The sequence below is a fragment of the Notolepis coatsorum genome (genome assembly GCF_963971535.1).
Source record: "Notolepis coatsorum genome assembly, chromosome: 12".
Taxonomy (NCBI): domain Eukaryota; kingdom Metazoa; phylum Chordata; class Actinopteri; order Aulopiformes; family Paralepididae; genus Notolepis; species Notolepis coatsorum.
The window spans coordinates 45,580,970-45,725,148 of record NC_140176.1 but is presented as its reverse complement, the minus strand read 5'-3'; the positions used below and the strand labels follow the sequence as shown (position 1 = coordinate 45,725,148).

The window sequence follows — 144,179 nt, the reverse complement described above, 5'->3', positions numbered from 1 at the left end:
AGCACTCGCTTGTATTTAAATATGTTTAAGTTAAGTATTGTGTGATTTTGTGTGAAGGGCGGACTAGCAAAGTAAGATTTTCATTGTATGGCAAACTGTCTGTTTAACTGTGCATATGACAATAAACAATCTTGAATCTTGAATCCTGAATCTTGAATCATGTATGAAAGATGCTATATAAATAAAGTTATTATTATTATTATTATTATTATTATTATTATTATTATTATTATTATTATTATTATTATTATTATTATTATTATTATTATTATTATTATTATTATTATTATTATTATTATTATTATTATTATTATTATTATTATAGTAGAGGTTGAGTGCTTTCAGACGTATCCGAGTCATTAGGGTCGACTTTACAGCTGCAAAAATACATTAGCTGTCCAAACAGACTTGTATGGGTCTACATCTGAGGGTTTCTGCGTAAAGACCCATAATTAATATGCTAATAGTAAGAAAGAAAATAAAAGCGATTGGGAACAAGAGTGTAGGTTTAGTTTCAACACTTTAGTCTGGTGATCCTCCCCCTAGAAAATGTGAGCATCATTTCCTTCATTCTGGTGTACATTTTATGAGACACATCTGCAAGGTCGAGATGGTACGGTCCTGTAGGGGTGTCTGACACTATTGGTTAATATATAGTTACCTCTTTTGGGCAGGGGGTTGTCTTCCTATATTTTTTGAGGAGGATCAATTGACCTCTTCTCAATATCGAGGGGGACGTGTCCCCTACAACCCCTCCCAAATCTACGCCTATGATTGGGAATATAATGAATCGATCCTCTTTTGGGTCCATAGCACAGCGAGAGCGTCTGTGAGTCTGAGACCCACGTTGTATAACCCCAGTGACATCCAGGGCTGTTCCTTCAAGGCTCTGTCGATTTCGGCTGATTTCCAGAGTGATCTCCTTTGTCACATCTCACAGACCATCATCCCATCATGCCTTCCTGGAAGCAGCACCCCCCCCCCCCCCCCCCCCCCCGCCCACACACACATCCCCCACCCCCACCCCTTTCTCTCTTTAATGCATCTTGTCAGATGGAGTGTCTCAGAGTCACAACTCCCTCATCTTTGGATTACTGATCCCTCAAGGGTTTGTTTTCTGTTCCTCCCCCTCCTCTCCTTCTCCACTTCCCCCTCCTCTTCATCCTCTTTTTCCCTGCTGTTTTTTCTTTTCTTTCATTCTCTCTTTTTTTGGCCCAGGCGTTCCCAGTAAGCCTCTTATCCTGCCCGTCCCCTCTCTCTCTCTATGTCTCTGTCTATGTCTATTTGATCAGGGAGGTTTATCATATCTTGGAGTGGGAGTACATCTGTCACTCTGCCTGTCACACTGTGTCAGCACCGCACACAGCACCCAGCAAGACCTCTAGCCTGGTCGTCGTGGAATGGGTGCATAGGAAGGGGGGTGGTGGGGGGGTGGGGTGAGAGGTGTTGGTGAGAGAGGTTAGAGGGAGGGCTGCGGCCTCCATCCTGCTCCACGGGGAGTCCCCTGACTGGTGGTGCGTGGTGATGGTGCTGACCCTACACTCACACACACACACACACACACACCACACACCACACACCACACACCACACACACACACACACACACACACACACACACACACACACACACACACACACACACACACACACACACACACACACACACACACACACACACACACACACACACACACCAGTGGCGGCACAGTGGTGTAGTGGTTAACACTGCCGCCTCACAGCTAGAAGGTCCAGGGTTTGATTCCCGCTTTGGGACCAGGTTGCCGTATTGCCAGGTACAGAGGTAGGGTATCTCCCGGCCCTTTCTGTGTGGAGTTTGCATGTTCTCCCCGTGCTCGCAAGGGTTCCCCCCCCCCCGATAAGATAAACCCAATGGAAAAACATGCACAACAGATCGCTGATGCTGTCGCGTTCCCTGACGAAGACGGACAGGAGCACTTGGATTGGTCCCCGGGGCGCGGCCCCTCGCCGCAGCCCTTATCTGCTCCCGGCTGCCCTTGGGGGGAAGGACGACGGGATGGGTTAAGCGCAGAGACTCAATTTCATCGCAGACCCAAAAAAAATTGCATGTGTGTTCCTGTGTGTGCCGCCCATCGCATGTGTGTGTCACTGCATTATGAATAAAGACTTCTTCAAAGGTCCAGTTTATTTATTTATTATTTTTTACACACGCACACACACACTTCAGTATTCAGCATTGTCAACTGAAAACATCTATATCACCCCCCTCACACACATACAAACACACACACACACACACACACAAACACACAGACATACAGTACACACACACACACACACACACACACACACCACCGCCACTAAGGGTCATTTATTTTATGCTTCCTCCCCCCCGACAGCCTCGTCAGAAGCTGTGAATCCGGAGCAGAAGACAGTCCTACTTAAGCCAGCGGTTCAATGTGCTTCCGTCTGACTGGACTCCAGCTTTTAAACGGCGCCTCCAGACCTCACAGAGAGATCACCTCCATGGCCTCTCCACCCGCTCCCCTGCAACAACGCAGCTGCAATATTCATAAACAGGCCGGGGGCTGCGGAGGAGGAGGAGGAGGGCAGTCATTATGGAACATAAGTATGAAGTTCCTCCGTGTTCCGCAGCAAAGACCATCATTATCATTATTAACTATGTAAATCACGGATGTCACATAATTGCAACGTGTTACAAACACATTGCAACATATTATAGAACTGTGAAGCGAATCTGCAAAAAAGAAGAAATCCCCGGAATCCACAAATCACCTCCACTTTATTTCTCACCTAGGAGGTTGTTTTAGTTCACTTCTCAGGATGGGATGAGGCCGCCCGTCTCGCCGTCTGGGTCACGTCTTCGTCCTCCTCCTCCTCCTCCTCCTCCTCCTCCTCCTCCTCCTCCTCCTCCTCCTCCTCCTCCTCCTCTTCCTCTTCCTCTTCCTCTTCCTCCTCCTCCTCCTCCTCCTCCTCCTCCTCCTCCTCCTCCTCCTCCTTCTCCGGCACAGCTGTGCCGTGGCCACACCCCGCGGTGTTGCACTACATCCGGACTCCCCGCGGATCATTAGGTGGAGATCACCCGGGGAGAGGGGTGTGGGTAGCGGGTGGCTCGATGATTCAGCGTGTGCAGTGCACCAGCATTCATCCACAGCCGTCTCTATATATCACAACCTGCCACACACGAAGACACAGAGACAGCAGTGTCTTCGGTAATAGCTGCACATTCATCCGTGTCTTTTTGTTTCTCCGAAGGCGACGTATTTTCATTCTGTTGTGTTTTTCTCTGAAAAGACATAATTGCTTTGTGCACTTAAGCTTTAGGCAGGCTAGCACGGCCGTTGTTTCACGTCGACGACGCACTCGGGATAAAAGAAAAGATAAGATGATCCAATCTGACTTGGAAAAGTCACTCAAACTACACACACGCACAAAACAACCACTCTCAATTCTCTGAAAAACAACCAGCTCTTGTCACTCTCCCCAATTACATCCTGGCATATGAGTGTGAGGCTGCGGTTACACTAGGCCCGGTTTTCGTTTCAGTTTTCAGTTTCAGTTTCGCATTTCAGAACGCTACGTAATGGCAGGCAAGTTAGACATTGTTTTTGCCTCCTGAGCACAGTGAGTGGCAGTAGGTGGCGATGTAGTTCAAACATGAAGGCCATTTTCAACCAATCAGAAAAGTTGAATGTGCCAATACACTTCCTGCTAAAAATCAACAATCCACCATCTTTAAATGCCTCGCGTGAGCCATTTAGCCAATGTAGCATTTATTTTTCAGCAAAGAAAGTGCAATAAAAGTGCAATAAACAAAACGGATACATTCACTGTGTTCTGCCTCTCATTTGTTGATGAAACAAAACCAACATCAACACAATTTACCACCAGGAGCGGATAGTTTAGTCTCACAAAAATATCGCCGATTTCGTTAGCTTACGTGCTAACGTGATTTGGATATGCCAGTATAACAGTATAGCATTGTGGCTAGCAGCGTGGTAACGTTAATGCTAGTAGAATGAATGGATGTAAACGTTATTTAACAAAAGGGAATGCAGACTGTTGTAGCTTGGACTGGGCTCCTTATAACAATAACTTGACAACACGTTGGTAGCCGCAGCTAACAGGGTCTGAAAGTAACGTTAGCGCGGTAGCTAACGTTAGCTCACGAGTGACGCTAGCCAGCCAGCATCAAACTGATGATATCAGACGTTGATATCAGGAGCTATCAGTAGCTAGATAACATTAGACAACGCCTCATGTGAATAAGTGAATAGATGACTGGGCCATTTTGTTTAATGCTTGTTATGTTGAAAGAGGAGCTCTGAGCTGCTCAGGCAGTCGACTCTTGCGTGGTAAGGGTTTGTTGACATGACATGGGTGGGTCTGGGAGAGGGAGAATTTGGCGTTGGTCTCTACTGCGCATGGGCATTGGGCAGAACGGCTCCGTATCCGGCTCGCGCAGATTACATGGCACCATTGTCGGCGAGTTTCCAAAACGAAAACACCTTTTCAGCGTTGCCACTAGGACACCGCGTTTTCCTGCCAAAACGGCGTTTCTTTTTAACTTGGACATGCAAGCGTAATCATTCAGCAACAAAAACGTTGCCGTTTTCCCCAGTGTAACCATGGCCTGAGACTACACTCCCCTGCAAATTAAAACGACCCCCCCCCCCCCCCCCGCCCCCAACGATTCAATTCAGTGCAGTCCAAAATAACTCTCACGGCTGCCGACTCCAAGAGAGCGAGAGAGAGAGCGACTAATAAGATGAACCCTCACACTCGCCGTTCCCCCCGATAAGGAGTCACTTGAGCGCGTTCCGCTCGCCCTTCTATTTGCTATTTCCAGAACAAAATCTGAAGACACGGGTGGAAATCTACACCCGAGAGTAATCCATCCAAGCAAGGATTTTTATAAAGAGACGTCCTACATCAGTCACAATACCTCTTATTTTTTTTCCTTTTCTTTTTTAACATAGACATGTGGATAATGGATGATGTCGGGCTACCATGACCGTGGTGGTGTGAGTGTGCTTAGTTTAGTAATTTATAGGTAACACAAGGTGAATGACCTGAGGGCAGATAGACGATGGCAGAGAACTGATAAAGGAGAAGGATCAATGTGCAGGCCTCAAACCTTATTACGGACCTTATTATGAGCCTCAAGGCATTCCGTTCTACCCGCTTTATATATTCCTTGTATTATTGACCGCCACCGGACCACGATACCATGTCATTAGTGCTCTTTATAGAAACTAGGGTCGAGCAACGGAATAATATGTAACTGGCGTGTCTCGTGTAAATGCTGGGGAAAAATAGATAATCTTCCATCTTTGTGTGATGTCCTTCGAGCAGAGAGATCCGCCTACAGCAAACTATTTGACCCGCAGCGAATGAAAGACTTTAATACAAACACACACGCTTTCCTGCGCAATAACCAGGCTTTGGATTTAATTCCGAGTGGATGTGAAAAGTCTATTTAGAAAAACTGAGCATTTTGCTAACCTATTAATGCAATTAATTTCTCAAGTGAGCTTGGAGGGGTTTTGCGGAAAAGCGGCTTGCATGGTAATTCCACACACCATCCCACTCAGGTGAGATCAAGCCGCTACCGTGGTCTCCATGATTCCGCCTCTCCTCACTCTCCTCCGAGCTCGGAAAGCCTGACAGATCTAACTAGAACACTAGAGAGGAGAAATTAGTGGCAGTCGGCAACAGCGATAATACCCTTCAAAACTAGGTTTCCCCCTCCCTCTCTCCATTAGAGCTGCGCCGGGTCATTGTGAGAAGAAACATATTACCTCTACAATAAATAGCTACAGGTGCTTGAATGCCGTTTATAATCTCGACACGTATCCCCAGAAAAAAGAACCACTTTTTGAAACAAAGTGAATCAACATTGCGCTTAGAGGATGCTTCTGTGTGTGGTGAAGGTGGTGGGAGGGGAGGAGCACCACAGACAAACATTATTTCTAGTTTCAAACAGCGCTCCAGGGATCCAGTTTTTCTCTTGTAACACTTGTGTATTCAATACTAAAGATACATCATACTTTATTTTGATAAAGTATATCATATCACACACACACACTTTCCTACTTTTTTTTTTTTTATATTAACAAGCTTTATTCTACAGTAGTATTCTCAGTTCTGAAACAGAAAATGTACTCATGAACTCAGAACATTCCCCTGGCTGCTCTCGGTGTCATCTATAAAGATCTTTTCCAATTACATTTGCTACATTTACTGTTCTAAACGTTTGTGTCTAGTAGGAAAACACCCAGGAAATCATCTGGCACACAGGGGAGTGATGCGTTTTACCATCACCAGCAGCAACAGCGGTTTGTTTGGAGTGAATAGAAGACTAACTCGGCAGTTAGCATGACTTTTCAACATGGAAAGCAAGTAGGCCCACGTGGAATGGAAAAAGCGGAAGAGCAATGAGCGCTCATCATACAAGGATTTTGCGGTTTATCCTGAACTTTCATTCCAACTCTAACCCTAAATCTAACCCTTTAGACTAAAATGCCCTATTTTACAGTCGGGACTGGCCAAAATGTACCCACTGTCTTGTATTTCTATCTACACTTTTCAAATCGTTGGATTATTGTATATTGGAACTTGTCTTGTGCCTGTGTAGTAGTCCAAGTATCTAGTCCTTTGTCATGTTTACTTGTAATGTTATATGTTATGATGTTAGGGATTAAGCTTCTTGCTCAAGGACACTTCGACACGGTGCCCAGGAGGAGCCGGAATCGAACCTGGAAACTTCTGATTACCAGACAACCGCTCTACCTCCTGATCCACTGTCGCCATGATGTACAGTAAGTATTAGGTCTGTGTGTGTACTAGTCCTTTGTAGGCCCTGCCCTGGTTATATGAGAGAATAACAAGAAAAATTATCTTTTAGTTTTTTGTTTTATAGCCCTATAAATAATATAAACATGTTTAAAATGAATAATATTTACTCATTTTAAAGGGGAACTCCAACATTTTGGGAAATTAGCTTATTTAACATCTTCCCTGAAGTTAGACAAGAAGATACATACCTTTTTTGTCTCTGTGCGTGCATTTTAGCTTTGGGAATAGACGCTCCGTTAGCATAGCTTAGCTTCATCACTGGAAGTGAGGCAGGACAGTAGCCTTACAGTGCCTTACAGTGTATTGCAAGGTCTGACATTGACCAAACTTGATATGCATGACCTTGGTGGGCTCTAGGTCAACTCCTGAAAAGGGGGTCAATGTCAGACTTTGCAATCAAAAGTTAGGGGGCTAATAACCCTTGCCATAATTTCAGTGCGCCCCCTAACTTTTGATTGCAAGGTCTGACATTGACCCCCTTTTCAGGAGTTGACCTAGAGCCCACCAAGGTCATGCATATCAAATTTGGTCAATGTCAGACCTTGCAATACACTGTAAGGCACTGTAAGGCTACTGTCCTGCCTCACTTCCAGTGATGAAGCTAAGCTATGCTAACGGAGCATCTATTCCCAAAGCTAAAATGCACGCACAGAGACAAAAAAGTTATGTATCTTCTTGTCTAACTCCAGGGAAGATGTTAAATAAGCTAATTTCCCAAAATGTTGGAGTTCCCCTTTAAGTATGTTTGTGTTTCCAATGCACAATATAACGTTAATAAATAAAATAATAAATACTTGTTTTCTTGAACAGGAAGTGACTAACTTTTTTTTCTTTTTTTGTATTTCTCGACCCGGGCTAGACGCGATAGCGCTCTGAGTGCGCGTCACTGTGTGATCGCTGTATCCGTAGCAGCCAATCAGTGCGTAACGCGTTGTGCGTTGAAATATGACTATTATGTTGGAATCCGGGTGCGATTTGAAGCGGTCTAGGCTGCAGCGTCAAGAATTTCTGTAGCCGCATTTCGCGGAGACGCTCTCTGATTGGCCGACGCCAGTATTTTTTTCCGTAGCAGCATTTCGCGGAGACGATCTCTGATTGGCCGAATCCACTTTCTAATGTTCCAATTCTAGCTTATTCCTAGGTTGGTGGTAGAGAGATAGTTGTTGTTGTTGTGAGATGTAGCTGTTTGTCTTAGAGCGTGACTGCAAGTTCTTTAGACGGTTAAGCTTAGGCACTCTTTCAAAGTTGGTTAAGGTTAGAGTTTGTCTTAGAGCATGGCGATAGAACGCCAGGTAGTTTGCAGTCTGTTCGACGCGGAAATGGACAAAGAAATCAAACTACTTGTTGTGTGCTGCTAACTGCTACAGCTAACAAGCTATATGGCAGTCTGGACAGTGGACTGGATATACATCATCAACAGCGGATTATACACTTTTATCAAGCCCTCCGGCTTGATATACATCAACAGTCTGGGGGGAGTCGGGACAACAGTGAGTGGACCACGTAAACAGTGAGTTAATTCGGTCTCTCTCTCTCTCTCTCTCTCTCTCTCTAATTTCGCCGCGGGTAGAGCATAACCACTCAGACAATGAATGGTAACTTGTTTAAAATGACAATATATACAGATGTGTTTCTTATTGAATCGATCTGAGAGAGAGAGAGAGAGAGAGAGAGAGAGAGAGAGAGGGAGAGAGAGAGGGAGAGAGAGGGAGAGAGAGCGAGAGAGAGAGAGAGAGAGCTGTGCGTGTTTGTGTTGGGCTATTGGAAACGTGGTTGCATTTGACTGACTGTGATCATATATTGATCGATGGCAATGGTGATAATATTCGCCAATGCGTGCCTTGTACATGTTTGCAAAATGTTTGGTATAGCGCCCCTAGTGGCGAAGCATCCACGAGCCGCCACTGCCTTTGTCGTGTTTACTTGTAATGTTAAATGTTATGATGTAAGTATTATGTGTGTGTGTGTGTGTGTGTGTACTAGTCCTTTGTCCTGTTTACTTGTAATGTCATGTTATGAATAATAATAATAATAATAATAATAATAATAATAATAATAATAATAATAATAATAATAATAATAATAATAATAATAATAGATTCAATTTGTACCGCACTTTATATTCGCGATAATCTTGTAATTGTAATGGAAGAACATAAAAGTAAAATAAAATAATAATGTTATGATGTAAGTATTATGTTGCACGGTCACAATGTACGTTTTTTGTGGACCCCAAGAAGAATAGCTACTGCAATGCTGCAGCTAATTGGTGATCCTAATAAACGAAACAAATGTTGGTTCATCACAAGGATACGAATACAAGAACTCACACAGACACACATGTTTAATATGATCACCTCCAAGTCTTCTCAAAGTCAAGAACAACAAACAGTGGACGAGGGACTGAGTTTAAGAGTACAGTACAGAGTCACCCGCTGTTTAATCTGCTAGGCTTCTAGGTTCTAATCCTCTTGCATAAACCCTGACCTCCAGGGTTTAGAACACAAGATTGAGCACAACAATCTTCATTCAGATGATACAATAATGATAATCATCTCGTCTGTCCCGTGCCCCGGCCCGCGCAGTGCTCACGCCGCCGCTCTCCTTTGTAATTATCCCAGCGCTGCAGATGGCAATATCTGATTAGAATCCTCCGCTAAAACCCCTTCGCCTCTGCGCACCATCCTTCTCCGCGACAGACTGTGATTTGCCAGCTGAGCAGCACCGACGTGTAGCTGCAAGGGGGTCACGGAGAAAGTGGTGGAATCAAAACTAATTTGTCCGTTTTTTTTTTACTGAGCTTTGGCCCCAAGTGGAGGAGAGAGGGATCGACGGTGGGGTGGCGTGGCGGGGGGAACAGATGCTCGTCTGAAGCAGAGATGTAGGTCACTGAGTTTCCTCCCCGATCCTATCGGACAAAGTGGAAGATCGTTTTCTTTTTTTCTCGAGGCCGGCTTCCCGGTGCGTCTGCCCTAACAGATCTGTTGCCTTCTCTCACTTCCTGTGTTAGAGGAAAATCCATGTTTTCCGAGGCTGTCTAGAGAGGCCGCGTTGGGAGGAATTACCGCGCCGTGATAACGTCTCCGCCCTGTTTCCTTCCCTTCACCGCAGTTGACCACTGTCGGCCATTTTGCTCCTATGTCGTACTCAGGTTGAGATTCCTTTCCACAGAACGGAATCCCAACCCGAGTATGGCATGAGAGCACAATTCCTTTCCACAGAAATGAATTCCAACCTGAGCATGACATACTGTAAGAGCAAAATGGCTGCCGTGTGAATGGTCAATAGAGGCGGAAACTATTTAATAATTTATGCGTCCCATCATCATTTGGGGCAGGATCTGATTAGTGGACATAGTAGGCTATATATAGTATATCATATTAGATTAGTATATTAGATTAGATTAAAATGTATTGTCATTATAGAGCACAAGTACAAACAAAAAGAAGTTTGGTATCCAACCGGAGTGCAAATGTAGCAGTACAAAATATACAAATTAGTCCTATTGAGTGTAGTGCTAATCAGATCATGTATGTACAGAGTTGTATAATATGTACAGTGATACAGGTATAAGGACAGTATGGTAGTCATACTGGCCAGAAGCGTAACTAGTAAGAGTAGGATATGTACAGATATACAGTAGATACAGTAGTAAAGGTAAGTACAGACAGGTGTGGATAGGTATGTATGCAGTGGTATACAGTATGCCAGGGTATCAAAGGTTCAAACTGCCAGAAGAGCCATAACACGTTCTCCCTGCCTAGAATCAATCCCTAGAATGAAACAACCTAAGTCCAAAGTATCTCTGTGGATACTTAGGTCTGTTCCGTGCCATTGGGTTAACAGGGAGCTTAGTGATGTAATCCTCATCTGCTGGCAGTGTGGCAGACTGCCCTCTCGCTGACCCCTTTGCCGAACGGGGGGTCAAAGTGCCCGGCCGGCTAAATTCACCCCTCCCGGGGAAACTCCGCCAGGCCCCTGAGAAAGTCACAAGTCGCGGGCCGCTTCTCGCAAGGCACACTTTACAAGGGTGAGAGAAAACCACACGCTTGATGGGTTTCATGTTTCCACGGACAGATGGTCCCAGTAAACGGCAGGTGACCCTGACCGACCTCAAATTTGACCCCCAGTGCCCGCCCCCAGTGCCCGCCCCCCCTCCCCTTCACCGGCACACGGCCCCACACACCCTGGGACCGGTGTGGGGGGATTACAGGAAGGCCCCCAGGCCAGGCTGACTGGCTGGTGTCACTATCTGTCTGGTGTGACCCATATCCCTCTCTCTGGCTAATCCTTTTGTTCCTGTGAATCTCTGAGTACCTATAGCCACATCTAATCCTCTATTTTAGCATCCAATTTCATCCTGAACCCGATCCCACTCCCTGGCTGTGCTCTGAATCTGTGATCTCCGCTTTAGAATGAGAAAGACAGTGGGGGTGGGGGGTTAATGGTGATGATGACCCCCCCCCCCCATATGGAGTACTTGTACCATTCTATATTTAGTATGCAGTAGCCTACAGCTAAATGATCTGAAGAAAGGGGTTAAAGTACAAATACTGTGACATTTTTTATTTAATACATTTTTGGTCACACTGTGGGCAAAATTCTCTTGATTTCTGTTTCAGTTTCCCTCAAATTGTCCGCAGCTAGCTGGAGGTTTGGAGCTACCAGTGCCCCATGATTTCAATCAGGAATGATAGCAAATGTTAACAAGTCAGTGTCTGATGAAGAACATTAACCAAATATAATCCAACATTTCATTGTGTCCCTTTAACGACCTGACAACCAACTTTTAACATGTCATGAATAATGTTGACTCAGACCCGTTAAAGGTTACGTATGGAGTTCCACAAGGCTCTGTGCTAGGCCCAATACTGTTTATTATGTATATAAATGATATCTGTGATGTGTCTAAATTGTTCAAATATGTGATGTAATGGGAAATCATAAAGCCTCGAAATCCTCTTACTGATCTAGAGTCAGCCTCAGTATTTTAGTTTGCATAAGGTCATGAAGACAAGTTTTCCTGGCCACTGACTCCAGATCACGTCCCTTTTTCACTTTGTGAATGTGGGCCCAGGTCTCAGAATATTACATCTTGCATTCTACTATTAAATCTTAATGGATCACACGCTCCCTCCGACACATAAAAAATACCTCAAGTGCGTGTTATATCAGGACAGAGTCTCACCCATACAGACAGTAAGTCAATATACTCCAGGGCATCATGGCCTGTCACAATCGATTTTAAACAACGAAGCACTGTGTACTACAGCCCTCTAAAAATAATCTTTGTTATAATCAATACCACCTCCCATCCCCTTGGCTGTGGGTCTAGGCCACTGCAACACCATAACAGCAAAAACACTTGTGTAGTTGAGTTCTACAAATTCACATGAGGGCACATTAGTGAATGTCTCGTGCAACAACCATCTATATGTCAATTGATCATTATCCTTTACAAATAGGACACCTTATATTGGGCAGGATACGGAAATAACATACACTAGCATACAGTCGACGTGGAAATAACATACACTAGCATACATTCGACGTGGAAATAACATACACTAGCATACAGTCGACGTGGAAATAACATACACTAGCATACAGTCGACATGGAAATAACATACACTAGCATACAGTCGACATGGAAATAACATACACTAGCATACAGTCGATGTGGAAATAACATACACTAGCATACAGTCGACGTGGAAATAACATACACTAGCATACAGTCAACGTGGAAATAACATACACTAGCATACAGTCGACGTGGAAATAACATACACTAGCATACAGTCGACGTGGAAATAACATACACTAGCATACGGTCGACGTGGAATTGGCTGTAGAGGTTTAACCACCGCAGAGTCCTGGGTTAAATTCCCAACTACTCCTACTGGTCAGTCGGGGCGCTTGTTCAGCACCTGTTTAGGAGGGGATATAGCATGAACCTCCGCACACGTTATGCTCTCCCAGTGAAACTCCTCGCTGTCAGGTGAAACGAAGCAGTTGACGACTCCACATGTATCGGAGGAGGCATGTGATCTACATCCTGCCCAGACCGTCAGTAGGGGGCAGCGTAACGACCAGGAACTGGTATAAACTACTAACGAGTCAGTCATAGCCAACCTGCACCTACTAACGGTTCTGACCTTTAGCTCAGCTGGTTAATGCGGCCGCCTGTGGATCCTATGATCCCAGGTTCAAATCCACTCGGTTACATTGGCGACAGCGGTGGAATCTCACTGCCCTGTGGATCTGTATCAGGTTCTGGTTCTGGTATGGCAAGGTATGGCAAATTTCTTTTTTATTTATATTTTTTTAACAATTTTTTATGTTGATTTAGAATTCGAATGTCAACATTATGAACGAAGCTTCGAACTATTCGGTACAGCCCTATAGCATGTTTTGATATTGTCAATTATCTCACTTTGACTAGGTGACTTTTACTGTGACTAACTGAAATATGCAAAAAAAAAAGGAAAATGGACATATAGGATGTTTTTTAATCAAAGGGCAGCAGAGACAAGTGATACAGGGACACAGGTAAGGTCTTACAATGGCTTAGTGATTATAACAGTGCAGTTCAGCATTCAGTAACCCATACTTTTTGTGAATGTGTTTTTGATACTACATTCTGTTGAACACACACCTCAAAACCGTACCTAAGGAAAATTGGCTCAATTGCAAGAAAAGTAATAGACAGTTATGATATTACATTCTGCATAATTCGTATGCAAAATATTGTGGTTCCCTGCTTTAGTCTGTTGACACATTTCTATACTAAAAATGCTTGTGTAGTCCTGTGTCAGGTAGTATGTATGCGTATGTAATATATCATGTAGTATTTTTTACCATTCTATATTTTAATATGCAGTAGCATACAGCTAAATTATCTGAAGAGAGGGGTTAAAGTACAAATACTTATATATATTTATTTTTTTCACACTGCATCTTTTTTCTTCAGTTTCCCTAAGACGTGCTACTGTAGTAATGTTACCATTCCTCTTCTGAAACCATGGGGCGCACTCATTTGCTTGTGCTGACCTGACGAAGATCCGCCCGGATCAAATCTTTGTCCCAGTTAAAAGTATTCAAGTAACGCAGGCTTGTGGTGTTGATAATCAGGCAGCATCCCACACTCCAGGCTGTCTTTGATGAAATAATCATCAGCAAAGGCCCATAAGATCATACCAGACCAGAGTAGCCTACCAGCTTCTCCCCTCAGGCAGAATCGCTAGTTCCCCGGTGTAGGCTCAACCACTTTAAAGGGGAATTATAGACAATTTCAGAATTACATGTTATTTCTAAGATCCATAGGAGGACTGTATCACACACATTTCCTGCATTTCCTGTGTACTTTTCTGCACCAATGTGTGCCTTTTCCGCATACATTTATGGTGGAAAAGACAACATTCAGTCAGGTACCCGCTGACACAAATATAATGGAATATAATGCAGTAAGGCTCTGAAATTAATTGTTGATTAATATATAGTTACAGGTAAGAAGGATATATAAATGTTTTGAACCTATCTCGATGTGATTTATCTAGAAATATCTACAGCAAGAATTTTAGTCAGTGAAACCAACATTGCAATCTGGTTAGAAGTGGTGGAGAGAATAAAAGCTAGCATATGAATTGTAGTGCCTGGTTAGAAATTAATGAAAATGGATGGATTATCCAAGTGGGGGTCTGGGGGGGGGGGGGGGGGGGGGGGGTGAGCGAGCAAGAGCATATGTATGTATTGTATTAGATAGCAAGTATTAGGTATATATCTCATAAACTACATTTATATTGATTCAAATGGTGATTTACATTGGATGTTTACTGTTAATGCTTGTGTGTCTAATTTTATGTTATGTTTAAAAAATAATAAAAAATAAAAAAATACAAAAAAATAAAATAAAAATGAACCCCTTATTTTTTGTTTACCTCTTTTGGGGAGGGGGTTGTCTTTTATATTAGCTATATTTTTTGAGGGGGACAAATTTACCTCTTCTCAATATTGAGGGGGACATGTCCCCTGCACCCCCCCCCCCCCAAATCTACACCTATGCTCCCATAGATGGTAAAGGTGACACAGAGAGCACCCAGGTTAATGTTCTGTGTATTCTTTCTGTTTCAGAACGGACAACACTGCAGTTGAATGAAGTTCATTCGGTAACTCAAACAAACATTCATTCTGTCCACAAAGTCAGTCTCCCATTCATTGTCAGTGGAGGAGCTCCAGACTATAACCCTGAAGACATCACAAGTTTGAGTCTTAATTCTCTCTAATCTCTGGCTTTGGGAGTGAGAGAGAGTAGCTCGAGTTCAAAAATATCGATTGAACTTTCCCAGGCCATGGAAAAAACAATTGACCTACAGAACAGTTGTGATTGGAGGATCAAAGAAAGAGGGCAGGGGTTTTGAGATAGGTCAATATGTAACAGTGGCGGCTGGTGCCAAATTGTTTTGGAGGGGCAATTGTTGTGATGATGGCTGACCCATTCAATGGGTAAATTAACCAAAGTCAGCCAATAATTTTGACATTGTATTGTACAATTAGTTGTTTTTTTCTGGTCAACCTCACATAGCAATAACACCAGTAACCACTAAGACAAGGATTCCAACAGTGGGTTCCAACACTTGAGTAGGTCAATAATAAAAGCTGATACCTCTTTAAACATCCTCTGCTTCTCATTTTCTCCCAAGGCCCTCCTAGATCTTGTGGTCCCTGGTGCTGCATGCTGCTGCTCTTGAGATGAAATCTGGTCCCTGAAGGCACACAGGCCAATAGTGTTAATGTGAGTGAGACATGCGATTGACAATACCTACAAATCCTGTCTTAAAAACCAGAAGAAATACAAACTGTTGGTTTTAATCTGTTTTTATAGATAATATTACTGGGAATGGCTGGGGAAAATACCAAAATTACTGACTTACCTTTGTTACACAAAGGATTATTCTAATTTCCAAAGATGCAGATAACTAAATTTGTTTCTTACTTAACATAGCTACCGGCATAGGCTTACATTACAGCATGAATACATTTGGTTATGACAAGGTTCTATATATCTTACCTTATGGCCATAGTGCTTGTGAAGTTCTGGATGGCATTGTAGCATCCTGCTAGCCACTTTTTCCGCTCATATCAGGTAATCGAAAATCGCCGGTTGTACGTTTTCCCTCCCCTTGTAGATACTTGCTTTATATTTAAATGTGGTCTGGGTGGTCCTAATTCCTTAGTTGCCAATTTATCCTGATTACTACGACGACTGAACGGTACTTATTTTAATGATGCGATCGTGTTGCTCCTCTCACAGGTGTTGATGGTAACGTTAGTCATTTTGAACTAGACTGTGAGAGAGGACTGAGGGTCGATCGGCAGCCAGAGAGAAATCGCCCATGGAGTTTCAGACAGTGATTCTGAGATCATTCCAGAACAACATTAGATGCTGAGGCTGATTGGACTATGATATTCAGAGGCAGGATTTTTTAAAGTATTATTATATTTATCATACATCATCATTATTTTGTAAAAGATTTATGTAAAAATAATAATAATAATAATAATAATAATCGCCTGTGGCAGGGAGGGCAACGCACAAATCACCATAATCAGTCAGCCTCTCCTGATACGTAAGCCGGGCGGGTCAAACCCTTCTAACGGCGCTTCTATTGTACATGTACTGTACATGTGATGGGGCACTCGGTGACGGTTAGTAACTATGTAACTACACGCAGTATGTCATTTTTATTGTACGAGGCCAATTATTGCCCTGAGGATAATGAAGTCTGTCTTACCTTATCTTTATGTGGGGAGCCTATACTTTTTTGCCCCTTTTTGTCCCCTTTTGTCCCTTCCCTGCCACGATCCTGTTTGGAGAGATAATATCAGATTTATTTGGTGACTCTTGTCAAGGTCAACGTTTCTCTTTGCTGTCCGACACAGTTTCTTAAATTTGATGTCGCTAAACAAATCTTTTTCTTCTCCCATCGACAGACGAGCCATAAAAAACAATAACACTGTGATTCAAGTGCAGAAATGACTGAGCTGAATGGAGCCTTGTGAAGATTAAGATAATATTTACTATTTTCTTCTTTTCATAGCGAATGCAAGTGTTTTATATTGGGGAAGAAAATCGATCTGCAAATGGGGTGAGAGGATTTCATTAGTTCCAATACAAATTAATACAATCTATAACTATAAAGGAAGGGATCTCTGTCTGCATGTGTGCGTACATGTGTGCATGTTTGTCTGTCCTTTGTATGTCATTTGGGGTTAAAGTGTTAAATTTGGTGTCATTTCGCCAGATGGTGGCGCTATAGTTTGGCTGTCGTCTAAAGAAAGTCACTAGGGCTGTCCTATAAAGACAGTCACTAGGGCTGTCCTCTAAAGACAGTCACTAGGGCTGTCCTCTAAAGACAGTCACTAGGGCTGTCCTCTAAAGGAATTCTTAGTCAACTAATAGCTATGAACCTTGGCTACTTGATCAGTTGGTTTAATCAACACATCTGCTAAATTGTGTTTCCCACATGCAATCATGCATAAGGGCCTCTTTAAATCTAGTTCCTACATAAACAGCACAACATAAACAGTGTTATGCTTATCATTTCTTTCAGGAAATAACTCATTCGGCATGGGGGAAAAAACAAAAAGCCATGATGACTAATCGACCAAACACAATGATAAATCAACTAGAAGGGCCGGCCCTACTCAATAATATTAAATTAGGATGTCAGTGTTCCTTTTGCAGCACACCCAGCAGTTTGACTGAAAGAGAATAACTCTTCTAAATTAAATAAATAAATTTGCTATAAATATTTTTTAATTCCCTGCCGAAAGCCCCCTGGATTTGCCAGATATAGCCCCTACATTTGGGAGGGACAAATGGGGCCCCTTTTCAGACAGGGCCCCTGGGCTACAGCTTAGTTAAACCTTTGTATTAATCTGTGTGCGTGCGTGCGTGCGTGCGCGCACGCACACACACACACACACACACACACACACACGCACACGCACGCACGAGGCAGACTTTGGCAGCCATACACCATAACAACTCAACAAATTGCTGTCCTGCCTGCTGTAGGCCTGTGTGCATCATGTCAGAGTGTTCAAACGACAGCTTTGAATCGCTTATAAGGCAGTTTCTCCATAAGGCAGAGTGCTCCGCTTGCACATGCGAGCCACAATCTGTGCATGGCAGCAACAGTTGACTGAGGAAACTGTGGAAATAATTGTCTGTCGCTCCTTGTTGCCTGTCTTGACTGCCGGCGAGGCCCTTTGTGGCGCGCTAACAGAGCAGTTTGAAGTCTCCATCAGTGTGGTAGGAAGTGACACGACGCGAGCGTGTGCTACATGCTAGCTCACATCTGCGGAAAACACTCCACTCCGTGCGGTCCAGGGCTTAGCGGGGATGGGAGAGCAGAACAGCCATAGGTCCGTCTGTCTGTCCGTCTGCCTGCTCCGAGGGGATGAATGAGACGGGGCATAAAACCCATTCAGATTTCATCAGCCTCTGATCTGAGGCGCCCTCGCTGCAGGCCCAAAGCTGAGACGGCGCGGGTATATAGGCCTAGTTTAGATGTCCAGTCAAGCGTTCATTCACCTACTGTCTGGGGAGAGAGAGAGAGCGAGAGAGAGAGAGAGAGAGAGCGAGAGAGTACATATACGTACAAAGAAAATCACAACATTTGCATTGTGTATGTACTGTGTGCATTAGCCCCCGGGTGCCACTCATTCCTTTTCATAAAGCTTTCATGCAAAGTGCAGAACGAGGGACAAAAGCCACTGAACAGCATTTCCTTTAATTCTTTTTTTGCATTTTTTGCTTCGTATGAACTGCCACTCAAGGGGACCGGGCGGACAGACAGACGGACGACATCATAGAAAATGTTCCGTCTTGCGCAGCGAGGCGTCGCTAAGTGATGGATGCCTCTGGACCGAGAGCGACCGCAGCTTCACACAGTGACTGGGCCCTGAGAGGCAGATGTGAGAAGCACTGAGGATTTTAGCGCCGCTTTTCACAGGCATAGTGCAGATGCCATGTGAGGTCACCGAGGGGTAAATATAGCCCAGAGAGAGAGAGTGAGAGAGAGAGAGTGAGTGAGTGTTGAGGACTCCTCTCTCTCTCTCTCTGTGTCTGGGTCTAGATACATGTCAGGAGCTAACTGGCTGGACACCTTCTCCAAGTTCTGGAAGACTGGGGAGCCATAAGCGTGTCATTGGAGCAATAACGGCTCATCCCAGCGACACGCAGAGTAATGGGGCTTCGCTCAACAGAAGTGTTATAGGATTCTGCATCGACACAGCTGCAGAGATGTATGGTTTTTAACTTACTGAGAGCACCAGAGCTGCCCCCCCCCCCCTGGCCAATTAAGTACCCCCAGTCTCTTGAGCTGTGACCACAATCAGTGCAAATGTCACCTAGTGTCATCCTTCACTCGCTAAACGCTCCACTCATTTCATGCCGGCAGTGAGTGATGAGATGATGTATATATAAAAAGAAATGTATCCCTCCCCGACAAGAAGGAGAGTTAAATACAATGATACAAAAATAAAATTATGTGTACTGTATAATAACATCGCATTTGATTAGTCACGGGCGACATTGTGCAGTTGACGTCGTCCACCTCCTGGATTAGCCCACGCCGTCCGCGCTGGTCCTTGCAGGTGCACACACTGTGTGACAAATTGTCTTCAGGGGCGCGGCAGTGGGGGGCTAAGACCTGGTAACATGAACCTGCTGAATATGATGATCACGACCCTGGTTGTTTGCTAATGTGCCTGTGGGGGATTGAAGGATGGGAAGAGCCACTGGGGGCGGGGGCGTCTGCTGCAATCATCTGTCCATCCGAGGCACCCCCCACCCCCCCAGGGCGGGTGATAATGTGGGTTTAAACTGCAGCATGGGGTGGTTTAATGAGATTGTGAGCACACTGCTCCCCTGCTGGATAAGCTCTCCTGATTGTGACGTTGACCTACCCAATCCCCCCCCCAAGAGCAGTGGGCTCATGGGCAGTGGAAGAGGAAGGTTGGGGCATGTGTGACAGCCCTGGAGGTTGGGTGGGAAGCAGGGGGGGGGGGTGGGGGGGGGGAGGTTGTGATGTCTACACACCAAAGATTTAACACAAATACACACACCGGTTTAGCAAGGAAGGAAGGCTGATATGTAGGAGAGAGTAAACAGGGATGATGTCTGGGGACGGGTCATATTTACAGTGATGGGAATTTCCACTAGAGTACTAGACCCTCATCACAGGTTGCGCTGGGTCGACAGCAATCAACTTTATCATAAGAGGAGATCCATGTCACTGAACGACTTCATGTCTTTATCGCTTGCCATCAAATGATATCCAACAGTTTGAGTAATTGCTAACCACCGCTATAGTCTCCGCGGGGTTAGAGGAGAAGGGTGCTGCACCGCGCCGACTGCGATAACAAAAGGCGTGGAGCGTCAGTCCCGAGTTTGCCTTGGCAGGGGGGATGTTAAAGAGCCGCAGCTCTGGCTCGGGGAGACCTTGGCCTTTGTGACCAGATTGGGTTCACATGCTGCTGCTTTCCCACCTTCATCTCAGGTCAACACATGGAATCTCACCCCCATCAACCAGCGGAGCTCTCTGTCAAACCCAGTCCTCTGACCCCAGCGCCCCCTCGTCCTCCTCTGTTATCCTGCCGCGCTGCAAAGCACTGTGGAGAATTGATACCTTCTACCTTCCACACCCCGCCTGGAACGATCCGTCTCAGTGGTTCTGCTACAATAAATAACATTGTGCTATGATTTATATATTTCTTTTAAAACGACCAACCTTCAAGATCTTCCAAGATTCAAGATGCAATAGTTTATTACCATTTCAATGAAACATCGATTGGGATTTGTCTTGGCGAGTGCACAGGTAAACAACAATCAGACACATAACAGTACAATACATACTCATCAGCATAGATGTGGAAAGAATACACAAAGTAAGCTAATAAACTAAAATACTCATTAGTCATAAAGATACATGATCAAGTGTCTGGTGCATTTAAGAGTGTCTGGAGTATGTTTTATGTCTTGTGCACTTTGCTATTAGGGGCTGTCTACACGAGCGCTGGGTTTAATGTAACCGTGATTGTATGTGCGCAGTTGCACTGTTCGCCCACACACAACCGGGGTTTTGCTACACTGCAACCGCGGTCTTTGACAACCGGCGTCCAGGTTTTGCGCACTTCCCGGTTTCAGTGGGTGCGTGTGGGCATAGCAACCGAGGTTATTCCCAGTGTTTACAGCAGAGCTGTCCCAATTAGCGTTATATGAAAATGATTGTAACAAACTTTTGTTCGAAACGTATCGTCTGTGTTGAAGAGTGTTGTGATCGACTGATGATGTCTGTTGTCGCATTCCTGACTTGACCAGAGTAAAACCTGTAGCTGCGGCTAAACTAAACTCATGTGTTGTCAAGTTATTGTTATAAGGAACCCACTCCAGACTGCATCCCCTTAACAATTGTTTGTATTGAGCCGTATTGTATTGTACCCATTCTGCAATGTGTTAAATAACGTTTGCATCCATTCATTCTACTAGCGTTAACGTTACCACATTATTACGTTAGCATGTAAGCTAACAAAATCGCCTCAGCTAGCCTCGATGCTAACTATAAATGGAGAATGCCATTCACATTAGCATGTAGCTAACAACACCGGAGATCTTTTTGTAAACTATCCGCTCTTGGTGATAAATTGTGTAGATGTTGGTTTTGTTTAATCAACAAATGAGAGGCAGAACACACAGTGAATGTATCCGTTTAGTTTATTGCACTTTCTTTGCTGAAAAATAAATGCTACGTTGGCTAACGCGAGGTATTTAAAGATGGTGACTTTGTTGTTTTTAAGCAGGAAGTGTAGTGAGCGTTAAACCTTTTCTGATTGGTTGAAAAAGCCTTCATGTCTGAACAACATCGCCACCTACTGCTTTGGCATTGTACTACATGTATATGACTTCACTCGGTGCAGAGTTTAAACCAGTCGTGTGGACAGAGTAATTTTTTTTTGCATAATAAAAAAAATAAACAGTGTCATTAATACCCGTGATCGTGTGGACAGGGCCTAAGGATTCTACCTTGTCTATACTACTACCTACTGTGCTATTATGTCTATACTACTATGCACTCAAGACTGTAGCACTCAAGTTCAACACTGTTACTGACGAACAATGTTACTTACCCTTAGCTGCCAGAGTACCGGTAGTAACCTTCCTGCTAACTTGTACAGAACTTGTAAGTCACTTTGGATAAAAGCATCAGCTAAATGACTAAATGTAAATGTAATGATAGTAGATCAAATGGTAGATTTATTTTTGCTCCAATGACAACCGAAGGTCAAACAAAAATCAAATCAACGTCATTGAAATTCAAACAACAAATCTGCCGTAATTGGTTTAGGATGCCACGTTTTTCTCCCAGCTAATGTGTTTTGGGACCTGCTCCGGCATTTATGCAACATAACGCGTTAGGCTCTACACGTGGCATTTCTTCAGAGTAAATAACTTTCAAAGTTAGGCTCTGGCTGTGATCAGTCTCCTGAGGCCGGGCCGAACCCCGGAGTAGCTGCAAAACAACAGGCCATGTGCGCAGAATTCTCACAGGCAATGACTCAATGCGTCGTTATTCATAACCCATCCTCAACACTGGCCAAAATGTACGCCTGCCCCTGCATCTAAAAAAATAAAAAGATATAGGTCATTCAGATTTTAAAAAATGGCAGTCGTTCCCTGGGGCTTGCCAGAGCATGAAATAGACTTTACATCAACGGTGCAACAGCAACGACAACATTTAGAATTTTTCATCCCTTCCGTCGCTGTAATCTAACATAGGGCGGTTCTCTCACTGTCCCCCCCCCCCCGCCCCTGATAGCTGTGGTTTACCGGGGCCCGGAATACGACAGGCGAGGCAGAAGCCGTGTAGAGATTTAGATAATGTGGTTTGCTGAACACTTTACAATGCTTCCCCACCTCTGCCTGCTCAAATATCCCCTGCTGATGTGCAGAAACTCGGTGGGTGGATTTTCCAAAAACGCTGTGGATTTAGAAATGGGAGTTTGCTGATATGGCACAGGTAAGTCACATGACACGAAGGACAATTACTTCCCGTCTGTAATACAATGCCCCCACTCACTCATCCTCTGACAAGTGCATTGTACCGATAGCCCCCACCTCCTTCCTTCTGCTGCGCCACATAACACAATGTGCTAAAAGTAAAGCAGCTTTCTCCTCCATTGGAGCTCTGATGACTTAAAGGGCCGCACCAGTCTTTGACATGTGGGTTCCGAGTAGGGTTGGGTACCGAAATCTACCGTACTTTTAAGGGTACAGACCGAATTACATCAGTACTACCGAGTACCGATTCACACTAGATCAAATCAGTGAACAAATTTCAGTACCTTTATATGTTTAGTATACGACTAATATACAAGAGGGAGCCTTTTCCACAAATATATATATATATTACTGTTCCATCTCTTGGGTCTTTGGAAAGACCAGACGAGGCCAGAAGAGTTTGATATTTCAACATTTAAAAACATAATACATGATCATGCGATTTATTTTGCATGGTGTTTTACAACGATAAATAACTTAATGTTCTAAATAAATAATGTTGAAATTGAGATGTTTGGACTTATTTTGTTTTACAACTGAAATAAAAACTTGTTATTACAGAGAGTTAAGTACAGAAAAAAGGTACCGTTGGGTACCGACACCGAATTCCAGGAACTGGTACAGGTACCGATATGGGTTCAAATGTGAACGGTACCCAAATCTAGTTCAGAGTGAATCTCGTTCTAGCAATACAAAAAAATAAATCACTGTACAGTTATTTTCGTTCATAATCTTTTACCTTTATTGAAATATTTGTAGTAGTTATTATTCTCCCCATGCCATAGGCTTCCATTGTATCATATCGTATTTCATATATGAAAACGTGGTTGCACGGTGAAGAACCAAGCAAGAAGGTCATGGGTTTGAATCCTGCTTGGGGACCAGGTTGCCGGGTTGGCATCTCCCGGGCCTTTCTGTGTGGAGTTTGCATGTTCTCCCCGTGCTCGCAAGGGTTTCCCCTCCAAAAAAAAAAAAAGAAGAGATAAACCCAATGGAAAAACATGCAGAACACATCGCTAACGTGGTTGCGTCCCTGACGAAGACGGAGGAGCACTTGGATTGGTCCCTGGGTGCGGCCCCACGACACAACCCATGTCTGCTCTCGGCTGCCCTTGGGGGGGGGGGGGGGGCTGCAACATGTCTACGTTTCAATGTGTGCTACGGATAAAGACTTCAAGTCCAGTATAACCTAATCTCTCTAAGACACCACATGAACCCTTGAAGGTCACCTCATCTGACCAAAATGTCACACCAACATGACAGAGTGCATTTCCTCTCCTCAAAAGTTTTTGTTTTCCCCCCTGAAAAGCTGCTCCCAACGCATTTTTATTTATACTTGAAGCCGGTGGCAGTGGTGATTCAGCAGAAAATAACTACCAAATAAAAAAAAATTGACAAGTAATTTAAGCCTGTACTGATGGTGCATGCAGTGGGTCCTCGTCAACAGAGCGCGTTAGGGAACTGCGGGAAACGGATGGGATAATGTCCCCGGCTGCTTGAATACAAAGGTGCTCCTAAGCAGGCTGTCATTTAGAATTACGAGGGTTGTATTCTGTGCCTCAATTCCAAATGTTGATGATAATAGTTCCTTTGAATGTATTTATAACATTAGAAATCGCTGCACAAAATACGTTCTACGTGACATTTGTGCATTTCAGTGCTTCAACCAGTTCAACCCTCGATCCATTGTCCTCTAAAGGTTACGTTAAAGTGGTATGTGGTCCAGTTATGCTGCTCTGATTATGTGAGTGTTCAAATGTGAAAGTATTTCCTTTGAAATGTAGTGGAGTAAATGTATAAAGTTCCCTAAAAAATGTAAAGTACAAGTAGCTCGAAAGTGTACTTAAGTACAGTACTTGAGTAAAAATACTTTGTTACTTTCCACCACTGCTTCCTGGTGGTAAACTTTACGGCTTCGCGGGTTGACGAGGACCAGCTGAACGTACTCCGGAGTCTCAAAATCTGCTGTTCTTGAACCCAAATTAGCCTAACCATACAACAGGCAACAACGAACTAATAAACCACCTCGCTTCAAGATTACTGTCGCAAGAAAACGAGGTCAGTCAGTTTGAAAGCGGCTGAACTCGACAGCTCCCACAGGTCTGCTTTGATTAGAACGAGACTTTAAGACTCAACACAAGATTAAATTATTTAAGATAAAAGTGTTTTATTTTGCAGTGTTTTTAACCGTCCCAGTTCTCTCTCAATGTCTAAGATCCCTGAGGAGTTGGGGGAGGGAGGCCTTGAAACCCTCTCATGTTTATTTAAACTAATGGGTGCAGCAGCAGGGCCCCGTTCCCCCATCCGTTTTCCGCTGCGTTCCCAAAGCCACCCCCCCCCCCCCCCCCACCGGGCCATTCATCAGCCCGAGTGGAGTAGAGGGACGTGCGGCTCGCCACCACCATGGCCGTGACACCGACTGCACTGCACCGAAACCAGCGGGTGTGTCAAAGGGAAGCACAATTACAGAGGAGAGGGAGAGAGGCAGGACTATGGCACGGACAAACAGAGAGAGAGACAGAGAGAGAGACGTGCAGCTACTAATTTCTCCTTCTGGCTGGAGCGCCACTTTGTTCCACCCAGAGCTTTTTATGTCAGACGGACGAACCTTCTCAAGACAGAAGAGGAACCTGGTTAGGAAAGCACACCGAGATGCACACACATACATGAACACACACACACACACACATACATGAACACACACACATACATGAACATACACAGATGCATACATGAACACACACACGAATGCGATGCGCATACATACATGAACATACACACACACCCATACATGAACACACACACGAACGCATGCACTAGCACGGGCAAAATAATGAGGGAAACCGTAAAACATCTGATGAAGAAAAAGAAAAAAGCCTTCCAGTTTTCTGTGGTTAAGCCTGTCAGCATTTCTCCTGGTGTGTGTGCATCTTGGTTCTTGTAATCGTGTTTGTCCTGTATATATATATATATATACACTGTATATTAATTTAAACCACTTAAAATCTTCATTGGATGTTCGTCCGCTGTACCTCAATCTAGCCTCCTTGTAATTAACATCATAGAATTCAACAGATGTGACCATATGAAAAATAATAATAAGGAATAAAATAAAAACAAATGAACAACCAAAAGCAGATTAACGGGAGACTGATCCCAATCCCGACTGGAAGAGGGAACGTGGCATGGTGGGGAACGATGAGCAACAGGAAGCGAGAGGGATGCGGAATATTAAGTGGAGAGCAAGCAGCAAACGGAGACCACCAGCTGAGTGACCAGAGCGCACCGGTTCAGAGACGCCACGCGGGGGGTCTCCCAGCACCTGCGGCACGCGGGGAGAGGAATGAAAAATAACTCACAAATGTATGTATATATATATATCTTCATTTATTTTTTAATATTTAAACCCACTAAAAAGTTGTCAATACAACTTTTGAATGAAAGGCACAATAAAATCAGACGAGGCTGATGTAATACTCAAATGAAAAAAAAATTACAGTACAAAAGCGAACAGTTATTTACGCACAAACCACCTCCGACTAGGGAGTTCCTCCGAGCTATAGGGGGAAACAGAGACGTACCTCATACAACAAAAGGGGAGATTCAAAAAACAAAAATCATATAGCCGTTAGCCAAACAACTCTTTATTGCTTTTCCAAACTGACAGGCTGTGATGTTGACCCCCCCTCCCAGTTCTTGCAAAATGGACAAAAAGCAAACCTCTTTATTCATTTTCTCCCACTCTCCCCCAGAGCTTTCCTCACTAGGCGTCTAGTGACGGGAGTCGGACGACTCGATTATCTGGCTTCCTATTGGCCGTGGCTGAGTGACACTCCCCATTGGACGTTTTGTTTTCCTCATTTCATAACGTCGAGACAGATCATACGAAACAAACGGGACCAGGGAGGAGAGCCCCCTCCCCCCACCGCCCTACGTAAAAATCTATTACCGAATGAGTCAGTATTTATGATATGTGTTAATTTATTGGTCCACCAAGTGTAAAATCAAGCCAGACATGCTAATTCGCTGGAGATTCAAGGAAAAGTGTATAGAAGACACCCTTGGAGAGCTCGGTGACTCAAACGGACGTCGGCGACTGAAGACGTCTCATTTTAAACATTCGACAGGATTTCAAGGTTTGAGAAATGTAGACGGTGCAGGTCACAGTTTGGTTCCTGTGAGGGGGGGTGACTAGTGGCGTTCATTCAGGACCCCCACTGTCTCCTGCCCCCCCCCCCCCCCCCCCCAGACGACTCAAGTCGTTCACTAGAGCTGACCGGATTGAACCCCCGGCAGGAGAGAGCTCCACAAAGAGATCCGTTCATCAATTACAGCCGATTAACAGAACATGGAGCTACAGTGCCCCACTAGACCCACTTCACACCTCGGAAGAGAACGTCTAAATCAAATCGCTCCCCACTCCTCCTCGTCGATCTAGAGCGTCTGACCTTGACGGAAGGGGAAATAATCCAGGGCGGAGCCAATTATTTATTTCCTCCCCCTTATGTTTCATCAATCAACAATGACACTTACGTGAATGTGAGTATAGTATGATCCTGGAATACAGCGCTTCCTATGTTTGTTTAAACCTTGGATTTGCTTTGACCTCATTAACGAGGAGCCCATTTCCCATGCAGATTGTGTTGACACTCCTCTGGGCGGCTCTGGCGGGGGGATAATTGGAGGGAAAAGCACTGCTGCTCCGCACAGCAGGGGGGGGGGCGGGCGTAGAGAGGTGGGGGCTTCCTAATCGTAACATGTTACATATAGCCTCTTTGGTATATGCACGCCAGCATTGATGGACCGCCGTCCAATTATCCTCCTTCTTTCCCCGTTCCTATGTACAGCAGTCACTCTTTTCTTTTCCTATAAGTTCCTTAAGAGAGAAAGAATAGTGATAAATGCTGATTGCCACACTCCAGAGACCTGGACAATTAGTGATTGATAGAAGTAGCAGGAAAAAAACTTAAATTTTTTATAGCCATCAAGTTTTTTTTCCTCCCTCCCCCCTGCTTTAAACGCTCCCCCCCCCCCCCCCCCCCCCCCATCTCTCTCTGTACCGGCTGCGGTTCCTGCTACCTTTCCTTCGCAGACCCGCTACTGAAAGGAGGCCACAGCTCAGCGGAAAACAAAGTAAATGCGCCAACGTACTGAAATTCAATTCTTCGCGAGACAGAGAGAGGCTGGGGCTGGAGGAGGGGCAAAACAAGTGTCAAAGATTCAATGTTGGCAAAACACAATGTTATTTTGATGAGGGGAGAGGGAGAGAGCGCGGGAGAGAGAGAGAGAGAGGGGGTAGTGTCTACAGAATGAGCAGGGGTGGATGTAAAGTCTGGGTAGCTGCTGCTTCTGCTGCTTGGACGTTTTGGGTGAGTGTGGCGTTAGCCTAGCGTCAGTAGAGGACGCGGAGCGTGTACCGGAGCCCTTCCCCCCAGGACGGCAGGCCTGCTCCAGGGGGGGGGGTCCCTCCTTGTCCCTCAACCTGCTCTGGTCCTAAGCAGATCTCTCTAGGCTCCACCCTCCTCTTGCGGACAAAAAGCTAACCCGGGGGGGGGGGGGGGTTAAGCCTGAGCTTCTGCCCCTTCGCTCCACAGTTCAGTTCCAACACTTCCCGGCGAAGGCTTTTCCCGGGGGCCGAGGAAGGGTCGGTGACATCGCGTACAAGGGGGCCAGGATCTCCCAAAAAAAAAAAAAAAGTACAAAGGCCAGGGTCCAGAGCCCGCCACGGGCCGCCGCTGTGTCCGTTCATTACCTGGCCGTGGCCGAGGAGGACGAGGCGGCCGCCAGCTGGGTGAGGTACTCCCGCAGCTCCTTGGCCGCCTGGAAGCGTCCGTAGTGCTTCTTGGGGTTGGTGCACTCGTCCAGCAGCGCCTCCAGCTGGCCGTCTTTGGCTATGTGGGCGGGGGCGTCGTGGAGGAGGCCCCCCGTGGTGCCGCGCCACGTGGCGTAGCGGGACAGCAGGTTCTGGCACACGGCGTAGTAGTTGTGGTCCACCGTCACCCGGGAGCACAGGGACTCCTTGGAGAAGGACAGGCAGGCCTCCTTGTCGCACTCCTCGAAGCGGCTCTCGTACCACACGTCGTAGTTCTCCGGCTTATCTGCGGGGAGGAGGAAGGAGAAACGACATCAGGACAACGCATCACGACATAAAACACTTAGTCAATTATGTTTATAGAGTGCGGATGGGGCACGTCACTCCTTCCAAACGCCTTTATTGGGCTGCGGTAAAATCACCATGTTACAACTTACTGATCTCAATCCAGGTCACGTAAACAAAATTACTTTTAATAAAGCCAGAAAAAAGCTTTAGTTTGTCCCTAGTCCATGTTTTTATATTTAAAAGAGTAGCACCAGTTTAAAAAAGTTGTTGAAGGACTTCCCATTAAGTCAATTATTTCTAAACAAGTTGCAGGAGGACTTCCCACAAATCGAATTAGATTTTTTGAACTCCTGACATTAAATAATCAAAGCAACTGAAGCGCATCCAAAAGGGACTCCACACTCCCAACTAAATAATTGTTTTCACCAGCTTGAGCTTCTTGAGGGGGGTTACAGGGGATTATTTGAGAGGGAAGGTCAGGTTAAGCATAGCATCAAACATAACATTAATGCAGCGTGTACACTACAGTAACCAGTAGGAATTAAGCAGAGAAGCATTTTGCACACTCCTATATTCATGTCAAGTTATTAAAAAGGTCAGTAATTAGGGTTTTAAAACTGTGCAAAGTAATAAAAGCCTGGAATTTAAGAGGTTTTTGAAGTCCATTCCAGGTAAATGGAGCAGAGTACACAAAAGCCCTCTTCCCAAACTCAGTGTGAACTCGTGGGACTGAGGTAGAAAGAAAGTCCTGAGAAGAACGCAAGCTGTAGGAAGAGTTTGACGAAACGGTAATGTGTGTACAGAGATATAGAGGTAACGGTGCAAGTAATGCTTTATAGAGGAAGATGTACCAATGGTGAAGCCTACGAGCAGACAGGGACAGCCAACTTACCTTCTTGTACAAAATGCAGAGATGAGTGATTTATTTGATTATTTATCAATTCAAAATTGTGAGGTGGTGAGAAATGTATAAGAACCAGTGCAATGATGTAATTTCAGTCGAAATAAGCTCATTCTGGAATGTTCTTTTCAGCTTCAGGTGCATCTTTTAATGTGTTCTAGCCGTTTTAGGTCACCCTCTCTGAGCACAGCCAACTCTCAGTAGGTTGAGGAGGCGTGGCCCTCATTGACAGGAGAGTTAGTATCATAATTCCACTCAAATGAACTAAATTCCATTATCGCCGCGATGGAATTGTATAATTAATGAAAGAAATACATAAATTAAATACCAAAATTCACGGCTTATCCATCAGTATTTTATAACTGTAGACAATTATGGTAATGTCGTGATGTATTTTTGTAATTTCTCCCCCCAAATGGACCTGGGATGTCATTATCGAGAGCGAAAAGCCACCGCTCTCTCATGTGGGCCACGATGAGTTAATCAGAGTTCTTACTCGATCCAGAGTAAAGGCAGAGTAAGGAAAAAGAAAGTACGATTACCCCAAACTGTATTTTGCATGCATGCACACCGCCACTCAAACTCATCCACCACTTCATCCTGACGAAAATGAAACACTTTTCAGCATGTTTCTTTTTTATAGAGCGAATCAATTTCCCCACGTCAGCGTTTTTTCACGTTTTGGTTTCGGTGTTCGGAGACTCTGTGCCAAGAGAGGGAGCGGAAGAATAAGGGGACTGGGGAGTGATGAGAAAGCCATCGGTGTTGCATTAAAAAGCGGATCAATAGCATTCGGGGGAGGGAACCCCTGAGAATGCCAACGCATAATCAGCAAATCAGTGCCTCTAATGCACTCGTCCTGGCTAGTCAGAACAATTCAATCAGACACCAGGCCCCGGCCCGTCAGCTATACGGGATCGGACACTCGTCGGCTATAGGGGTCCCCTGTGACCCCCCCAACACTGCAGAGGAGGCCGCATCCACCTCAATCAGCATAGTGAGTAAATTACAATTCGTCCAATCGCTGGACGAAAAGGACATTCAAAAGGTGTCCTTTTGTGAAGTGAAGTGAAAAGTAAAACACAAAGAGAAACATTGCGTTTCAACAAAAATGTCCTTTCAAGGCCTCCCCCCTGTACCCTCCTTTCCTCTCCCCTCACCTGGTCGTCCCTCCACCCTGTACCCTTCTTTCCTCACCTGGTCGTCCCTCCCTGCACCCTTTCCTCCCAGATAAACCTAATTTTATTAACCTCTCCGGTTCCACCACACATACCACCACCAACAACAAGGTACAAAGACAGAATCAGACATAAAAGATTGAGAGATTAGTGGGCCAAAAAGGGCCAGTGAACAGAAATGTGTCTTTAGCCTAGATTTAAAAACAGAGATGGGAGAGTCTTAATGCAGTATCCAACGGCAACTGGTTCCACGATCGCGGATCTGCAACTGCAGAGGCTCCGTCACCTTATGGTTCTAGTTGAGGCCAGGGGGCAGGGCCAGGGGGCGGGGCCTGATGTTCTTACACTTTTTAGTATCAGTCAACAAGTACCAGCTGCATTTTGGACCATCTGTGAGTTAGTTAATTAAGGGTGGGGAAGGCCTAAGAATAGAGACTTGCAATATTTCAGTCGTGATGTCATGAATTCCTTTTTTATTAAAAGACAGAATTGTCTCGAGTTTGGAAATGGTTCTTAACTGATAGTAACGATTTCTAACAGCAGAACGGATTTGTTTGTCAGGACAAAGCTCAGAATCAAAGATAACACCCAAGGTTTAGTATTTTAGCACATTTAGCACGATGTCCTGAGACCATAGAAAACAGTTGTTTTAATTGACGGTATTTTCTTTCCTTGGAAATGTGTGTCTAAAATCATGAGCTCACTTGTCTGAATGTTTTTGTTTTTGTCTGAACCTAATGTGCTTTTGCTGTCCTTGGCCAGGTCACTCAGGAGATTGGACGTCTTTATCTGGTGAGGCCTAGCTTACTGTTGAGATGGCTTCTGGACTTGAAGGGACAAACGATAATTATTTCTTCAGTTTTGTTACCGTTTAGCTGAAGGAAATAATTCCGGGAGAAGCTGTAGGGAATCCCTAGATTTCAGTGGGAGGTACAGCTGTGAATCATCAGCATAAAAGGTGACATGAGATGTTATGCTTTCTAATAATGTTTCCTAGAGAACCAGTTCTGTGCTGTCCCCTTAATACCAACCCACTGTTTGAGACTTGTCAAAAGGATGTCATGATCCACAGTGTCGAAGGCAACACTAAGATCTAGTAAAAACAGGATGGCATTTTCTGCAGTCAACCGAGGCCGGCCATAGCTAGGGGCAGGGGTGGGCTCAGTCCAACCAAACGTGTCTTGCACACCCAATCAAGAGTTAAGAATTTTTTTTATTGTGTTCAGCCAATGGGAAAATAGCACAGTACCATACTGGAATGTGGTAGAGAAATACGACATACGAGTTTCCAACTTTCCAACTGTTTCCAACTTTTGTGCAATTGTGGTTCTGAAAAGACAGCGTAGACACTGTTGAAATGACAGTGATTAAGTGTGGAAAAAGCAAATGCATTATCCAATATGGAAAAATAACCTGTCTTACATTAAGATACATGTTGTGGTGAACTAAGCCATATAAACATATAGATTTTAAGCTGATGGGTCCATTACATTTACTACTACTATTAACAATAATAAAATGATTTTAAACGGATATGAAAACAAATCTATAATTCATTCAAATATACACCTCATACACAAACACACAGCCATAAACTGGAGAGGCCTGAGAGCACAATGGCAGAACCCCGGGCTCAACACAGAGAGCTGATTAACCCATTAAGACCAGGTGTAACGCTTGTGTGTATAATAATGGTAATAAATTAGGACAATAATTGTAGAAATTACGATGATAATAAGAAATTATAATATTGTAAATTGTCTGATGATGATGGATAATAATAACTACAAATTAAGATTAACATTTTCAGTTCAGTAAGAACAGTGACTGTATATAACCTGTATACAACCAGTAAGTATACAGTAAGTACACAGCCACTTAAACAAATCACTTTAAAATGTGTACAAATTTATTCTTTTGTTTATTGATAATAAAAAAAAATTGAACATTAGGGCAAAGTAAAGTAATTCTCAATAAAAGCCAAAGGTTGGGGCGGCTGGGTGGCGCAGCAGAGATTGTGCTCGTCACCAATGCAAGAGACTCCGGTCTCAAATCCGGGTGTCAGCATTGCCTCCGGCTTGGGCCGGCCGTCATACTGGCTCAATTGGCAGAGTCAGCGGGTGGAAGTCGATGGGTGGTAATTTGGACGTTGTGGACAGCGACTCCTACAGGTCGGTTGGGGGACGCCTGCACAGCAGAGACAGGAAGTGGCGGGGGGTAGTGTGAGCCTCCCATGCGTTACACCTCGCAAATGAGAGTCCGCGCTGGCAGGTGAAAAGATGCGACAGGCTGGAGGGGACACGTGATGCAAGGCTTCTATCCTCCCTACAACCGACCAGTGGGGGGCATAGTCGAGCAACGTTCAAGACAGGGGAGGGGAGAATTGGAAAAAACACGAAATTGAGATGAAAAAAAAAAAAACGAAGGTTTAAGCTCTCAGCTGGTTTTCATATCATGCTTCCATCGGCTATAGAGGCTGAGAAATAACAATCTTTGTGAACGTTAACACTCTGGTTTCAGGAGGTTGTTTACAACAATACCTTAGGTTTTAGAAGACGTTTTAGAGGTTGCCTGAGGTCTAAATGGGTTGAGAAGTGCAAGACAGCAGAGCAAAAACACACTGCTATATGCTGGAGCTGCCTGAGGGCACAATAGCAGGAGCATGCATCTGATCTCCACTCTGACAACCCAGGGTGCAAAAACAGAGAGAGGCTGATTAAGAGGTAAAGTGCCAGACAGCACAGCAAAACACACCCAATTCTTTTTTGGGGGGATGAAGAGTGAAGACACAATAGCAGTAGCTTGCATCAGATCTCAACTCCGACAACCCAGGACGACAGAGAGAGAGAGGTCGATTTAGAGGTAACGTGCCAGACAGCACAGAAAAACACACCCAAAGAAAAATTTTGGCACACTAAAACCGGCCCTGGAGTCGACGGAGAGTAACAGATCTTTTGTTACCTTTAACAGAGCCGTTTCAAATGAAACGGATGAAAGATGTTGGTATTCAGGTATGGTCATAGCTATGACAGGACCATTTTCTCCATAATTATTTAAAAACAAATGCCAACTTAGAGAAGGGCCATCAAGGTTATGTTTTTGGACATGCAGGGACGGTACCAGAGGCCAAGCAAGAATTAATAATAACTTGAATGATGGGTCCAATTACATCAAACGTATCCTTTATGATATGGGAGGGCACATCATCGTAGTAGAGGTAGTGGGTTTCAGGTGCGTGACTATGTTCCTCGACCCAGACAAAGAGACCGCTTATAATTGATTAAAGGTAGTCGGGGGCCCCTAAGCAGTGGGGCGGGGTGTCCCAGAGAGAACGATGATCTAATGGTTTCAATTTCTTCAGTGAAAAACTTCAGATGTTCGTGGATGCTTCTGCAGCGTAAGGAATACGGGGGATTGAGGACAACATTTAGAGTGCTGAACAGGATTTTAGACCAGTCAGAATTTTCTATATTCATTTTGAATATTTCAAATGAAACCGAGAGGTAATCTTCTTTCAATCTCCGCTCAGAGATTGAATTGTCCGACCGCTGATGGGATTTAAGTTTGGGATGTTCAGGACAGCCGAGCAGGAGGAATTATAGGGACAGTCATTTATTCTGGGCTTGAAAGAAGCTCAGAGGCAGAAAAAATAAAAATAGAGGTGGCGATGCAGGAAAAAGAATAGAGGTTGCAATGCTTTTATTTGATAGGCTTCAGCAAACTGATCTGCAGCGAGATCATTTATGTAACAGGGGGATAGAGCACACAGAGCAGCACGAAGGACTAGATGAAAACACAAATAGGCATGTGATGAGAAAAACATGCATCCTCCACATTAATATTATCCATAGAAAGCCTGATATAATGGAGGTCAAGAGTATTATGCCCTAGTACATGGGTATGTGTGAAGAATGCCAAAATACAGCAAAAATTGCTTGCCATGGGATTAACATACTGTGTGTGAATATTAAAACCACCCAAGGTCATGCAATGGAACAACACAAGACCGGAAATCTTAGAATTCCGTTTCTTCTCTTCACCCGACAGCGAGGAGTTTCACTGGGAGAACATAACACGCGTGGAGGTTCACGGCACGCCATCTTCCCCAGATCCCCTCTGTGCTAAACAGGCCATGGGAGTCGCTGTTGCGACGTCCAGGTCTCATACCCCATCGGATTCCCATCGTGAAACACTGTCAAAGTGTCAATTGTGTTTGTAGGGACAACCGGCCAAGCTGGAGGTACCGTTGCCAGGAATTTAACCGGGGTCTCTGCAGTGGTAGGTGAGTGGTTAGACGACCTCTACACTACCCAGATGTGTCTTTATCTGATTTGGGAAGCCTATAGACCTCTACACTACCCAGATGCACCCTCGTTATAATGTCTTTATATGATTTGGGAAGCCTATAGACCTCTACACTACCCAGGCACACCCTTATTATAAAGTCTTTATATGGCTTGGGAAGTCTATAGACTGAGACATGGACTAGTAGAAGGCTTTACTCTTTTTCTTTTACAATCAATCAAAAACTGCAAAAACTTGTCTATAAAAACTCCTGAAAGTAAAGTGTCTGTACTTTAAAAGGACTCTTTAAGTGCAGGCATGAATATGGGTGCCCACACATGCAAAGAAAACAAACAAGGTGAAGTGAAGGCAATTAATGTTTCAGAGGTAGCCACGCATCGTACCTCGGCTCTGATTGACAGATGGCATCGGCAAGTCTTTTTTTTTACGGCATATAAAAAAAATATAAACTTGTACAGGAGGCTCTGAAGGATAATGAAGAGTGCAGCAAAACACTCTTGAGTTTCAACAAAAGGTAAAGAGCTGTGTCTATCTACCTCCCATCTCAACACCCCCTCCATTCCCCTCTTCTTCCGGAGGCCAGGAAAAGAAAACAAAGAGAGAATATTTCCAAAGCAAACCACATAATTTCCAATTCAAATTTACTCTGGGAGCGCCAGATGAGGTAGCCTGGTTGGTGTCCCGTCTGTCAGATCCAGTACGCACTCCTCCGGCCTTGCTTATACACATTCATACGCATTCTCACTCCACTTATCCCCACACCCCATCCCCCACACACACACACCACAAGGTCAAACTGAGAAAGGACATGGAACTAGGATTTTCTTTCCGTTCAAATAAGAGTGGTTCCCTCGGCACAGGAAAATAAATGAGTTATTAAACTATATAACTAACCCATCATTGCCTTGAAATGAGGTCTTCTAATTATATAATTAGAGGTGCACCCATTGATGGAAGGGGGGGGGGGGGGGGGTATCACACTAGGCTGTCAATCAAAATCATTGGGGCGGGACTAATCTCTTGAACTGGCCAGGCTTGAGGCTACACAGATGGCATGAACCTGGTTACACAATAAGTATTGGCTGTTGTGTATATATTAACCTCTTAACACATTCCCCGCCAGAAAACAAGTTTACTCGTTATTGGCCGCCAATCGAATAACGCCAATAACGAGTTTACTAGTTTTTGGGATCATTATTTCGTTTATTCGCTATTCTATTCATAATTCATAGCTAGCAGCCACTTTAACACTTTAACATGAGCAGACACACACTCATGCCGCACACGCCCACACTTATGGCCAAAAAGGAAAGGTCACTTTAAATTAGTATAACAACAGTAACAGTGTATTGCACTACCTAAGCTACCTAGCATGTCCTATATGCCCTGTAAATAACTATGTACAGATACCGAGATGTCCCACCATGTTACCTGTTACCTGTTTATTGCACAATGTTGTTTTTTATTGGATTCTATTACATGTTGTACCACTGTATTGCACATCGTGGCAGGCAAGACCACCCGCATTTCATTGTATACTTGTATGCCGTGACAAATCAAACTCTTGACTTGACTTGATAGCTGCAGCCTCTGGTATAGTCTTCAGACCCTGTCTGAGCTGGCACGGTCAACACCGCCCTCTACTGCCAGGCGGAGCTATTGCATCTCATTGAAAATGGGCTTGTGTCTTTTAGGAGGCGATCTGAGCCGGGCGGGCAGGGTTTAAATATTCAGGCGAGCCACTTCTATACAACGATGGCATCAGTAACTCCGCCTGCCCGTCATTGTGAAACGGTCGGTAGTGTGGTGCGGACCTCCACAAGCATTATTTGGAATTGCGATAAGATATTTGGATTATCTCTTTTGCATTACATCAGATACAAGGTAGGAACATCATATATGAATTTGATCGTTGATCTGACATTTATTTCTACCCCGATAACAGCTATCTGTGTGGACCGTGTATGTCTATTAAAGACCTGGCAATGAATGGGGTATCAACGCCCCCTGCTGTGGCGGTCAATGTGTTAACAGGCAGGCAGAAAAGTGGCAATTTTATTTTACTTGAACTTGAGGACTGCATACTTTCTTTTGCAAAGCTTAGCTTTATACTTAGCACATGCATGAGCCTGGTCTCGTTTGAAAGATAACATTCTGAAGTTACTTTTAGTGCTAATGAAATAGAGTAATAGAGGTTTGAACTTGAGTTGAACTTGTGTACTCAACATTTTTCTTTAGTGGTTGCAAGAGTCCATATTCCATTATTCCAGCATAGAGGTATGAGCTGGAAAACACTGAAGCCTGAAGTCTTATTTAGTACAGGATTTATAAAGATTAAAATATTTATAAAAATCCATTCAGAAATTAGTCTTCGAGAGAGGTTTTAGTAAACAGACGCCAAAAGAAAATAGTATCAAAATCCATTTCTGCCATCCACCACCGTGCGTAGTGAAGTCTGAGTCATTTCTCATTTTCGCTCGTCAACTTTCACCTACTTCCTATATTTGCACCCCCCCCACGTGGGGTATCGTTGGAAGCGGACACTCGTTGGCTACAACACTGACCTATCATTTTCAACATCAGCGGTGATCAGTTCTCAAGCGTATACTGTCCGAAGTGGTCATTTGTAAAGACACTCGCCTGACATATAGTCATGTAACTCGAGAACAGAGGCACGTAATTGGTCGAGTGAGGTGGCGTTCGAACGGCGGCAAATTGATTTTTTTGAACAGTATATTATACGTTTGCCGAAAAATGCAGCCCGAGCCGCCGGTAGACGCTCGCAAGGTGCTGTGACGTGCGGGCAAGTGCAAAACGGGACGTATACGTGCTGCCACCTGTTAAGAGGTTAATGAAACATCCTAATGTTTTGATACAATAACCTGGAGGCTGGAGCACCTTTTTTATTTTGAGATTTGTTTTGAGTGAGAGATGGCCCTGTAATCTGGTTGCAGTTTGAGAAAATGTATGTTTTATTATGAACAGTTAATTTTTTCATTGAAGAAAGTTAAAGTAAAAATTCTTTGTGTATGCTGTCAATTATAGTTCCAATTGGAATCAGCCAATCAGCTGGGCCTGAAATAGTTTACCCGTTAGCTCAGCCATACTGGTGCCATTCAAGTAGAAGCTTTGCGAGTGTGTGAGTGAATGAGTGAGTAAGCGAGTGAGTGGAGCAAGTAAGTGAGTGAGTTGAGCGACCGAGTGAGCAAACCAGAGAGCCTGAGCAGGATATACTATGAGCAGGATATACTATGAGCAGGATATACTATGAGCAGGGTATACGATGAGCAGGGTATACGATGAGCAGGGTATACGATGAGCAGGGTATATGACGAGCAGGGTATATGACGAGCAGGGTATACGATGAGCAGGGTATATGATGAGCAGGGTATACGATGAGCAGGGTATATGATGAGCAGGGTATATGATGAGCAGGGTATATGATGAGCAGCGTATATGATGAGCAGGGTATATGATGAGCAGGGTATACGACGAGCAGGGTATACGATGAGCAGGGTATATGATGAGCAGGGTATACGACGAGCAGGGTATATGACGAGCAGGGTATATGATGAGCAGGGTATATGATGAGCAGGGTATATGACGAGCAGGGTATATGACGAGCAGGGTATATATACGACGAGGTGTATTATGCAGTGTAAAGGTGTGCAGAAGCCTCTGGAGTGGAACCTTCCTGCTACAAACTCATTGAAGAGAGGAATGCATTTCCTCCGTGCACCGTCGCATTAGGCAAACACGCCGCAACTCACCGACTCGCATCAATTTGGATGCCGGCGGCGGAGCGCAGGGGGGCGGAAGACGTGCCTCCCCGCGCGTTTGATTTGCAAATCAATGGGCTTTTGTTTAGACCCGCGAGGCTCCGCAGCCAGTGCTTTCTGCCGCGGGTTCAATCTTCCACTCTTAATTGCCGGGATTGAGTCCTCCGCAGCGCCGGGGCCTCGAAGGTCAGCGCCTCCCGCTTCCCCCATCGCTGTCCCTAACACATTACCCATGACCTCGTAATTCTCATTACCACCACCATCATCCCCTCTCCTCCCGCTGTGCCCTGGCACTTGGCACGCACGCACACACACAGAACCAAGAGGCACGCAAAACATTCTTGAGGCTTAAACCATGAATGGCCAGGGTAAGCAGCTTGAGTCGTCAAGCTCTAAATGTGCGACGGTACAAAAGGGAGCCTCAACCTCGCTGGATCACTCTGCTGGACTAGAAAGGACTTCCCGTGACAGAGTGGAAAATCGTGGCTATTGGCGGTGTCACACGCACACACGTACACACAGGCAACAACACACATAGGAGATACAATACCGTGGGCGTGGCTCTATAGGGGACATTTGTTTGATGTACTAGACACACAGGCAATGACAGCCATCGTCAAACTTGGAAGCAGACAGAGATGTGCTCACACACACACACACACACAGGAAATTGACACAGGCAATGACAGCCATCCCCAAATGCGTGCACGCGCACATATAAGTACACACACACATCTGATCTAGGCCTACATACTGTGCATCCATCTGCAGTTCCTGGTGACAGACTTTGTACTTTGGCCAGCCAGCGAGCACTTTATCTCAGTATGAGTTTGCCACCACAAGCACCCTCCGCACACACACCATACCTCATATCTGTCACAGGACACAGTGGTCGGCACCCCAACACTACCAACACCCCAGTTTATCAGTTTAATGGGATTTCTGCAGGGAGGAAGCCACATGGAAGGACCTGGCTGTGTGGCCTCCTCCTCTGTTGTAGTGGCCGTAGGAACAAGGCTGAGGTGAAGCAGGCAGACTGACTCTAACCAGATATGAAGCTCTTCCCTTGTTACCAGGTTTTAGTGTTGACAAAAATATCGAAAAATCGATACATATCGATTCTGAATATTTAAAACGGTTTCAATACTCATTTCCCGAAATATCGATATTTAATTATTCATAAAAAAATATATATCTTTTTTTGTATAAGGAAGTTGCATTGTTCATTTCAATACCTGTAATAGTACAGTAGTCCACACACACACACACACACACACGTGCATTCAGTTAAGTCGGAATATGACTGTAATACAAACAGTTCAGTTTGTCAGGTACATGCAACACAGTGTTTACATCTGTCTGCTTGAGAAAATACCAGGTTCTGCAATAAAAATGATTGAAGTGACAGATGAACAGTTATTTTTAAATGTGTGATCTAAAGATAAACAAAGGGTTTTAAAAATGTTATATTTATCTTCTCTTATAGTACCAGAGAGAAGCTGAGGAGAATCAACCAGCAACAAAAGCAACATTTATATATAATTAAAAAAAAAAAAAAAAAAAGAAAAAAAAAAATTACATTTTAAGATTTAACTTTTTTCCCGGTGGTATCGAAAATGGTATCGAATATCGATACTTTTCAAGGTATCGTATCGAAGTTCGAAATTCCAGTATCGTGACAACACTACCAGGTTTATTCAGAAGGGCTGAGGTGAAGCAGGCAGACTGACTCTAACCAGATATGAAGCTCTTCCCTTGTTACCAGGTTCATTCTGAAGGGCTGAGGTGAAGCAGGCAGACTGACTAACCAATGACATGAGGCTCTTCCCTTGTTACCAGGTTCATTCAGAAGGCAAGGGGGGGGGGGGGGGGGGGGACTTTGTTATCTGTGCTTTGATGTGCATGTTAGCCACACAGCGGAGGAGGAGGAGGAGGAGGAGGAGGAGGAGGAGGAAGGGGACAGACACACACACACAGGAGATACAATACATAGGCAGGGTGGAAATTGACACACAGGCAATGACAGCCATCCCCAAACTACTCACAAATAGAAAACATTTACATTACAACATTTACATTCGTTGTAAAAAAGGAATGAGGCGACACCGACCGCTCCTTTGTAACCTCTCCTTGACCGCGGTCACAGTCGCCGTTCCATTTGTGCGAAAGGAGCAGAGGCTTTCCCAGCAGTCAGAGACACAGGCCAAGCCATCAGGGCTGCCGGTTGTCGCCCCTTTCCTTTAATAGAGCCCGGGCTATTTGCTATTCACCGTGCAGGGGAGGAAATGTGAGAAAACTTGATGATATCTTACAAGCGTAATGATATTCCACAATTCATGTGTGAAATAGCCTCTGTAAATATCAAGTGGGAATGTACACATTTAGTGGGAGACTTAGTGGTGGTTTACATTTGTAGCCCTCAGAGGTGGCGGCGGGTAGGAGAAGAAAAAAAATTAGAAAGCCTAACGAAGCAACGTTAATTTTTTTTTAAAGGCGTCACACGGACGAACGTGCAGACGTGCGCATGGGAAGCAGCACCCGCGCGCAAATAGGAGGAATTGTCATGGCAACTGTGAGAGGAAGCCGTAATAGATACAGTCCTGTTTATCACATACCGTTAGGTCGCAGGTACACATACACACACACACACATAAACACGACATGCATACAAACTTCATACCATACTCGGGTAGGGCTGCCCCCTCTTAAAAAGGTGCTATAAGTGGCATCTTTTTGTTAGAATAACTGGTCTACATGTTAAAATAATAGCTCTACACTCCGACAGCCATCACTGATATAGAGTGTCTGGTCAGTAACATGGGTCTCCCAGTCCCTCTGCAGTAAACACAAAATACATGTTCTGGTATCCGATCCCACTTCGTCCAATCAGGAGAGAGAACTCCACACTGCAAAAATGGTCCGACAAAAATAAGAAATATATATATATTTTTTTAGCAAATATGTGCTTGACACAAGTAAAATAATCTGCAAGCATTAAGCAAATTTGGCTTGGCAAGATTTCTTGAAATAAGTTAATATAGCTAAAGTTCTCTCTCCTGATTGGGAGAGAGAACAGGATACCAGAACATTTATTTTCTGTTTACTGTAGAGAGGAAGGACTGAGAGACCCATGTTAGTGACAAAACACTATCAGTGATGGCTGTCAAAATGTAGAGCTATTCAACACTTATTTTAACAAAAATATACCAACATCTTTAAGTCAATTAGTCGAGCGATTTGGTCGACCAAGATTTAAAATAAGCACATCTCTGTTAAGCACTAGAATTATGATGATAAGCACATCTCTGGTAATCACTAGATTTTAAGATAAGCACAGTGTGTGTGTTTGCGTCTGTGTGTGTGTGTACGCATGTATGTGTGTATGTATGTGTATGCGTCTGTGTGCGTGTACGGTCGACGGTGGTCCGCCGGGCCACTCACTCGATTTGATCAGATTAAAGTCGTATAACTATTAGTCAACTACATATTTGAGGACAGCATTAGTGTGTGTGTCTGTGTGTGTGTGTGTCTGTGTGTGTGTGCGTGTGTGTGTGCGGTCGACGGCGGTCCGCCCGGGCCACTCACTCTGTTTGATCAGCCTCTTGTCGGCCACCAGGACGTTCTCGGCATCCACCACGATGACCTTGCCGTCGCGCGGCCCCACCGCGAAGTTGTCGAAGCTGACGTCCAGCAGGTAGAGGGCGAACTCGAAGTCGTTGTTGGTCAGCTGCTCTGCGATGTCCATCAGCTGGCGGGCCAGGTCCACACGCTTCTCCCACGGCGCGTTGTAGAAGCTCCACAGCTCCTCTCCCACGTAGTTGACTGCCACCACGCGGCCGCACGCCCCCAGGTACTTGGCGAACGGCCAGCCCTCGTCGGACGGAAAGCTCTGTGTGGGGGAGAAAAGGAAAGGGGTTTTAAAAACACACATAGTTTTAGTTTGAGAGCGGAAGGGAGAGGAGAGGAGACATGTGTACTGCAGCGAGTTGGGTTTAACAAAAACAATTCTGGAATTGTTTTCTTTTTGACTGAATAAATTTCTCTTTTCACTTTTGTTGTTGGATTTGTAGATGCTTTTTGGAAGGTTTTTCATCCAGAATCAATCAGGATATGAGTATTTTATTCCAGTGTTTACAGATATTATGAATGTCAATCAACAATGAACAAACCTTTACAGCCTCAAAACACATACAATAAAAAGGTAATTTTTATATTTAAATTTTTTTTAACGATGGTGCAGCTACCAGGTTTGCCTTTGTTTGGATACTGGACTGAGCCTTTAAAAAGAAAAAAGGAGAGGAGGCTACCGCACGGACCGAAAGAGAACCTTCTTAAATCATCAGAAACAACTTTGTTTAACTTAAAAACAAAAGTCAGACTTTGGGAATCTGGGCTCCAGGATTCTCTATACACAGCATAGTGTCACTTGAAACACTGCCAACGCAAGTCAAGAGTTTTAATTGTCACGGCATACAAGTATACAATGAAATGCGGGGGGGTCTTGCCCGCAGCGATTGTGCATAATACAATAATAATAATATAAATATAATAAGAATTCAATAGAACGACATTGTGCAATAATACAAGTAATCAAAGTAGGGCATATCGGTAGGGCAACGCATGGTGTGAAAAGCAGCAAGAGGGGGAGGGGGGGGGGGTTACGGATAGGGATGGGTATCGTTAGGATTTTATCGATACTACTACTCTTATCGATACTGCTTAACGGTTCGGTACTTTATCGATACTCTTATCGGTTCTTTTTGGTTCTTTTTTTGCAAGAAAAAAAGACAATTAATTAAGAACAGAATCAACATTGCTTTATTATTTATAAATACAACTTTATAAATAAGTATTATAAATAAATATAATTTCTTCAGCAACAGCAGCAACAATGTTTTAAATGTGTCTGACTCTGAATTATAGACTTTTTATAATAAACAACAAATGCAAAAGGCTAACAGAACTGTGACACTCGTTCACCCTATCCTCTGTCATCCTTCCTCTAGCTGCTAGGGTGAAAGGACTTTGGGTGGTGGAGGGAGGTAGAGGGAAGATGTGTGGTGGCCCTGGGCTCACTGGCCTGGGACACATTGGTGGCTGACGCCTCAGCTTGACGATCTATAAAAAGTTTAGATAGTATTTGTAGCTAAACAATTATTTTGTTTATTAGCCTATTTGTAATAATAATTCATTATTAGCCTAGGCAACTTACCGGCGGCAGTGGACGTGGATGCAGATGGAACACTGCGCGCAAGGCAGTCGAATACGCGCATTTCTGCACACTAATATCATGTTTTGCCAACAGATGTTTTGATAAATTGCTCGTATTGCCACCCTTACTGGCAAATGTTTTGTTGCACTTGTGGCAACGTGCGTTGTATATCCATACTTTCTTTAGAACGCTTCGCTCTATCCGCCATCACGAGTCACGGTGCATGCAGACTCAGAGCTGTCTGTGTCTGTGTGCAGCGCGCTTCAGCACGGAGAACTTTCATTAAGGAGTACCCGTATGTAGCACTACTAGCGAGCGACTCGCGAGGAGTGTGTATAATAATGACTCGCTGTGGCTCGCTTCTCGTGCAGAGACAGAGAGAGGATAGATCGTTTGCAACTTTTAAATAATAATAATAATAATAATAATAATAATAATAATAATAATAATAATAATTTCTCTAGAGTATCGATAGCAGTACAGAGGACGTCGGAGCTTATAAATACTCCGGTATTTTCTAATATAGTACCGGTTCCCGTTTAAAACCGGGGTCCGGGGGGCATCCCTAGTTACGGATGGTATCTAATAAAAAGAGAGGAGCCAAGGGCCCACAGCGATGGTCTGAGGGAACTGAGGAGGAGGTGATTTGTAGCAGCAGCAGTTTACCAGAGAGGCCTAATGTGTTGTGATGCTGTAGCGGGGCCGTTCTCACCGCGGCCTGATGTTATTACCTCCGCCGAGGAGGTGGTTATGTAATCGGTCCCGTCCGTTTGGAAGTCCGTCTGACGGAACGAGATGTCTCGGAAATTGCCATAAATGAAGCTGTGCGTCTCCGTGACCCCCCCCCCCCCCCAAAAAGCAAGAGATCTATTGATTTGCGATGACCCCGTGACCCCCCCCCCCCCCCCCCCCAAATTGGGACAAACTCAAACGAGCATTTTCAAACTAGCATCTCTCCCGATGCCCATCGGCCGTACAGTCACAACGTTTTCCATGAATATTCATGAGCCCTAGAGGCACAAACGTGTTCATTTTAAGTGACCCTGTGACCTTTGCTCTAGGGAGACTATTAGGCCTTGGCAGAGGCCTCGCCGACTCGTTGCCACGGTCTGGGGCGGCCAGCGGTGAACGGCTGTGAAATACAAGTGAATAAAACAACAACACCAAAACAGAACTATGAGACTGAAATGCAAATCAACACAGCTAGATATAAGTGGTCTCACTGCTGCTCTCGTGTGATGCTCTCTCGCTCTAGTGCTTTTCTTCTGTATCTTCCCTCAGGTCATGTGGGCCAGTGTTTCGACCTGCGTGTCTGCAGGTTAGGACAAGGCGGGGAACGTGAGCACTCGCATGCACAACGCCGAGGTCAAAATATCACATCACAATATTTTATCTGGAGGTGAACGTGAGGAGGCTCGCCAGTGAACTGGTCAGACCCCTGAGGGGCAGGGCTGTGTACGTCTCATTACCGTGTTCCATCTCTCTCCTGCAACCTCTGATACGGCCTCTGCCTCCCTCCCCCGTTCTATCTCTCTCCTACAGCCTCTGATACAGACTCTCCCTCCCTCCTCTCCCATTCCACCTCTTTCCTGCAACCTGTTCCTGTCTCTCTCTCTCTCTCTCTCTATCTCTATCCCTCCCTCCTCTCCCCGTTCCACCTCTCCTGCAACCTCTGATCCGGTCTCTCTCTCCATCCATCCTCTCCTCCCCATTCCATCTCTCTCCTGCAGCCCGTTTCAGTCTCTCCCTCCTCTCCTCCCTCGTTCCATCTCTCTCCTGCAGCCTCCGTTCCCGTCCTTCTCTCTCCCTCCCTCCCCTTTCCTTGCATGTCTCGTAAACTGGGCAATTATAGATGGAGCGGAGGACAAATCAACGGAAAATAAACGGAATGAAAAGCACACATCTTAAAGAGTCCACCTGGATTGCGCTGCAGGCTATGAGCTACAGTCGAACGCTAAGCCACCCTGCCATCTATTGACTTAATGATAGCACACAATCCCGACCTAACAGAGAGAGACGAGAAGGAGAGAGAAAGAAAGAGGGGGAGAGAGATCATGTTCCTCGCTAGGCCTTGCTGACCCTCCCTGCTGAAACCCAGTAGCCTCTGAGATGAGCCAGGAGAAGAAAAAACTAAAACAAGAGGCACACCATGTCTCCGCAGGTTTGGTGTGAACAACTGCCCGCCGCCTCTCGCCTCTCACCACTCACCTCACCACGGCTGTAATCCAACACGCTGCAGCCTTTCAATTTCTGTAGAGGACGCTCTTTAAATATGCATGGCCTTGCTCACTCCCTTCAAACTTTAATGATACATAAATTATTAAAAAACTGTTCTACCCCCCCCACCCCCAACAATTGCCCCGTGGCTGTTGTGTCCTGAAGATGGCCGCTGGATGTCTGCCACGCGAGAGAGACTTTTCTCTCTCGGACGCTACCTGCGGAAATTCTATGTTTAAGCAGCGCTTTTAAACTCACTTAAAATGCGATTTCCCCTTGAGCAGAATCAAAAAGGTGAGAAACCCGGCTGCTTTAACTGTATCCTTGGTCAATGGCATGCAAGTCTTCTTCAGGCTCTGTGCCGTTTCGGAGACGTTATCTGGCGTAGGCTGGTCTCTAGTCCACCATACCTACATTTAGTCCTTTTGCTGATGCTTTTATCCAAAGCAACTTACAAGTTCTGTACAACAGCAGGAAGGGTACAACTCTGGCAGCTAAGGGCGAGTAAGATTGTTCATCCAACAGTGTCAAACTTGAGTGCTACAGTCTTGAGTGCATAGTAGTATAGACATATTAGCATAGTAGGTACTACTAGGTAGGAATATCGTGCGGGTTTCAGCTGTCCTGACTGTGGTGGGAAGTTCGTTCCACCATTGTGGAGCGAGGACCAAGAATAGCCTGCTTCGCTTTGATGGACTAGAGAATAGATGGCAACTCGCTACACAGGTGACGTTAAATCACATAAGAAATTAGGCTGTTGTTCCCTTGGGAGCATGGCAGAGTGGGTGGTTAGTCTGCTGCCTCTCTCTAGTAGGGTTGTCAAAAATATCGAAAAATCGATACATATCGATTCTGAATATTTAAAACGGTTTCAATACTCATTTTCCGAAATATCGATATTTAATTATTATTTTTTTGTATAAGGAAGTTGCATTGTTCATTTCAATACCTGTAATAGTACAGTAGTCCCCACACACACGCATTCAGTTAAGTCGGAATATGACTAATACAAACAGTTCAGTTTGTCAGGTACATGCAACACATATTACAGTGTTTACATCTGTCTGCTTGAGAAAATACAATGTTCTGCAATAAAAATGATTGAAGTGAGATGAACAGTTTTTTTTAAATGTGTTATGTTTTAAAAGTGTTATATTTATCTTCTCGTATAGTACCAGAGAGAAGCTGAGGAGAATCAACCAGCAACAAAAGCTAAACATGTATTTAAAAGAATATATATATATTTTTTTACATTTTAAGATTGAACCTTTTTCCCCATGGTATTGAAAATGGTATCGAATATCGATACTTTTCAAGGTATCGTATCGAAGTTCGAAATTCCAGTATCGTGACAACACTACTCTCTAGGGTGCATGGCAGAGTGGGTGGTTAGTCTGCTGCCTCTCTAGGGAGGCATGGCAGAGTGGGTGGTTAGTCTGCTGCCTCTCTAGGGAGGCATGGCAGAGTGGGTGGTTAGTCTGCTGCCTCTCTAGGGTGCATGGCAGAGTGGGTGGTTAGTCTGCTGCCTCTCTAGGGAGGCATGGCAGAGTGGGTGGCTCGTCAGCCCAACTCAACTCACCTGGGCATTGGGAGCTGCCCGAGTATAAACATGGCTCAAACTAACATTCTGTGCTCTTCTCCATCTCCTCTCACCAGGCACCAGGTTTTCCACCACCCGTTGATTTAGCTTTATCCTACTTACACTACACTTCACCATTCACTCATCCATACACTGCACTCATGACAGATTCTTACACATACATATTCATTGTTTATTCTGTTGTTGATTTACTGTTATACAAGTCCTCTTGATAAGAAATTGTGAGGGGCAGGCTACAGTGAGCAGGGCTACACCTGAGACAGATAATGAGACACTGGTAGCTTTGAACGGGGAAATGTGTAACACTACAGATGGCACACAAAACCATGTGCTACAAAATTAAAGAACACATTCAGCCTGATCATAATTATATGTTTTTATTTATGCTAACACTTAATAATTTACTGCATCTTGAGGTGAAATGTGAGTTTTAATGATGTTTAAAAAGAATAACGATCTCTGCCAAAAGGTGGTTGCCGTGGTAACTAAGAGCTCGTAGCAGTCGGTCTCAGAGGCAAAGAGGCATTTTCTATCAGAGTTCTCCTTTTTGACCAAGTTATGCCTCGTCAGTAATTTACCAGCGAATCCAAATACGAATGACTAGATTTAAAAAAAAAAAAAAAATAATAATAAAATAAAATGTATTAAAAAAAATATATTCTATACGACTGGCTGGTCGAAATGGACAACATATGAGCTGTCAGACGGTTAACACTATGGTCGCCAAAAACGCTGTACCACGTCATTCCCCGCCATGCTCATTCTGCCAAAGACGCCGTACCACATCTTTGATATCAATATTTCAAAAATCTGTGATCGAAATCATATTTCTCCCCCGGAGACTTGAGATCTACTGTTGATCCCCTCTCAACTCTCCAACGGTTCAAGAGCGCCATCTGGTGGCCGATCGGCGGATCGCCCAGAGCGGAAACAGGAAATGGAAGCTGGTGCTCATTCCAATTCGGTCCGATCACTCTATAATAGTCCCAGGACTCGAGCTAGACACAACGGATAGCAATCAGTTACCAATAACTCGATAAACAACATGATTTGGACGTATATAATATTATACAACCTGGAAATGGATCGCATATTTCTACATCCCATAATAGGAATATTTCTGTTCCACGCTCATCGCCCAACGCTATGAGGAAGCTACGCTAAGATTCAGCGTTATTTTTTACCGCGTTCGATACTAACTGCTCTAATGATCATATCACCCACACTAGATGAATCATCTAACTTTGGCCACGGAATTATAAACGACCCCCCCCCCCCCCCCCATCCGGTCAACATCAGATGATCAGTAGTAACTTCTAGAAGCACGTCCATTTGAAATTTTTTATCTTGCGCAGATTCCTATCAAACTGTATTTGATCATCAATATAATGCATTTGGGGCTATAAATCACGTTCTGGAGAAAGCTGCAGAAAACAATAAAAACATACTTATACTTTAGACCGTATTTTAGTATGAATATGTGAATTAAAAAGTATAACGTTGCTACACCCTGAACAATAGATACTTGATGTTGAATGGGCCATAGTAATGTCAATTTAGCAATACAATTAAAAAAGTTATAGCCCTGCAAAGAAGGGGAACTTCTCCATAGACAAATAGAGCTGGCGGAGGATGGTATATTAAGAATATAAGCCTGGCGACCAAAGTGTTAAAGACTGCCATGACACAATCAAAACAGACCCGACATATCAAGAGCGAATACAGCTCGCTCACCCCCCACCATACAACACTGTCTTGTCCTGCGAGTCCCGTTTGTCCCGTCTGTGCTGTGGTGGTTGTCATATTATTAATGTAACTGTATGCTTATGTAAAAAAAAATAAAAAATAAAAAATAAAAGCTGTGGCGCTCTAGCGCCCTCTCGTGCAAATATCTTATAATAAATAAAATAAAAAAATTATAATGTTGATTTAGAATTCGAACGCCAACGTAACGAACGAAGGTCCGAACGTTTGGGCTCAGCCCTACAATACACGCTTACCTAGAATTTGACTTGATTCAACAATAACAAAGCAGTCGGGGCAATGGCAAGCTGAAAACGGTCGCAAGTGTGGTTGGTTACACTTTACAAAGCTAATAATAATAATTTATAATTTAGGACCTGCTCCGAGGTCATCAATTGGCACACATGCGATGCATGCATGCAATTCGTATCTGCGATTAACCCATCCCGTCGTCCTTCCCCCCCAAGGGCAGCCGGGAGCAGACAGGCGTCAACGTGAGCCGCGCCAGGGGACCAATCCAAGTGCTCCTGTCCGTCTTCGTCAAGGACGCCACAGCGTTAGCGATCTTGTTGTTGTGCATGTTTTTCCATTGGGTTTATCTTATCGGGGGGAAACCCTTGCGAGCACGGGGAGAACATGCAAACTCCACACAGAAAGGCCTGGGAGATACCCCACCTGGGTAACTGGCATCATGGAAACCTGGTCCCCAAGCGGGAATCGAACCCTGGACCTTCTTGCTGTGAGGCGACAGTGTTAACCACTACACCACCGTGCCGCAAGCTAGATGCAGACGATGCTCGCTGCAATATTTGTAGCGCAAAATGCAAAGCTGGGCAGGGTAACACAAGTAACTTGAGGAAACACCTGGTCAACAAATTGTTCTAAATAAATAATAATGATAATAAATCATTTGAAGTTTGGACTCATTTTTTACAACCGAGGTAGGTAGATTACATTTTTAGAGACTAAAGTATAGAAAAAAGGTACCGTTGGGTACCGGTATCGATTCACAGGTACCTACTCATAGACACAACCTAGTGATACAGAGCTTCCTCAGATTGCTCTTTACTGGAGACATGCCCATGAGAAACCATTCAAACTCAAAGCCTACATTCTCCCCTCTTTCCACTCCTCCTTTTTTATTTTTTTTTATCCACTTTCTCCTTTTTCTGTTTTTCTTCCATCCCAATTTAGTCGTGCCAATTCCCCCCTCCCCTGTCTTGATCGTTGCTCGCATGTGCCCCCCACTGGTCGGTCGTAGCGAGGGGTGAAGAATCTATTGCATGTCCCCTCCGATACATGCAGAGTCAGCCAGCCACTTCTTTTCACCTGCCAGCGCGGACTCTCAATGGCAAGGTGTAACGTGTCGGAGGCTCACACTACCCTCGACATCTCCCGTCCTTGGTGTGTAGGTGCCCTAACCGACCTGTAGGAGTCGCTGTTTACAATGACCAGATTACCACCCATCGACTACCCTCCCGCTGACTCTGCCAATTGAGCCAGTGTGACGGCCGGCCCAAGCCGATACCGGTGTCTCACGCGTTGGTGACGAGCGCTTAGACCGCTGCGCCACCTCAGGCTTTAATTTGCCATCTTCATGGGTTTCAGAAGGAGGAGAAACCGTGCAGACACTGATGAGTGGAGCGGAGGAGGGCAGTCCGGTCAGGCCTACCTCCCTGAGGTGTCCCAATCAATTGCGAGGACCAGACAAGAGTCTGTCTGGGGGAGGCGCTGTGCACTTCCAGCAGGTCCGTCAATCTGGCTGGCTGTCTGTGTCTTGCTGAGCCTCAGCAGGGCTCATCACAATGTCCCCCAAAACTCAAGGCCTTTAATGGTCCTCGTCTGGACTTTCTGATGGATCGGACCCGACGAGGGAGAGGGAGCCGAGCATATACACAAGACGGAGAAAAACTAAAAAGAAAAACATACCTCAGAAGAATACAAACGTAATGAAGGATAACAGAGCGGCTGACTGCAGCAAAAAAGACAAAAAAAAACAATCTCAGACTACCGAGTTGTGGTCAGCGAACAGGGGATTTTCTTTGCATATTAAAGATTTTCAGATTAGAGACTTAACAGGCTAAATATCTAAAATGGCCTCCTAATTTCGGAGTTTGTACGGAGAGATTAAGTCAAAGTAGGATCAGTCCGCAGCACGTCCCTATTAGGCCCATTCCTCTCCCTGTCCCGGATTCAGACCCACAGATCTCTCTATAATGCTGCAAATACAAACAGCCCTCGCTGCAGTTGACAGAAGTTACCCCGCGAACGCTACAGCCAAACCTCCCAGGGTTAGACAGGAAGGGGTGATGGTGGGGAAGAGAGAGAGCTACAGAAAACGCAAAATAGGAGGGAAAGAGAAAGAGGGGCACTTCTGGAGGAATAAAGAGAGGTCCTGCCTGCTAACTCTCTCTCGCCAAGCTGCAGCAGCAGAGAGACAGCAGATGGAGCGATGGGGGTGGATGGATGCCCTACGGCTACTCAGGGGCGGTCGGGAGAACGCCTTCATGTCCGTTTGGCCACTCGTCTACGACTCTTACCCCGACATGTCGCTCCCTCGCAGCGCCGGAGAAAAGTTTCACAATTACCTGGCGTCTGAGTCCCTTGGGGCGCACCCTTTCCGACTAAGGCGATATTTCACACGTTATCTCCTACAAAGCCGAATGGCGAGCAGCACAGCGGAAAAGAACCAGGAGGGTAGGTTGGTACAGGAAGCGGGTGGCTAAGCTCTGGATTCAAATAGCCATGGCAGAGGTTGATAAATACCCCACCTGTCCCACCAATCACCTTCCAGGACGCTCTTTTTAAACGGTTACTCTGCAGAAGTCATTAACGTCTGCAATGAGGCATTGAGGAAGTGGAATAAATTGGAAAGTCGAGCACCTCATATTACATCCACTGCACTTTATCTCTGAACAGACTTTAGAAAGGTGTGCGAGTGTGTGTGTGTAGTGAATTCAACCCATCTCCTTACAATGGAGGTTATGGCATTCAGAAACGCTGAAGATGCAAAGGAAAAATTACTGGTGACACAATCCAGCAACTTTAACAGCTTTGCGAGTCGCAAGAATCCCTGTGCTCTTGTCACCGGGTAATGGGTATAGAAAACCCTTTCTCCCCCGTTTACGGAGATGGATAGCATATGTAGAGCCAGGTATAGGGCTGAACGATTAATCGATTTAAAATTGTGCGATTAGCAAATTGCAAAGCCTGCAATTTGGGATACGTTATACAGTGAGTCTGATTCAAGGTGCCTGCGATCGATATGAGACGATATTATATGCCCATTTAACACAATCAGTAACATTTAAATCAACAAAAAAAGGCAATGGAAATATCATTTGACATTTTTATTTTTGAGCTCTTTCAGACATTTAAATGAAAAACAATCTATTGTTTTTAATACAAATAGACCTCCTGTTCACTGTTTTTGGTTTGTTTTTCTTTTTTTTCTCGATATTAATATCCTATTCACTGTCACAGAGCTGTATTTTGGCTGGAAAAGCCGGCCAGATCCTGTTAGTGGGGCTATCCCGAGAATACACCCTCCTTCCCAGTCCCCACTTCTCTCTGCCTATGGCTCCGGGTTAGCTTGTTAGCTTACGGCGCTAACGTAACGTTATCTTCCATCTTTAACGCGACATGGGCATAATGGAGTGGCGAGGATTGCAAAGCAGGTTAGATGCATTGGACCCGTTGCGGAATAAAACAGCAGGGACATGTTTTGGGTCACAGAATAGGCACAATAGTCTTGCTCGGCTCTGGGTTAGCTTGTTAGCTTACGGCGCTAACGTAACGTTATCTTCTATCTTTAACGCGACATGGGCATAATGGAGTGGCGAAGATTGCAAAGCAGGTTAGATGCATTGGACCCGTTGCGGAATAAAACAGCAGGGACATGTTTTGGGTCACAGAATAGGCACAATAGTCTTGCTCTAGTGACGCTCTGTGTGCTGTTGATGTTAAACGGAGTTTCACAACACTGGGCGCGGGGCGATGACGTCGCCGTCGCCGGATTTTCAAAATAAGAGTATCGCAATATGAATCGATCTTTTTACGTGGCATCGATCCTATTTGATTATTGATAATAGATCGATATATCGATCTGGATCGATATATCGTCCCACCCCTACATCCCAGTCATGCTCACCAATCAGAAGTGCTGTGCTCTACATGTACCAGCCGTAGGGAGGTGTAGTGGTTACAGTACGTCATTGTTGTTTCCAGCTGGTCCACCTCGCTTGAAATCGCAATGTATTTAAGCAGGAGTGTGTTATACTGATTAGATCACGCCTAGGGGTGGTTGTTAGGCCCGACGCCCGTCGTATAACACACGACTTCAAGTGATGTAATGCTTTTCTACAATGGACCAATTCACCCAACCTTATTGCTGTACAATAATAAACAGTAATTGAAGCATAATGGAGATTTATTCACAAAACCATCCACAGAGAAAGTAGATCCAATAGTAGATCCACTAGTAGACACCAGAGGGAGCTTCACAAACCATGTTAAACCCAGATTCGGCTCAAACAAGGGACTAAACACGTTTAGCAATTATGCCACATCAATGTGGAACGCCCTACCCACAGCTGTAAAGGAATGTGAATCACTACCCACTTTCAAAACCACTCTCAAAGAGCACCTACGGGAGACTGCAATTCGAAACTGGCCCCTGTAAATGTCCTAACCCAACCCCCTCCAATGTACAGTAAATGTCCTAACCCAATAATACACATGATGACCCTCTTCTTGGGACCAAGTAAGGTTGTCGATAATCCAATGTACCTTTACCCCCCCCTCCCCCACCCGCCTAGTACCCAACCCCCCGTACTGTACCCATTCTGCAATCTGTTAATAAAATTTTCAATCAATCAAATCCAATGGTCTGACAATAAAAACTAAAAAAAAAGCCATTTAAAAAAATTATAATAATTTGGCCGCAATTTTTATTTGGTTTCACAATGAGTCATGACAAACCAATTACATAATCCAAAATATGTGTAACAAACTAACATTCCAGTTCACTATCTTTTTTGGAGGATTCGTTCAAAGGCTATTCATACTTCCATTTGTCCATCTATGGCGGATTCATTCAGATAGAAAAAAAAAAGTAATTCGGTTGTGGGAGGGATCTGGGGTCACGTGGAGTGTGTTATACGAAATAACAACGTCTAACTTGACTGTTTCAGCCAATCAGAATCAAGAAATGTGCATTCCATTGTATAATTCCCCATTGCCCATTTCTAAATAGTCTTGTGTAAAACAAATAAAGCATGAACATTTGCATGGTGTACCTTTCTGTGTGTATTCATCCACAATCTATAACTCAACATGAAAATATTCGCAATTAATCCTAAAATAATTACGTAAAATTGTATTTCATCCAAAAATGCGTAAAACAATAATGTTAGTGATAGAAGGGAACTCGTTTTGTGCACAAATGGAAAGCTTGCCAATGCTCATGAGGCAGAACTGTTACAATAGGCGACCCAATGATAAATCGCTAAACAGGTGGACCTCGCGGGTGGTCCAAAGGGACGTCAGACTACACCTCCCAATTGATCACCAATCAGAAGTGCTGTGCTCTATGTGTACCAGCCATTGATCACCAATCACCACTGCTGTGGGCGAGGGGCTGGGCTGAACAGGACCTCAGACAGAACAGGGGGGGGGGCTCCAGCGGAGATGACGAAGTGAACAGAGCGAGAGGACACACACCTGCACCCCGACATCTGCTGACGACATGCCCTTCTGCTGGGATACTGGGGGGGGGGGGGGGGGGGGGGGGCAACGTGACCATGGTCGATAACAACATCCATTCAGGAATAGGGTTGTCACGATACCAACATTTTAGTTTCGATACTATACCAATATTAATTTCGATACTTTGATACTTTCTCAAAATCAGGGAAAAACTCTCAGATGTCATTATTGTTCTTTATTTTAAAACACAACAATGAACAATAATAAATAAATAATAATAATAAATTAAAAGCAATGGCATTCAAAATGCTGGAGATTTTTTTGCACTCAAAACTGTTGCTGTACAAGGTTTCTGATCCCAGCTTTCTCAACTGTATATATATTGGAACTTGGTCCATACAGATGAACTCTGCGACTGCCCTGTTGATCCTTTTATCATCTTTTGTGTACTTAATATGCTGCTCAAAAAAAGCTGGGAGGTTAGGTTGCTTCTGAGTGGGGGGAGTCACTGTGAGCCAAATGCAGCAGACTTCTGTAGTTAAAAAAAATTCAAGGGGTAGAAAAAGTATGGTTGTATTATTATACATTTGTCATAGCAGAGGGCCTAATTAGTTTGAGATACCATAAGTTACCTAGAAAACATTTTGATGAGTGAGACTGATTATAGCCTTATCATAATTCTAGAACTAGGTTATGTCATATTGTAGGCTGTTTAACAAAAATAAAATAGATTTACGTTGTCTTTATACAGTATGTATGAACCATTAATGGGCAATTGTCAAATGTCTCTGTATAAATCACGTTTGTGACTAAGCCATAGAGATGAGATGCACGTGTGCATCAATTAATTTCTGTTGTGGGTAGGCAACAAACAGGGGATGCTGTGTTTACTAGCTTTCAGCACGGCAGTTTAGGCTGTGTATAGCTTATTATTAGGCTTTTCAATTTATTTTCTATTCTTGCAAAAAGCATTGTGGACATTTTCTAATGCTCGTATAAGGAAGGAACTGTAGTCACGAGAGCTAGCATAGCCCATCCAACGAATGTTGGCACCAACGACACGACCACAGCACCGATAGGAGGCACCGCAGCACGCAACGCCAGCCACCACAACCATCGACAATCGCAGCGAGGATCTCCACCGACCAACGTCAGCCAGCCAGCCCCAACCAGAACCATAGCTCGCTAGCTATACAAGCCAACGCTAGCCGAGTCCACTCCACGCAAAATGCGCTAGCCAGCCAACGCCAATCAACAAAGATCCCCCCCACTGCGACTGCCGATGGTTATGATAACTAACGTTATGTGCTACAGTAGCTCCCATCAGTACTGTAGTCATGCCACCGATGCCAACACTCGCCGGACGAGCCATGCCAGCTCCCGTCTCAACTAGTTTGTTGTTCTTCATTCCAGAAGGTTGCTTCCGGTAAACTAGCGCAACGTCACCACTGACAGCAGCGCTGTGCTCCAATAGGAAGGCATTCGCATGCATAAATGAATATATATATATAAAAAAAAAAAAAAAAAAAAAAATCCCAAACGCAGTATAGTATCATTTTGAACACTCTAGTACCGGGGTACTATACTAATACCGGTATACCGTGCAACCCTATTCAGGAACGGAGTAAACAGATAGTGGCTCCCAGGATACGGCTTGGCTGGAACAGTGAACCATCACACACACACACACACACACACACACACACACACACACACAAAGAGGATATTCTGACACATGCACACAAAAACAGCGGCTCAGGAGGTAGAGCAGTCGTCCGGTAATCGGAAGGTTCCCGGGTTCGATTCCGGCTTCTCCCAGCAGTGTCGAAGTGTCCCTCAGCATGACACTTAATCCCTAATTGCTCCCGATGAGCAGGTCGGCACCTTGCATGGTTGCCTCCGCCGTTGGTGTGTGAACGGATGAATGTGAGGCATGAGTTGTAAAGCGCTTTGGATAAAAGCTACCATATAAATGTTGTCCATGTACTTTGTCACACACACACACACACACACGGCTGTGTTTACAGATCAACTTTAAAAACAACCGTTTGCCTTCGTGTCCCATGACCACAGCTCCACACTCCTTTCTCATTACAGACAATGGAAATTAGCGGTTAGCCGCCAGCGCCTTTCATGTGTGCAGCTCACGCTTCCCTGTCAAGAATGCCCCGGGCAGGGCAGAGAGGCAGGGTGTGGCGCTGGAATTCTACACATTTTCTCCCCCCCCCCCCCCCCCCCCTCTCGTTAAAAAAAAGAAAAAAAAAAACTCTGCTCCACCGCAAAAAAACAAGCCCGGGCAGGAATCCCTCAAAAGTGTGCAGATCACAATGGAGTTCAGTACGGCCAGACACACAAACACAACTCCTTTCAACCAGTCAATCCGATACGAACATTACACAGTCAGTTCATCCGAAGGGGGGGGGGGGGGGGGGGGCTCGTCTCTGGTCCGCTACCCCCCGGGCCAAAGCGGCCATGTGCTTGGCCTTTTCCGCGCTGCTCACCCGCTGACCCACCGCGTCTGGAGGGTTCGTGGCCATTAAAGTTTTAAAAGCCAGTCGCTCGGTCACCACAGGGAGCCCGGCGTCAACTCCTCTTCCTGGCAAGGCTACAGCCTTTTCTTCTTCCCTTCACTCGCTCCCTCCCTCCCTCTCTCCGCTTTTCCTTCTAAAGGCGCAAACACACCAGCCGCGCGCGAAGGCAGACGACCAGCGCTACGCTTTCGCTCCCATGTTAACGGACGTAGCTGTGCCCACCGGCCGTGCGACTCGCGGGCTGGAAGCGATCGTCTTCGCTTTGGTTGGATTCAGAGGCGTGCGCCACGCACATGTTTACAGAAATTTCACAGATGTTGTTCAACCAGCTAATGTCTGTATCTTTCCCAATACAAATAAACCATACTATACTTTTGCAGGAGTACAGTCACACTGATTTAATCATTCTAAAATGTATTCTAACATTCTAATTAATGAGATAATAACGGGTTATACATGCAAAATGGACAACACTGGAACTGGAAATCTTAAAAAAATCTTCAAACGGGGACTGACTTCGCATATAGAGCTGTTGTAATGTAAATGTGCCTTCCTCTGTGCGCTTCCGCCCGCTCTGAAGTCGGACTCGGTGTGCCCGGCCACACGCGGAACCCACAAGTGCATGCGTGCGGCTGGTGTGCGTGGGCTGTAACCCCCCCCCCCCCTCGTCTCCCTCTCTGTATTCCACCCTGTAACCCACAGGACATGGCGGTTGGGGTTCACTGTTCCAGACATGCGAGCCGAGAAAACACCTTGAGGGACTAACCCTCCTGAGAGGAGAGATGAGAGAGAGAGAGAGAGAGAGAGAGAGAGAGAGAGAACAGAGACAAGAGAGAGACAGAGGACAGAGAGAGAGACCGCCTGAGGACAGAGACAAGAGAGAGAGACCGCCTGAGAGGACAGAGAGAAACAGACCGCCTGAGAGGACAGAGAGAAACAGACCGTCTGAGAGGACAGAGACAAGAGAGAAACAGACCATCTGAGAGGACAGAGACGAGAGAGAGAGAGAGAGAGAGAGAAACAGACAGACGGAGGGAAACACAAAGACGGAGGAAGAAAAAGAGAAAAAACTGAGTGAAAAAGACAAGGAGAAAGACTGTGCACACGCAAAAGAAAAACAAGTGAGATACGACAGTTTGAAGTGTGCATGTGAAGTGTGTAGTGAGTGTGGGTGTAGTGCGTGTGACCGTGTATGAAGTGTGTGTAGCGAGTGAGAGTGTATGAAGTGTGTGTGTGCGTTTCGCACACCCAGCGTCTGCATAAAGCAGCAGCTAGGCCTGTTCTCTTCCAGCAGCAGACATGTGGTTCAAAAAGGGCAGTCACAGGAGAGAGAGAGAGAGAGACGGTTCCATGTGTAGCAAGAGAACAAGAGTGAGAGAGAGAGAGAAACTGCTCCGTGTAGCAAGAGAACAAGAGTGAGAGAGAGAGAGAGGGGGGGGGGGAAGAGAGAGAGAAACGGTTCCGTGTAGCAAGAGAACAAGAGTGAGAGAGAGCGCCGTGCGTCCGTATCAGTCAACTCTCACCACACACAAAAATACGTAAATCACAAGAGCAAGAATTTTTTTTTATAAATCGAGAAATCAAGACACGAAAGAAGAAGCCGGAGAGAGTGTGATTAAGATGAAGCGTGCTGCAGAGGAGGAAGAGGCTGCCCGCATGATTCACTATCTCCTGCTAGGCCCTGACGGAAATGGGTTAGCTGGGTCGCGAGACCACCAAACAGTATGTGGAGAGGGAGAGTGAGATATAGAGAAAGGGAGAGAGAGAGGGGGGGATAAAGAGTTATAGAGAAAGGGAAAGCGAGAGGGGGGAGGTGAAAGGAGGGATAGAGAGAGAGTGGGAGAGAAACAGCGATGGAGAGAAAAAGAGGGAGGCAAAGTAAGAAATAGGGGAGAGACACAGAAGGAGAGAGATAGAGATATATAAAGAAAGGGAGAGAGGGGGGGTGAGGGGAGGGATACATAGAGGAAGGGAGAGAGAGGGGGGGGGTGAGAGGAGGGATAGAAAGATGTATAGAGAAAGGGAGAGAGAGAGGGAGGGGGTCAGAGGAGGGATAGAGAGAGAGAATGGGAGCAGCAAGAGAAATTAGATGGCAGTGTGGCTGTCGGGTTGCCTCCACATTCTGCCACAGTGCTGATAGCCTATCCAAGGGCCGACCTGTACCTAAGCTGCAGCGCACAGGAGCCTCTTCATGAATCCCCCTCCACTGCAAAGGGGAGGCAGGGGAGGGAGGGTTGTATAAAAGACACAGGGAGTTGAGTTGCTTGGTCTAAAACGGCACGGAGAGGCCTGGTAGAAGGCAGGAAACCCAAGTTGAACTTGGCCCACCCGACCAGAGGAGGGTTGTGGGCTCTATACCCAGACGTAGGGGTCGTGCGTTTCATAGCAGATGCCAAACACGCTATAATAGCCTTGTGAAAAGGGGGCCAGGGGAGCGTTCCACTTGCCGTCACCGTGACGAATAGGTTAGTTTGGACGTCGAAAGGCATAGCTTGGATTTTTTTGGGACGTCAAGTTGCCATTAGTGTAGTGCAGTGGTCACCAACCCGTCGATCTTGATCGACTGGTCGATCTTTGAGACTGTCCCTGTAGATCTTTCCATGATTTTTTTTTTTTTTTTTTATCTTAGCCTGAGAGTCCACATTACAGTTCTACCTTTGTTTTGATGTGAAAAGTGATGCTGCACTTAGCACTGACTGAGAAAGTACACATACAGTTCTACTTTTGTTTTGATGTGAAAATGATGCTGCACTTAGCACTGACTGCACTTAGCACTGACTGCACTTAGCACTGACTGAGAAAGTACACATTACAGTTCTACTTTTGTTTTGATGTGAAAAGTGATGCTGCACTTAGCACTGACTGAGAAAGTACACATTACAGTTCTACTTTATAAAATGCTAATTGTAAATATGTTTGTCAATGTTAATAATATGAGAAAGTCCACATTACAGTTCTACTTTTGTTCTGATGTGAAAAGTGATGCTGCACTTAGCACTGACTGCACTTAGCACTGACTGAGAAAGTACACATTACAGTTCTACTTTATAAAATGCTAATTGTAAATATGTTTGTCAATGTTAATAATATGAGAAAGTCCACATTACAGTTCTACTTTTGTTTTGATGTGAAAAGAGCTGCCGCGGTATTGATTATTTCCTTACCGCACAAATTTGCAAAATATTTCCTACCGCCGCGGTTATTACCGCATGCACACAAAAAATTTAAAAAAAAAGTTTGAATGCATTTTTTTTTTTAGTAGTAGTCTACTCTTTATAGCATATAGCCTGCCTCTAGTCTAAATGTCTATTTTTAGAGGATGACTTTGCAGCATGAATATTGTTTGGGATTCGGCAAGCACGCATTAGTTATTGAAAGTGAAACACTGATTCGAATTTTTCCCCTCTGGTCGTGCGCCGTTCACTCGGTGTCGCGGGCAGGGGTGGTTACCCCTAACCCCCCCGACCCTTTCTTATTATTATTACTATAAAGTTACTACTTTATAATAAAGGCATTCGTTTTGTGGCATTAACATTATATAGTTATACGTTCAATAACATCAGCGTATTTACCGGACAATAGCAAGGCAAGCAATACTCTATTCATATCTCAGTTCCTTTCTTTGCTCAGAGCGTGCTGAGTTGTCCCATTCTGCGGTCTGTTAATAAAGTTTTCAATCAGACAAGTGTATAGAACGAAGGGCTTTTATTATAACATTCGTTGCAGACAGTAAAATCATTATGTCTCGTTTAGTACTCCTTAGGAGCGATGTAGTCCACTCCGGCGGAGAGTTAAAGCTAACGTTATTAGCCGTGTTGTGATGATCTGACATTCAGGAAGTAAAAACCTAATACGCGCTTGCCGATTGGTGGTAACACACTGCATGACGCTACAACGTGTGACGCGTCTCTCTTCTGACCAATCAGTGGTCTGCAATGTTTCACGTGACTTTTCTGGTACCCAATAGGGTCGCTTGGAACCTCGATAGATGAGTAGGGTATATCTGCAGAGCCGCAAGCCCAACGAGAGGAGGGTAATTTATTATTATTATTATTATAAAAAACAGCGGTGACGCGGTATTCAGCCTACTCTGCGGTGGCCGTGATGTAACAGCGATACCGCGGTAATGCGGTAATCGCGGCAGCCATTGCTGCATAAGATGACTGCACTTAGCACTAACTGAGAAAGTACATAATAGTTCTACTTTGACGTTTTAATGTTGGACCAAAGCATTGCATGTAATTAGAATACAGGCAAATAAAAGTAATTTAGTTTAAAGTACAATCTTGGCTGTCTTTTTCTCTCAACGCTTCAATAGGTAGATCTTGCCTTCACCAAAAAAAAATAAGTGATCTTAGACTTAAAAAGGTTGGTGACCACTGGTGTAGTGGATGCGAAGCTATTAGCTATTAGAGAGTCCCGTGGTCGGAGTACTGGCCGGGTTCCGAGCGGACCGAGAGCGAAAGCGGGGCCTTGAAACCAAAAGGTTGTAATCCACACCGCATCAATCACTTGGCACCGTTTTTGTTTCTTGGAAAGAAAATATGTCGCATTGCTGTGCGCTGGTGCGGTTTCACTGGCAACACGGCCTATCAGCTGTTTGGAAATGCTGGAGGACTAGTTTTGATTCGGAAATGCACGATAACACTTTGCCTGCGTGTTGTGGTATAGAATAAAAAGGTTTTCGTGAGCCCGTTTCTACCGTTCGCTCCCCAGCCTGAACTCTCGACCGCGATACTCCGAGATAGCTTAGCGTTGACTACCACTACTGGCAAGTATTTCAATCATTTCTAGGGCTGACTTTCGATTTTATTTTGGAATTCGAAGCAGAGATTCTTTTTTAATTCGAAGCTTCGAGAGAGAGAAAAAAAAAAAAACGTATTAATATATATATATATATATTTTTTTTAATGTTCTGGGACTTGTACAGCACTTTGTTCAACTTTGGCAGTGCTGTAAAGTTTAAACCTTTTTAAATCTTAGACAAACTAAGAATGAACACTGAACAATGAACACAAATCTGTCAGTGCCGAGTCCGACCTCATCTTAAATAACAAACAGCATTGATTGTTGTAATTAACAAAGAGGCAGAGTTGATTTTGCAAAAAAAAAATTATATATATTTTTTTACATACGCATTTTTTTTCCATATTCAGATCCCATGCCCATCGAACGAAGCTTCGAAGCTTCGAAGTATTTAAGACAGCCCTAATAATTTCATACAACTTAATGTCCAAATATCCTGACTATCCCTTTAAGCAACTTCAGGCTATTCTGTGAGTTAATACGGCACGTTACGTTCCCCATAAAATAGGTTTAAGAAGGTATTTGCTTCTGGGATTTGCATTGGCAAGCAGGAATTTACCCCTCTCCTTGATCCTCCAATCACAACTGCCGCTTCCCTCTGACAAACCTCAGGTGGGTAACCGTTTTGATTAGAGGTTGAGGAAGATAGGCCGGGGCTCAAGATAGGCATTTGATTTGAACATTATGATAATGAGAGTGACAGCAGTTAGGGACGGGAGGCTGGAAGTCGAATCACTATAAAAACGATCATATTTCCATTTGGATGGAATTTCTGTGTAAAACCCCTGAACGCAGGTCAAGGGACAAAATGTTTTTTCCTGAAATAGAATTTGGATGGGGGGAAAAAAACACAAGAAACTCACTTTTCTTTTGTAACAGTACATTCAGCCACATTGAGAAATACACTTATCTGCCATCTCCCCCGGAGTCAGACGAGAAGATAGAGTTTCACTTCTGTGGGTCCAGTAGCCCCAGAGAGAGGTCCAGGTGCATGGTAGCCTAGCTTAGCACAAGCACTGGAAGCGGTAGGGAGCAGCTAGCCCTAGTGCTGTCAAAACCAAAGTAATAGGACCGTCCGACAACTCCAAAACGGACTCTCTGGGATGACAAATGTATATCAATCTTCTCGACTGACTCCGGGGGGTTAGATGGCAGATAAGTGTAGTTTCCCAGTAATGTCGGGGGCGTTCCTTTAACCAGACAGAAAGCAGCACGGGAACCTTAACAATAGTCGAGCGGTTTGTACTCCAGCCCGGAGCAGGTTACACTGCCTCCCCATTTCCCTCCTCCAGCAGCCAGGTGCAGGACACTTTAATACACTAATAAATTATACGACTGCAGGCGAGTCGCCGTGATAACAGCTATGTTCTCACTCTAATATTAGACGCACAGCTCCTTCAGGAGGACGGGAGCAGAGGGAAAAAGGGCCAATTGTTACGGGACCCGTATTGGCTGAATCCATCTAGAAAGGAGTTATGAATGGGCCGGCCTCTCCAGCGTAGCGGCCCTGGGTGCTGAGTGTACGGGTGGGTTGGGTTAGTGTGTGTGGGGGGTGTGTGCGATAAGAGTGTAACAGTAGGAAGCTAGGAGATGAAGAAAAAAACAAAAAAGGGAGAGGGAGGGGGGGTTCCGCCACAGGCATTTACCTAACCAAACACAGCTGCCATGTGTGTGTGTGGGGGGGCGAGAGAGAAAGAAGAGTGAGGTAGAGAGAGATAAAAAGACAAACAGAGCGAGAAAGGGGTAGAGAAAGAGAAGAGGGAAAGAGACAGAAACAGACAGACACAGAAACAGAGAGAGAAAAAGAGGTAGAGAGAGAAATAGAAGAGAGAGAGAAAAAAGGACACAGACAAGACAGACAGACACAGAAAGACAGAGAGTGAAAGAGAGAGTGAGAGAAAGAGAGAGAGACTGAGGATTAGAGTAACGTGAGCAGTCTGGCTCATTCAAATTAGGGAAAACACCACAAGGCTCTGGCTGGTGCAATGTGTGCACGCGCGCACACACACACACACACACACACACACACACCCACCACACACACACACCAAAGAGTTCTATTACAGACACAAACGCACACATCTCCTCTCCCCTTTCCACCAGGGCCTCCACGCGGGGAGAGCAGCCAAGAGCGGAGAGCCGTGGCCCAGATAACTCCCCGCCTTGTCCTAACAGGATTCAGTCTGTACACAAAAGCCTTAAAGAATAATGACAGGGGGGTTTGGGAGCACTTCAGGCGGGGGGTTAAGCGGCCGTACACAAGCCCTCCTCTCATGCGCTAAGAGCGTCTCAATCCCCCGGACCCCAAAGACAAAAAAAGGTACTAATCGCGGACTAGCGACTAGAAAAACACTGTTTACCAGCGGACCTCGGTCACCCGAGCGCGGTCGGAAGAGACGGCGGCCGGGGCGCTGGCTGGAGCCTGGGTGGCGCGCGGCGTCCCCGTGATTGAATTAAAGTGGGGGGGAAACAACAACAAACACAAGGGCTTATGGTCCTCTTCCACAGGGCGTGACCCTGAAAGCCCGGCGTTTTGAGACTTACACGGTTTACTTTGGATCGCTTTCCCAAAGTGGATGAGCGCTCATATTGGCATTGGGCTCGTTAAAATCAAACGACGTGATGGCAAAGAGGCGTCTTCTCCCCCCCCCCTTCTTTCTCCAAACACGCAAACACAAGCAGGCACTGTGTTTGCCCAGAGCTCTGTGAATGTTTACTTTCGCGTTTGCGTTTGAACGTCTCCGCCGTCGGAAGATCTTGCGGGAGATAAGCTCGGCCTCCGCGTGGAGACGGCAGACGCCCCCTCCCCTTCCTCTCTCACATACATTTCATGCTTCCCCTGATTTAAAAGGCTCCCGTGTTCTGTGGAGAAGAGAAAGCATTACGTGTTTCATGTAGGCCTCTCTCCTGAAGAACTTGCATTGGGTCAAATGAGGCAAGGGTGTGTGTGTGTGTGTTTGTGTGTTTGTGTTCAGGGGGGGGCGGGTCTGTGTGAGCTGGGCACAGACAGAGATAGAAAGAGGGAGAGAGAGAGGGAGAGAGAGGGGGCCGTCTGGGGAGCACAGATTCAAGTCTGGAGAGGAGATGAGAGCACCCTTGACTGAGTTAACCCTGCGGGTCCCGTCACATCCTATTCTCAGCTCCACTGAGCACAGAGGGCATTGTGTCGTAGTGTAGAGGGCCAGCGACCAACAGAGGGGTGTTAGCATAGTCACATGCTCCTGGCCAGCTAGTCCAGCCTCAACGAGAGAGAGAGAGAGGTTAAACTGCACTAATTTAAGCCTATCCACAGGCAGACACTGTATCAATATGACCATCACCTGATGAATCCACAACTATGTGAACCACAGGAACACACAGGAAGACCCGACTAGGGGAAGGAGAAAGTAAACATTATTTTCTTTAGTAGATTTACATTCTGCACTCTGCTTATTATTTTAAAAACCAACAAATGTATCAAATAAAATACATTTATAGAAAAACATAACTTTTTAAAAAAACGAATCGACACTTGCAGGATTGAAACAGGGGGAGCGCTAACATGTTCTTGGTTAATGGAACGTGGTAATGGGCTTATTATTTCAAAATGCCAGATATCTGCCTGATTAATCACTAGTTTAAGATCAAGCCAGCGCATTTAACCGGTTGTGACAATAATACAAGGAGGATTCAAGAAGCAAATAAATAATTTAATATGGCTGAACTTTGTTCAATTAAAAATAACCTAAGGGAAGTACTTTTTTAGTAAAATGTCCTCCATTTATGTCGATTCTCTTGAGTGGGATGAATATGGAAAAACTGTAGTTGTGCTTCAGGAAGGGAACTTTTTTTGTAGCAGATTTTATCTGTCAAGCTCAGGAGAGAGAAGGCAGAATACATTGTTTAAGAGCGAGCTGTCATCTGTATTTAGGTAATGAAATGTAATAAAACACTGCAACACTATTTTTAGTGTCTTATAAACCCATGAGGGTTTGGATCCAGGTTTCATGTCCATGAAACGCTTAAATACAAATCAAATGAGGAAGGGAGGGGGGAAGAAAGAGGGGCGAGAGGAGAAAAAAGAAAATGTTTTGTAAGGGGCCTCCGCTTCACAAGGATTTTCTTGTTCAGCTGCCTTCGTTGTCTTCCAAAAATATTTATTCCCCAAAGCCAAATCGTCTTCCACGTGACAAGGGGGGGGCGGGCTATTCCATGGAGTGCAGAGAGCCGCGCTGTGGGCCAAACCCCCGACAACAACACGGCAGATCGTTTTCCCACCGACACGGAGAGTCTGGTTTCTCGTACAGGAACAGGGCCCATTTATTGCCTGTGGCTTCAAAGGAGTAGAAAACAGAAGCTACTCTCTGAACAGACAACGGCAATGTTAGTCACATTACTCAGCAGGATAAAGCCGGGAGAGAGAGAGAGAAAGAGAGAGACACTGAAAACCACACATACTAGCAAGCAATGATAGTGGGGGGGGGGGAAGCATCGACAGTGGGGGGGAAAGCATCCAAGTAGTAGGGCTGACCTTCTAATTTGTTTTGGCATTCGAAGCTTCAGGGCCGAGATTCAATTTTAATTCGAAGCTTCGAGATAAAAGAAATTATAAAAATAAAACTTTATTTTTATGTTGTGGGACTTGTACAGCACTTTGTTCAACTTTGTTGTTTTTAAATGTGCTCTATAAATAAAGTGGATTTGATTAATTATAGGGCTGCAACTAACAATTATTTTGGTAATCGACTAATGTCGATAATTTTTTCGATTAGTCGACTAATCTAACGATTATTTTTGTCATTCGATTAGTCGACTAATCTAACGATTATTTTTGTCATTCGATTAGTCTCTGCTTCCTGTGGGCTCCTTCTCCAATGCATGTTTTACCTCACATGCTCAAGTCTGCACACCTGTGAATGTCACCCTGTTGTCCAGTCCCTCTGCCTTAACAGTTAACTTAACATAACATGATGATCCCATAGCAAATTAAAATAATTACTCATTTGAATTTGGATTTTAAGCAACTTTAAATCAAAATGTATTTGAACAATACAACAATCACTCATAACAAGATAAATAAATTAAATAATACAAATTAAAGTGGAAGTGTTTAAATAACTTAAAATAATATAGCAGACTTCTTAGCTTAACCCTTTATCTGCCAGAGATTATTCTGATCTTAACCCCTTATCTGCCAGTACTGTAAGTCTATGGAGATGTTCCCCTTCTTTGCAGGGCTATAACTTTTTAAATTGTATTGCTAAATTGACATTACTATGGCCCATTCAACATCAAGTATCTATCGTTTAGGATGTAGCAACGTTCTACTTTTTCATTCACACATTCATACTAAAATACGGTCTAAAGTATAAATATGTTTTTATCGTTTTCTGCAGCATTCCATAGAATGTGAGTTATAGCCATAAATCCATATATTAGATCATCAAATGTAGTTTGATACCGATTGACGTCAGATTAAAAATTTCAATTGTACAAGGTCCTAAACGTCATGCCTCATCATCTGCTGGTGACCGGAGGGGGGGGGGGGGGGGTTTATAAGTCCGTGGCCGACGTTAAATCATTTATGTAGTATGGGTGATATGTTGATCAGAGCAGTTTGTATAACTGAAAATAATAATCAAACACGCTGAAACTCACCGCAGCTTCCTCGTAGCGATGGGGGATGCTACTGGAGAAAAAAAATCGTTATTATGGGATGTCGATCTAGTTGGTCCAGTTCCAGGTTGTATAATACTATATACGTCCAAATCATGTTGTTTATCGAGTTATTGGCAATGGATCGATATCCAGTGTATCAAGATGGAGTCCCGCGAGCGATAGCGTGTGGCCGGACGAAATATGGGTGAGCACCACTTCCGGCCGCTGACTTCCGGTTTTGGCACCTCGCCGATCGGCCACCAGATGGCGGTCTTGAACCGTTGGAGTTGAGAGGAGATCTACAGCACCCGGCAAGTCTCCGTGGGTGAAATATGATTGCCATGACAGATTTTTGAAATATTGATCTCAAAGACGCTGTACGACGTCATTGGCAGATTACGCATGGCGAGGAATGACGTCTAAACACGTCATTGGCGATTAAAGGGTTAACATCCCAGGGGACTAATGGGATAACTGGGGATGTTGTTTACTCCTGACAAGAGTCTCAAAGTCTGGGGTGATGGTAGACAAAGCAACTCTGAGGTCATGCTCAATGTCCAATCTGTTCCTCTGCTTTGTCTTCAGCTGGACCAGAGCTGAGAAGCCACTTTCACAAAGATTAAAAAAAATTATATAATTTTATTTTTATGACTAATCGACGCAAAAATTCTGCGTCAACGAGTTTTTATGATCGACGTCGTCGATTATGTCGACTAATCGTTGCAGCCCTAATTAATTAATAATGAGTCGGGAGCTGCGCTGCCTGGGCGGCTGCTCTCCGTTACACAGCCAACAAACATTACATTACATAATTATGTTGCAACCTTCGTCTATAAAGCAAAGAATTATATAAATATTTAGTTAATAGAGACAAAGGCAGAATTCGACTTAATTTTTTATTAGGACATGTTTTTATATGGGTCGACTCGGGACACTATAAAAAATACTATAGAGAATTGTCAGTGCTGTAAAGTTTAGGGCTGTACCGAATGCTTCGAAGCTTCGATCATAATGTTGACATTCGTCTAAATAAACATTCGAATAAATTTTTTTTTTTTAAATTTAATCGTTTTAAACCAATGGGGGTTTTCTTCACAGTTGCAGTTAAAGATTAGGCTACACTAATATTATACTATAAGACCAGTGTCGGCGCCATGGGGGGGCATTCGCGGGCCATGCCACCCCAGATGGCGCACTGTGCCCCTCCAAACGTCATGGGCAATTATTATATTTCATACCGTTTAATTTGTGTGCGTGTGTGTGCGCGAGACGCAAGTGTGTTTGTGACGTGAGAAAGAAAGAGCGAGCGAATTGGAGACAAAATCGCGCACGACATTGTCCTGATATGACGCAGCGCGTGTCCGAGTGTGTCTGTGTGTGTGTGTTACCTGGGTTGGAAGCACACGGGGGCAAAGCAGCCTGCGATTCTCAACCAATAAAAAGTGTTTAGGGGCGGGACTCTGCCGCGTAATCGCTCAACTAGAGACACAGTGAGCGAATATTTGAGGGGTGAACGACATCGCTGCTCAGTTCACCGTCGCTCGCGGCAGCCGGCAGGTCAGGATTGAAACGAATACATTTTAACTTTTTCTCGCTCGCTCGCTCGTGTCGCTCTATGTCAGGAAGGGGTGTGCGCACTCATGTTTTGAAATGTGTGTTGGTTTGCGGGAAATTCGTGAAGCCTATATTTTATTTAGGGAATGTATGCCCCCCCGAAATTACCATATGCCCCCCCGTTAAATGGGTTCTGGCGCCGACTCTGTATAAGACGTCACCATCACTTTCATACCAACCGTGCCCTTATTGGATTATTTATGTTGACAAAGAGTTATATTCAGTAAAGAAAGTTGATTTAATAAAAGAAAAATACTAATTTAATCAGATTAATCACTTTATTCAAATTGAGGATTCAGTAAAAAAAAAATGTAATTAGAATTATTTTATTTATTTTTTATGTATATATTTTTTTATAGACATTCAAAGCTTTGTTCGAATACTTCAATCGAAGCTTCGAATGTAAAAAAAAAATTACATTCGGTACAGCCTAAACTTTTAAATCTTAGACAAACAAAACACTTTGCTTTCATGAAATATTGTAAGCAGTCATTTGAGGCTTTATAAAAGCAGCACAATGAACACAAATCTGTCAGTGCCGAGTCCGACCTCATCTTAAATAACAAACGACATTGCTTGTTGTAGTTAATAAAGAGATGCAGAGTTGATTTGCAGGTAAAAAATATTTTAAGTTTGCTTTTTTTTATTATATATTTTTGAATTTTATTTTCCCATTCGAATCCTATGCCCATCGAACGAAGCTTCGAAGCTTCAAAGTATTTAAGACGGCCCTACTAAGTATAGAGCAGTTGGAATTATCTGCATTTTGCTATATAGACTATTTTATCTCCAAGAAAAATCAACACTAGAAAAAAGAAATAAGAAAAACAAGCACTAAGATACAATGGAGACACCCAGGAACCGCTGGTCCGAGTGCAGTTGGCTGCTTTAGGCTATGTGTCCACTAAAAACCTTTTTTTTCAAGGCGGACCGCTTTGAAAAAAGAAGAAAAAAAAGCTCAGAGCGTTTTTCTGAGGCTCGCGCCAGCCACGGCTCCGCCCCTTCCTCGATGAGTTACATTGATGAGCGCGCTCCTTTCCCAAAAGTTTAACTAGTTTCAACTTTATGAGCTGGGAGCGCTCCGACCAAAAACGCTGCCGCCCAGAGCTCATAAAACGCGAGGCGCGTCGCTGGGAAGAGGAGCGCGCCTGCCGCTTCTCCAGCATAGAAATGAATGACAGAAAGGAGCTGACAACTCATAAAACGTCCCTGGTGGACACAAGCCCTTAGACGCCTCTAATCCCTCAAAACAAGACGCAGCGTGCTCACATTGACGAGACCAAGATTATGGTATTTTCACACACAAAGTCCCTTACTCCCAACAACAAGTCAACCCGGCCATTACAGCAGTGAATAACACACACATTGAACAAGCACCTGGGAGTCGGGGTGGATATTAAGGACCTTGACTTCAAAAAGAGCACAAACTGTGTCCAGTATCGGTACTTACACTGGAACTCATTAGCCACCAGAAGATTGATAAAACTGGTACTTTTTTCGAAATGTGTGCAAAACTGTTGGTTTTTGGAATCTGTGTGAGATTATGTGCACTTTTTTGTTGAAGTGCTCCTTTAAGACCACAGTCCTGCATTAAATTCTCTTTTTTTAAATTTAAGTCCTCAGATTGAACCGTCTTCGGTGAGAAGGCATTCGATTACTCTGCTGGTCCTGGAACAGTCTCAAAGCTCCAGCTTGACCACTTCGCTCCTTTAGATCAGGTCAAATAAATCATTGCCCGTCTTTAATGCAAGATGCGAGCTCCCGTTTCTGATCCAGATTGTGATTCATGATTGATATTACTTTTTTATTGCAAGCCATATCTTTTTTACTACTTTGGTTCCAGCTAAAAAAGAAGGATATTATATACCCATTACCTAGACATGCACAGATACTGGTATCAAGATATCATGCTGAAACCAGACTAAAATAGGTATCGGGACGATTTCTGTTAAACTAAAAACCTGACACCAAGCGCTAGGGACGTACTCATTTGGTAAATGCTAAATGGTGCATTTATATAGTGCTTTTATCCAAAGCGCGTTTACAATTTTGTTCCTCACATTCACACACAGACGGTGGAGGCAACCATGCAAGGTGCCAACCTGCTCATTGGGAGCAATTAGGGATTAAGTGTCTTGCTCAAGGACACTTCGACACGCTGCCTGGGAAGAGTGGGAATCGAACTGGGAACCTTCTGATTACCAGGCGACTGCTCTACCTGAGCCACTCATGCCCCATTTTCTCTGCCAATACCAAATAACTATTTGGCCGATATGTTGATATTTATTTATTCCTTTTGTGCCAGGGAAACCTTCAAAAATAACTGAACCGTTTAAAAGGCTTTCAGCCCTTCTTTGAATGAGCTCAATTTCAACCATACAAATGTGGGGAAAGAACCATTAATAGAACCTTCTTTCAGATAACATTATTTTGAAGACAGTCAGAAGACTGTATTTTTGATACACTGAAAGAGGTCCAAACTCCTAAATAGAGAAAACAGATTGAGCTATAATATCTCACTTGTTTGTGTCCCAACGGCCCAGAAACAAATGGTCCGAGTCAAGTCCGTACTCTTCAGGAAGATGAGATGGATCGGACTATCAGACGATACAAATCGCTTTGTACTCCCAACTGAATTGAATCCCGACTGAAGGCAGGTCCTGCAGCTTGTAGAGCTGATTAATCTGTCGTTTTGGTCTTAGACTTTGTGAGGCGTACTTTTCCCCCGTTATTTACTTCTTCTTTCGGTTCTTTACTGAAATAATAACGACTAGCCTACATCTCCGGCAAGCATACATTTAAAGAGGTCCTTCTGCATGAGGGAAACAGTTTCACAGATTTGTCGATTAAATCCACCGATTGATTAGTCAACAAAATCCTGTGGCTGTTAGCAAGCAGCAAGGCCTACCTTCCTTCATGGAGCACTTCACCCATAAGCCATCATTTGTATATCAATTAGTCACTCTGTGATGCCTTGGAAGATATTTTTCTCTTGTGAGTCTCCAAATTCTTGATGAATTGAGGTTAATGGAGATTTGGTTTAACGACAGCAAAACTATTATCAGTGCAGTATAACCCAAGTCTAATTTATTCGTATGCTCAGTAACATACTGAGTAACAGAGTATACTCAGTAACGACACAACAATGAAACCATTTCCGGTTAAGTGCTGCCTTCGAAGTGGAACTTGTGTTTTCCGTGTTCATGAGAAGAGTCTACATGAAGGAGCCGCTCTTCACAATGTGGAACATCGCCTCAGTGGCTTCAGGACACATCGCCCGAGTTCCATTTGAAGGCAGCGCTGAACTGGAAATGTTTCAGCGAAAATGCATGCGTTTGTTAAATACCGAGCATACAACGTATAAATGAGACCCGGGATTAGTCACTGCGAGGGTTTGTAAACGGATGTTTTGATAATAAATATCCATTAACTTCAATTCATCAAGTATTTCTACAGTTTCCTTTTTAATTCTACGTTCGGTCGCCGTGGAGAAAATAAAATGAATTCAGAGGCATCAAGGGTGGAGTAAATTGATATACAAATAATCATTTGTGTGCGATGTGCTCCTTTAAGAACAGGCCGTCCCGATAACCTCAAGCTGACCTCCAGAGAGAGAGCGGGAGGTGAGGGTGTTTGAAGTACAGTTACAGCTCCACCTCCCCCTCTACAGACACTATTAATTCTTTATGGTCCGCTGCTGCCAGACCTTCTGTAGGCCGCCTCTCGGTCTCCCCCCCCCCCCCCCCCCTTATCTTTGGAGTTCAGCGACTCTGCAGAACAGTCCAGAGAGGAGGGCATTCGGAATGCTCATTCCTCTTCAAGCTCCCTGGCACACTTCATTCAATAATACATCATCATACCCACAATCCATACTCTACTACCCCCCCCCCCCCCCCCCATCCTCCACACACACGCATCCATACATACAACCCCAGGCACCTCCCCCACGCTGGCAATGAGCGTTCGGACGTTTACAGTAAGCATGTCATGTCCCACAGTTCACAAGTTCAGCAGTAAATCAACTATTCATGAGTCACTGTAAACACGCAACAGTAGCCCCCTGCAAGCAATGTGTATGTTAGGGGTGTAACGGTACACAAAAACCACGGTACACTACGGTACGTACCTTGGTTTTGAAGTCAAGGTTCAGTACGGGTTTTCGGTACAGTGGGGGAAAGTTTGGCTTTCCATGTTCCACTCAGGGGTGATGTAGTGTGCAGTAACTAATTGTACTTGTAGGGCTGTCAACGAATATTCTATATTGAAATTAATAATCGATTGTAATTTTTTTATTTTTTATAATAATAATTATATAAAAAAAAACAGCACCCGGTGGGCAGTCGTTAGTGGTTAACATACCGTTGTATTCATTCGGTACACTACACAGCTGTTCGGTACGGTACACACTGAAATGGTTCGGTACGGATACGTGTTCCTTTACACCCCTAGTATATGCGTGTGTGTGTGTGGAGGATGTGTGTAGTAATGTCGCAGGATGAGGACAGGGGAGCTGATTCACAGAGCCTTTGAACTGGGGGCATAATGGCATTAAAAACGCTGATGGAATTATCTGGCCAGGGTTTGTGGAGCGCAAACACAAGAGACCAAGCGGGAGAATGGGGGGTGGGACAGGGACGGGAGATGACACAGACAGAGAGGGACAAAGAGATGGAGGGAGAGAGAGACCACACAAGGCTAATCAGATTTTATAGATTGCTTGGACTAAAGGGCTGATCTCGTCTTTTGTCCTGCCAAATGCCTGGAGGTGTCCATGCCTGCATATGCGTGTGTGTGGTGGGGGGATGTTGGAGGTCGAGTCAGATATTGAATGTCTACACAGGCCGGGGGATCATTGTTGTTGTGTGACCCCCCCATCCCCCCTCTCACGAGACACGGTCAATGCCAGATGAAATTGCGATTGATTGGCCGCTTGTAAATCAGCACGGTTAAAGGGGAAGGCGCTTTTCCCTGACAGAACAGCCATCTTGACACTGAATTGGAGGGTGGGGGGGGTGAGCGACCGCAACGCACTGACCCGAGGTCAGAGGAAGACATTAGACTGCTGGTCAGTGCACTTCACTGGTTGGGGATACGGTGGGTGATTCATTATCTCTTCAATAAGATTTTTCTTTTTCTTTAAAAAAAAAAAGGAAAAAAAAGGCCTCCATAGCAGGTCTGCCGAATCTCAACATAGACCGTTGCAAAAGAAAAAGAGGCTGCATCAGTTTAGATAGAACATGGTAACTATTGAAATAACATCAAATAGATAAAATATTCGTTAGAAACTCTCTCAGTGCTGGGGAGGAATTCGGCAACCATACAGAATTATTTCTAAATTGCTCAACGCTCACAGTTACAGCTCCTATAGGGCTAATAACGCACTGAGATCTCCTCTCACCCGCGGATTCAGAACCAGAGCAGCGTGTGCGTGGTGTGGAATATTTTAACAGTTCATGCAGTTACCGGAGCTCCTCCCGCTGCTAATAAGGTTTCGGCTCTTTTCTTTTTACCCGTAAATTGTTTTAAATGCCTGAAATACATTTTAAAATATTTCTTGTAATGTTGAGGGTAAGAAAAGACAAATGTTTCTTTTTCTTCCCTACCGAAAAGGGAAGTTGCCGTTCTTTTTTTGGAAATTCAACACGCTCCATTTAAGAGCGGTTTCCTGAAAATACTTTAGATCCCATGGACGGAGACGTGCTAAAAATAAAGAAATTACACCCACCCCGGACCATTTACAGACGCACGCCTGAATTATTAAAAACTGGCCTACATAGTGTTAAATATGCAGTACACCCTGCTAGCCAAAATCGTGTGTCTTTTGGGAAGGCCACAGCACTTAGAAAAAAAAACACTTCTCCCGATGCAAGCCGGGAAGCATTTTGGGCCGTGAGAGGGGGCTCTAGCTCGTACCCTGCAGGGAGGGGTCTGGGAGACTCCTCAGATCTATAGCGGGGGAGGGGATTCCCCCACCCTGTAATTTGGGGCTGAAAGACTCTGAAAGCTTGCGCTATAGAAACCCTTTCCCGTTTCTCCTGGAGCCTCCCATCTCTAGCGAGGGCAATCCAGACAGCCAGCGTTATCACCCGTGCGTTAACACACGGGGCCATAGATCAGCTGATAGATAGCCCCTTGTCAAGACGTGGCGTTTTCCTTAGCTATTATTCTAGAGGAGCGCTGGGTGGCTAAGAAACAACAACAACACCACAGCAGTGTTTAGCTTCCACTGGTGTCCTTAGTTAGGATGTCGCTGTGTTGAGCGCTGGGGATTCAGGCTACGTTCACACTGCAAACCTTAGCGCTCAATTCGATTTAGTGCTCAGATCATATTGTTTTTTTTTTGTCACATTAAAATAGTTTTTTATTTTTTTATAAATGTGGCCAAGATCAGATTCCAGTGTGAACTGGTCACGCTCCTGAACTGACCCGCATGCAAATTTACAATAACGAAGATGGACATAAACATGGAGGACACTGAAGTCACAGTTTATGGTTTCATTTATAAGTTGATTTGCAGTAGAGGCAGCTAATGGTGGTGAAGGGGGAGCCATTTCTTCTTTCAATATGCTTTCAAACAGAGCGGTTACGATACGTCCCCTCAAGGTTTGCTTGTACAGAAGTGTCATCCCAATTACCTAGTGGTTAGTAAACACATCACTGTCCTCCATCACAGCTGTCTTCCATGTTTGTATTCACAGAGTGACGCCCACCAGCGAAGAATTGTGATGAATGTCAATTCTAGAGTGAGGCGAGTCACATTCATTCTGATACGACTGATTCAAACTGAGGTCACATTGCAAATAAAATGCATCAGACCTGTATCCGATTTAGAACCACATATGAAAGTGGTCATGAAAGAATCAAATCAGAGTCATATGAGAAAAAAACTTTTCACTCTTGCTTGGTAGTGTGAATGTAGCCATAGTGACTTTGTGGCCGTCTTCACAGGAAGAAAGACAGAACGACAACAACAACAAAGCCCTCCTCACCTGTAGCACGAGTGGCTCCGGGTTGAAGGCCAGGGTCATGAGCAGCTGCATCCTCTCCGTGTCCTTCAGGTTCTTCAGCAGGAAGCTGCCGGAGTCTTTGGTCTCGGCGTACCGGCGGACCACGCGGTCCAGCAGCCGCTGGGAGGGGCAGTGCACCAGGTCCGACCAGCCCTCCACCACGTCCGGCGTGAGCAGGCGGACGTCCCCGTTGAGCCGGGCGAACTCCGTCTTGTACATGGCCTGGATGAGGTCGCAGCGGGGCCGGCCCGTGGCCCTCTTGCAGATCTTCTGGTCGATGTCGGCCAGCTCCTGGTTGGAGCCGAGCCGCTTGAGCACCACGCGGCGCGTGCCCTCCCGCGGCTCGCCGTACTGCGCGAAGTACACGTTCTTGACGTTAAAGACGTCCAGGAAGCGCAGGCGGCCCCAGGTCTCGAAGGACACCTGGCCGTTCATGAACTTGCGGCACCAGCTGGTGCCGAAGCAGGCGGGACACTTGTTGAGGTTGATGAAGCGCCGGTCGGTGAGCTCGTTCTTCTGGAAGGAGGCGAACAGGTTGTGGGTGTTCATCAGCAGGATGACGAACAGGCCCACCACCAGCAGGAGCTTCAGACAGCGGTACAGGCGGCCCAGCTTGAGTGGCAGGAAGCGCAGCATGTTGGGGCGTGGGGAGGGGGGGGGGGGGGGAGGGGTGTTGAGATAACCGTCGGGGGGGGGGGGGCCCGAGCCTCAGCGCCTCTCCGTCATGGCGTGCCGGAGCATGGCCTATAGCACCAGGCAGGGGGAAGGTAGACACAGCGGCCCCATGCCAACTGCTGGCAGAGGCCAGTGAGTCATGTCCTCCTCCTCCTCCGAGTGTGTGTGCAACCGCCAACCAGCGGGTCTGAAATGAAGAAGAGAGAGAGAAGGAGGGGGAAACAGAGAGAGAGAGAGAGAGAAGGATGGGGAAACAGAGAGAGAGAAGGATGGGGAAACAGAGAGAGAGGAGGATGGGGAAACAGAGAGAGAGGAGGATGGGGAAACAGAGAGAGAGAGAGAGAAGAGGGGGAAACGTTAGAGAGAGGCCACATTTCACAACAGTTGAGACATCGAATACGGCCCTATTGGTTGGCGGATAACCAGTGATAAAGAGCCGTTTCATATTCCCCCACCACTCGACGTGTAACATGAACTCCCGAGTGCCAACATGCCTGCGTCCCATAAAACAAAGAGTCACATTATGTGGCATATGAAATTGTGGCGCAAATTGGAATGGCTTGGGTCATTTGAGAGAGAATTCATTACTTTCCGGAGCAGAAACCAGATGGCCCTCAGCCAATCCAATAAAGCCTCCTAACGGTACCGGTTAGCTCCCTTTCTCGCTCGCCCTCGGAAATAAACATCTCACAATCTTAAAAAAGAAAGAAAATTATAATAAAATAAAAGAATAGACATGCTAGGACTAAAGTGTCACTGATGGAATTAAGAGGCAATGTACAACGTCTGCTCCAGCCCTGGTGTCGATAAAGAAAAGGTCTGGACTCCCGACGTGAAAATAAACTAAAGATCCCTCTGCTTATTGTAAAAAATAAAACTGTAGCGCGGTGCTCGCAAATCCAGTCGCATTCGCTCTCCCTTCAAAACGGCGAGGAATCCCTATGTGCATTGCGAGGAGATCCGCAGTGAGCAGCAGACACTGTTTAACCTTTGATCACAGAGTTGCCCTGCTTGTTTTTTTTTCCTTTCTTCAAAATCACACTTTGAAGTTTGTCTCTTTGAAAAAAGGGCTGGTGTATCACTAAAGTAAAGCAGGGAGATGAGGGGTGGGGGTTGGGTGGGTGGGGGGGGCTCGACTCCTCCAGAGGCGTTCCATGTGGTGTGAACATGCATTCCGTTAGGCAGGTTGACGAGGGAAGTCAGCCGAGCACGACCGGGAGAACGAGGCATGTGGAGAGAGAGAGAGACAAAAGTCTGCGCCCACAATACCGACAGTACCACGCTTTCAGCGAAGCTCAAAGCACCCCCCCACCCACCACCCCCGCCTACCCCAGATAAAGCCATATTTTACCCGCAATCAGCTCAATAGCAAACGGGACTTCACAAGTCTTCTTGAGAAAGAGACAACGGCTTTGATCATGCAAATTGGCCATCCTCGATTAGACCTCATTAGGACGTGCCTATTAAGATGGGCCGACGCCCTAGGGCAGGGCTAACGAGCACGCGGGTCGGCAGCTTCCTTGCGTTTCGTACTGGGATGGAAGCAGCCCCGGGAAGGAGATGAGGAGGCTGCAGGGGGTGGGGGGGGCTGGGAGAACAGTAGAGAGAGCGGCACAGATGTGAGGCAGTGGTGTGAAGCCGCTGCATGCGCTGTAGTCGATGCCTCGCGCCTCCAGTCTGAAAATACCACCGCTACGTGAAGCTGACATCACTAATGTAGAATATATACATATATGTGTGTGGGAGCAAGGGCATAAGGTTGGTTTCAACATGGGGGGGGTACCTTAAGGTGGGTCCGGGGGTCCTCCCCCTGGAAATGTTGAGCGTCAAACACTTCATTTCCTGCATTCTGGTGTACTTTTATGCAGCAATTTGTGCCTTTCCTGCATCAATTTATGGTGGAAATGTCTTTATTTATGTAAAGGAAAAGAAAACATGCAGGTACCCGCTGACACAAATATAATGGAATATAATACAGTAAGGCTCTCAGGCATTTCTGTATGTATATATATATATTTTTTTTTAGGGTGGAAAAAATGACACTAGATATTGAGGGAGACATGTTCCCTGCAACCCCCCACCCTCCTAAAACCATGCCTATGTGTGAGAGAGCTTAAAGCTAGACTGTGTAGTTCTGACCGAGAGAAAGTGTGACTCATAGCGCCATCGTTTGCAAACCTCTTATCTCATCAGGAATCCAGATCCAAAGAACCTTCTGGAGCTTAAATGAAATCAACAGAGAGTGTAGGATGTGCTTCTCTCCACGCTGAACACAGTGGCGGGTTGAGAGAGTAACAGCTAAAGATCTACTCGGTATCTTTAAAAGAACATTGTTCACGCTGCCGTTCATTGTTTCGCTCAAAGGGACACGGAATTTTTCAGTGGTTCATAGTTGTATGTACAGTCAGTCAGAAAAAGCTCATTGTGGAATGTTAATGTCATTGTATTTGTTAAAATAGCCCTCTGTTCCACACTCCCACACAGAGCCATCTCTACACCTGTACGTCACAGCCTGCAAAAAACCTCCACCCGAGAGGACAGACTGGCACCAAATGGGACATCCACACCAAAATGTACTTGAAAAGGAAATGCAGCTACAAAACGTTGAAATACAGAGTGTAAATGAAGCTCATCTCAACATTTATGAGTTATGAATAGGGATGGGTACCGAATTCGGTACTTTTGAGGTACCGAACCGAAACACGTCGGTATTACCGGAGTATCGATTCAAGTGAGATACCAAAAAAAAATATATATATATATTTTTTTTTTCATGTTAACGTTTACACGCACAATATATGCTTACCTAGGATTTGACTTGATTCAACAACAAAGCAGTCGGAGCAATGGCAAGCCGAAAACTGTCGAAATTGTAGTTATTTGAAGTTTGGATTTTTTTTTCACGACTAAAGTACCGAAAAAAGGTACCGTTGGGTACCGGTATCGATTCAAATGTGAAAGGTACCCATCCCTAGTTATGAAGTGATGTATCGCAAAGGTAAAACAGACTATACTGCCCTGCAGAAGCTAACCGCAGTGACTGCGCAGTGAGTGAAACTGAGAAAAAAGGCTTCAAAGTTCTTTTGACTATCCAGTTATTTTGCAATTACTGCAATTCTTTATAGCCTTTTTCTCTAAAACAGAGCAAGAGCAAGAGTGAACTCTGAAACTTTGTCACAAGATAAAACAGATAGAAGTTCAATTTCACTTATGACTCAATAACATTATTATAAAAAAAGATAGTTACAGGGGCGGCTGGGTAGCGCAGCGGACTAAGCACCTGCCTACCACAGCAGAGACACTGGTATCGAATCCAGCTGTCAGCGGTCGTCCATACTAACACAATTGGCAGTGTTAGTGGGTGGGAAGCCGGTGGGGTGTGTATCCTGGTCGTTGTAAACAGCGACTCCTACAGGTCGGTCGGGGCGCCTGCTCAGCGAGGAAGGGAACTGGGGGAAGTAGTGTGATCCTCCCACGCGTTACGCTCCCCCAGTGAGAGTCCTCGCTGTCAGGTGAAAAGAAGCGGCTGGCTGACTCCACATGTATCGGAGGAGACATGCGATGGTATCTATCAACCCTCCCTAGGCCGGCAAGTGGGGGGAAAATGCGCACAACGACCAGGAAGGGAATTGGCATAACGACTAAATTGGGATGAGAGAAAAAACAGAAAAAAGGGGGAGAAAAAATTGATAAAAAAATATATATAAGATAGTTACTACTTACTCTACATGTTTTCTGCTTAAGGAAACCATACCTTTATGGCTGCGTTCATAGTCGTTTCCATGGACGGTGAATAAACAAGGCTGCACAGACGGCGTGAAATTACTCTTATTTTTATTTTAAAAAAAGACACCAAAGAATACTGGGGGCGGAATAATATTATTTATTCAATATGTTAAGGGAATTAATAAAGTTAGCTTACTTCCTGTTTGGGCAGAGATTTCCGACAGTGGAATGTCATCCCTCAGTCAGTTTCTGATAACTAGGCATACATCCCTGCATAACATAAGTGTTTAGGTCATCAGTGATACACTGTTTACACCCAATTAAAAATGTTACAGCCTCGTTTTCTTTCAAACTAATTTGCTCGCAGATGTCAAGATTTGGCACAGACCTCCACTCTCTCTGGTTAGCAGGCTGTGACAGCGTAGAGTACGGCTCCGCGTGAAGGATCCTTCCGACCCGCCTCCAGACAAGTCTAGCGGCACGGCCCTGTGTTCCAATTCATTTCATATGTAGAGGGGCGTACGCGTGTACCTATTGGCTGCAGATACTCCTCTTACATCAGAAATGAATTGAACGCAGTCGCGCTGCTAGACTTGTCCGGAACGAGTCTTAAGAGTGTGACTGGATATCTGAAATGGTTTGATTCCGTTTAATATCCAGGGGGATACTGATCAAATGGGTTTTTGTGGCATTTTCACAACAACAACAGTTCTAACATTTTGGGTAATTTAACACACCTTCTGTACGCAACACGGTTTTCATCATTGTACTGAATCTTTAATAGGTAAAGCTGACAAATGTCCCAAAGTAGACTACATGCCGTGTGCCGTCCACTCAAAAGACTACCTACGATGCTAATGTACTACTATGCTATGTACTACTATGCTAATATGTAATACAATGCTATTATGTCTTTACTACTATGCACTCAAGACTGTAGCACCCAAGTTCCAACACTGTTTGACGAACATTGTTACTCAGCTGAAAAAGTTGTGCCCTTCCTGCTGACAGAAATAAGAACCCTAACTTTTGTTGTACAGAAGTTGTAAGGGGCTTTGGATAAAAGCATCTGCAAAATTACTAAATGTAAATGAAAGACTAAATCTCTCTGCTGAAAATCAATTTAGGCCTGCAAGTATTGTAGAAATAACTAATACAGGTCCTATAACCCATAACTTTAGTTATCTCAAACAAACCAAAGAAATAAAAGTACAGGGTGGTGAATTGTCCTTTCGCAAGACCCCTAAAATTGCATTTGGCGGAAAGCGGAATAACGGGAGGAATGCGAGGGCCAGGTGACATCGTTTAGACACGCCGCCTACAGCGCAGCGTACAAACGAGGAAGCGATTTATTTTGTCATTTCCATTCTGACCCGGTGTTGAAAAAAATAATATCAACAACGCAGAGATTTAATACAGTATGAAGAATTCACTCAATTCTAAAAGCCTCACATTAATATTCAGCAGGCAAAGGAAGAAGAGAGATTGGAAGAGAATGACACAATAAGTCAAAACGTCAAAAGAGGAAGCCGATTGCACGGCAGAAGAATTTTAACATCCCCTTCACGATACAATCTCCATCCATGTGCCGTTTAGCGTTCGACACCGGGGGCCTCTGCCGCGTGGATCTGGCAGCAAGAAGAGACCCGAGATCAGGAGGGGAGATCTGGAGGTGGAAGGTAGAATGGCAGGGGCTAAGAGGGTGGGCCACAGCCTGGAGCCAGTCTGAGAAGAAGACACTGGAGAGCCACCTCTGATGTCTCAGGGCGAGAGAGCTGCGGAGAGTCAGGGCAGGCTGGAACAAGCCTCGAGCCAGACCCTGCACCGCCCGCTGCCTGTGCTAATGACATGCGCTGGCTGGCTGACGGACGGGCGCTGGGAGGGACCGTGTAGGTTCTTCCTCTGCTCGAGAGAAAAGTGTTCCAAGGCTTCAGTCATAATTCAGCTGTATTATGTGAATGACCTTTTACTAATTGCTGGAGTGACACTCTACTGACACTGCCAAAAAGGAGCACTTCACCCAAAAAAAAGTATTTGATGCCTTGGATTCGTGAAGATTTCCTCTTCTTCTCGTATGTCTCCATGGTGAATGTAGAGCCCAAAGAAATGGTACAAATACTTGATGAAGCAAAACTATATCAAAACAGCTCTCGCAACTTGTGCAGTATAATCCTCATTGAATCAATCCTCTCCAGTCGTATGCTCCCCACAAACGCATAGATTTTCACTGAAACGAAAACATCTCCAGTTCAATGCTGCCTTCAAATGGAACTTGTGAGTTTGTGGTCTTGACTGGCCAAGGTTGCAGTGACTGTTCTACCCCATAATGGTTATGAGCACCATTGAGGTCATGGATCAGCTTCATACCGTCTTCTGTCCGACCTACAACGTCTAAACCATGCCTGTTCTAGTTCATTGCTGGGTTAAGTACTTCACTACTTCTATTCACATATATGATTACTACATGCATCTATTGCTCCCATGTCCGCCCACCACAAACACGCAAACTGTCTAACCCCTGCCCCCCACGTTTGCAAACGGAATATGACTGATATCTTGAGCTCCGAGCCTTGACATTTAGCCTTTATCGTATTGTCATACTAGCGCTCGTTTCCCTATTCTTTTTCTTTTGTTGTTGTTCTTGACTCTATTTAAAATCTTTCAAAGATTCTCTTATGTACCCCAGTTGCTACTGCATGTGTGTTTTATTACACGTATATGTACATACATACCAACTATTGGCCTGTTTTATTCTCCACCCATCGATCATCCATAGCAACACTATTATCACCGACATCCAAGTAGGGGGATCCCCCCTTGAACGGCCCTTCTAACGTTTCTCTGCTTTTTTCCTATTGCTAGGTTTTTCTCTGAGAGTGTTGCATTTATTTATTTAACATTTATTTGGGATTTCATTTCATGGTGGGTGTTTGTTCTTGATTTATTGTGATGTTTCTTCTTGACTTGTTTAAAGAAGACTTGTCCGGCCCATGGGGACATCAAATTACCATGTGATTTAAGGGCTTTACAAAATCAATTTGAAATTTGATTTGATTTGACTTCAAGTGGGTTGAAGTCATGAGGACACACCGTTGCTAGGCAACTCGGCAATGCATCTTGAAGGCACTGAGGCTAATGATTTTCCACTTACAACATTATTAATACCACAATGGTGGGTGGTTCATAACGTCATATGGACTCTTCTCATAAACATGGAATACTTGCGTTCCATTCGAAGGCAGCACTTAACCGGAAATGTTTTCGTTAGCATGGATTTAGCGAAAATGTATGCGTTTGTGAATAACTGAGCATACGACTGGATAAATGAGACATGGATTTTATACTGCACAAGTTATGAGAGTTTGTAATGTTTTGATATCGTTTTGCTGTCGTTAAACCAAATCTCTATCAACTTCAAATCATCAAGTATTTCTACAGTTTAGCTTTTAAATTCACCATGGAGACATGCAAGAAGAAAAAGAAAAATCTTCATGAATCCAAGAAATCATGAGGTGAGTAATTGACAAATTATCATTTTGTGGTGAAGTTCCTTTAAAATGGAAGATTTAAGATTTTGAAAGGCTTTTAAAAAATTAAATAAACAACAATTAAATGTTGAAACGTGAAACCTTATGCCCGGGACTTTAAAAAGGAAGACCCCATCATCAGTTTATTAAGCGTCTTGCTAAGTGCGAGGAGTGAAGTGATACCACATCGACTCTCCAGTTTTCTATGAACCCACTGTCAGCCGAAGGAGAACAATATATTCTGCACCATTAGCAGAATGCTACGCTAATTTAAGACATGAAGGCTTTTCTCAGCAATTTGCCTTTTATAGTTCCCCCATTCTACTGAGAGGTCGTGTCTACACTACAGTTTTATCATTTCATATTGTACGTTTTATCATTTCATATTGTACGTTTTTGTTAAGCCACTCAGGGGTTTTGGATTGAATTGGAATACGGACATGCAATTATACAAAGACAAAGCTAGGCTATAGGCTTCTAGGGTAAAGTAGTCTACTCAAATTTCTTTGGCAAGGATAAAGGTTGAGCTTTGGCTCCAAATTAAAGCCAGATGTGTCTCATTTCAATACAGATGTGCCACCGACCCCCACCCCTCCTAATAGAACTGCAGTGTAACCTAAAGCAATGTTTTCATTTGGACCAACCTCATTGTGTGCCCACAGGAACGTGTGTTTTAAATTAGACCTCCCCTATGGCTCCCCCACCTCTCCTGCAGGCAGGGAGGGAAGTGATAGAGGGATGGAGGTAGGGGGTTTAGGGGGCCACTCGCATTAGCGCACCACCGCCAAGGGGGGAGACCCCGTTTGGTGTTGAGCGCCAAATTACCTCTCATCATCATACGGAGCTTCTGCCAAAAGTGGGGTTGAGGAAGGAACTTTCTCAGAACACGCTCTCACTCTCGCAGAAAGCGCGGCGGCGAGAGAGCAGAGCGCTCTGAGCGGCTGAGGCGAAGAGCGAATCAAAAGGAGTGGCTGACTCCTCATGCATGGGCGATGAGGCTCGCATTCAGCGCTTTCCAAGTTTGGCAGATGCTAAGAGCCACAAAAAAACTCTCATTACTGGGACAGACGAGACACCAGACGAAGCGAGAGGCCGCGCGATGGCTTGAAACAGAATGACAAAAGGTTGAGACAAAAGAAGATGACGTTCTAAATGAGAAATTGTACTTAAGATTTTTTTTTTTTTTTTACTCAACAGATCTGGGATAGAGAAGGAGAACATTTCCCTTCGTGAATAGCCTTCAGCACGGCTCATTGTGTACAACTGGCACATCAGATAATGGTGTGTGAGGGCAAGGCTACTCTCCGGCTAACCCATTTCCTCCATAGCACCTGAGGCTAAGCTTCATTATTATATAATAGAGTCAAACCCAGGAGTGAACACGCTTGATTAATTTCTCTCGGTAATCCAGAAGGAGAGTGGCAAGGGGGGGGAGGAAGGGAGAACGGGAAAGATGACTGAAAGAATGGTTAAAGAGTAGGGCAATATGGAGAGAGAGAACATGCCAATCAACGCGCCTAAGACATACCGAGGTAAAGCCAGGGGACGAGTACAGGAGAGACGATGTGCGATATGAAGGGAGAGGAAGCGAACGAGAGCAGGAGTGAGAGATGAGGCAACCATCTGAGATTTCTAGTATTTATGTTTCAAGGTTGTGCAGTGGTTTCTCTCAGGATTTTCTCTGCTCATTAAACTCCAACTAAGGCAGCCCCACGTAAGTGCTGTGTTTTCCCTTTCAACATATAATATATGTATATAGTATAGGCCTATATAAAATGCAATTTAAGGGCCTCTGAAGGAGTTCCAACAGGCGTTCTGGTCCTCTTCCTCAACCCCCCCCCCCCTAATGAAAGCCAGAGGGGATACCAGGTATCCCTGTCCCGCCCTTTCCGATTGCAACGCGCCGCTCGAGCCTGACAGAAGAACTACACTTGCCAAGGTTATTGACTGGAAGTCAATAATGTTTGATCACAAAAACATTCATCCACAGAGGCCGTGCCTCAGCACAGCAACCGTGTAGACGTTGATGGATGGTTACGAGTGACAGGAACACCGGGAACACACAAACGCCTAATGGAAAATTGAGTCTTCAGAGATTATAAGTACCAATTAGTGGCATCCTCCAAACAAACATTATTCCATTTATCTCTCTGCCCAATCTAAATGCTAGCCGTTTTAATGAGAATATCAACGTTATACGTTTTGCTCCGAACTGCACGGCAGGTCGTTCTGAGGGACACACATGATGACTTGGATGACTCGTTCTGGATTCTGCTGCCGATTGTGTTTTTGTTTACTTCCACTTCTGGGCAAATTTCAGCCGGTCCGCCTCAAAGACATTGATGGCACGTACTACACGGCGGCTATGACTATGAGAGTATTGTCAAAAACAATACTAAATCATTAGGAGCCAGGCCGCTGCACATGAACCGACTCTTAACGAGCCGCCACACAGCCCTCATCGACAGAACTCGGAATGCGTTCTTTATCAAGTTAATGGGAATTACGATAATAATGAAATAATATCAAATTGATTACCAGCATTTACTATTGTTATTTTAGTGTAACACCACGTCAACATCATTACGGCTGCACACCAACAGAGCCTCAGTAGAATTTAAGGCAAAACGGGGAGCCAAGTTTCTTATCCTAGGTTCTCTCCTGCAGGGAGTTAAGGTTCTTATCCTAGGTCCTCTCCTGCAGGGAGTTAAGGTTCTTATCCTAGGTTCTCTCCTGCAGGGAGTTAAGGTTCTTATCCTAGGTTCTCTCCTGCAGGGAGTTACGTTTCTTATCCTAGGTTCTCTCCTGCAGGGAGTTAAGGTTCTTATCCTAGGTTCTCTCCTGCAGGGAGTTAAGGTTCTTATCCTAGGTTCTCTCCTGCAGGGAGTTAAGGTTCTTATCCTAGGTGCTCTCCTGCAGGGAGTTAAGGTTCTTATTCTAGGTCCTCTCCTGCAGGGAGTTAAGGTTCTTATTCTAGGTCCTCTCCTGCAGGGAGTTAAGGTTCTTATCCTAGGTTCTCTCCTGCAGGGAGTTAAGGTTCTTATCCTAGGTTCTCTCCTGCAGGGAGTTAAGGTTCTTATTCTAGGTCCTCTCCTGCAGGGAGTTAAGGTTCTTATTATAGGTCCTCTCCTGCAGGGAGTTAAGGTTCTTATTCTAAGTTCTCTCCTGCAGGGAGTTAAGGTTCTTATCCTAGGTTCTCTCCTGCAGGGAGTTAAGGTTCTTATCCTAGGTTCTCTCCTGTAGGGAGTTAAGGTTCTTATCCTAGGTTCTCTCCTGCAGGGAGTTAAGGTTCTTATCCTAGGTTCTCTCCTGCAGGGAGTTACGGTTCTTATTCTAGGTTCTCTCCTGCAGGGAGTTAAGGTTCTTATCCTAGGTTCTCTCCTGCAGGGAGTTACGGTTCCTATCCTAGGTTCTCTCCTGCAGGGAGTTACGGTTCCTATCCTAGGTTCTCTCCTGCAGGGAGTTACGGTTCCTATCCTAGCTGAGAAACAGCCACCAGAAGCACATCAGTCTGTTTTTATAGTTCCCCGGTCAGCCAACCTTGTACAAAAAGCTCCACTTAATGTCTCCTGAAGAATTAAGGTTAGCAGCCTATTCTATTCATTAAGACTGCATTTCCTTTGGACATATGGCTACAAGGCTGTGTTTTGGACTAAAGATAAAAGGGGTGATTGAGCCAATCTCTTTTTAACTGGAAAAAGGAGCTAGTGAGAAGTTTATAAAGACAGAGTTATCATAAAGCTATAGACATTCCTAGGGTGACACATCTTAGGTGATTAGTCATCGGTTTACTCCTAGTAGACAACTTTAGATTAGTTTAATAGACCCCCCCCCCCATGCCGAATGAGTAATTTACAGAAAAACGATAAGCACACATCTCTGGTAAGCGCCTGATTTAAAAGAGATCATTCTGTATGATTGCATTACCAAGGCGTTTGATTTGTCCACAAAGTCAGGTGACCATCAGTTGACTTAAGAATTGCTAGAGTCAAGCACAGCCCTGCCCTGCCCTGACCAATATCAATGTAGCCATGATTGTGGATTAGCCCAGATAGACTCTTTCAAAGACGGTCTCTGATTAGAACACGATGCGTACAGCTTGCCTGCTGCACCGACGATGCCACAGAAACTGGAGGATTAATGCGAAAGCTCATCTCAAAATCACATTCAAATCAGCAGATACTGGAAAACCTGTTGAGCTCCATAGTTGAGTCTTTGAGAACTTTCGAGGGCATTTCTCAGTTGTTTCATGGCTACTTTTTCATTGAACAAACAGAAGATGTTGAGTCATGAGTCATGACTCTGAGTCTGGAGAAGGAAGACCTTCCCAACACCCTAGTTGCTTGATTGAAAACTTTATTAACAGATTGCAGAATGGGTACAGTACAGCTCAATACATACAATTGTTAAGGGGATGCAGACCAGAGAAAGACTTTCGTCTTGTTTACATCAGGGTCCCCCATTTTTAATTCATCACAACATACATGACATACAGATACTGATAGACAGTACTAGTTGTTATTCTCCTGTAATTTGCTACAGGTTGCTGCATCCAATAGTCCCGTGACCCGTCACATTGACAGGGTGAATGCACATTATCCGCCATTAATTTTGCCAAATAGCCTAGTTAATGAGCTATGTAGGCAAACAATAATGCTGTAACTAAGTATATTTCCCCTTGTGCCTACAGTTGGAATTAGGATACTTAGAACAAACATCACATGCCTAATGAGATAAGCACGTGTAAACGGGTTAAAAGGAAGCTCCTGGGATTAAAAAAAACAAACAACAACACTGTACATTTTTCTAACGGTATGAGTTCAATATAATAAATAACACAAATTAGTAGCCCAATTCCAGCAACGTCAATATCATGAGAAGACGCATTATCACAACGTGAAGCCCTTTGATCAACAAATACAGTGGAAACAGACGTGTCTTCGTTCTGATCGTCAACAGATTCTAGATCAGAAGTAGCTGAACGGTGTGAGCAGCGCCAGCCTTTAGGCTACTACTGATCCTAATCACGATTCTTCCGTTTTACCTAAATAAGACTGATTTTTATTTTAAATGTTTTCAGTCACCCCTAATACCCTGCTAGTACTACAGCATGGACGTTCGACGGTAGAGAAAACATACAATCCAGTTCAAAAGGCAGTTTCAATGAGACGGGAGAAAAGAGCTGTCAAACTAACCTGTAGTGTGACTTTCTCCACTCGCCTCCGACGCTCAGCAGTCAGTTGGCATCGTTCTTCAAAGTTGCGTTAAGCTTTGTATCTTTACTTTGTATCACGGGCGACAATATCCGAACATAATATAGTCGCTTTCGTTCAAAGGACGGCGATGATTCCGATGATCAAGACAACTCGCTCAGTCTCCCCATTGCCAGCAGCTCGTAGGATCCAGCTATCGCCTGCTAGCTGCTGAGATATAAACACTTGCGATGTCGGCTCTTAACTCTTGCTCTCCCGGATCTTCCCGATTCCTTTTCACAAAGGACAATGTCGTCTATATTGTGCATTGGTATCCATATCTGTCCGCTTTGCATGAGACCTTTTCCCCGTTAGAGAATTGCCCCCTTGTCTGGTTCCCTCTCTAACAACAGCTCACTCTGCTCTCTCTCCACCACAATGGGTTGTGTTTCGACTCTTTTCAACACCAAGTGGTGAGCGTTGCGACACCCACCGTCTGTTTACGATCGGGTTGTTGCTGAGCGACCATTCTAATTTGTCTGGTCTGTATAACACCGCCCCCACCGCCCCCCCCCCCCCCCCCCCCACATGCAAACTTTACACAGATTTATTATGTTTAGATCATATTTTCCAAGTGTATAAATCACTTTTGGCAATTGTAAACATGCCTGCAGCGTACAATTTGACTAGAACGCATCAATGATTATGCTGCTCATATTCTCATATAATAATATTGCAGCCAAAAGAGATCAGGAAAAAAAACATCAGTCAAAATGTAAAAAAAAAATATATATATATATATACATATATATATATATATATATATATATATATATATATATATATATATATATATATATATATATATATATATAAGAAACACATGAATACTAGACAAATGTGAGAATGTCACACCTACGTGTCCAGTGTGTTCTAATTTTCTAACATCGCCAAAGTAATATGGTTTCATTCGCCGGGAGGATGTAGAAAAGCGCTCTTCCTTGATGGCGACTGTGAAAGCATGTGGCCATCCATATCCCTCAAGGATGAAACTGGGCCAAAATCTGAAGTGGCACTGACATAATTGGACAAAATCCCAAATGATGAAGGGGCCGCCCTGCAAAAATATAGTAACATCTGCGAAACCAGGGGACTGCAAAGAGAACTGACTATGAATATTTAATTGGGTTGTGAGCCTGCGGCTAGTTTGATCCTGGTGCTTTCGAAGATGACATTAACATTGAAAAAAGAAAAGAAAAAAGTATATCATTAGCCTATTGGAGTAGCACCAGACACCAGTACCATGGTTTAACCCTCCCCCAAATATTCACTGCTGATGGACTGAGATTTTCTTTTAAATTGAGCGATCAAATGGAAGTAAAACATAAGCTAATGCACGCTTCCCTTCTTGTCACAGGGCACAGGGCCTGCAGGCCGCAAATGTAGGCATTGGAAATCGAATTAGTGTAATAACATTAAGTGGAATTGAACCTCGTCATGGCTGTGCACAAAAACACATATTCAATTAGAGCAATTGGCCCGATTTCCCCTCAAAAGTCTTAAAGGGGCAGTTCACAAAACAACATCTGACATCGCCTCGTGACACATGCGTGACAGCGTTGTAAACAGTGGCTCAGTGTTACTGTGCAGGAGTTTGAGTTTGTTCTACAGTGAACACATGCAGGGACTCGTGTTGTGATAGTTTCAACTTAATGACATTATGTTGTCTTCTTGATGGGAAAATACTACTACTATAATTATTATAATAATATTAGTAGTAGTGGTGGTAATACTAATAGGCTCCTACTAGGCTACTACTGCTACTGTTATGCTACTACTATTACTACTGCTGCTACTGCTACTGCTACTACTATTATGAATGAATGAATGAATGAATGAAAACGTTATTTACAGTAACAGATTGCAGAATGGGTACAATACAGTACGGCTCAATACACACAATTGTTGTTAAGGGGATGCAGACCAGAGAAAGACGTTTGTCTTGTTTACATCAGGGTCCCCCATTTTCAATTCATAGTGCAACTAATACTACTGCTGGTGGTGCACTGGTGCTGCTGCTACTACGTGATAATAATAATAATAATAATAATAATAATAATAATAATAATAATAATAATAATAATAATAATAATAATAATAATAATAATAATAATAATAATAATAATAATAATAATAATAATAATAATAATAATAATAATAATAATAATAATAATAATAATAATAATAATAATAATAATAATAATAATGATGATGATGACTGGTGATATCCCAAAATCTTGGCGCATACCAACCGGAATAGAGTTTTCTAACAGTTTGGTTAGCTAAATGACAAGGGCCTATAAGTATAATCCAAGCAAAGTATTAGAGCCACATGGGATGCTAACGACGACCTACACGAAAACCTTTAAAAACAAATCGATCCGGAGTCCGGACTAAACTGAGTTTTGATGTCGGCCTATTATGAGCGAAAACATTCTACACACAGCAGATTCCACGTGGGGCTCAGCTCGCATTACTTTGTATTTGTCGCCATCTGGTGGACGCTGTGCGCGAGCCACCTTTTATGTGTGTGGATGTGATGATGCGGATGTTGCTAAACTACCGAATTGGAATAATATGTAAAACGGTTATTTCCGAAAGTTTCATCGCATTCTAGTCATGTTGTCGTGTTCTCAGAAATACAGACTGGATAGTGAAGAGTTACTCGCAGTGAATGTGTTAATAATTATTACAATTCTGTGTAATATATGGAAGCTAAAGCAATGTAAATGCAGGTTTATTCATGGAACTGTATGTTTACTTTTATGTGGTGAGTAGGCCTAAGTAACGAACTACGGAACACACTTACTGGCTCACATTTTCATAATGAAGACGAATTGTGTGCATATTTCTGCAAAAGGCCTTGTGGTCTCAGGTGATAAAACTGTGAGAGAATGATTCAGGGTTAACATTGTTGCCTGGAGTTAGTTTGAGCCACCAAATCAAATGCACATGTATTTACAGTGATATGATGCACAGGGCCAGGCACTCCTGCTACCTCACTAGACGCCAGTCCTGCTCCTGCAGTTACTCCAGTTGTCTCTATCCATCGAATCGACATGTCTCTGAACAATACTTTCTGATGCGAGCACATTTATAATTTTTTATTTATTACATATTTATACAAAAGTGTATTCTGTGTGAACCTCAACAGGCATGGTTTTGGGAGCCATTGTGAGATGCCTGTGGTCTGAACAGCTAGAGTCTCTGTACAGGTGTGTGGGCCTGAAGATGATGGTCAACGTCACCAGACACATCCACTCTTACAGACACGTGGGAAAGGTCAGCCCTGAGACAAGCCGGGCATACTCGACAGTCTCACTCTCCCTTAAGCCAAGGTAACGCTGGACTTCGAATTTCACACACTGTTTACACAGCAGATAAAATAGCCTCGACTCAGTCGCTACAGTAAACGTGATGGCTGTGGTTGCTGTGGTGAGGAAGACAGATTGATTGATTGATTGATTGATTGATTGAAAATTGTATTAACAGATTTCAGAATGGGTACAATACAGTACAGCTCAAAACACACAATTGTTAAGGGGATGCAGACCAGAGAAAGACTTTCGTCTTGTTTACATCAGGTTCCCCCATTTTCAATTCATCATAACATGACATACATGACATACAGGTAGAGTGGTAGACAGTTCTGTTACATCTAGACATTTATGACATACCAGATCTACAAATATACAGTACTGTTTATGATACAAAAATAGTCTAAAAAGAGAGTATACATTTGAGCGGGAAAAACTACATTGGAGGTGGTTGGGTGGGGGCGCACTTTGAGGTGCAGCATCGGAAATGTATCTCACATCAGGCTGTTTCCTGCAGTGTGTTGTGTCACTTCTGGCTCAGGAGGTAGAGCGGTCGGTCGTCTGGTAATCAGAAGGGAGGGCGTAGGTATGGTTTCAACATTGGGGGGGGTCTGGTGGTCCTCCTGGTATTTTTTAGCGGCAAACACTTAATTTCCTTAAGAGAGGCACGTCTGCAAGGTTGAGATGGTATGGTCCTGTAGGGGTGTCTGAAACTGTTGGTTAATAATATACAGTATAGTTACCGGTAAGAAGGATATATAAATGTTTTGACCCCCTTCTTTTTTACCTCTTTTGGGGAGGGGGTTGTCTTTCATATTAGCTGTATTTTTTGAGGGAGACAAATCCTCTTCTCAATATTGAGGGGGACATGCCCTCAACAGCCAATCAAAGGCTATTTCATCTGAGACAACTCAAGAAATACAAGGTTAGGAAGAACTTAATGGTACAATTCTACACAGCCATAATACAAAACATTATTTCATTATCCATCACTGTATGCTACAGCAACACACCCAAACACACACTACACAGACTAGACAGGATCATAAAAAGGGCATCCAAAATCATCAACTGCAAACTCCCCACCCTGGACTCCATACACAAACATCACACCATCACACGCGGCAGCGCACACAAAATCATTAGTGACCCCCTGCACCCAGCTCATCACCTCTTCCAACACCTCCCCTCTGGTAGGAGGTTCAGGTCACTAGGTAGTCGCACGGTAAGGTTCAATAACAGTTTCTTCCCCAAGGCCATACAACTGCTTAACTCCAACTCCTTCTAAATTTACCCCCTGTTGTTATGTTTCTTCTGGTCTAGGTTACATTGAACTGACATCTATAGTTTTTCGTACTGTACTGTTTCTGTCATGTATTTGTTCTAGGTGGTGTTTTCTGTACTGTACTGTTCCATGTGTCTTTTTATGTTTTTGTGGTGTATTGTCGCAGCTACCACCTGCACCGTGCTTGAATTCCACCGGCCTGGCCGTGTGGCAATAAAAGGAACTTGAACTTGAACTCTTCTCAATATTGAGGGGGACATGTCCCCGGCAACTCCACCTAAATTTACGCTTATGATCGGAAGGTTCCCGGTTCGATTCCGGCTCCTCCTGGCAGCTTGTAGAAGTGTCCGTGAGCAAGACACCCCTAACTGCTCCTGATGAGCAAATTGCGTCTATGCTTTTACCAACGCGTTCGTGTTTCCGGGTTCCCGTTTTGCGCTCTGATTGGCCACTGACCTACGCTAGTACGCCCCCCTCGCTATGAGCGTAGCAGGACGCTAGTGGGCTAGTCGCTAAAATATATATCGTTTTATATATAATTGTACCAACACAGATATTAGGCAGTACACACATTGTCCTGCAATACATGTACAGTGAATGCACAGCTACATTTGCCATATATTTCTATCGCTGCTGCGGTCTACAGTGAAATGCAATATTATTATTATTATTATTGTAAAGATTATCATTACAATTATTATTATTTTGTGCACGTTGTGCAAATTGAGAGGCTGTGCTCTTTGCACACAACCCTCGTACACTTGTAACATTGCCTCTCCAGGCGGCTGCGATTGTAATGATAATCTTTACAATAATAATAATAATAATATTGCATTTCACTGTAGACCGCAGCAGCGATATAAATATATGGGGAATGTTGCTGTGCATTCACTGTACATGTATTGCAGGACAATGTGTGTACTGCCTAATATCTGTGCTGGTACAATTATATATAAAACGATATATATTTTAGCAACTAGCCCACTAGCGTGAACGGGCTCATAGCGAGGGGGGCGTACTAGCGTAGGTGAGTGGCCAATCAGAGCGCAAAACGGGAACCCGGAAACACGAACGCGTTGGTAAAAGCATAGACGCGAGCAGATCGGATTCGGCACCTTGCATGGTTGCTCTGCCTTCGGTGTGTGAATGTGTGAGTGAATGGGTGAATGTGATGGAAGCTGCTATACAGTATAAATGCAGTCCATTCTTCCTTGATATCTATCTGTACCATGACCACATTCATAGTGTCCCCCGTGTCCCCTGTGTCTGTGTGTTCCTAACTTTGACCAGTCTCCTCTACAGTTTCTCAGCTATAGGGTTTTCCTCTGGATTCTCCACCTAGTCTGTCCCCCGATGACAGAGTGGCAGTAGTGACAGGACAGGAGTGGGAGAGAGAAAGAGAGTTTATTTGCACAAATCATACTTAAAAAAATATATATATTCAGATTATATTGTATTGCTTATATTTATGTCTTTCTTCTATTACCCTGCCGATACCTGTACCTCCCCTCCCCCATGTTGCTATGCTGCCAGAATATCCCCAAGGGGATCAATAAAGGAATATCTTATCTTATCTTAATCCTTTCACTACCACACTAAAGAAAGTTAACCTTTCACTACCACACTACAGAAAGTTAACCTTTCACTACCACACTACAGAAAGTTAACCTTTCACTACCACACTACAGAAACCGTCTGTAGTGGTAGTGAAAGCGTTAACCTTCTGTATTGTCGCAGTGAAAGGGTTAACCATTTGGTAGTGTGGCAGTGAAAGGGTTAAGGTAAGGGGCAAATAAAAAATTAAATAAAGACACTAGACATCAAACGATAAAATGTATTATATAATATTTAGTGAAACAGAAACATCACACAACTTTTTACACAGACAAATAAAAGCACTGGAACCAATTCTCTAACCCCCCCATGAAAAAAGTAATGACTTGAAACAGAATGATGGAATTCTATGCGATTGAGTTCCACTCAGTGTCTTGTGAAAGTGAAAGGCACATCTTCCTCATTGTTTATTGGCACGTGGGATTTCCCATAATTAGATGCCTCTTTGAGGATGAGTTCGGTGCACTGTCATTATTCTCTATTATAGGAGAGATGTGAGATAGTGAAACCGTTTGGTTGTTGATGCTGTCACTACAGAGTACAGACCTTTCACGCGTGCACGTCATTATCTACTACGGATGTGCATGACTCACCAAAATCATTTTCGAATAGTGTACTGTTCTTAACACATTGGGGACGAACAACGGATATATATACGTGTTTCGAATCCATGCTTAAAGGACCGAAGGACGGATATATCCGTGGCAAGTTGTTTTGGCTTTTATTCCATTTTAATAACCTATTCAAGGTCGCAGAGTACCCTACTCTTTGAATTTGAGAAAGTGCATTACCGGCCAGATCCTCTTAGGGGCGCTATCGCGATAATGCAGTATGCCCTGTGGCTGAATGGAGCATTCTTTTTTTTGACTTTCAATGGAGTTTTCAGTAGAGTTGTTCCGATACCGATACCAGTATCGGAAATGCCTCCGATACTGCCTAAAATGCTGGTATCGGTATCGGCGAGTACGCCGAAAGTCTAGCCTCCGATCCCATATGACGTCATTTATCAACAACAAACAAACGTGTTTTTAATCTACCGTGAATTAAAGTGTCAATGCCATTTGTCATTTTAACAGCAGATACTTTCTTAAATGCCATCGTCCCGGCAGAGCGGGGCTTGCTGGTGTTATTAGCATTAGCTGAAGCGCTAGCTGAAAAGCTAGTTTTATCTTTAACGTTACCTTGGCTAAAGTTGGGGCTATTCATAATCCAGCAATAATGGCTGCAGACCTGCAAGCAAAGTACAGCAAGTTGGCAAATGAGTATTCCAAGGTAAATCACTTTTTCACCAGTAAGTTACTGGCAGTAACGTTACATTGTCTTTCCATCTAACGTTAGCTCACGCTAACGTGGCTAACCTAAAGTGTCGTCGCTGATCAAGTTCAAGTTCAAGTTCTTTAATAGTTGTCATACAGAAGTACAGAATACTTTCATACAAAATGCTTCTTACTGTTACGCTCCAGAGACTGTGCTAGACAAGATAGTATCAAATAACATAATAACATAATATAGCATGAATTTAGAAGAAGAAAATGAGGTCACAGTGTTCGGTATAGACATATGTACAATGTTCTGAGTTACCATATAATATACAATACACAATACTATGCAGTGTACTAATGTACAGTACTATCTAGTGCAAAGCAGAAATGGGATGAGGTACAATTTTAGGTACAATTTACAGTAAGGTGTACGAGTTGTAGTGCAATCCTTCATCCATAAATATAAAGTGTGGGGAGTGGGTGCTACAGTGTGTTTGTTTAAAGTGGGTGTGTGCTATAAGTGTGTGGAGTGGGTGCTACAGTGTGTTTGTTTAAAGTGAGTGTGTGCGTGTGGATGTGTGTGCTATGTGCGTTTGGTGGTTGTTGTTGTGTAGTGTTCATTCATTGTTCGTTTAGCAGCCTGATGGCCTGGGGATAGAAGCTTCTTCTGAGTCTTTCTGTGCTCGCCTTGAGACTCCTGTATCGCTTGCCTGACGGCAGCAGTTCAAAGAGGCAGTTGTTCGGGTGACTGGAGTCTTTAATGATTCTCTTAGCCTTGCCCTTGCAACGCTTGTAGTAAATGTTCTGGAGGGTGGGGAGCCCCCCTCCAATTGTGCGTTCGGCTGAACGTGTCACTCTTTGTAGTCTGCTTTGGTCTTGTGCAGTGCTATTCCCAAACCAGGAGGTGATGTTGCCGGTCAAGATGCTCTCTATTGTACATGAGTAGAAGTTCTTAAGGATCTTCTGGCTGACTTGGAACTTCCTTAGGCGCCTGAGGAAGTAGAGGCGTTGTCGTGCCTTCTTCACAACACTGTTAATGTGTGTGGTCCATGTCAAGTCCTCGGATATGTAGGCTCCGAGGTACTTAAAGCTGTTGACTCTCTCAACCGGTGCCCCGTCGATGCTGAGGGGGCTGTAGTCCTTGACCCCCGACCTCCTGAAGTCCACAATCATCTCCTTTGTTTTGCTGACGTTCAGGGAGAGGCTGTTTTCCTGGCACCATCCCGCCAGGACCTTGACCTCTTCCAGGTAGGCCCTCTCGTCGTTGGCAGAGATCAGGCCCACCACCACTGTGTCGTCAGCAAATTTGACGATTGTATTGCTACTCCGCTGAGCCACACAGTCGTGTGTGTACAGGGAGTAGAGGAGGGGACTCAGAACACAGCCCTGGGGGGCCCCTATGTTGAGGGTGATGGATGAGGAGGTCGACCTCTCGCACGCAATTAATGACATGTTGCGGACAGCCATACCGGTGACAATGTTTAGCTTTTAGTGCCAAAGGATAAGAGTCTGAGGCGGAGTCTCAAAAGAGAATGTTGAATATTTATTTTGCATCGAAAATCACAACATACACACTACTACTAGCCAGAGCCTCTGCAGACTGGATAGCAAGTGCAACAGCGTATAACGTCCGTGCGGAAACAATGTCCCAACAACCTTTGGGTGAACTCATTGAGCATAGTTAATGATACTAATACTAATCTATACAATCACATGTTGAATAAATACCATTACTTTGTAGTTATTACTAAAAAACAGTATATATAAAACAGTATCTGTAGCTATAAAAAAAAATTTAATGTATGCACTGGTCAGATCGGATCAGTATCGGTATCGGCCGATACCCAAAGCTTAGGTATCGGAATTGGATCGGGAAGGAAAAAATGGTATCCGAACATCTCTAATCCAGTTAGCTGGATTCTGGATGTGCAGCCTGCAGCTTGGATTCCGTTTTGGATTGCGGATTTCACTATGCAATAAGGGGATTTATCATCGGCCAATGGACATATCGATCTACCAGATGGCGATCGATAACGGGGAATCTCGCTTTTTCACGTAAATTACATGCTGATCGGGCCTTGCTATGATACTCAACCAGGCGATTAGCGTATGTGGCTACTTAGACGAACACGGTTATTGGTAATCAATAATAAGAAACAACGTCCCCCACCCCCCCTCCCCCTTTCATGCATACATGCTTGAGGATCGTGCCGATCATATGCAGTTTGAGTTTTAACTGTAGCTTATGTATAACGGAAATGCCATTGGATATAACGTTAGTAGCTATTAGCCCTTTATCTCGCCTTCCAGGAAATATACTAGACCAAATGCCGTATAACGCTTATATTCACGGCGCTATAAAATGAGAACGTATTGATGAATTTTTTTTCTTTAAGCCATTTTGAAGGGACGGTTTATGGTCTCAACTGACAATGAGAATGGACAGATAGCAATAATAAAGTATAGATTTAGCTCTACAAACAGCCCCAAGTCTGTTTACATTTGCTGGTCCTCTAGAGATTTATTAGACGCATCCCAATGGCCCCGAATGTGTTAACACTTTCAGCGCCAGACCCGACATTTCTCAGGTTCTCGCCAGCGGTTGAGCACCAGAACCAGAGAAATCTCGCGTTTTCATCGTTTTTTCTTTTATTCGATTTTAATATTCTATACAGTCTCACGGACCTCGGTGTATCATTGGGACTCATTCTGAGACCTCGAAATTCCAATGTCGGCCGAATCCTGCTAGATGGCAGTATCGCCTACCCTTTGAAACCTTATTTCACACTGTGTGTTACATTTCATATGGTCCGGGCGGAGAATGGGACCCGGGCAAGTGAAATGCTTAATTCGAGCCACTTGGAACGCATCCAGCACAGCACACTTGATGCATAGTTTGTCCCATTTCATGTCAGGGACCCGATGGACATCAATACTGGAAATCGCGATCAGACAATTGGAATATTCATTTTGGAATACCTCCTAGCAAAGGTAAGGACTATATGACGTCAATCCTACTTTGATCCTACAATGATTTTACATCGATCGCAACGATCATATGTCACGTACTCCAAAACGTATGCCGTTGCTGACGATCAGAGCATCACAAAAAGACCCCCCCCCCCCCCTTTGATGCCTTCATGATGAAACATAATACCTATTATATACCTTTGATTTGGAAATAGTATCGTGTCCAGGCGAGCAACGCGAACGACTTTCGCAAAATGCACATAGCGCTCCATAACTCAGCTTCCAGGAATTAGCCCGGGTCACTCTGAAACTATACAATATTCACCACGGGATAACACGCAAACGTATACATGAAAAAATTAACTATTTTTTACATGTTGGACGAGAGATAGTGTCAAATGAGCCATAGTATTGTCTCCATAGCTATAATATAGAATTGATTGATTGAAAAGTTTATTAACAGATTGCAGAATGGGTACAGTACAGTACAGCTCAATACATACAATTGTTAAGGGGATGCAGACCAGAGAAAGACTTTCGTCTTGAATATAATATAGCTCTGCAAACATTGTGAAACACTGTGAAAATTACCATCTTTTTAAGCGTGGCCACAGGCAGCGCAGAATGGGGATTAAGCGTGGCGCTGAAAGTGTTAAGACCGAATATTCGAAAAGTCGTCATTTTCTGTTTCAGTTTAAATTCAGTTAAAATGTTCAGTTTCAGTTAAATTCAGTTATTCTTTTTAATAGAATGGATGGTGGAATGAACTACCCCCCCCCCCCCCATTAGGACAGCCGAAACCCGTCCAATCTTTCGCCGTCGACTAAAGACGGACTTCTTCAACCATTATCTGAAATAAAAAAAAATAAAAAAAATTTAATCTAACCCTAACTACCGGTAACCTTACTGTCATGCACTTGTCCTAATAAACTAACCTACAATGTAGCACTCAACACTTTGATGAACATTGTTACTCAGCTGATAGAGTTGTGCCCTTCCTGATGACTTGTTGTACAGAACTTGTAAGTCGCTTTGGATAAAAGCGTCAGCTAAATGACTAAATGTAAATGTAAATGGGGATCATTCAAAGGATATTGCACATAAATAGGCACTTCAGATAATCCTTCAGAACGTTGATCGGCTCAGCTGACCGACAATAAATCAAAATGACACCATTCACCATCGTAGCCTATAATAACAGCATTGCATTGTCCTATCAACCGGTTTTAATAAACAAACAGAAACAGTAGCATGTGCATCTTTTAGATCAATTAAAACTGCCTCTAAATATAAAAATTTATGAAATAAGAATGGTTTGCTTCACTTAAATTTTTTTATTATAATAAATTATATATATTTTTCGACTCTGACATGAAAATCAAATGTGGAGACTGGCACGACTATTCGAAAATAAAAGAAATTCGAACTCATCCTTATTATCTACAGCAGAAATCAACAGTCTTTTGCTTTCCCGTTTATCTGTGATTTTGTCCTTGATGTTTGGTTAACGGGAACATTCTGTTTCACCAAAGGATTGGACGTTTCGTTAACGTTCCTAAATTATTGGATGTTGCAAAGAATTCACTGACGCTGGTGACCTCGGATGACCTGATCAGCAACGCTAAGCTAGTTTTGGCTAGCAATCTTTTTCTTAAACCGCCGCTTCAAATTCTAAATCCCCTGCCGTATCAGTGAGAGAGAAATGTATATTAGAAGGCCTTGTTCCCGGGACCACAGCTGCATGAACCACAGCTGCATGGGCCACAGACGAAGCTAGGAGCCATCTATTAATAGTTCATTCATTTTCCTATAGCTGCAGCAAAGACCAGAGACTGGGCAACGGCTGTAAAATACATCACCTGTGAGAGGTTGGACCATGTTACCGCTGTTCACCCGTTGGCACCTGTCTTCATTGAGGGTTATGGTCAGGGGCTGCTGTTCCATCGTGATGTGGGCTTAAGTTGGGAAGCCTGTCGAGAGGCATGTGCTGTGATATTGGGCTATACTGTACAAATAAACTTGACTTGACATTTCCGGGGCTCATTATTTGCAGTGATAGATGGCCAACCTAACTTCTGAGTAAAGGCTCCAGGAGCACATAGTCGGTCGGAACGTACACGGAACGGACTCTGCAGAGGTCCGTGCGTACTCAAAGCGTACTCAAAGCGCGAAGCTCAAATTTTCTAACCGAGTGGACGTCCGCGTCGCTCACTTGGTGTCACACAAAAGGCTGCTCGGCGTGTTGCGTGACATCGACCTGCATTAAATGTGACACCGATGCATTTTACTCTGAACACTCACTCCGTGCCAAGAGAGAGTAGGGTAGGATCATGGTTCTATGGGTAGGATTGGTCCGGTAAAACTTTGGCAGGTACTGTAGATGACGCAAAATTTCGTTGACGCTAATCGTTATACATTCCAATTCGTATACATTGGGACTTTTTTTCATTTAGAAATCTTGGAAACGGAGATAATCGAGACTCTTTATTTTGATATCGGTGGAAGACGCCGTGACGGAAAGTGTAAATAGCGCGCGAGGATTGTGGGAAATGTAGTAAACTGGCACGAGAAATGTAGGAAATTGGTACGTGGTAGCGGTACGCTCGACTATGAAACCTCAAACGACTGCGGACATGCCGCGCAGAGTCTGGTCGGCTCACAGTAGGCCTACGCCCGACTATGTGGGAGCCTTAACAGATTCACAGTAGCAGGTACAGTGGTGTCCAAAAATATATTAATAGTAGCGGGGACAGTGGTGTCCAAAAATATATTAATAGTAGCAGGTACAGTGGTGTCCAAAAATATATTAATAGTAGCAGGACAGTGGTGTCCAAAAATATATTAATAGTAGCGGGACAGTGGTGTCCAAAAATATATTAATAGTAGCAGGTACAGTGGTGTCCAAAAATATATTAATAGTAGGGGGACAGTGGTGTCCAAAAATATATTAATAGTAGCAGGACAGTGGTGTCCAAAAATATATTAATAGTAGCGGGACAGTGGTGTCCAAAAATATATTAATAGTAGCAGGACAGTGGTGTCCAAAAATATATTAATAGTAGCAGGACAGTGGTGTCCAAAAATATATTAATAGTAGGGGGACAGTGGTGTCCAAAAATATATTAATAGTAGCGGGACAGTGGTGTCCAAAAATCGAATCAAAACAACAGTGGTGGCTTTTAAGGGAATACTCAAGCTCCAAGGAGTCAGTTCATTATGGCAAGCTAAAGATGATGACGTGTGTGTGTGTGTGCGTGTGTGTGTGTGTGTGTGTGTGTGTGTGTGTGTGTGTGTGTGTGTGTGTGTGTGTGTGTGTGTGTGTGTGTGTCCATCCATACGCACTTATCAGGTGTTTGCTATATAATCTCACAATAGGGTTCATTCAGCCTCACTGTGATGTCAGTGTTTAGTATCCAGGGATTTCTGAATCGCAACTACTGTAGGGGTTGTGAGGCAAAAATAATTGCAATAATGAAAACCATTTGCTGTAATTTCCTGTAATTTAAAAACATAATTTCAATAAAATAGCAAATACAAGTTCCAGTGTATAAGGTTGCACAATAGTTTAATATTGAACATGAAAACACATGCATGCATGCACACACGCACGCACGCACGCACGCACACACGCACACAGTGGAACAGAGGACTGAGCAATCACGTATTAGTAGGGCTGACCTTCGAAGCTTTTTTTGGCAATCAAAGCTTCGGGGCCGAGCTTCGGTTTTAATTCGAAGCTTCGGGAAAAAAAATTTGAATACATTTTTCTTTTATTTATTTTTTTATCTTATGTTGTGGGACTTGTACAGCACTTTGGTAAACTTTGTTGTTTTTAAATGTGCTCTATAAATAAAGTGGATTGGATTCATTAATTAAGTAGCCCCTTGGCTTTCGTGACTGTGACGCAGCCAACAAGGTTTCACTCGGCTGCCCTGCCTGGGTGCAGTGGGGCTGCTCTCACAGCCAACGACATGACATTACATAATTATATCAAGCAAACAATTATATAAATATTTATATGTAGTTGATAGTGACAAAGGCAGAATTCGACTTAATTAAGCACGTTTTATTAAGACATATTTTTATATGGGTCGGGACACTTTAAAAAAGCAGCACAATGAACACAAATCTGTCCGACATAGTCTTAAATAACAAACGGCATTGCTTCGCTTCTTCGTCGAGATGTCTGCTGCACATGTCCTTGTTGTTTTCAACACAGATAATCTCCACGTGCTTGTTGTAGAGAGGTGGAGTCGAGGCGCAGCTTACTTTCGTTTCATTGGAATGGAGGCGGGAAGGCGCCGCTTACTTTCGTTTCATTGGAATGGAGGCGCAAGATTTTGGAGGCCAAAAAAATTTAAACATTTTTTAAATAGTATTTTATTTATATATATATATATATATATATATATATATATATATTTTTTTTTTTGATCCACTTTTTCTCCCATTTTTCTATGTTTTTCTCCCATCCCAATTTCGTATCATCCAATTCAACCCTCCCCTGTCACGAGCCAGCTGCAATGTGCAATGTGGACTAAGTCATACATAGCACAAGTCCCCTCCGGTACTTGAGGTAACAGCAGTCGCATCTTTTCACCTGCGCAGCTCGATCTCTCAGTGGCGAGGAGTAACGCGTGGGAGGCTCACGCTTCCCCAGACACTTTCTGATTCCACTGTGCAGGCGCACCAACCGACCTGTAGGAGTCGCTGTCCACAACGCCCGATCCCCACCCATCAGTTTCCCATCCCCTATATATATATTTTTTTTTAACTTCTATTTTTTTATGTTCGAAGCTTGTGCCATCGAACGAAGCTTCTAAGTATTTAAGACAGCCTTACGTATTAAACAATGATGTGTCTGTTTCTAAGCTGGTCCCAAGTTTTCACTGCATTTTCTTTTTAAATAAAAGTATATAAAAAATTATAATAATGGGTGGTGCTGGTGTGCATACCATCCAGTAGTGTCCAGAGGTCTGTTCCAATAATGAAGTAATGTAATTTGGACAATCTCCAATTATGGCTCATCTTTCCGCCAAAGAAGACCACCAAACCCTATTTTACAGGACATAATGGTGAGTATTATAACTACTATTGGTGATAAATCTGATGGCTGAATGATATACAGAGTCTAAGGGGTTAGGAATGGAAGCTGCCGCAAGTCTATAAATCACATCTCCGTAATCCAAAACAGACTGGAAAACTGCTTCAACTATAATTTTTCTGCTAATCATTAGTAAGCTGCACAGAAATCCAATCTTTTGCTGAAATTTACTGGCAAGAACGTTCACATTGTAATACATTATAACAGTGTCATCCACATAAAGATGAACTTGACAGTCTTTCAGAGATGAGACAATATTATTGATATAAATGGTAAATAAGACAGGGCCCAGAATTTTTGTAGTGGATAAAAACTCTGGCCATCCTATACTATCTGAAACCTGTCTATTTTTAAACTGAATCATTTTAAACTATTTTTATTATTTGTGTTACTGAAAACTGTAAGCGGAGAGCCTATTGGGATGCTAGATCCTAATGTGAAACACTGTGATTTGCCATACCTTGCTACCTGTCTATCTTTTTTATGCCCGCTTGTGCCTGTATTTTTTACTGTTGTGAAGCACTTTGAACTGCAACCTCTGTATGAAAAGTGCTATACAAATAAAGTTATTATTATTATTTTTAATCTGAATTTCTTCCATGATGGATGTTTGTCAATAATGAAAATAAAGGTTTTAATAAAAAAAAATCCAGTGCCGTTTCAACATCAGGAATTTCAGATGTGTTAACGGATGTCACTGTGATCAAGGTCAGTCAGAAAAGCTTTTAAAACATTTATTTTGATGATAATATGAGATTGTGATTTCTTTAGACGTTCCTGATGCTTGCTATAGGGCAATGATGATTGATTCCTAAATCAAAGACACCACAGGCGAGAGATCTTATCACACTTATTCGAAAAGATTAAGTAAATTAATGTGGACCATGAACTATTTTTCAAGTTAGGCCCAGTGGGTTCAGTAATCAGCTGAGACAGGTTAAGGTTACCACTAACCTAATTAAGGTAATTAGAAGCATTACTCAACCAATCAACATTAAAATCACAGAATACGATCATTCCAACATTTGGATATTGAGAAAGTAAGTCTGCTATCTTGTCTGTAGAGCTAGCGTCAGCAGGTGGGTCTGGTCTATTGATCCCAGTCACATGGAATGAGTTATTAGGTCCCAAATCAATCTTCAGTATAAGAAATTCAAAGCATTTTGGAACGGTGATAGCATTCAAAACTATGGCAGAGAAGCAATATTTTACACACATAGCCACTCCACCACCACCCCTTCCACTCTAAATACATTGTATTGGTCCAAGGCTATGGATGAATCGCTATCAGACCTTTTCAACCAAGATTCAGACACTAGGATATCTGGATCTGCCTGAGAAACCAGCATTTCTAAATAATCTAACTTTGATGCTGATGTACAGTAGACTTCTTATATATCAGACCCTGACCCTTTCTTTCTTTAAACGTATATGGATTATTTAGGTGGATTGGGGTGAGTTTGAACTCAGATGGCAGAGAAGTAGAATGAGTAGACTATTTGCTATAATCCCATTAGACCTATGATGAGGCATGAGGGCTGAACATAGACTAATGACAACAATATTGTATGGGGTATGATAGACAAATCAATCGACTGCCCAAGCCTGAGCTGGGGATTTCAAGTGGGGCATAGAGTCTGATCAACTAGAAGGCTTAGACTTGGGTAACATCAATTTATGGGCATAGAGGGGTTTGTCTTCCACAGGAGAGATTGTAAAGTGCACTGTATATTCAGAGGCATCCCATCCCCATTGAACAAGTCACATTCATACCTCATTTCTGCATTTTCCTTTTGGAAAAGTTAGCATTTTGTACCTCATTGTTTGCATTTTCTACTTCATTTTGTACTTTAGGTTGTACGTTAGTTTTTGTATATTTTGTATAGTGTTTGGACTTTATTCTTTAAACTTTTTTACTGTATGAAGCACATTCTCAGGGGGCTCATCCAGAACCAAGCATTTCACTGTAATGTACTTTATATGTGACAAATAAATCAAGTTCAGAATAGAGAAAAGTTATCTATATAGGGGATGCTCCAGTACCAACAAAACCCCTTTATGTGATGGATCACGGTTTATGTGGGCTGTCAATCACCAGACACCAGTTATTCTTGGTTTTCTCTGGTAAGCTGTCAATCACCAGACACCAGTTATATTATCGTACTTGGCCATCGCGTCCCGCTCTTAAGCCTATCGAGATATACCTCATCTCAACGAAAAGAAAAATACGCCCATCACCTGCCGGGCCCCGCACCTATAGAGGTGTACTCTATAAGATACTCGGCATGGTCACCAAACACTCTTCCTCTATTTTCGTTTCCATCATAACGGTCGCAAGACGCCTTATGTAACTAGTGCTATGAAAAGATTAGAGAAATTGCGTAATGTTGAAAGTTTACCGGAGGTTTGCTTACCCCTGGAATCTTCGGGGCATGTTTCAGCGACACGTCGGGCCTATTCTGATGTTTCCTCGTCTGGTGGCAGCAGGACAAGGAGCAGTGTGCAAGGTTTGGCTATCGAGCTGGCTTGTACACAGGTAGGCCCTGTGTCATCAGGCATTGATGTTGGTGTTAGTAATGCTGTGGAGTGTGTTTCGGCGCCAGGGGCGGGGTGGCTTGGTGAACGTTCCACTGCAGTGGACGATTTCCTGGCTATCCTGGAGCATGCTGCTTACACTAATGCTACTAATGCTACTGCTAATGCTAATGTTGATGCTGAAATGGGTCGTTGTTCTAATATTCCCCGCCGCGGGACGTTGCCGCTTTTCCCTCCTCTTGCCCGGTTCATTGATGAAGGTCAGTCGGTTGCTAATGTGGGGGGTTTCGCTGAGTCTTATTTACCTTTTTTACGGGTAAAAGGGCTAACAACAGGGTGCAGGCCGGGTGTACCGTGGCTACGTAGCCAGGTAGCTTTGATCCTGTGCCCCGGCGGGGATGAACGATGTCCCACCTGGCCGATGCTTGAGAGCGAATCGGCTCGGAGGGTGGCAGTATGGACGGATGAGTGGTATACTGCTGCAGGATGGTTTGTAGCGGCGGCCAGTGTTATGGCTCAGCTGTCTATGTTCCTATCCACATTGGCGTCGGGTAGTGGGGCTATGGGTCCAGCCGACATTGTAAACATGTTGCATGTTTGTGGTGTTATAGAGATCTTGACTCAGTCGCAAGCTATAACTGCGGGGAGGATTAGGATGCTATCAACGTTTGTTATTAGGCATGTCTGGTTGGAGCACTCTCCTCTTGGGGAAGAGGATAGGTTTTCTCTCCTCACGACTCCTTTTTCCACGGAAGGACTTTTTGGTCGTTCTGTGCAGGCGCAGGCGGTTGTTGATCTGGGTCCCACACCGCCTCACGCTGTGCAGCCAGAGGTTGGAGCACGGCCTCGTCAACGACTGTGGCGAGGCCCTCGACAGGCGGCCATGTTTCCCCCGCCATTGGTACCCTGGGTGGAGAGTCAAAGGGGATCCACAAGGCCGACAGCCTTGGCGGCCGAGGGATCGGCCATTTTGGGTGTATTCGGCTTGGATAAAACAAGCCGTCGTCATTCTGCCGCGAGCAGCCCGCTCCCCGTTCAATCCTCTCTCCGTTACCCACGGAAGCGGACACCCAGTTGATGGCTGAGCCTGGGTCTGTCCGTGAGAATGTTGTGCTGTCGCGTGTAGGGATGGGTACCTTTCACATTTGAACCGATACCGGTACCGGTACCTGTGAATCGATACCGGTACCCAACGGTACCTTTTTTCGGTACTTTAGTCTCAAGAAATTTAATTTACCTAACTCAGTCGTAAAAAAAAATTATCCAAACTTCAAATAACTACAATTTCGGCTTGTCATTTCTCCGACTGCTTTGTTGTTGAATCAAGTCAAATCCTAGGTAAGCATATATTGTGCGTGTGAACGTTGACATGAAAAAAAGAAATGAAAAAAGAAAAAATAATAATAATAAAAAAAAGATTTTTTTTTTTTTTTGGGTTTCGCACTTGATTCGATACTCGGTAGTACCGACGTGTTTCGGTTCGGTACCTCAAAAGTACAGAATTCGGTACCCATCCCTAGTCGCATGGCTCCTGCACCACAAGTGAGCCTGGTGTTACGGCTGCCACTAGCTACAGTGGTCAGCAGGGGGACTCGAGGCCTCTTCTGTTGAATGCACAGCAAGGGTTACCCCGGCCTCGCCTTCGCCAGGCGGGGTGTCACGCTGACACCTCCCACTCCCGTGAGAGCGGCAGTGGTCTGCAAAGAAGAGGCGAGCGTGATTTGGGTGATAGCAATATCACTGCAGGGCTACGGCGTGTAGGAGCCCATGGGGTCCTCATGCCTTGCGTGTCTAGCTGTAGAACAACTCCTCAGCATGCGCTAGAGGGGTGTTCAGGGGGGGGGTGTGTGTCAACCAGTTTGATGACAGCTTCTCCCGTATCAAACCGGCCCTTTCTGTCGGGGTCCCCCCTTGGGTGCGTCGCACAGCGGGAGGGACCGGGCCAACTATCTACTGTTCCTTGCGGCCCAGCGTCAGTTGACGGCGGGTGCGCTGTGGGATTATTTTCACATATGGCGACAAGAATGCTGTTTGGAGGGGTGGATAGAGAGAACGTTGAGGGAGGGGCTTGTTTTGCAGTTCGCACAACCCCACCCTCCATTCTCAGGTTTGGTGCCGACCCTATTGTCAGGGTCAGAAGCAGTGACAGCCCTGGCCGACGAGATCCAATCTCTGTTGGCGAAGCAGGCCGTAGTCGTGGTCCCGAGAGAGGACGCGATGTCAGGCGTCTACTCCCGTTATTTTCTGGTGCCCAAGAAAATGTCAGACCTATACTGGATCTGTCCACGTTCAATCGGTTGATTGTAGCGAGACCATTCAGGATGTTGACCGTCAAACTCCTTCTGCTTGCTGTCAGAAGGGGAGACTGGTTCACCTCCATAGACCTGAAGGATGCGTATTTTCACATCCCGATTTTCCCTCCTCACAGGAAGTTCCTGCGGTTCCTGTTTCAGGGCGTAGCGTACGAGTACCAGAGGTTGCCGTTCGGCTATTCTCTGGCTCCCCGCACATTCACCAGGTGCGTAGCGACTGCGCTGGAGCCTCTACGTCATCGGGGAATACGGGTTCTATTCTATCTCGACGACATTCTACTCCTCAGTCGTTCGGAGGAGGTTGCCAGGTCTCATACCAGGCTGGTGGTGGAATTCCTCACCAGGCTGGGTTTTGCTGTGAACTGGAAGAAGAGTACGCCTCTTCCCAGTCAACAGGTGGAGTACTTGGGCTTGACGCTGAGGTCAAGGCCCATGGTTGTAACCCTCTCGGAGCAGCAGCGGGTGTCTATCCTTCACACGCTCGAGGGTTTCCGTCTGGGAGGGACGGTCACGGCGCTGCAAGTGATGCGCCTGCTCGGTATGATGGCGTCTGCTCACACGGTGGTTCCTCTTGTCCTCCTCTTCATGAGGAGGATACAGAGGTGGTTTTTCTCTATGGGAATAGATAGATCGCCCATTGGAGGAGGCTGGGTATCCTCACCATTGGGGTCCCCATGGACAGCAGGCGCTCACACGTCACGGTCTTCACCGACGCCTCTCTCACGGGTTGGGGAGGGACGTGTCGGACCAACGCAGTGGGGGGCAGCTGGACGAAGGTCCATGCTGGCCCGTCTACCCTGCACATCAATGTGTTGGAATTGAAGGCGGTCCTCCTGGTCCTCAAACGGTTCGACCACCTGGTGGTAGGCGAGCACGTTCTGGTCAGAACAGACAGTATGACGGCAGCGGCGTATATAAACAGGCAGGGTGGGACTCGTTCCATCCGCCTGCACCGGGCGGCGGTCGAACTTTGGCTATGGGCATCTCGCAGGCTGCGCAGTCTGAGGGCGCTCCACATCCCTGGTGCAGAGAATGTGGGCGCGGATATGATGTCTCGGGGCGGTCCTCGTTACGACGAGTGGGAACTCCGCCCCGACATAGTCAGGCAGATCTGGGATCGCTTCGGGGAGGCCTCGGTAGATCTGTTTGCGAGCCGACGCTCTCACAAGTGCCCCTTGTGGTTCTCGGTCAGTCGAGCAGATCATCCCCCCTTGGGGGTGGATGCCTTCTCGATCTTTCCATGGCCGCCCGGTCTTCTGTATGCCTTTCCTCCTGTACAGCTGTTGGGTCAGCTGTTGGAGCGGATACGGAGGGAGCGCAGGACAGTGATCCTGGTCGCGCCGGACCGGGGCACGGCAGTGTGGTTCCCGGTCTTGATCCAGCTACTGGTTGCTCCGCCTTGGGTTATTCCTTGGTCGGCGACGGCCCTCTCTCAGCAACACGGGTCGCTGTTCCAGTACCCGGTGTTGAGCCAACGCCCGTGGTGTGGCTGGTGGGAGGGTAAGTCTGGAGAGGATGGACCCTTCTGTGGTTAATACCATCCGGAATGCGCATGCTCCCTCCACTGTCGCGCTTTCCGCGGGCAGATGGCGTATGTTCCAAGAGTGGTGTAAGGCGGGGGGCCGGGACCCAGTCTCCTGCCCCCTGGATGCTGTCCTTGGTTACCTCCAGTCTCTCCTTGGTAGACTGTCGGCTTCGACGGTGAGGGTATATGCAGCAGATATATCCTCCTATCATGAGGGGTTTGAGGGGGATGTCTTGTTCAGCCACCCTCTTGTGAAGCGTTTCCTACTTGGCGCTCGATGCGTTAAGCCGGTGCAACGCTCTTTGGCTCCGAGTTGGGATCTTCAATTGGTCCTCGGTCGGTTGTCCTTGGCCCCGTTTGAGCCGCTTGAGCAAGCGCCGTTGGGACGGCTGTCTTTCAAGACCGCGTTCTTGCTGGCTGTCACCTCCGCTAAACGCGTGGGTGAGCTCTGTGCTCTTTCGGTACATCCAGAGTGCCTGTCTTTTCGTTCCGATTGCGGTGCCACTCTGCGGCCTAATCCTGCTTTCGTGCCTAAAAATATCTGGAGTTCCTTCCGCTCCAGGGATATTGTGGTTCAGGCGTTTCATCCGCCTCCTCACGCTAGTGAGTTAGATGCGGGCCTTCACCTGTCATGTCCGGTCCGTGCTTTGGGAATTTACCTCAGCCGTACTCAGGACCTCAGGGTTAACGATCAGCTTTTTGTCTGTCACGGTGGTTCTCATGCCGGTAAGGCACTATCGAAACAGCGCCTGTCCCATTGCTTGTGCGAGGGCATTGCCCTCTGCTACACGTTGGCCGGGCTGGATCCCCCTGGGGGCGTCAGCGCGCACTCCACTCGTAGGGTGGCTGCCTCTACCGCTCTGCTGGGTGGGGCCTCGGTGGAGGACATCTGTGCTGCAGCTTCATGGTCCTCCCCGGGCCCCTTTGTAAGGTTTTACCTCATGGACATGACCGGGGGTTCTGTCTCCCAGGCGGTTCTGGGGTCTGTGGCCTTTCCTGCTTCCCGTCCTTTGGTAGGGTAGCAGGAGTGTGTGGGTATGGGCCACAGTGTGTTGGGTCACACGTGGTTCCGCCTGTGCTGTGTGTTCAAGGGGTTCTAGTTCCCTCTTGCTCGCACTCGGGTGGAGTTGACTGCGCCCCCCCTTCATTAGGAAGGATGGGGTGACGGGACTCCCCAACCCCTTGATGTGGGCTTACGGGTCCTCAGGGGGTACATCTGTCGGGCCTCGCGTCCGCTCTACCCCATATCTCGATAGGCTTAAGAGCGGGACGCGATGGCCAATTACGATAATATAACGATATAACGTTATGTATATTATGTATGAGTACTGGCTAAGCGTCCCGCTCTTAAGCGGCCCTGAGTTCCCTTGGGAAATCTTTTCCTGGAAACGGGTTTTTTGCGAGGAAGAGTGTTTGGTGACCATGCCGAGTATCTTATAGAGTACGCCTCTATAGGGGCGGGGCCCGGCAGGTGATGGGCGTATTTTTTTTTCGTTGATGGAGTACAGTAGGTACATGCGATGAGGTATATCTCGATAGGCTTAAGAGCGGGACGCTTAGCCAGTACTCATATAACTAGGTTATATACATAACCTGTCGTTAATTGCCATGCGGCATGACAGGTGTGTGGGCTTGATTGCCGCCTGATTGGTGTCAGGTGTGCAGTGTATTTAAGTAGGCTTGGTTGACTGTGTTAGGATGCTTGTCCATTTCATGTTTTCCCTCAATAATAGAGGAGTGTCCCAAGCTCATGCTTCTAGGGTTTTCTTTCTCTGTCTCTAGTGCTGTTTCTTTTTTGCTAGGCAGTGGTGGTTACTTTGGGTTTTTCCCCCAGTTATTTTATACTGGTGTTTTGTGTTTCCTACAGCTTTTATTTTTATTTATTTTATTCTTGTGTTTTCCCCCACCCTCTCTCATCGCTCAGCGATTCCAGTGGTTACCCCTCTGGGGTAACTTTAAGATTTAAGATTGTATCTGTGTCTGCGTGCGTGTCCTACACCCCCCCCCCAATCCTGACACTATAGCCAAAGATGTAGCTGGTGGAGGCGTCTGAACCTCACATCCCCACGATTGAGACATGGTAGTGGACCGGAGATAGTAATGTTCTTACCAGGCAGTCTCCCAGAGAATTTTGCAACACCCCCAGACTTTCCCCAATGAAGATAAGGAACTACTCCCTAAAACCTAGCAATAGGAAGAGAAAAAAAGGGGAAAACCTCAGATGGGCAGTTCAAAGGTGATCCCCCATCAGGTGGTATGTGGAGTTGCTATGGATGATAGAGAATAGAACAAGCAAATAATTGGTATGTATATACATGTAATATAAACACATAAGTGTCAGAAAGTTCTGATGAAGTCCTTCTTTAACATTTCTGAAGTTCCAGCTTTAACATCATTGGCTCCTGTATGCTTCACCAAGGAATCATGAGATGTGACCGGTAATAGACGTGGTATCATGATGTTCATGTCCTCTACTGTAGCACCAGGGTGGCACCTTGTCTCACAGCCCGTCACAGAAACACAACAATGGAGTCACCAATAATAAGAGTGTTTGTCTGAGACAGGAAACAGTAGCTCTGATCTGCTCCCTGGCCTTGACTGTGCCCTCCTCAATCTGATCAATATTCCCTATGAGAGCAGGGAAAGCTAGTATGTCCTGAATACCTGGAACATGCAGAAAGGCTCCTCAGCCACAGCATCAGAAATGCTGTTGTCTATGGTTCTCGGAGCGAAGGTCTGCCAGGGTGAACACGTACTGTATTAGTTTACTTGATTTTAACTTTATGCAAATTAATCCATCCAAAGCAGCTGCTTGTTTACACAGCACACAAGCACACGCATTACACACACACACACTGCTGCTACTTACACTCTAGAATAATTTATCTTGTTTTTGTATTACCCTGTAAAAAAAATATACCTTGTATTCTATAGTTTATAGATCGTTGTGTATTGTTGTCTACAAATCTACTACGGTTGAGGAGCCGGGCAAAAACAAGCATTTCATGTTTTTCTGAATGTATGTACATTTAAAAAAGCTGTGACAATAAAAGAATCTGCAATTCTGATCAAATTGCCAAACTAGGAGTCACAAATCAAATAATTAATTAAGATCCAGCAATTGTATGGCCTATTTATTGCCTAAAATGTTGTCAAATACATTTAAGTGGACTGTTTAGGTGTAAAAAGAGAAAGTTTACGACCAAGCCCAATGCTTGACAGCTGCGAGCCGAAACCAAGGACCACCCACCTCGCAGTGCATCGATGTATCCAATCAGCTGTCCTCCATGTCTCCGTGGTAGACAGCCTGTTTGAAGAAAAAAAAATCCCATATCATGACAGTAATTTATAGTTCATGGAAGAAAAGCTGATAACAGCTGTCTCTGGGTTTCTCAACCTTGACATGCATCTCTGCCGTCGTACAGAGACAACTTGCAGAGAAACAGATCATGACGAGATATTGCTGGCATTGTTGGAGTTTAAGTTTAATCATACGATTCATGAGATAACTGGCATGTTATACCAGTGGGGAGATTTGAGTGTTGTAGCACAGGAGAGCGAGAGGATGATTTCCGATGGCTTTAGGTCAAATTATATCATTATGATGGAACTGTTTGTAAATGCCGGTAGCTGTATTGGCTTGCTTGCTGTTTCTTTTATAGCCTAGAATGCAATGGATAATTACGTTCATGATATTGACATATTTTGTGTACTTGCCAATGTCTATAAAGAAAATGTCTATTGCCTGTGACCATATAAGGATGTGGAGGCATCATTATCTATCCGACAGAACCTGCCTACTAATAATAATAATAATAATAATAATAATAATAATAATAATAATAATAATAATAATAATAATAATAATACATTTAATTTATAACGCACCCTACATTCCTGAGAGACTCAGAGTACTACAGAGTTAAAAAGAATAGAATACAAATGAATATATAATAATGCCTACATTATTTCTGTACCGCCCATCGAAGCAGCCGGGTCTGGAGCCCCCGCATCCCGGCTGGATTTGGTGGAAATGTACCTTAACTGACACCACAGTCGATGTATGAATTCAGAGAGAGAGAAATAATAAAAACATTCAGGTTTGCCATTGCAATGTGAAAAAGGCTCTCGTTCAGGGTGGGTACACTGTACATCATAGCCTGATTAATTGCTATCCTTGATCAAGATGTGACCTACTGATAAAAACAGACGTTGATTGAGCAGGAGAGCTTCCTGCTCATCGTCTCTTAATAAAGAGATTCTCAGCTCCCAGGAGAGAGTAGACATTACACATGACACGCAAAATATTTTCAAATGGTTCTATTTCTAATGCACCACTCTTATAGGATTCAAAGGATCGCTTGTCTCCTTTTATGGTATCCCTCGAAATAAGCACTAAAACAGAAGGGCTTAAAGGCCAACTTGCAGGTTGAAGAGTAGGGTTTAACCTGCAAGTTGGGCTTTAACCTTTTTTTTGCTGCCACGCCGCAACCCATAATGCTCCCGGCTGCCTTTGGGGGGGAGGGAGGACGACGGGATAGGTCAAGCATAAAGACTAAATGTCATCGGCAACCCCCAAAAAAAATATGCATGTCTGTTCCTGTGTCGCCCATTGCATGTGTGTGTCGCTGCATGACTATGTTGCAATGTGTGCAGTGAATAAAGATAAAGACTTCTTCAAAAAGTCCAATTTAATCTTTAATCTTAATCTAAATTCATGATGAAGTCACACCACATCTAATCATTATTCTGAGTGAAATGTCTTTGTCTTTGTGTAGCTGGATGTCTGGGTAAAAGCATCTGTTAATGGCTGATGTTGTATTATACGCTTTAAACAATAGCTGGCCATTCAGATTCCCAAATGCTTACTTGTTTACAGAACCTCAAAAAAAATATTTAAAAAAGAACATGGTCAGCACAACCGTATCCAATGTATCTTTAAGATCAATATGGGCAGAGTGAAGCTATTACTGTGCCAAGCATATCCACAATCTCTTCCATCACCAAGGATGCAGCGGGAAAGGTGCTCTGAAAACACCCAAAGCTAGAGCGATACACGATTAGATGGGGATCATCCTATTAGTTAAAAAGGATCCTGTGTTGGGAGTAATCAATTATTCCCATCCTGTGTCTTGGCTAAGTAGAAAAACCTCGCCCTCCAGACGGATGGGGCCACGGTTATTGAAGTCTATAAGATAATCGGTCTTGGGAAGAGGAAGAAAGTTGGCTTATACATGTAAGGGTGTCAGAGAGAAATGAGAGATACAGGCCTGGGAGCTTCCGAAGATACGGAACAAGCATCTTTGATTTTTCTTTTATCAGAGACAGTGAGAGAGAGAGAGAGAGAGAGAGAGAGAGAGAGAGAGAGAGAGAGAGAGAGAGAGAGAGAGAGAGAGAGAGAGAGAGAGAGAGAGAGAGAGAGAATAGCAGACAATGAACCTGGTAGATTCTCTGGGCCAGTGCGTGCTCCTTGCTAATGGCTTGCACTTTTTGGCCCCTGTGAATGGCGGAGGTCTCATTAGCAAACCAGCAGAGGCCACCACAAAGGCCATTACATTGGTCGGAGCGCTCCGTGCGGCCTTCACCCCATTAAGCCTGATACATACAGGGGGGGGGGGGTCCCTAGCAGGGAGAGATAAGGATTTCATTGCATTACCGTGTCCATTATATGCCATCGGGCGGGGGGGGGGGGCATTGAAGTTTGTGGTCTGACAAAATTTAGTGCCGCTCAGTTGAAGAGGCAATTAGTGTACACAACACACCTCAAGCCTGGGCCGCTGTGGTGCAGGTGGCCCCTCGAACGAGACCACTGCAGTATGCATAATTCAGCCATTACCGCACGCCTATTAGTCTCTGTTATAGAGAGTTCCATTTGTCGTGCCAGAGCTGCGGTAATGGGAGAGGGGGGGGGGGGGGGGGGGGGGGGGGGGGGGGGGGGGGGGGGGTATGCGCGCGTAATTGCAGTTGCAGAAAAAATACGAATTTGTATTGGGTTTGATGGTTTCGGTACGATGATATGAGCAATTTATTGTTCTGGCAGGCGGTCGCTATGGAGCTGAAGCGCGCTCACTCTCCAAACTCTACATGGGACCTCAGTGTGGAGCTGGAACAAACACAGGAAAAGCAGAAGAAGACAGTAATGAATTGTAACGATCCAGAATAATCACACACAGCCAGGGACACACGTGCACGTGTGCATACACGCACACAAACACATGTGCATGCGTGCACACGCACACAGACACACAGAAGTGCTTCTGAACCTGAGCTGAACAGGATGTGTATTTCAGATACCGCGGTATGATGTTTTCATGCGAAATGGGTGTGATTTCTGTCTAATTACACTCATTTGTTAAGTGTCTACTTTGACCTTTTGTCCTTTTTGTTGAAATCCCAGCCGTGCCCAGAGGAGGGCAGAGACCCCTACAGACGGAACACAGGAATACTCCTGAAACAGAATGTGGGCGCCACTGAGTACATCCTGATGCAGCACGTGTCAGAATCTGTAGTGACAGCTTATCAGGAGCACATGAACTATAATCATTTCATTTTAATTGAATGAATTCATCTGCGTTTGAATGTGCATGCCACGGGCATGAAAAGTATTAAAGAATAAAGATCCATGAGAGTCTGCCTTTTGAACAGTCTGTGTTTCATCATTTAGACGGGAGAGAGGGGGAGTATGTTAAAAATGCATTGCACCCTTGGTTACTCGTTAATGCGCTGAAGACACTGAGTTGTTGGAGACGGATGGTGGATCTTTTATGCAGAAGTTGTCTGAGCATGGGTCCTCCTGAGCATCCTTCCAGGGACCTGCGCTCACCTTGGATAATAATAACTTTATTTGGATGGACTGTCATAGTCTGTCATATAGTATACCTCTCACTCTGCAGACCTTGTATGGTGTGTTATACCAGTATGGATGTATGGTATGTTATACCAGTATGGATACATGGTATGTTATACCAGTATGTATGTATGGTATGTTATACCAGTATGTATGGTATGTTATACCAGTATGGATGTAGGGGTGGACGGTATAAACGGTATGAATTTGCGCTACGGTATGGATTTTGACTATACCTTGTAACCGGTAGAGCAGCTCTAAAATAGCAATGACGTCATGTAACCACAGTGCGACTATTTCACTCGCATTTTCCCCTAAAAATAGATAGAATTAGTCATAGATAATAGATATGTGCAAACTGGAAAAAGTTATTTAGGAGCACAGAGGCTTCGCGCAGTGGGCGTGTCAACACGCAATTGTCATTTCATAATAAACACAAGCAAACTAGCTCTTCCGCGCTGCATTTGAAGGCTGTGTGACAACTTCGCTCGCATCGCTGCCTGTCAGGAAGGGGTGTAATGTAAACTCCTCGCCATTTTGGAATGCCCACGTCGCGCTAAAACCTTATGTAATGTTAACTGTCGATGTAGTAGTAGCCTCAGCAAGCCAACGTTAGCTGGTCCCAGTCCACTAGCAGCATGTCGATCTACTAGTAGCATCAGCAAGCCAACCTTAGCTGGCTCCAGTCCACCAGCAGCATGTCGATCTACCAGTAGCATCAGCAAGCTAACGTTAGCCGGCCCCAGTCCACTAGCAGCATGTCGATCTACTAGTAGCATCAGCAAGCTAACGTTAGCTGGCCCCAGTCCACCAGCAGCATGTCGAAGTAGTAGTAGCATCAGCAAGCTAACGTTAGCCGGCCCCAGTCCACCAGCAGCATGTCGATCTACTAGTAGCATCAGCAAGCTAACGTTAGCCGGCCCCAGTCCACTAGCAGCATGTCGATCTACTAGTAGCATCAGCAAGCTAACGTTAGCTGGCCCCAGTCCACCAGCAGCATGTTGAAGTAGTAGTAGCATCAGCAAGCTAACGTTAGCCGGCCCCAGTCCACCAGCAGCATGTTGATCTACTACAGGGGTGGCCAACCAGTCAGAGACTAAGAGCCACAAAAATTACTGTGGTACCACAAAGAGCCACACCATACCAGCGTTTCTCAACTTTTTTTTCAGTCACGGCACCCTTCATGTGTTTATAGGTCTCACCCTCTGGCCTCTGAAGTTGCTAATGTCTTTTTTATTTGGGCCTCACAGGGTTAAAAGTACCCTGTGAGACCCACGGTTGCAAAATTACAAAATCACTTTTAGCCATTTAAAAAAATTATGTTTATAGGGCGGTCAGGTGGCGTAGCGGAGATTGCGCTCGTCACCAACGCAGGAGATGCTGGGTTCGAGCCCAGCTCTCGGCGTTGCTACCAGCTTGGCTGGTCGTTCATACTAATACAATTGGCAGTATTAGGGGGTGGGAAGCTGGTGGGTGGGAATCTGGCGTTGTGGACAGCGACGCCTACAGGTCTGGTCTCGGCGCTTGCTCAGCGGGGGTAGGACTTGGTGGAGATAGCGTGCCCTCCCACGCGTTACACTTCACCAATGAGAGTCCTTGCTGCCAAGTGAAAAGACGTCACTGGCAGTCACCACACGTATCGGAGTTGGCTTCGGGACGCCCTTGTACCGACTCGTAGGAGAACATGCATACAGCAGCCAGGTAGGGGAGGGGGGGGAATTGGCACGGCGACTAAATTGGGACGGGGAGAAAAACAAAAAATTGGAAAAAGAGAAATAAAAAAAAAATGTTTATTTAAAAAATGTTAAGCACATGTAGGCCTATAGTCAATTGGTCCTGTTGTTCAGCCTCACAATGCTATTTGATAGTAAATGTGTTTATATGTGTCCCACCCTCTGGCCTCTGAAGTTGCTAATGTCTTTTTAATTTGGGCCTCACAGGGTTAACCTCTTAAGCCCGAGATATACAGTAAAAGTGTATATTTTCAGCATTACGTTTGTTTACCAATTATTTTAACTGTTATTAGTGAAATATAAGATTATAGAAATCTCAGGGCATTGAGTCGGAAACCGGCGCTTATTGACAGGAGGAAGTGGCACAGCCAAAAGTGAGTGTAGTCTTTTGAAGGAAGAGACTCAGGGCTTTCGAATTTCTAAAAACTACCCTACCCAGCTCACACTAGCCCCTGTCAATCATCTGACTTCTGGATTAATTTTTGTATTTCTCTTATTTTTTGGGATTATCTCCCACAAACCTGAATGTTATTGCCATAAAACAGAACGCAGTTAGTTTCTCTACCTTTCTGTGAACGTCTTGCAAAAAACGGTGTTGCAATACGATGAAAAATGGTGGAGAAATTTACATTATAAAAAATATGGCAGAATTCAGTACTGTATCTACAAAACCTTCTGTTTAATAATCTTCCCTTTATTCATTTGCTTAGATTGTTCAGGTCTGGTCAATTTTAGCATGGTGTTATTCACAGTCAAAGATTAAAAAAAATTAAATAGAATTGATATTCTCCTTTGGTTCATTACAATTTACTCAAGCCTAGTAACAGACACACTATTTCTGACACTGATCTATTATGTCCCTAGATTCAGATCCCAAGAACATGCCAATGGACCATTTAAAAAAAAAATTAAATGTTTATTCTATGTCCTTATGGAATGAGTGACATAAAAAAAAAAAAAAGTAAAAAAAAAAAGAAAATATATATATATATATCTTTTTTTTTTATGGATGGAAGAGCCGCACATTGACGGGCAAAGAGCCGCATGCGGCTCGCGAGCCGCGGGTTGGCCACCCCTGTACTAGTAGCATCAGCAAGCTAACGTTAGCTGGCTCCAGTAGCAGCCTCCTCCCTTCCTCTCTCTCCCTCTCTCTCTGCTAACAATCCTGATTCGATTCTTGAACCTATTTAATTAAAAAGGAAGATATTGATGGACATTAGCTATAGTATAGCTCAGCAGCTGTAACAGAATAACAGCTGCCATACCAGTGTTTTACCCCTTCAGAAGAATAAATAATTTTTTTATATAAATGAATATACCGTGATATATACCGTTACCGTCTATGCTTAAAATTATACCGTCATATACATTTTTGACCATACCGTCCAGCCCTATATGGATGTATGATATATTATACCAGTATGTATGGTAGGGGTGGGGGATGCATAGCTTCACAGTCCTATACAGTCCAGTATCTATATACACTATAGATACACTTAAGGTATAGATACAATATAATAATATAAAAAGTACAGACACAAGATAGTCCAGTGATGAGAGTCCAGTGATATGAGTCTCTAGTGCAAAATACAAGATAATCGGTACGTAGGGCGGCTGGGTGGCGTAGCGGAGATTGCGCTCGTCACCAATGCAAGAGACTCCGGTCTCGAATCCCGGTGTCAGCATTGCCTGCGGCTTGGGCCAGTCGTCATACTATCTCAATTGACAGAGGTAGCGGGTGGAAGTCGATGGGTGGGGATTGGACGTTGTGGACAGCGACTCCTACAGGCCGGTTGGGTGACGCCTGCACAGCAGAGACAGGAAGTATTGGGGGCAGCGTGAGCCTCCCACGAGTTACTCCTCGCCACTGAGAGTCCGCGCTGTCTGGTGAAAAGATGCGACAGGCTGCCTCCTTGTGTACCAGAGGGGACACGTGATGCAAGGCTTCTATCCTCACTACAGCCGACCAGTGGGAGGCATAGTCTAGCAACGTTCAAGACAGGGGAGGGGAGAATTGGCAATACGAAATTGGGATGGGAGAAAAATAGTCGGTACGTGATTCTCTAGTTCTCAAGTCCAGAGTTGTGACAGTGATAGTTCTGGCAGCAGATCCGGCCGCCCAAGCCCTTTGTTGTAGAGCCTGATGGCTGCCGGTATAAAGGACCGGCCCAGGTGGTTTGTGGTGTGTCGGGGGGGGATGAGTCTTAGGCTGAACGTGCTCTTCATTCTGGTGAGAGAGGGGTTCTCCAGGATGGCTTCTAGCTTTTTCCTCATCCTCCTCTCAGCCCCCACCTCTAGGTTATCCAGCTCACCACCCACTACTGAGCTAGCCTTCTTCACCAGCTTGTTCAGCTTGCTGAAGTCCCTCGAGTTGATGTTTCCCCCCAAGCACACCACAGCAAAAAATAGGACGCTGGCTGGCTACAACTGACTGGTAGAAAGATAGCAGCAGTCGGTTGCACACATCGAACGACCTGAGTCTCCTCAGGAAGAACAACCTACGCTGTCCCTTCCTGTAGTACAGGGGTCTCAAACTCGCGGGCCAATTGCGGCCCGCTGGATGATATCTTGCGGCCAGTGGCGGCCGGTGTGACATACTTTTGGGTGGGCGCGGGGGGGTGAAGGGGAGGGGGGGTGAAGGGCAAGCGGACAGCTGACCAAAGCGAACACTGACTCGACATAACGTTACCCCGTTTCCAACATTAAGTCGAGTTCATTCATACTACACTAGTACACGTATGAACTCGACATAACGTTACCCCGTTTCCATGAAGTGTTTAATTAGCAGCCAGCAATCTTGTTGAAAATGTAACGTTAATAAATGCTCCGAGCATAGCTCCGGATCAATCTCTCTCTCTCTCTCTCTCTCTCTCTCTCTCTCTCTCTCTCTCTCTCTCTCTCTCTCTCTCTCTCTCTCTCTCTCTCTCTCAGATCCATTCAATAATAAACACATATGTACATCTTGTCATTTTAAACAAGTTACCATTCATTGTCTGAGTGGCTATGCCCCACCTGCGGCGAAATTAGAGAGAGAGAGATAGAGAGAGAGAGAGAGAGAGAGAGAGAGAGAGATCCGACCGCGACTCACTTGTTTAGTTCAAACACGGTCCAGCAGGGCTTGATAAAGTGTACAGTATATGTCCATTGTCCAGACTGTTGATGTCCACTGTCCAGCCATATAGCTTGTTGTTGTTGTTGTTGTTGTTGTTGTTGTTGACCGAGTATAGCCTTAACAAGGCATTCGTTTTGTGGCATTAACGTTATATAGTTAGTGTTACACGGACAATAACATCAGCATATTATTATTACCCATAGCAGCAAGGCATTACTCCGAGTCCGTTCATAGCCGGGAGGCAGAAGACTAACGTTACTGGTGAAAATGTGATTTACGTTGGAATACTCCTTTGCCAACTTGCTGTACTTTGCTTGCAGGTCTGCAGCCATTATTGCTGGATTATGAATAGCCCCAACTTTAGCCAACGTAACGTTATGGCTAAACCTTTAACATTAGTTAACGCTAGCTTTCGGTTAGCTGTTCAATGCTAATAACACAACCAAGCGAACCCATCAGAGCTCCCCATCAACACCGCTCTGTCGGGAGGATGGCATTTAAGAAAGTATCTGCTGTTAAAATGACACAAACATTCGTTTTGTGGCATTAACGTTATATAGTTAGTTACACGTTCAATTACATCAGCATAGTATTTACCCGAAGATAGCAAGCAAGCCGTTCATAGCTCGGTTCCATTCCGTTGCTCATTCCGTACCCAACTACACATTCTGCAATCTGTTAATAAAGTTTTCAACCAGACAAATGTATAGAAAGGCTTTGTTTTATTATAACATTTGTTGCAGTAAAATCATTGTGTCTCGTTTGGCCATCCTGTGGAGCGCGCTGGTCGGCGGGCACTGCCGGGCAGCTAACGTATTAGCTTGTTGTGGTTCTGAGTTTGACTCGCATTCTCGCAAGCAGATCAATGGCGGCATGCCCCGAAGTAGAAAATGAATAAACGCTTGCCGATTGGTGGTAAGAACAGCAGGAGGTGGGTGCTAGCGGTGTGGCGTAATTGGCCGAATCGACTGTCAATCAAAATGGTTCCATTGCATTGGTTGAAAGCTCTGGTTGAGAGAATAGTATCCCGCTGCAGGCCGCCAGAATGGTTCCATTGCATTGGTTGAAAGCTCTGGTTGAGAAAATAGTATCCCTCTGCAGGCCGCCAGACGATACTGGGAGAGGGATCAGTGATACCATAAACATATTTCTTGATGTTTCCTTTTTTTAAGTAAGTAAAGAGGCCTACAAATGCAAACATACACATACAAATATACAGTAGTTTCATTAAAAAATAAAAAAAAATTAAATAAAAAAAAATTAAAAATACTTATTTTTTGCCACAACTATCGGTATCAGTATCGGCCGATTGTGTTAGTTGAACAATCGGTATCGGTATCGGTGGCCAATTTTCATATCGGTGCACCCCTAACATTTATCTCACGGAGATAAAACTGGGAACGAGGCTACTGTAGATGCGCTGTCAACTCTCTGCTCTGACTCGGACTGAAAGAGACGACACGCATTCCGTGAAGACCCGCCCTACTCTGCATCTGATTCGCAGACTGTGGGTGGGGGAAAAAACGCTGACGGGACACTGAATGTGATTGGACCAGAGCAGAGTACACAGACACAGACAGTGGCAGTGCAGCCGGACATGCAGAGCACTGCTTGCAGAGGAGATAGCGAGGATGCATTTGCCTTCCACTTTACTTGGTATCACTCCGGAATCACGTTTCAACCAAGTCACTAACGTAACGTTGCTGTCATGAGCCTGCGCTATGGTAGCCTACAAGTGATAAAATAAATAAAACTTCCACCTCACGCAACGACTCTGCAAAAAGTTGCATGCGGGCCGCACTAACACTAAACTTTGATGTCAAGTAGGGGGCCGCAAGCTGTGGCGGCTGGTCAATAGGGGGCGGTAGAACGCCACCCACCCTGGTTGAGAGCAATGATATGGTAGGAGAAGAAGAACTTGTGTTTTTTTATTTTAGATATTTTGATGGCTTGAAGCCCTAAAAATAAACTAAATATGTTTAAAATGAATATTAATTACTATTAAAATGCACTATAACGTTAACAATTTAATCGCCGAAACCGCTGAAACACGTCTTTCCCCGCCATGCTCATTCTGCCGAAGACGCTGGACAGCGTCTTTGATATCAATATTTCAAAAATCTGTGATCGAAATCATATTTCTCCCCCGGAGACATAAGATGTACTGTTGAGCCCCTCTCAACTCTCCAACGGTTCAAGAGCGCCATCTGGTGGCCGATCTGCGAATCGCCCAGGGCAGAAACAGGAAGTGGAAGCTGGTGCTCATTTCAATTCGGTCCGATCACTCGCTAATAGTCCCAGGACTCGAGCTGATCACAACGGATAGCAATCCGTTACCAATAACTTGATAAACAACATGATTTGGACGTATATACTATTATACAACCTGGAAATGGATCGGGTATTTCTACATCCCATAATAGGAATATTTCAGTTCCACGCTCATCGTCCAACGGCGCGAGGAAGATACGGTAAGATCCAGCGTTATTTTTCAACGTGTTCTTTACTAACTGCTCTAATGATCATATCACCCACACTAGATAAATGATATAACGTTGCCCACGGAATTATAAACGACCCCCCGCCCATCCGGTCAACATCAGATGATCAGTAGTAACTCCTAGAAGCACGTCCAGTTGACATTTTTTATCTTGCACAGATTCCTATCAAACTGTATTTGATCATCAATATAATGCATTTGGGGCTATAAATCAAGTTCTGGAGAAAGCTGCAGAAAATGATAAAAACATACTTATACTTTAGACCGTATTTTAGTATGAATATGTGAATGAAAAAGTATAACGTTGCTACACCCTGAACAATAGATATAGGACGTTGAATGGGCCATAGTAATGTCAATTTAGCAATACAATTTAAAAAGTTATAGCCCTGCAAAGAAGGGGAACTTCTCCATGTTAAATAGGGCTGGCGAGGGATGGTAAATTATGAATTTAACCCCGGCGATCAAAGTGTTAATCATAAATAGTAACTTTGATGCAGTAGCTTGTGTGTGTGGGGGGGGGACGGCGGGCGTTGTGCAGGTAGGTCGCGAGTGAACTTATTTTTTTTGCCTTTTGACGCTACACAAATTGATGGTTAGTTATCGGCGACTGCTATCGGCACATTTGAGCTTATCGGCCGATAGGCCGATAGCAGTCAACAAGGCACTTATCGGCCGATACCGATACCCGACCGATATATCGGTGCACCCCTAATAAATGTAGCTAGTAGTCGACTGCAATTCAAAGGTGAATGGACTGAAAAATATGCGTTCATCCTGAGTCCCAGCACCAAACCAATGTGACTAATATGCCAAGAAACGGTAGCTCTTGTGAAGAGTGGCAATTTGAAACGCCACTACGAAACAAAACACAGTTATTTTGATGCAACCTTCCCTCAAAATTCAGTGCTAAGAACCACAAAAATAAATGGAATGAAATTAGGGGTGCACCGATATATCAGTCGGGTATCGGTATCGGCCGATAAGTGCCTTGTTGACTGCCATCGGCCTATCGGCCGATAAGCTCAAATGTGCCAATGGTCCACACTTTCAAACTTTGAAAAAAGTTTCAGTCAAGCGACCTGCACAACGCCGCCCCCACACACACATGCTACTGCATCAAAGTTACTTATGATTAACAAAGTCATTCGTTTTTTTTTGGTCAACTTTTTCTCCCATTTTCTATTTTTCTCCCATCCCAATTTCGTATCATCCAATTCAACTCTCCCCTGTCTCGAACGCTGTTTCTTGCCTCCCACAAGCCGGCTGCAATGTGGACTAAGTCATACATAGCACGAGTCCCCTCCGATACTCGAGGTAACAGCAGTCGCATCTTTTCACCTGCGCGGCGTGATCTTTCAGCGTCAGGGGTCTGCGCTTTGGAGGGGCGCCGCCCCCATCACTTCCTTATTCTACTGCGCAGGCGCACCAACCGACCTGTAGGAGTCGCTGTCCACAACCATCAGTTTCCCACCCCCTAATACTGCCAATGTGTATTAGTACGGACAACCAGCTAAACTGAAAGCAATGTGGAGCGCTGGGCTCAAACAGGCGAACCCAGCGTCTCCAGTATTCGTGGTGAGCGCCTTGCCCACTGCACCACGTAGCCGCCCCAAAGGCATTCGTTTTGTGGCATTAACGTTATATCGTTTTTTTTTAGATTAATTTTTTAGCGTTTATCGCTTTTTACTACTGGGCAGTCCAGTAGAGAGAGAGAGAGAGGAATAACAGAAGACAGAGCGGGGGGAAGACATTCGGCAAATGACGCCGGGTCCGGGAATCGAACCCGGGTTGGCCGTGCCCGCGACGCAGCGCGTTACATGGTTCGCCACTTGGGCGCCTAACGTTATATAGTTACACGTTCAATAACATCAGCGTATTTACCCGAACATAGCAAGCATTACTCATTCATATCTCAGTTCCTCCTGCAATCTGTTAATAAAGTTTTCAATCAGACAAATTTATAGAAAAGCTTTTATTATAACATTCGTTGCAGTAAAATCATTATGCCTTGTTTAGTCATCCTGCGGAGCGCTGGTAGTCTACTCGTGGGCCGTGGGGAGCTAACTTTATTAGCTTTGTTGTTGAGCTCTCGTTAAAATCAATGGCGGACTTCCCGTAAGTAAAAAACGAATAAGCGCTTGCCGATTGGTGGTAAGAACAGCAGAGGCGGGTGCAAGCGGTGTGACGTAATTGGCAGAATCAACTCAATCAAAATTGTTCTGTTGCATTGCTTTGGTTGAGAGATAGTGCTCTCTTATTAAAACTAATAAACAAGTCTTGAGCAAGACAAGTTAGTCTGTTATGAAAGCCAGTGAGTATTGTATGACTCAGACTTCAGCAATAATCATGACTCATGAGCATTATAAAATAAAAACACACATGGCATGGTGGAATTAATACCATAAACATATTTCTTGATGTTTCCTTTTAGTAAGTAAAGAGGCCTATGTTCATATCGGTGAGCACAATTTGTAACACAAAAAGAGAGATCTGTAGCCTATTTATTTATTTAATATTTTATTTATTCATTTTATTATTATTATTTTATTTGTTGTCATGCCTAAAATAATAGTCAAGCATAGGGCTAAAACATTTTCATAAACAATAATATTATTTTTTGTTATATGGTTATAATAAAAGCTTTTCTATACATTTATCTGATTGATTGATTGAAAACTTTATTAACAGATTGCAGAATGGGTACAATACAGTACAGCTCAGTGGACTGGAGGATGAAGACCAGAAAAAGACTTTCGGCTTTTTTACATAAGGATCCTCCATTTTCAATTCATCAAAACATTTAGAGACATACAAATATACAGTAGTTTCATAAAAGAAATTATATATATAAAAAAAAAGTAGAATTCTTTTTGCCACACATATCGGTATCGGCCGATTGTGTTAGTTGAACAATCGGTATCGGTATCGGTGGCAAATTTTCATATCGGTGCATCCCTAAATGAAATCATCATATCAAGTTGCAAGCAGAATTATTGTTAAATCTATGTCACAACGAGAAAAAGCAACCAAGTCCTCACTCAGTGGCATGGGCGTTGGCTAAACACAAGAAGCCATTCTCTCTCTCTGAATGCATACATAATAAAATAATGTATGACTGAAGTGATGGAGACCATGTTTGAAGGTAAACAAAAGCAAATCCCCCTCAGATCGCACAGCAACCAGAATAACTGAAATACTGGCTGGTGAATTGATTAAACAGCTTTGTGATAGAACAAAAAAATGCATAGTGCATTTCCATAGCATAGTCCACTGACACCACTGAGAAGCCTATGTTCTGAAGAACCGTTCATGTTCTGAAGAACTGTTCATGTTCTGAAATGTTATTGCTAAAGATTGAGAAGATTGGATCAGTTGTACTTTTTTTTTGAATACTTGAAACCCTTTTTTGGTGGAATATTTGATGCGGCCCAGCCTCACCCAGACTCTACCTCCAGCGGCCCCCAGGTAAATTGAGTTTGAGACCCCTGCTGTAGTATGTATACCATACCAGTATGTATGTATACGTATGTATGGTATGTTATACCAGTATGTATGTATGGTATGTTATACCAGTTTATATGTATGGTATGTTATACCAGTATGTATATATGGTATGTTATACCAGTAGTATGTATTAGGGGTGTAAAGGTACACGTATCCGTACCGAACCGTTTCTGTACTGGACCTCAGGTTCAGTACGGCTGTGTACCGAACGAATACAACGGTATGTTAACCACTAACGACCGCCCACCGGGGGCTGTTTTTTTCACAATCTAATATAATTTTCTTTTACAAGTCAATTATTAATTTCAATATAGAATATTCGTTGACAGCCCTACAACAGGGCTCGAAATTTAAATGTTTACTTGGGAGCACCAGCAAAAATGTAGGAGCATCCACCAAAATGTAAGGAGCACCACCAATATATATGTAATACATTTTATTGATAAAAAAACGACAATATAAATAACAGTACAATGCAGTAAAACAGTGAAAGTAGCCTTAAACCGCATGGTAGGCCTTAAATAGGCTAAAACGCAGCATTGAATAGACGTAGTAAGAACCCCTTTATGCTGCTCTTCCTCTTGAGTCTTAAAGGGATATTTCACTTTAATAGAACTGATCAAGTTTCAGCATCTACAAGTAAGCTAGCGACCACTGCTGTCCCTGTCGTCTGCCGTCAACACCACCAGTCCTCCCAGGTGTCGGGCTCCTCATTCACTTCCATTCATTTTGGGGACCTGGTCTAAATATCACACTTCTGAAATATAAACAAACTACTGCTGTGTAGATTTCAATAAAACAGACAATTCTGAGTCAAAGGTTTGTTTGGGCATTAAGATGTGCGTTTACAGATTTATTACCGTTGAAAAATAAAAGCGGATCCAGTCAATTTGCTGTAGGTTTGAGCATGTATCTCTGCCTTGCATAACATTTTGGGGAGTGGTTGCCATGCTTACCTGCTGCCTTGCTGGAAGAAAAATTCTTCTGAAAGGAGTTCTGAAGAGACAGTTGGTCAAACTACACCTCTAGTGAGGTTCCTATACTCATAATTTGAAAACAGCAACATTAGCTCCAAAAAACTGCATTTTGTTTATAATTCAGAAGTATTATATTTAGACTTGGTCCCCAAAAATGAATGGAAGTGAATGAGGAGCCTGACACCTGGGAGGAATGGTGGTGTTGACAGGGGGCGACAGGTAACAGCAGTGGTAGTTCTACTGAAGTGAAATATCCCTTTAACCTCTTACCATGTGGAATCTAGTCTCAACAATATGAAAGACAAGAATGAAATGCTGTTTTTACAGACACACAGAGCTCTCACGCTTAAAATGTGTAGACTCCGTTGTAAACGCACTGTTACCTGCGATCTCCGTCCCACAGGCTTTACAGTGCATTGCGCCGCTCTCATACAGAAGCCATTCAAAGTCCTTCAGCCACTCTCTCCGAAAGGTGTACACCTTCTTCGCTGCTGGTTCAGCAGCCACAGCGGTGTTTTGAGTAACGTTAACTTTTCAAAAAAATATCTGTAATCGTTCGCTTCATCTTTTTAGCTTTTATGTAATTTAGCTAATTAGGTAACGTTAACGCATTAGCTCTCTGTCACGTGACAGTGGAGTGCTACGAAAGGGGGTGATTGAAGGCTAATCTTAACCAACCTAAAATCAGCATTAAAGGTAAGAACATCAAGCTCATGGTCACTGTCAACTCACAAGGCACATACTGAGTGACAAACTAGCGAATGTACAGAGAAAGGGACGTTCGGGGAGGGGGGAGAGGAGGTCGCACCAGAACAATTATTTGCACTCGCACGAATGCTCCCAATTATATTTTGAGGTTGCACAGATACAATTTCAGTCGCATATGCGACCAATTCGGTCGCAATTTCTTTTTTTTTAACATTTATTTATAGCATTTTCAGCTTTTTCTGGCCACGCAGGACCGATAGAGGGAGAGAGGGAGAACGGGAGGAGAGGTAGGGAAGACATGCAGCAAATGGTCGCCGGGACTGGGAAACGAACCCGGGACGACCGATTCGCGACTCAGCGCGCTATGTGGTGTGCTACTAGAGCGCCCCTTCGGTCGCAATTTTGAGCCCTGTACAAGTACAATTAGTTACTGCACACTACATAACCCCTGAGTGGAACATGGAAAGCCAAACTTTCCCCCACTGTACCGAAAACCCGTACCGAACCGTGACGTCAAAACCGAGGTACGTACCGAACCGTGGTTTTTGTGTACTGTTACACCCCTAGTATCTATGTATGGTATTGTAACGTCCTCGGAAAAGGATGACTCACCGAGGCTGTTGTTATTTCTCACGTTTGTTTATTCAACGTTAGCATCAGTTACAGCGTACGTAAGTCGGGGTGCATCACCTCTGCTTGCCAAACGTTGTGTGCACCTGAACTTCCCCCATCAGCCCTTGCCAATAGTTGCCCCAGGTTGGCAGACCTATGAACTACTTCCGGGTCGGCTTGACCGTCTGGGGTTTAAAATGCCGGAGCAACGTAACGTTGCTCATTCAAACAAAGAAGCTATTGGTACGAACTTTAAAGACTGCGCAAAGTCTTTCAGAACAAAGGAGCTGTTGAACCAGCTATTTGGCAACCTAAGTGACCAACGATATGTTATGATTGTAAACGCAGACTTCCAGTCTCAATTGTTATTTGTGTAAGCATTGAATGTCTAACGGTTTGTTGATGTGTTGATAACGCGGGCTACCAGTCTCTAATGTCATTTGTGTATGCTTGAAAGTATCGCTGATTTGCACCGTTTGTTTCTGTTTAACACCAGGTTAATAATCTGACTACTGACTAATCTGACTACCGCCAGCTAAAGCTGGCTAAAGCACTGACAATCACTGTACTGTAAACTTCTTTTAAATTATTTTTTTGTTCTCACTTTTTCTGTATTTTTGCTCCCATCCCAATTTAGTCGTTATAGGGAGGGTGTAGAACTACCACATGCCTCCTCCGATACATGTGGAGTCAGCCAGCCACTTATTTTCACCTGACAGCGAGGACTCTCACTGGGGGAATGTAACGCGTTGGAGGATCACGCTATTTCCCCCCGATCCCCTCCCTGCTGAACAGGAGCCCGACCGACCAGTAGAAACCGCAGTTTACAACGACCAGGACACATACCCTGCCGGCTTCCCACCCGCTAACACTGCCAATTGTGTTAGTAGGGACGACTGACCAAGCCGGAGGTACCGCTGGATTCGATCCCAGAGTCTCTGCGGTGGTAGGCGAGTGCATTCTCCACTGCGCTACCCAGCCGCCCTGTACTGTGTAAACTTCTACGGAATAAAACGAGTACAAGATAAAGTCAGCGCGTCTGAATTGTTTCCTTCGGTCTGGGAAGAACCAGTTGTTTTGCCAACACCCTTCCATAGGGAGATCTTATCAGCACATAAAGAGTGTGACTGACCGGATATCATTATCTGGACAGGTATGTTATAGCAGTATGTATGTATGTATGTATGTATGTATGTATGTATGTATGTATGTATGTATGTATGTATGTATGTATGTATGTATGTATGTATGTATGTATGTATGTATGTATGTATGTATGTATGTATGTATGTATGTATGTATGTATGTATGTATGTATGTATGTATGTATGTATGTATGTATGTATGTATGTATGTATGCTTGTATGTATGTATGTATGTATGTATGTATGGTATGTTATACCAGTATGTATGATAATATACCTCTCACTCTGCAATGCATACCTGTGTATGTTTGTCGTTTTTGATTGTTTTGAGCTTTATTTACACAGGAGCTCGAATGCTCTTTTTCAGCAAACGCCCGGCTTCACATTCAATACAATTCCACACATTCACACCTGGGAGCTGCCCAGTACAACCACAGCCTGACACTGTTGACCACTAGGAGCTGCCCAGTACAACCACAGCCTGACATTGTTGACCACTAGGAGCTGCCCAGTACAACCACAGTCTGACACTGTTTACCACTAGGAGCTGCCTAGTACAACCACAGCCTGACACTGTTGACCACTAGGAGCTGCCTAATACAACCACAGCCTGACACTGTTGACCACTAGGAGCTTCCTAGTACAACCACAGCCTGACACTGTGTTGACCAATAGGAGCTGCCCAGTACAACCACAGCCTGACACTGTTGACCACTAGGAGCTGCCCAGTACAACCACAGCCTGACACTGTTGACCACTAGTAGCTGCCTAGTACAACCACAGTCTGACACTGTTGACCACTAGGAGCTGCCCAGTACAACCACAGTCTGACACTGTTGACCACTAGGAGCTGCCCAGTACAACCACAGCCTGACACTGTTGACCACTAGGAGCTGCCCAGTACAACCACAGCCTGACACTGTTGACCACTAGGAGCTGCCCAGTACAACCACAGCCTGACACTGTTGACCACTAGGAGCTGCCCAGTACAACCACAGCCTGACACTGTTGACCACTAGGAGCTGCCTAGTACAACCACAGCCTGACACTGTTGACCACTAGGAGCTGCCTAATACAACCACAGCCTGACACTGTTGACCACTAGGAGCTTCCTAGTACAACCACAGCCTGACACTGTGTTGACCAATAGGAGCTGCCCAGTACAACCACAGCCTGACACTGTTGACCACTAGGAGCTGCCCAGTACAACCACAGCCTGACACTGTTGACCACTATGAGCTGCCTAGTATAACCACAGCCTGACACTGTTGACCACTAGGAGCTGCCCAGTACAACCACAGCCTGACACTGTTGACCACTAGGAGCTGCCTAGTACAACCACAGCCGCTTGACACTGTTGACCACTAGGAGCTGCCTAGTACAACCACAGCCTGACACTGTTGACCACTAGGAGCTGCCTAGTACAACCACAGCCTGACACTGTTGACCACTAGGAGCCGCCAGTACAACCACATCCTGACACTGTTGACCACTAGGAGCTGCCTAGTACAACCACAGCCTGACGCTGTTGACCACTAGGAGCTGCCCAGTACAACCACAGCCTGACACTGTTGACCACTAGGAGCTGCCTAGTAGTGGCTAGTAGTGGCTAGATCCCATTGGCCCAGAAGGAAATTTCTTGATGGGGGTTGTCACTTTTTGGCCAAGCTGAAAAGCCGCAACTCATGCTAATTTTCACTTAAACGTTGATTATGAACCTATCCATAACCTTAACTCTTTAATTGCCAAACCCGAGATAAGTTGGGTTAACTCGCCAATGCGTTGGCTGCCAGATTTGAGATATCTCGGGTTTTGGTCATTTATTCTTTTATTCGATATTTGTATTCATTATTCCTCCAGGAACCTCGGTGTTACCATAGGAAATTAGTGTGAGATCGCCAAATTGCAATACCGGCCACTTCCTGCTAGATGGCAGTATCGAGCACCCTTTGAAACCTTATATCTTACCCTGTGTTACGTTTAAATCCCTCCGGGCGCAGTTTTCTGGGTCAGGCGAGTCGAGCGGTTCGCCCGATCACATTGAAGCACGTCAAATGCCCCCAATGCATGTGTTGTGGTGGGTTATGTCGTGGACCAGATGGACATCAGATGGACCAGATGGCGATCAAACAATTGGAATATTCTTTTTGGAATACCCCCGATCAGAGGTAAGGACTATCTGACGTCAATTCCAGCTTGATCGTGCAATGTTTTCATACCGATCCAGCTGATCAGCGTTTTTAGTGTTCAATACGAATGCCGTTACTGGCAATCAAAGCATCAGAAACGACCCCCCCCCCCCCCCTTTCATGCATTCATGATGAAACATAATACCTATTATATACATTTGCAGCATACATAGTAGCGTGTCCTGGCAAGAAACGCCAACACTTATAGTAGAATTCACGTTGCGCCCTATAACTTGCTTCCCAGGAATTATCCCGGATCACTCTGAAATTATACTTATATTCACCACGGGATAACGCACGAACGTATGCATGAAAAAATTATCTCTTTTTTGCATCTTGGACGGAAGAAAGTCACTGTCAAATGACCATAATATTGTCCCCATAGCTATAATATAGAATATAGCTCTCCAAACATAGTGACGCACAGTGACTATATGTAATGGAAACCTGGCACGTTAGCTACAAGGCCAAGACTAATAGCTGGCACTGAATGAGTTAACCCTAACCTGAATCATTCCTGCTTCCTATACATTGAGAATAGATTTAAAAGCATTATTTCCAGGCAGTGGGATTCAGACAACACTACCAATGAGAATCCAGTATTGCTACGATGCAATCTGGTTACTGTGTCTACTAATGGATGTTTGAGCATCAGTCAGATGACGCACATCGAGACGTTTCATTCATTTTATGCCTGTATTTTTTTTTTTTGTATTGCTGTGAAGCACTTTGAGCTACAATTCTTGTATGAAAGGTGCTATACAACTACAGTTTATTATTATTATTATTATTATTATTTTATTATTATTATTATTATTATTATTATTATTATTATTATTATTATTATTATTATTATTATTATTATTATTATTATTATTATTATTATTCAGGAAGGGGGTGGCCACTGTGGGGAGTAGTGGGCCCCTCAGCACTAACCCAGTCAATCCTCCAGGTGAGTAGTCAAACAGAGGAGACCACAGTTCAGTAAAGTACCTCATTACCCATCAGAGCTGGACTGATTCTTTCATGGAGGGAGGACCTTGCAATATCTCCCTGTACCACAGGGTGGCAGTAGGTGGCTTATCCTTGATCCAGTCCATTAGAATAACATTGTTCTGGACAGTAATAGTAATGTGTTGCATAGTTTGAACTGTAAAATCAATTTACATTGCCAAACGTAATGGTTCCAATCACTCTTTGACACGTATTACACAGAGGTAAGGCCTGGCAGTCCTTCTTACACCAGCAAACAGTAATCTTCTCACTACCCATACAGTACACACATCCGTGCAATAATCATCACTCTATATTCACATTGATATGTTATATTCATGATGTTATATTATATTGGAATTTTTTATATATACAGTTGTAGGTGTAGTATTTTATACTGTGTCTCTCTCAGTCTATGACATGTAAAGGTGGACCTAAACACAAACAATCATCCTCAATATGCATTAATTCTTTCATTCAATCATTTATTTATCTTCAAAGGCAGTTGAGGTTTCCCTCATTTACAATGCAGTCGAGATTTACAGGCATATTAAAAACATTAAAACAATTACAAAAAAAACACAAAATAAAGATGAGGAAAAGAAAAGCAGTTTAGACTAATTAGAATGATATTGAATAAATAGAACAAAAACACAGATGCAAAATATTGTGACCGAAACAGAGAGATTTGTCATCGTGTTTCTAAACTGTCCGTAGGTTAGTGTGGTATTGATCTTTAGAGAGAGTTGAAGATCATCCCAAGAAGCCGGGGCATTAAAACAAAAGGCTGACTTTCCAAGCTCAGTCTGCACTCTGGGGACCTGGAGCATCAGCCAGTTATTTGAGCGTAGAGTCAGACAGGGTCCACAGTTCCAATTTACTCAGCGTCAAGATCCCATTTCCGTGCTCCGCTCGTGACATCAGTCGGGCCGAGAGAGCACAGCACAGCAGTGCATAGAAAGTGAAAATACAACGGGTGATGTCTTTTCAGTCAATAAGGAAGCTCTCTACATCACTGTTCAGTACGTGCCTTTTGGATCTAACACTATGGTGGCTCTGGAGGAAACCATATGAGTGTCCTCCATACTGAATTGTACTGTAGGGGTACTGTAGTTGTTGGAAAGTCATTAGTGCCCTATTATGATTGTCTCCAATCACACATTCCCCATTGCCATGCCACAAGTCCGAAATATTACGGGGGAGACCTGGGGGGAAATCCTGGTTCCTCATGAGAGGGGTCAGGAATGAGGCGCAACGTCCTCTACCCAAATGTTTACAAATGTCCTGCCACACTCTGATTGTGTTTTATATAATCACATTAGTCTTGATATCCCTAGGTAACTTCTTCTGTTATTACCCATGACCAAGCTCCATAATGAGGCATGAGCCCAGACAGGGCTTTGGATTCCAGATGAACATGTAACCATTGCCACAAGAAGCGTGCATGGCATGCCCAGTTGTAATAAATTACATTTGGCAGGGCCAGGCCTCCCCTGGCAGAGGAGCAGAGGAGCAACCTTCTTTGTAAGATCCTTAAGGGTAGCATTTGTAGGGGATACATGACCCGGGGGAAGACATTCATTTAAATTAAGCTAATGTACCCCATTAAAGACAGGGGGAGATCATGCCATCTGGAGAGAAGTTAATCTTCCATAGCTCTGTCAGGTCTGGTGAAACCTTTTTCCCAAGGTAGGTGAAGCCTGTGGGGGACCATTTGAAAGGACATCTGGTAGGAAAAAGTTAGACCAGCAAGACCATCTAATGGCATGGCCTCCAATTTGCCATAGTTGCTTTTGTAGTCTGAGAAGGAACTGAACTCATGAATAACAGAGAGAGTAGCTGGTATTGATGTTTCTGGTTTTGTTAAAAACAACAAGATGTCATCCACATGAAGTGCAATTTTGTGAACCGTTCCCCTGACTATCATGCACATCTTAGTGTCGCCCAATAGCCTCAATGCCAGCACAAAGTAGGGCTGAGCCCAAGCGTTTGAAGGTTCGGACCTTCGTTCGTTACGTTGCCACTTGAATCTTAATTAATGGGTTTGAACCTCCCCTTTTTTTTATAATTTTTATTTTACACAAAAAATATATCAGAATGTGATATCAGAATATCACAGTACTATGTTGTGTTTACAATAATTTGAAAGTCACGAAAGTCACGCACGAACACAGTCTAGTCGAGATGAGGAGGGGTCACCGTCCATCATACATTATTAGGAAATTAATCAATCATGCAAAAAAGAGAGAGAGACGGCAGGAGCTGTCGGCCAACAAAGATGTTGTTTCAACAAATGGATTCACAAAATTGATTACCATCCAAACGTTATTGAAGCCTCCTGTGACCAGTAAGTAGGTACTACAACTTTTTTCAACCATGATTTTTTACAGCAGCAATATGCTCATATGTTCTATGTTATATGCGTAAATGTGCGCTATGTGCCTAAAGTCAAGACTCGACAGTACTGAACCAGAAATATTATTTAGGAGCACATTTTTTTGCATGATTCAAAACGATGGTTCGAACATCCGTTCGAAAAACCCTGCTGAAGTTCGAATCCCAAAAACAGGCTTCGGGGACAGCTCTAGCGCAAAGAGCAGCAGAGATAACGAGCAACCCTGTCCCATCCCCCTACGCAATGGGAAAGGCGATGATTATGTGGCATTAGTTATGACACAAGCCTCTGGAGAGTTGTAAATTGCCCTAACCCATTTTAGAAATCCCATTCTACTCTATAAAACACATTTTCAGCATCTAGAGATATGGCAAATGCTCTGTAGTTTGTTTGACTTTAGTATTGTATCATGTTCAGTAATCTTCTCAAATTTGCGGGGGAGAATCGTTTTTTTGTATAAATCCAGTTTGATCTGGTTTACGAGACATGGCAGGAGCTTCTCCAGTCAGTTTGGAGAGCAGTTTACTACAGTACCCACTCCAATCAGGCTGATGGGTCTGAATGTACCACAGCGAATGTGTCTACTCTCTGTCTAGTTTCTCAAGCCAGTCTCTGTCTCAGGAGCATTCAAGAGTGTGGAAGAGTATAGTATACTCTATCTATCTCTATCTATCTATCTATCTATCTATCTATCTATCTATCTATCTATCTATCTATCTATCTATCTATCTATCTATCTATCTATCTATCTATCTATCTATCTATCTATCTATCTATCTATCTATCTATCTATCTATCTATCTATCTATCTATCTATCTATCTATCTATATATCTATCTATATATCTATTTATATCTATCTATCTATCTATCTAGTATATCTCTATCTAGTGACAGTTACCATCTTCCTGGACTTTTACTTTTGAAACAACACTGCAATATTACACTTACTGTAGATTTCTGTATATTTTTATTTTTACTGTATATTTTATTCTATTCTAATTCTTGGGCAATTTGTTTTGTTATTCTTATTCGTGACTTTGTTCTGTCTAAATGTTTAATGTGAGCGATTTGTAGTGTCAAATTTCCCTCGGGATAATTTAAAGTATTTCTATATTATATTATCTCTCTCTATCTATCTATCATCTATCTATCTATCTTTCTCTCTTTCTCTCTTTCTTTTTTTCTCTCTTTCTATCTATCTATCCATCTATCTATCTATCTATCTATCTATCTATCTATCTATCTATCTATCTATCTATCTATCTATCTATCTATCTATCTATCTGTCTGTCTATCTATCTATCTATCTATCTATCTATCTATCTATCTATCTATCTATCTATCTATCTATCTATCTATCTATCTATCTATCTATCCATCCATCTATCTATCTATCTATCTATCTATCTATCTATCTATCTATCTATCTATCTATCTATCTATCTATCTATCTATCTATCTATCTATCTATCTGTCTATCTGTCTATCTATCTGTCTATCATCAATCCATCAATCTTGCAGCCCTGTCAGTCACACTAACACAGCGGCTATGTCTTTTACAGGAGACCCTTGACCCAGAGGTGCTTCTCAGCCTGTTCCTGCCACCCATCATCTTCCACGGAGCGTACACCCACGATCAGGTGAGGCCACTGTCCTGACAGCGTGTAACTGTTCCGCAACAGTAAGTGACTTCCGGGGTAGGCCTGATTGGCCCCGACAGGCACGTGACGCGGCAAACTCAGGACGCGCAACGAGGCTGCTGAGAGCTGTCGCGCGGAAATAGGCTGTCTATTGCCATTCTCTAACACAAACTCTAACCTTAACCAGCTCCTTAACAGCGCCTAAACTTAACCGTTCTAACCTTAACCAACTCCGAAACAATGCCTAACCTTAACCTTAACCATGCCTAACCTTAACCATAGAAAGAATATTGCCATTCTCTAAGACAAACTCTAACCTTAACCAGCTCCTTAACAGCGCCTAAACTTAACCGTTCTAACCTTAACCAACTCCGAAACAATGCCTAACCTTAACCTTAACCTTAACCATGCCTAACCTTAACCGGCGAAAGAATACACGTTAAAAAAAAAATCACGTTAAAAAAAAAGGTTTTTCTGGGATTCGAACTCACCAACAACGGACCGCAGGATCGCAGGACCGCTGCTCTGCCAGGTGAGCTGAAGCGCCGAATGAAAGTCATGGCGTATTTGGACGGTTACGTAATTCCGCAAGCTCTGCCGCTCGGCTCCGCGGAGCGTGCCGCGCGGCAGAGAAAGTTGCGCGTCACGTGCCTGTCGGGGCCAATCAGGCCTACCCCGGAAGTAACTTACTGTTGCGGATAAGCTATAAGCGTCCTGACATGCCTTCAGCTTGGGGAGGGAGGGTGAGGCATCAAAGAACCATTCATTTTGACATTGATGGATAGGCCTACTGTTTGGCTTGAAGAAAGCAAGGTCATGGGGAAATGGTGCTGCTCAGACTGTAGTTTGCCCTTTTCCATCTCAGGAGAAATAGAGCTTCTTATATATCACCTGCTCCCTGAATTATTATATTATTATATAACCCCCCCATCAGGAGCAGCAAGTTGATATTGATATTGAGTTGAGGAAGCCATTGAGCTCTCAATAGTATCTGCTGTATCTCACTTTGTGTCGTGTCTACAATATGGCTCCTAAAATCCCCTAGGATGAATAAATGAGAATCTAATCTAATGAGAGGAGACCTTGGAAGCTCAATTGAGATTGATATATATATATATAAGATAAGATAAGATATTCCTTTATTGATCCCCTTGGGGGGAAAAATATAGTACAGTAGCTATAATTGGAAGCTATCATATTATTCCACTGGCTTTACTGTTTGGTCTAGCTTCCAGTGCTGATTGGCTACTACATACAATAACAAAAGTATGGGTATGATTATAATATCATTTGAAAATACAATACTGTAGACTGAAACACAATAATCAAACAAGCCTTGTTTGGTAGATAGATACCAATTTCCTCTTTGTGCATTCAGTAGAAAGCTATCCGGCTGCAAGCTAGCCTAGCTCAGCACAAATTAATAGAAGCAGATACTGTACGTCCGCTAGCCTACATTTGTATTTATCTTCTTGTCTTGACCAGGGGCGGGGCTAGGGGGTGGCTACTTGGGCTCAAGCCCCGAATGTTTTCTGAAAAGCCCTGAATCTATTTTCTAAAAAATAAAAAATTCGAAATATTTTATTTTTATTTTTTTATTTTTTTGGACAATTAATCATTGTTACATGAAAATATGTTTGCACCAGATTTAGCAGAAGCTAATTTCCATCTGTAGTCTATCCAGCTGCTAACTGTATTTGAGTGAGTTAAGTCTTGGTGTTATGGTAGACTCAGACCTAAGCTTTAAATCACAATCAACAAGTTGACAAAAACATAATTCTTCCACCTTAGAAACATAGCTAAAGTACGGCCATTTATAAATCAAAAGGACGCTGAAAACCAGATCCATGCCTTTATCTCAAGCCGACTCGACTACTGTAATGCACTCCTTACCGGCCTCCCGAAAAAATACGATGATAACTATTTTATTGCAATGCACTATTGCATTATTTTATTCAATTTTACTAACTATTTTATTGCACTGCACTATTTTACTTTGTATCAGTGATAATCAAATCGTAAACAAAGACGCATATTAACACTTTCAGCGCCAGATGGCGCTGTTTACTGTTACTGTTGAAAGGCCAGCGCCTTTTAACATGGGGATACGTGGCTGTGTTTGCAGGCCTAAAGCTATATTATATAGTATAGCTATGGATCTAATAATATAGTCGATTGTCATTGAGTTTCTTCCGGTCAAGATGCAAAAAACAGATCATTTTTCCATCGATACATTTCCGTTTTATACCGTCGTGAATAGTGTAGTTTCAGGGTGGTCTGGTGTCATTTCCAAAATGACAGACACCAAGCCACATAGTTTCAAATGGAGTGCAATAGCGGCCGCAAGGTGTTAGGCAGCGGTATTGGACTTTTGAGATATCAGACCCATCCCCAGTGATAACACAGGCTGCCGGCATGTCTTTATGAATGGAAATATTGAATAAAAGAAACAACGATGAAAACCCGACTCTGGTTTTCGGGGGTCCTGGCGCTCAACGTTCGGCGAGTTAACCCTAGATCTTAGATCCTAATATGAAAAACGATGTGATTTAATGTTCTATGTCTTACCTTGACTTTGTCTATTTTACTGCTATCTATTTTATGCTTTATGTCTGCACTTTATGCATTGCTCTTGATCTGCCAATGTTGTGCTCATTTTATGCCTGTCTTTTTGTACTGCTGTGAAGCACTTTGAGCTGCAATTCTTGTATGAAAGGTGCTATACAAACACAGTGTATTATTATTATTATTATTATTATTATTATTATTATTATTATTATTATTATTATTATTATTATTATTATTATTATTATTATTATTATTATTATTATTATTATTATTATTTTATTGTTATTATTATTATTATTATTATTATTATTATTATTATTATTATTATTATTATTATTATTATTATTATTATTATTATTATTATTATTATTATTATTATTATTTGCTTCATTAATTAAAGGGTGTGAATTTAAGTATTCTTTAGTGCCTTTTGTCCGCTTTAAGGTGGTGGTATAAGTTAAAGGTTGTGGTGTCGAAGTAAAAAAAATCCTATTTGGGCTAAGCCCCGGATCTCCTACAATCCTAAATCCGCCTGTGGTCTTGACTCTGCGGAAGATGGTAAGCACATTTTCCATAATGTTGGCGTGTTCCTTTAAATCTCATATTCTCATTAGTACAGACATTTAATAGTGAGCTAAATTATAAGGATATTTATTTGAGAGAATTTAAAGATCTCATAACTTTCAGCTATAGTTATTTCTCCTGAGCTGAATCTGAGAAGTACAGTATGAGAAAATACCCTTATTCTCATTTTGGTCTGGAAAATATTATATAATATTATTTCATATAATAATCTTTGTCTAGGAGAAAAAAAATTGTTATAAA

At 44.1% G+C, this 144,179-nt stretch overlaps 1 protein-coding gene across 1 annotated transcript; it reads right to left on the bottom strand.

The window, feature by feature from the left end:
• Positions 1-26,348: 26,348 nt before the first annotated feature.
• dipk2ab (divergent protein kinase domain 2Ab) lies at positions 26,349-90,869 on the bottom strand. The gene is made up of 4 exons (XM_084325679.1): positions 90,446-90,869; positions 77,305-78,184; positions 42,835-43,138; positions 26,349-29,084 (listed from the first exon to the last, which is right to left on the bottom strand). Exons 2-4 carry the CDS (start codon positions 77,956-77,958, stop codon positions 28,735-28,737), a joined length of 1,308 nt encoding a protein of 435 aa, XP_084181805.1. The 5' UTR covers positions 77,959-78,184; positions 90,446-90,869; the 3' UTR covers positions 26,349-28,734.
• Positions 90,870-144,179: the final 53,310 nt, after the last annotated feature.

Bases quoted from the DNA above. Each gene is read 5' to 3' on its own strand.
- dipk2ab (XM_084325679.1), bottom strand. From the start codon at position 77,958: ATGCTGCGCTTCCTGCCACTCAAGCTGGGCCGCCTGTACCGCTGTCTG. The intron at 43,139-77,304 runs GTGAGGAGGGCT...TCCCCCACACAG, and splicing joins CGGAGCCACTCGTGCTACAG to AGCTTTCCGTCCGACGAGGG. The intron at 29,085-42,834 runs GTGAGTGGCCCG...TCCTCCCCGCAG, and splicing joins CAAGAGGCTGATCAAACAGA to ATAAGCCGGAGAACTACGAC.